Source organism: Dipodomys merriami, unplaced genomic scaffold (assembly GCF_024711535.1).
Source record: "Dipodomys merriami isolate MVZ:Mamm:240054 unplaced genomic scaffold, mDipMer1.0.p SCAF_171, whole genome shotgun sequence".
In the NCBI taxonomy this organism is placed as follows: Eukaryota; Metazoa; Chordata; class Mammalia; order Rodentia; family Heteromyidae; genus Dipodomys; species Dipodomys merriami.
In genome coordinates, this window is record NW_027203060.1 from 2,483,639 (window position 1) to 2,627,817 (window position 144,179).

Consider the following 144,179-nt stretch of genomic DNA (forward strand, 5'->3'; position numbering starts at 1 on the left):
TGTTGGTTTCATTTATTCTAGTATAATTTTTTTCTTCTACTAGGGATTGAGTCCAGGGTATCTTGTCCATGATCTGTATAAATTCTAATGCATAGATACACCTAACACCAAGAGGAGTTTACTTTGTTGTAGAAGGTACTCCTCACCATAGTTGGAGAATCAAAAGGAGGAAGTGATAATCAGGAATTATGACACAATCCTTTCATCCCAACACATGGGATGTTACCAGATCAGTAACATGTAACCACATTGGTACCAGATGTCTTCAGGGAAGATATTTTCTCAAGGGAGAATGACTTTGCCTGCCCCTTGGGTACTGAATTCTTGAGGCTATAGCAAAAAGGAATTTGAGAACACATTGAGACAATGACCAAAGACATTTATTAGTAGAGCAAAGTGAAGATAGCGAGACAGTATACACATGTCAGTCTGATGATGGGTGCAATGATGAGTATAACAGTACAAGTAATTATTGAGGGAAAGTATGGCTAGTGGTTGGCTCAAATTCACTTTAGGACAAGTATTCTCCTTTGTTCCCATACCTTGTACAATTTGTCATTTTTGTTGCTGCACTGTTTTATTAATGGGCTCAGAGCTTTTGAAGGTGGTTTACTCATTAGAGTTGGGACACTGATATTTCATATGCCTTCAAGCATATTGTTGCTGACCACAACCTGGGACAGCAGGATGGGATACCAGAACCAAAGGAAAGAGAAAAGACAGACAGTGATGATAGTGGGGAGCCAGGGGATTCCGTGCTCACTGGCTTCTGATCCCCAAGTTCCTGTAAGTAATCTTTTCTATTAGGTTTAGACAGGGAGGGTTACCATGGGTACATGCAGAAAACAAGGCATCTATAATGATATTATAATCTAGATACAAAACAATGTTTGTATGAATAACTGGCTCCTTTATAGTTTGGGGATATAAGAGTGCAATCTAAGCATAATTTAGACATGTACTCTACTTTATCTAACTTTCAAGGTGCAGTTCTCAGTCCTTCCAACACTAAGGAAAGGTGTGGAATTCCAGGCTCTTAACCCTCTCTAGAGATGTCTGTTTCAACCTTTCCAAGGCCAGTTCTCAGTGTTCCAAATACTGTTGAGGCGGCATTCCAAACTGACAACCCTCTCCAGGTTTCACAGCTCAGCATCAGAGTTCCCTACACATGTGATGGATTCTGTCACATGCTCTCATGAAGACAGTTATCCATCCCTATTACAATTTTACCTTAAGCAGGTTTTTAGGAGTCATTTTCTCAGGATAGGTGTTTTTTTTTCTTTAACATTTCCTTGCACCATTCCTAGAGCATATTAAGGATTTGGAAAAGCAGTCAGGGTTACATGGAGACAAATTCTCTTTGGACGTTTCTTCCTTTATGTCAAATCATTGCAGCTTATAAGGGAGTATAATGATTAAAGCAAAAAAAGAGCATTCATGCTTTAAATCAAGATACATATGAATACAGTTTTTTTTTTATCTTTGAGTTCCTAGCTGCTGTTTCCTATCATCTATCCTGCTACAGGGAGGCTGAGGCAGGATGATTTCAAGTTTGGGATTAGTTTGGACTAATTAAGACATTCTTATAGCCATATATAAAATATTATGTATAAACTTATATAGTATCTGTTATATATAATGCATGTTATGTATCATATTATGTTATTTATACTCTGTATCATATAGTACTCATATATAATACAACATGGAAAATATTTTTTGTGTGTGTATGTGTAAATGAACCTAGCTGGGTGCTGGTGGCTCATGCCTGTAATCCTACTATTCAGGAGACTGAGATCTGAGGATTATGGTTCAAATCCAGCCTTAGTAGGAAAGTCCATGAGCCTCTTATCTCCAATCAACCACCAGAAAACTGGAAGTGGTGCTATGGCTCAAGTGGTAGCATGCTAGCTTTGAGCTGAAGAGCTGAGGGACAGCTGCCAGGTACTGATGTCTGCAGTGGTTCCACTTGTAGTCTTTCTGATATAGTTAGAAACAGTCAAAGAGTCCAAGATATCTGCAACCAGGCCAGTGGACAAGGCCCTGGATTTCATTCATACAAGCAAGTCAACATCTTTGTGAATGGGTATCATTGCCAGGCCTGATCCAGATTCTCTGGAGGAGTACATCAAGGTCTGTGTGTACTCAGTGGTGAAGAGATGTTCTGATCGAGGTCTCCCAATAGGTTCTGATCAATCTTGAACTATAGGCTACATGTTAAGAGTGTATATATGTATATATTTACATATAAAATATATACACATCCATATACACACATATATAATGTGTAGTGTATAATATATTACATTGTTTTATAAAAATATATTTTTATTGTAAAGATATAGTACAGAGGAAGTGGCGTTGTGGCTCAAGCAGTAGAGCGCTCGCCTTGAGCTGAAAAGCGCAGGGACAGCGCCCAAGCCCAGAGTTCAAGCCCCACTACTGACAAAAAAAAAAGACACTGTACAGAGGAGTTACAGTTACATGAGCAAGGTAATGAGTCCATTTCCTATCAAGCATTGTTACACCCTCTTTTATATTTCCCCTACCAGTGGTAGAGCACTTGCCTTGAGCTGAAGAATGCAGGGACAGCACCCAAGCCCAGAGTTCAAGCCCCATGACCAACAAAAAAAAACTAACATGAATTAGTATATTACATTCTTGTAGTGGTCTCTGAAATAGGGAGACATGAGACCAGGCTCCGTTATAGGAAACAGTGTCTTGTGCTAGCCCAGACTTGGCAGACTCATGTTCTCCAAAAGCAGTGTGAGAATGCAGGGCTTCTGTCTTTCATAATCCCTCTGCCCCCTTATCAAGTATATGTTTACAGAGTAATTTATAGGCTTAATCTCTAGGATGCAAACTTTTCACTGAAGTTATCTGTGGGCCACTTTGCCCCCGGGGCTCAGCTCAATCGCTCTTGTAATTACTAGATTTATGCTTTGACCCATTAAGGGTTAAAGAGCATCAACATCACTTATGGTTGACTTTTTTTTACATCATTATAAGGGTGGCTGGAATTTCTTGAGTTTATTTTATTTTATTTTATTTTATTGTCGGTCATGGGGCTTGAATTCTGAGCCTAAGCACTGTCCCTGAATTCTTCAGCTCAAGGCTAAGGCTCTACCACTTTGAGACACAGCACCACTTCCTGTTTTGAGATGATTACTTTTTTCTCTCTCTATATATTATTGTAATAATACTGTACAGAGGGGTTACAGTTATATGAGTAGGGTAATTTCCTATCGAGCATTGTTACCTCCTCCTTTGTTTTTCCCCTACCCTCTCTTCCCTCCCCACCTCCCCAACTCCTCTCTCGCCTCCCCGAAATTGTAAAATTTGTTTTCAACATAGTGTCTTGTACATCTCATTATTACAATGGGTCATCCTGAATCCTTTCAGCATTTTGTTATAGCCCTTCCTTTCCCCAAATTATAAAAATGTATATATAAGATGCACGATACCTGAATCAGATACAGTGAAAACAGGGGTTATACTATGGTGTAGTGATTAATTTGAGATAAGAGTCTCATGGACTTTCTTGCCAAGGCTGGCTTTGAACCATTATCCTCAGCCTCCTGAGTAGCTAGGATTACAGGCATGGGCCACCGGCATCCACTTTCTTATTATTTTTTGAGCATGGCTTCCATAAGAACTGGTGTTAGATTTTGTAATCAGATGTAACAGATGAGCCTAGTAGTAAATCCACAATACTACTGAGACTTTTGAGTCCCTCAACAGTTGACAACCACTGTCCAAATAATTCCCTGGGGTTCCAACACTTTCAGGTTTAGATCTGGACCTAGACAATGTTTTTTTCATTGGATCAGTGAACTCTTATGATTTTTGCCTTTATTATTTATGTGTAAGCAATGGTTATTTAGGGTAAACTTCCCAGATACTCAATCCTTCAAAAGCCAGTAAATAGTTTAAGGCTAAGAAGTTTTGTTAGATAGCATTGTGTGTCTTAAGACTCAGTTGGGCTTGTAGAGTGAGAATTCTGGTAGTTTTGTTAACAATAGTCTGTAATCATTTAAAAAGTTTGAACATGTTCATTGGCCAATTTGTAATGCCAGCATGATTCCCAGTACACATGATTTTGTTAGACTGGAGCCTCTAATTGATTCCCTGTTCAAGGGGAATAAGAAACATTAAGGTGACTAGGCCATAGGAAGTGCTTTTCTGACCAACTTTGGGTGAAACAAACTATTCACTTTTCTGACAAATCCAACAATGGGGCCTCCCAATATGTCTCAATTTTGATATCTTTCTATGTAGTCTGGAGGTGGGTGAAATTAGACAGAGGGTACAGGTCTAGTTTGGTATAGATTGGAACATTCCCTCACCCCTCCATTTAGTCTGCTGGGCTGAATTGTTATAGGATATTTGATCCAGACAAGTCAGTGTTTACACTGATTCCTTTTTTTGTGATATTTTTAAATATATTTTTTATTGTAAGGATACTGTACAGAGGGGTTACAGTCACATGAGCAAGGTCCTATGGAGCATTGTTACCTTCTCCTTTGTTTTTCCCCTACCATCCCTTTCCTCCCCATCTCCCCACCTGACTTTTTGATCAGGTGTGGCAGTCTTTTTTAACAATAGAAAATTTCTAGAAGCAGTCTGCTGGTGCATGTATTGTAAAACCTAGTTGCAACTTAGTGTACCTGGGGGTTCAGTATTTTGGCTCTCAAGGCCACTGAGCTATCATATTAGTCCCTCCACAGACAAAGCAGGAGGAGACATTTAGAGATTGCACTATAGTCTGTGCTATATCGCTGAACATATTTTTGGTTGTGGAGGAGATGGGGTTCTGTCTTTCCCATCTCCTGATAGTCCATAGATACAAATTGTAATCTTTCAGCCACTTTTTCATGTAGGGTGCTCTGACTAATTTACCCATTGTGAAGTTTGCAGGATTACTTGTCCCAGAGGTACAGAGTGATGTATGATACATTTTTGTAGGAGTGATGTTTCATTTTGGCTTTTACTGAGCCAAGAAGCCCGTTTCACACAGTCCCAGCTGGGTCAGTGTGAGATTTTAGGAAGAGTCCATAGGTTAGGGTGCACGGTGATACATCATACATGTACTAATCAGAGTCTGCATTGCTGTTTCCAAGATAGGCCCTCAAGTGGGCCTTAGTAGCCAGCCTTTGCAGGTGCCCTCTTACTGTGTGCATTTTTGGGCTGACACATCAGATATTTGGGTCACATACACCAAATTGAATTGATACCATCTCTTTTAGGGTGGTGATGTGGATTTTCTTTTTTAAATATTTATTTATTTATTGTAAAGATACTGTACAGAGGGGTTACAGCTACTTGAGTAAGGTAGTGAGTACATTTTCTATCAAGCATTGTTACCCCCTCCTTTGTTTTACCCCTACCATCTCTTCCCTCCCCACCCCAGCAACTCTGACCTCCCCACTGAAGTAGTAAAGTTTGTTTTCAACATAGTGTCTTGTACATATCATTGTTACAATGGGTCAACCTGTATTCTTGTTTCAACATTTTGTTATTTTCTTTCCTCTCCCCAAATTAGAAAATTACAGGTCCTTTGCTTTTGTGGCTTCTGACCTCTTTGTCATCTGGGGAGAAAGTGAGGAGGCCAGTATAGTTCATCTCTTCTGGTAAGTGGTTGATTTCTCAAACTTCCTCCATGGGTAGTTTAGTTGGCTTCTAGAATGACTAAAGCAATGCTATCATCTCACTGCCTGGAGTTACATGGAGATTTTGGAGGGTCTTGTTGAGACAGTGAGCGGGGGTTTCTGATGAACTTGCGTGATGAAATCAGGTCCAGTGGTGTACTGCTACTTGAGAGAAGCTTGTTTAACTTGGCTGTGGTGGATCCAGGGAAGAGTCTCTCCCCCTTGACAGCTGTGGAGTATGAAAAACTGACATGAAGGCCCTTCCTAAGGGGTCTGAGTAGATGAACATTATATTTTATTTATTTTCCAGATAATCACCAGGCTTTGTCTAGCTAGGAATCTCTCAGACCAATTTACTAATTTTTGAGTCAGCCAGAAGGGTTGTATTTGCTGCCTTAAAGTGATTTCTCTTATCTGTCATATGTCCTACTTAGGCCTCTAAAGAATGGAGTACCTATATAAGCCTCCTGTCTTATGTATCTTTCTACCTGCTTATCTAGTAAATGTTTATGTAGTATTTTATTGGCTGATTTCATAGTGAAAATTTTTTACCCAAATTGTATATGTGCTGCTTTGTCCAGCAGGCTCAGCCTTTCCCCACATATTTTTATTCCAGATCCCCTCCATTCCCCACAGCAGTACATATTATATACTATGTATTATGTATTATATGCTATATAATATATATCAAATAAGATCACATTGAATAATAATACATCTTATTCATATTGTATACTAGCACATATATTATTTATATTGTCTAGTATGCACACACTATATATATATATATTTGAGTTACATATATAATACAGAATGAAATATATAATTCAAAATGAAAAAACTTAGAGGTCATGCAGCATTACTTTTGACAGTGGAGTAAAAGATTACTGCGCCAATCACTTCAGGTCTCAGAACTGGAGCTCTAGCTCAAATGTTCACACTTACACATTATATGTCTTGGTATTACAGACTCCTCTCAAAGATAACATGAGACTAAACAAGACTTCGGTAGACCCCAGCAAGCTTTTGCTCTAGACTCCATCAGACTGAAGAAGAGTTTGGTAAAGTCGGGCAGAGTTTCCCCAAAGACCCCCATCAGAACACAGAAGACTCCTTTAATAGACCCCAGCAGACTCCTCCCAGAGACTCCTCCTAATGTCTAGGTATGTAACTCATCCCAAAGACTTGGTAAGACTTTGGCATACTTGAATAGAGGTAGGAGAGGAAAGGAGGGCAGACACTAGAGGGAGGTGGGAGGGCACATTGTAGTCCCCTGAGCTGTGTTGAAAGAACCAAGTGGAATATGCCTAGCCCATTAGAGGCAGGAATTCAGCCATTTCATCCTACCCCTTCCACAGGGTTTCCCTCCACATGTCTCCAGCTGAAGACTCTATGGCAGCCATATGGCTTGTCCCGGAGTGAAAACCTGTGGGTAGAGACAACCAGGCATCTCAGCTCCATGGAGGTCCAAAGAAGGAGGCTTCTCTAGTCCCTGGATACTTGAAGGGAGAGACCGTTTGACCTGTCAGTTGTGAAGCCGGGTACCATGGCATAGGCAGACATTTCTTTTTTTTTTAATTTAATTTTATTTTATTTGTGAACATACTGTACAGAGGGGTTACAATTACATGGGCGGGATAATGCATACATTTCTTACCAAGCATTGCAGCCTCCTCCTTTGGTTTACCCTTCACATCCCTTCCCAGCCTCCCCCCTCCCCCCCAATCCCAAACCTTCTCCTTCCCTCCCCTTCCCCCCCCCACACCGACGTTGTAAAGCTTGTTTTGGACATGACAACTTGTACTTCTCATTGTTGCAACAGGTCCACCTGTATCCTTAAACAACTGGTTTTTCCCCATCTCCTCCACAAGTTATACTGACATCAAATATAGTGAAAGCAGGGTTTATCCTGTGGGGGAGGGACATACAAAGCAACAAAGAGATAATCTTATAAATGCGTTAGAAACACATGCATGAAAGAAAACAACATTAAAATACATATCTAAGGGTTCATTTTCCTGACATCACATTATCTGACCTATTCCGCTTGACTCATACCTATACTAGATATTGCAAATAAGGGAAACCATGGGACCACCTATGTTTCTTTGGGCCTGGCTTACTTCACTTAATATAATTTTTTCCAAGTTTTTCCATTTCCTAACAAATGGGGCAATGTCATTCTTTCTGATGGAGGCATAGAATTCCATTGTGTATATATATCACATTTTCTCGATCCATTCATCTACTGAGGGGCATCTGGGTTGGTTCCATATCTTAGCTATGGTAAATTATGCTGCAATAAAGATAGTTGTGCTGGTAGCTTTAGTGTGGTCTTGTTTGTAAACATTTGGGTAAATGCCCCAAAGTGGGATTGCTGGGTCATAGGGGAGTTCTATGTGAAGTCTTTTGAGGAACCTCCATACTGCTTTCCAAAGTGGTTGAACAAGTTTACATTTCCACCAACAATGAAGTAAGGTTCCTTTCTGTCCACATCCCCTCCAGCATCTGTTGTTGTTAGAGTTCTTGATTTTTGCCATTCTAAATGGTGTGAGGTGATATCTCAATGTTGTTTTGATTTGCATTTCTTTTATGGCTAGGGATGTTGAACATTTCTTCATGTGTCTATTGGCCATCCTTCTTTCTTCTTCAGAGAAGCTTCTCTTTAAGTCTTTCGCCCACTTATTTATTGGGCAGTTGCTTCTTTGAGGATTTGTTGTTGGGGGTTTAATTTTTTGAGTTCCAAGTATATTTTAGATATGAGACCCTTGTCCTTTGTATGGCTAGTAAAGATCTTCTCCCAATCCGTGGGCTTTCTATTGATCTTGCTAGCTATGTCGTTTGCCCTGCAGAAGCTCCGCAACTTTATGCAATCCCATTTGTCCAACCTTTCTTTGATTTGTTATGTTTCCGGGTCTCTATTCAAAAAACTTCGGCCTGAGCCAAGGAGACCTAGGGTTTCTCCTATTCCATCCTGTAATGTTTTCAGAGTGTCTGCTTTGAGTTCAAGGTCTTTGATCCATTTGGAGTTGATTCTGGTGCAGGATGATATATAAGGATCTAGCTTTAGTTTTCTACATGTAGTTAACCAATTTTGCCAGCACCATTTACTGAAGAGGCTGTCTTTCTTCCATTCTATTGTTTTAGCTTCCTTATCGAAGATTAGATGCCTATAGGTCTGTAGGTTCATTTCTGGGTTTTCAATTCTATTCCATTGGTCCTGAGGTCTGTTCTTATGCCAATACCAAGCTGTTTTGATTACTATGGCTTTATGGTAGAGTTTGAAATTTGGTATTGATATTCCTCCAGCAGTGTTCTTTCCGTTGAGCGTTTTTGCTATTCGGGGTCTTTTATTGTTCCATATGAATTTTTGGATTGGTAGGCAGACATTTCTGAAAATGATGTACCTCCACATAAGGTCAGCAGGCAGGGAGTACATTCTGTTCCTGGTCAAGAAATATGGGGTCCCTACAAAATCCTTAGATGTCCAGGGAACGTAGGGGCAAGCCAAGGATTGTTGGGGCAATCCCCAGATTGCACCAACCCACCCAGCTGCAATCAAGGGCAGACACAGAACTCCATGGACAACTTTGATGGGAATCAGTACTGCAGTGAACAGGCAGAAAACCCTCCAGGGTACCACCTCCTGCATTCCCCTCCCTATATTCCTCCACTGGCATCTCAGAGCTCTCAACCCTGTAATAGCAGACAACCTGCAGCTTCTAGAGGAAGGCACTCTTCCTGTCAAAGGCCTGTCATTTGCAGGGCCACTGTGCCACCTGCCACATTATGTGGTATTCTCCTTAGACATGAATCTATGCCAGGCTCTGCTCTTCAAAGCCATGGATCAGATCAAAAACCTAGATCTGCATGGTCATTCCATCTGTGCATTTTCTGATCAAATCATCAATCAGAAAAGCTCAGTAACCTTCAAGTAGGTCAGTGGAAAAGGCATTGAGTCTCAATCAGATGAGGCCTGCAGAGGACTTTATGATCAGGCACCTTTGCCAGGTTAAGTCCAGAGCCTCCAGAGGAGTACACCAAGGTCTGGCTCTGACTCTGCAGGAAGTCTCCTATCTAGGCTGCATTCACAGCTCTACCCAGGCAATCACTTATCACTCTTGCCTTGCTGCCCTGGCATATCCTGATCCTGGGAAACCTGTCACACAAGTAGGGAAGTATCTACACAAACCAGCATCTCCAGATGGCCCTATTCTTTGCAGCAGTACATTTGGGTCTCACCCTGATATCCTCAGCTGTCCTTGGCTGGCAGGCCCCCACCTTCCAAAGCGGATTGTCTGATCTTGATCTCTATAGTCAGATCTTGCAGAAAAGACAAAATTAACACCACCAAATGGTGGCAGGTATTGAACTTATTGACAGTGCTAACCAAGCGGGACTAGATTTGTGCAACCAGGCTGCTTAACAAAGCGTAGTTCTCCAGAGCAGTGAATCAGGAGCCAGTTCTGATCCCCATAGCCAGGTCATACAGAAATGTACTATCTAGGGAGGTTCTGATCTCTCCTGCCAGATCCTAGAGTGTGGATCTCTTTTTACCTGGAAAGGCCAAGATCTCAAGCAGGTTACTAGAGAAGACCACACTCTTCACAATAATGTATGAGAGTCTCACCATGATATGCAAATGGCCATAGTATGCAGGCAGAGACAAATGGAGAGAGAGGGAAATGGATGGACATGTTTTTCACCTTTCCTGGGGCATAGGCTGAAAGAAGGTGGCAAAACTTCCAGTACAGAGACATAATGGATACTCAGGAACCACTTGCTAGATAAATGAATGAATGGCTTGGGCTTGGAGAACAGGGCTTGTGGGTAGTCTGCAGTGAGAAGGGACAGCAAGAGCAGAGGCATCATCTGTCCTAGGGGAAGCATTGTGGCCAGTGTAACTGGGCAGCTGTCCAGGGAATAGCTGGCATATGGTGAGAAGACCAGGAATGTTCCAAGGTGGACATTCTAGCAAGTGTAAGACATGAGACTGCCAAGGATTCTAGACTGTATGTGAGGCCTGTGATGGTATTTCTGGACCAGAACATGCAGGAAAAACTCTGCCTCCCTGACCAGGCAGGCACAATGGAAGTAGGCTTTGGTTAATGCCCATTGCTCTGGGAGCCAAATCAATGTATTAGGGCATCATATGGGGTGTCTTAGATGATACCCTTGTGGCTTCAGGTCCTGGTATCTGAAATGAGAGCCCTGTAGCTACTGACTATAGCTAGACAGACACCATGGATGGAAGCCTGGATACCTACCCTCATTGCCATTGTTGCTCTAGGGCCAGAGGACTAGTGTGGACAAGTTTTATGAGATGGATGGCCAATTCCCACACCAAGGGCATAGAGACACTTGCTCTTCCCAGCCTGGCCATAGCCAGTCCACCAATGTTATTGGTAGGAAATCAGGCTGAAGTTCTGGGGCTGTGCTTCTCATCTCTCATCTTCACAAGGTTCTGCTTGGCTCAGCAGGTAGTCTTGGCAAAACTCTCCCTTTCCTGGTTGTGAGGTTCCTCATTTGCCCACAGGAATTAGTAACAATGATGAAATGGATTGAACCCTGAGGAGTCCAGTGGCAGAGACCCTCTGAGTCAGAAGCAGAATTGTTTGTGATGATTGGAAGGCCAAGCAATGATGCCAGCCATTTATCTGGCATTAAATGCTTGAAGTTGTCATCAGTAAGCCTCAAGGTAGTGTAGTACTCAGTGTGGCACCCACTGAGTAGCATCTCTACAGTTAACTGGCAAAATTGCAGTCATTGGCTTTAGTTTCTCTATCTGCAAAGCAGAGAGATTGGTACTGAAAGTCACTGACTTCTAAGAATTTCGTGTGGAGATAAACATAAGCCAAGTGTTCAGTGCAGGTCTTTGGTGTCCTTTCTCCAAGAATCCTCCCATCATTCTCTGATTCTTTGCTGGGATCTTGATTCCCCAGTACCTCAATTTCTTTGTAATACATGTTGACCTACCAATAGAATAAAATAGAATAAAAACTCAAATCAAGTGACCATTGAGCAAGCCTAATTATTGGAAATCATCCAAGCCTAATCTTGGATTTCCTTGAGTACCTGGAGCAGGGAATGAGGCTGCTCTTCCTGAAGGCCTAATGTCAGGCATCCAAGGGAGGGAAGCCTTCATTTCTGTCCTCTAAATCTCTGTGTTCTGGGCTATTCAGGGGTTCGACCCTAAGACAGAGCAATGTGGAGTCAGTCTTAGCTGCAGTGACTGAAACAAATCTTGGTAGATTTACAGGTCTATTTTCTCCATTGTCCTTCAATGGATTGTGGTGACAACTAAGATCACCTCACTAAGATGCCTGGCACACAGAAGTCATAGTGACTCTCGAGTTTAATGTAGTGATATGTGCTGGTCCATGTCTTTAGGGCTCACCATTTGAGGGGAGACTGAGCACTTCTCTATGGGTGAAAAGTTCATCCCAGGAATCTTCTAGAGAAAGTGGCAAAAGAGTGGGACTCTGAAACATGGGTAAGAATTTGCCTAGAGGGAAGGAATAGCATGGGCAAAGTTCCTTTTCAGGAACAGCAAAATTATCAGAATGTGCTCAGGCCAGTTTAGCAGTATCCTTGAAGTCAGAGTTTTGGAGGACACCAGTGTCAGGCAAGCGGGGATGGGTGTTTATGGAATAGTGCCAGAAACATGAAAACATCAGGAAGAAAAACAAATTTAGAGCTGTATTTCAGATAGTTGAAGCTACCTGGGACAATTGTGCTGGGATGCAAGAAAAAGCAGGGCTTGTTTTGTTTCATCTCAGCTTAGGGTCTTTCTAGCTATGGCCTTAGGGAATCTCTCACATTTTGTGTTTAGTTTCCTCAAGGGCAAGTGCAGCTTATCCTAGAGCCATGAGCATTCAAAGAGGCAAAACTTGGAAATATCTCCTGTGTGTTGGGCATAAGAATCTAGGGTCAAAGTATTTCTTAGGCTCATGTTAATACCCACACCCCTGCCACATCCCAGACTGTACAGTAAGAATGTCTGGATTGCTCTTAGGTCTGAGTGGTCAGCAAACTGCTCCACCAGGCCCCAGGCCCTGTTAGACATAGCCAGAATCATATCTGTACCCATTAAGTACTTAAACCACAACTTACAATAAGAAGCTGGCATTATGTCTCTGCACACAAAACATATGCTAAACAGTCATTTCCTTGGAGTTGACTGCAATCTTGCTGACCCAGGAAAAAGAACCCACCATACTTCAATCTCAGGACATCTTCTGATGTCTTGTTTAAGTATATACTGGAGCCACCTCTGTGAACAATGGATGTAACACCAAAGCCAGAATATGGCTAAGGGAAAATTCAGCCTGATTGGAGCTGGCTCCTTCCATGGGAGCTCTGAAGCTGGATCCGAGTCTCAGTCTTGCATCTACTACTCACCTGATGAATAAAATGGGCAAGATGCTTAACTTCTCCTAGTGTCAGTTTTTCCTCTTTCTTCTGAATCTCTAAAATGAGTAAAGTCAGACCATTGTTTCTGTGAAAATGAGTGAAGAAACTAAAGAATCAAGGTCTAGCCTAGGGTGCAGGAATTAAGAGGACTTCGGGGAAAATCCGGGCCCCAAAGCTCCTGCACAAAAAGGACTTTGTCCATAAGCAAGTATATTTTCCTTTCTGACCTTTAGTTTCTTCCTCTGTGAAGTGGCTGTCTTAGACTAGGATTATGAGGTTCTCTTTCTACCTCAAGGAAAAGGTCTGCAGATCCTCCTAGGCCTTGACTTGGGTACCCATATCCTCACTCAAACCATGGCTCTGAACCCTCAGTTCCTCAAAATATCCACTATCTTTGGCAATCTTCTTTTGACCTGCCAGGACGTTGGTATCTTTCATGTTAATTGCCCCAGAGATGGTGCTCAAGGTGGGAGTCCTGGACATTTTGGGTACTTCAGAGGCACATGGAACTGTCTGAGATGATTATTGTCATGGCTTTTTAGGTAGTGGCTGTCAGACAAACTCTGACCTTCTGTAGATGTAAGAAGTCATGTAACCAACCATCAGCCCAGCCAGGGAAAAGAGTTGATATATGTTTCAAAATGAAAAAAGCCATGCACTGAAGGCACAGGACTGTAATCCAAACTACTCAGGATACTGAGATCTGATTTGAAAGGTTAGACTCCGGCATGGGAAGGAAAGAAAGTTTGTGAGATTATTTGGGGATGGAGGTGGTTGTAATTCTGTCTTGAGGTGAGACCTCAGGGTGTGGGCACTGTCCATAAAATCTTTTGGCTTACTTTACTTAATATAAATTTTTTTCCAAGCCTTTCTATTTACTAACAAATGGGGTAGTGTCATTATTTCTGTAGGAAGCGAAGCCCAAATAAACATAAGTCTGATGGTTTCCCTTATTTGCAATACCTAGTACATGTGTAGGAAAAGCAGAAAAGCTATGTACATGTAACCATGATGTTAACTGTAATGAACCACAAGATATTGATTCTTTTGTATCAACCTTTCAGCAGCTGGGAATAAAGTCATGAGCCATTATGTCTACATTACTCCTTGGCAAATTAAAAGTATAAAAAATTTCACTGCAACCACTCATTCCTCCCTTTAGAACTGATGTTGCCTTGTGCAGATTTCTTTATAGACTGTTGCTCTCAGTATTGCCCCTAGATTGGTAATTAAAAGAGCTAGGGTAGGCAAAGGTAAATTGTGGGTTGAAAACTTGCAAAGTTGTGGGAGTCAGTTGTGTGTGATTAATGGAAAATGCATTAGAGGAGTTGTGAAGATTTACCTGGGGGTCAGGGGTTACAAAATCTCTATGGTTTTATCTGAAATGAGTTGGAGACAAGGAAGTCAGAATTTTCATCAGATTCTAGTAAAATGCTTTAGTCTGGCCCCAAAACTGGTCTGTGTCCAGACCCCAGACTTTCATGAGTAAAGTGAAGGAGGGAGGAGGGAGGAGCAGGCTAAGAAGGGAGGAAGGAAACTGAATTGTGCTTCTGTGCTGCATGACCTTTGATCAATTCCTGTGGCTCTTTGAGGTGCATACAGTGAGCTGTCTTATGTCAAAGTATGTCCCCTACTGGCTTGTCAGGTTCTCCATCCCTCATGCTGATTCCCTGAGCCCTTTCAATAGGAAAAGCAAGCTTCCCTCCAGGTAGGAATGGCAGTCAATTTCAAGGCCCCAACCAACATTAGCTTCCTTGGCCCACATTTCCATGTTAGTGATTGCCTGCTAAATCCAGGTTGTGGAGTGGGAGACAAGGCCTGGAAGTCATTGAGGTGCCAAGGCTGCCTTGGATTATAGCCTCTGGCTCAGCTGGGCTGGGCTAGGGTGGGGACCACACAGAGGTGAGGAAGGGTTCTCTGGGCACAGGGACAGCGACAAGGCTGGAATTGGTGCCTGGAAGCCCTAGCTGTGTTCCAGAAATGGCAGGTTGCTCTAGCTCACTGGGCCAGGTTCCAGAGCTAGCTAAAAACAACACTACGCATGATACAAGAAGTCGTGTGTTGCTTTATTTTCATTTGATTGTTTCAAGTACGTGCCTTGCAAGGAAGTTTGAAGGATTCATAGGGTAAAATGCATCCAAGGCCTTTACAAATCAGCTCAATGAGAGCCTAGTTTCCAGAACCAAAGACAACCAATAATCTAAGCATCCTCCCCCTGTGTTAATCAGTACTACCCAATATAGTATTTCTGGAACAAGGAACTTGATTTTGAAATGGAAATGACACAGGACTATCAGCATGAAGTCATTGCTCCTTGAACCAACCAGTAGCCAGTACAGTCTACCCAGATCATGTTGTCTGGTCATCTCCCTGTGTACTACGCCAGTAATCATACAGGTACCCTCCAAGTCTGGGCCATTTATTACTCAGAATGATATAGCCAGATTTGGTGGCTGCACCACAGCATGCAAGCAAGGCTAGCAAATCTGCCTGGAGCACGTGCTCCCCCAACACACCCTCATCCACGGATCATCCAGTAACCAGTGTGGTATACATAACCAGACGACGAGGTTGGCTTCACTATGTTTATAAGACTGGTCAATGAGGGCAGTGCCTGGGCTGCTTGGGCCAGCCAATCTTGGTACAGTATCTCCAGGCCACGTGGAAAGGACCACTGTGTGTGAACAAAGCTGTCCAATCAGAGAGGAGCTCCCATGCTGGAATTTGGTGGATACCCCAAGCAGTTGTCCACCCGATGACTGATTATACTGCAGGTTCAGGCTTACTGGTATGGGCTGCCGTGTACTGGCAAGGTGCTAAAGACGCTGCTACTGACTTTGCTGGATCCAGGTCGAGGAAGTCAAGGATCTCAGGGTAGCCTGGAGGTACAGGTGTTCCTCATTGCTCAGGTGGGTCCCATATGCTTCATGAGTTCTCTGACATTGGAAGGGGCCAGCGAAGGGATATGGAGTCAGTGTGCCTTAATGGCACTTTAGTGACTGGGAGTGGCTTAATGGAAGGTCCCGGTTGGTGTGAGAGACAATATCACTGCACACTGCTTAAGGCTGGGGCTGATCAGGGACATTGAGGTCAGCCAGAGGAGGCCTGGTTCCAGTCAGAAGGTCTTCAGGTTCTGTGAAGGTCAAGTGGGCACTGAGGGGCCTGTGGCCCTGGTATGGAAGTTTTTGCCACACAGGGCAGTGCAGGGGCAGGAGACAGGTAATCCTAAAATGCCCCGGGGGCATCACAGTGTCCAGTGTGGTGTGTCCAGGACTGAGTGCGAAGCACAGGTGCACATGGGAAATTTCCCACTGAGTGTGGCTGAGAGTGGCCCTGTTCTTCCCAGAGACTCAGTAGGTCCCTTCATTGATGTGTTTATACATCTGCCCTGTGTCCCAAGGAGACAAGGAGCAATGCAAAGCTTTGTTCCAGAGGAGGGAGAGGGCAAGTACCCTGGCAGTAGGCAGGTAGATGGACGTACCTTGATGCAAGCTGGACAAGTACAATCTTCATTCAGATCTGAGGAAGGGAAGACCCAGGGATAGATGTTGCTCTACTCCTGTTGTCTTGGGGTGATCTTTTCTTTTCCCTTCCTCCCTCCCTCCCTCCTTCCCTTGCTTCCTTCCGCCCTCCGTCCCTCCTTCCCTTGCTTCCTTCCTTCCTTTCCTCCTTCCTGTTTGCTTTTCTTTTCTCTTCTTTTTCAGTTTGAAAAAGAGGTGAAACTCAGAGCTTGAGATTTTTCACTGATTTTTTTTTCCATCATGGGGCTTGAACTCTGGGCCTGAGCACTGTCCCTGAGCTCTTAACTCCAGGCTAGCTCTCTACCACTTGAGGTACAGAGCCACTTCCTCAGTGAAATTTTTATTAAAGGCAAGTGTACTGTCACATTGAACCACAATGCTGCTTCCATTTTTATGTTGGTTAATTGGAGATAAATGTCTCAGTGATTTTCCTTCCAAAGATGACTTGGAAGAGCTTTGCACAAATCTCAGTCTCTGGAGTAGCTTGGATTACAGGACTGAGCCACAGGTGCCCAGCTGAGAAGTCCTTTCTGAATATAATACATAGAACAAGATTTGACTTAGGTTCTTCTCACTAAACTAGAGATGAAATCTTGGAGCATTGATTTTATGAAAGTTTTGTTTTGGAAAGAAAAAGACCAATCTCCACCAGGCAAATAATCACCTGGGCGCTGTTTGCATGATATAGCGTGTCTTCTAAGAGAACACCTATACCTGCTCACCCCTTTTTATTCTTCTATTTATTTTTATATAGTTGTGCAATGGAATTGCAATTTAATGAATTAGTATAGGAATACAACACATCATGATCAAGTCACCCACACCAACATTCTCACTCATCCCTCCCAAAATATACCTTTCTTTCTTTATTGCTCTCATTTTTTAGGGTATACCTTGAATTCTTCATTTCATTCTCTTCCCTCACTTTTCCTCCTCATTTTGTTGCTTTTAAGGTCCTGATTAGGACGTAATACCAAGAGCAGTCACTGTAGTACAAGAGTTGAGACTTTTGTCACACGTTGTGAGAACAATATTTTACTGTGTATGTCAAACTTGGTCTCAACCCTCATGCCTTTGTGACAATGAGGTCCCCTGACTTTTCTGCCCACAAATCACTACCAAATAACTCACCCTTCCCTCACTTTTCTCATCCTTGCCTATTCCATGAATCTGCTGGGCCTCCTAAGATGGCCCAAATCACTCATGTGCAAAAATCCCAGCCCTGCTTAAAGCAATACTGGGGATAAAGTCATACTCTAGTCTCCATTTAGGTGAGCTCTATTTAACTTATATCAATTAAATTTTTTAACGAAGGAATAGTTTTCTTCACAGATAAGACACTGATTTTTTTCTAAGTTTCCTTTCTTGAAAAAGGACATACTTTACCAGGAGAGACACTGAGTAATAAATCTATTGATTGTAAAACTCAACTTTGGCACTTTTTTTACTATTATGTTGTAAGCATGACCATCCACCAGATTTTCTCAGTCCACCCAACAGTACAAACAATCTCCTAGTTTCTCCCTTCAGATGCCTTGGTAATTACACTGTCCACACTCATGTTGTGGGTGGTTGAAACAACAAATTACAAACAAGTGTTCATAACCCCAATTTATCACCAGTTACGTGTGCAATTACAATTTCAACAAAAGTTACTTTTACAGCCAAGAATGTGGCTTAATGTTAGAGTGCTTATACCTAGCATGCACAAAGCCCCGGATTCGATTCTTCAGTACCAAATAAACAGAAAAGGCCAGACAGACTGCTGTGTCTCTAGTGGTAGAGTGCTAGCCTTGAGCAAAAGAAGCTCAAGGGCAGTGCCTAGGCCCTGCAACTGGCAAAAAAATGTTTCATTTACAAGTCCGGTTGTATGTTGTTGCTAATTTTTACCGATAAATTTGATTTAATATTCCTCAAGTATTAAGTCTAAAACCTAATTTGGAAGAAACCGTGACATTTATTCCCAGTGTGCTCACCACACTGCTCCCTCTGTACTCTACTTGCAAATATTTCGTGGGGTGAATGTGTGTGCAGTTAGAATAAAAACACTGTACACATACTCACATGCAGATATTCTTACCTTTGCTGATTTCTCTTATCCTTGATCACTCAGTATGGAGATGACATTGAATTTCTGTACATTTTCATAAAATTCATGGGTGGACATATATCAGTCATGGTCTAGGAATATCCTTGGGTCAGGTTTCTTCTGTGAAAACTTGTCAGACATCTGCTGGGTGTGAAGGACCCATGCAGATGGGGCGCTTGGGGGCAGAGCCTTCAAGCCAGCAGGAACAGCTTCAAGTCTTGGGCTTGCCTCTCATCTGTCCTATGACCTGGGACCAGTCGTTTCCTTTCCGTTGAGCTGTACTGTACTCATTTTTCACATGTAGAAGGCAACAGCATGAGCTTTAACATAATGTTGGATTCAGAGCCTGACAAGTGAAATGCCTCCGGAATTACCATGCTGAGTCACCACCATCAATGTTCCTGCACCTGGCAAGCCACAGCAGTCTCAGGTGCATGGGCTCTGTGCCTTTATGATATGGAGCAGGGACTTCCCTTGTGCTCCTTCCTTCCTCTGACACCTGCCTCCCTGTCATGCCTAGTTCTCTGTTCAACTGAAAGCTCAAATCTGACAGTGGGGTTTTTCATCAGGAAAGCTGTATTACACAGGGAGTCAGAAGCAAAGGAGACCCTCCACCTCTGTCCCCTTTCTCAAACAATGGAGAAACTCCCCCTCCTTCCTTCCTTCCCTGCTTTCCTGCTTATTCATCCTGCTTATTTCCTCAGTCTACACTTCCCTGCATGTGGTGGATATTTTCAGAATTGGGCTTAGCACCCTGGGAAAGAGACTAAGCTCTGTGTGCCCAATGGATTCCTCACCACTGTGGACACTGCTAGGCTGCTAGCTCATGCACCAAACTTCCTCACTCAACCTCAACAATATTTTCTGAAAAAAAAGACAAAGTGCTAGAGGAGACTGAAATGCTATAAATTTGTCCTATTATCATTTTTATTTCTTATTATCTTTAATAAGTGAAGGGGAATATTGGCTCAAGTGGTAGAACACTGCCATAGTGCAGAAAAAGCGAATCAAGGACTTGAATCCCCGAGTTCAATCTCAGTACTGGCTATATTCCAGCATGCTATGAAACTCAAAGAGGCTGTTTTGGCCAATGTCAACCCTCACTTCACTGAGTATGGATGTGAGGGGTTCAGATTGGAGTGGGGCCTCTTGTTGGAGTTTCCCCTCTGATGGTTACAGCTCTATTTCTGTCTTGCCAAATTGTTGCTCATTAAGCAGCCCTTTCCATGTGCATTCACACAGCATTTACAATCCCCATCCAGGAAGATTATGTGCTATTGGTTATCTCTCTGTCAGTCATCAGGCTCCTACTTGGAAAACCCTGTTGTGTTTGACATCTTCTCCATCTGTCCTCTGTCCACTACAACTGTCTGTCTTGAACAAGTTGGAGATTAATTCTCTCTGTCTCTCTCTGTCTCTGTGTCTCTCACTCTATTGGCTCTATTAGTCTCTGTGTTTGTTCCTGTTTCTGTATCTTTGTCTCTAAGTCTCTGTCTCTCACATACACATGCACTCACACACACACACACACACACACACACACACACACACACACACAAATACACACACACATTGGTAGGCATGTTCATCACCCTCAGGCTTGAGTGCTAAGGCCTCCTCTACAGTGCCCTTGCACCTGGCCCTTTCCCTGAAGATCTTCAGTGTGAACCTAGCACCCCTTGCCTGTGAGACTCTACAACAGGAGACGGAGAAAAGTGCATTAATTCTCAGAGCTAGGCCAGGGGCTAGCTCCAACCTATCCTACCTTGCCGATTCCTAGGCTGAACCCAGTACCCTTTTGTCTGGCCAGCAATGCTCTTCTCAGCCTGCCCACCACACAATCCAGTTGTGCATGATCCACTGCTTTTTCATGCTCCTGGCTTAGCCACTAGGAGCCTCAGTGATTTGTACATTGTGGTCTGCATCAACTGTCTATAATACCCTGGCTCTAGGACCCAGCCAAAGTGTGGACAAAAGGCCAAGCCTAAAGAGGCACAGAAAGAATAAAACTGGAGTTGGACTGACATGAACGAGGGCAGGTAGAGAGGGCCCAGTAGGTAGGAACCGTGGCTCAAGCCCCCAGCCTTTCTCTAGGTGACCCAGGGCCTAAGATATCAACAATGTGAGCTTCTGCCACCCTCCTGCAGATCCAGCACATGGCTTAATGAGATCTCAAGGAAAAGGATCCCCTCAAGTTTGAGATAATGGTTCACTCAGCCCTTAGAGAGACGGCAATGTGGTGCTGGAATGCTATAACGGATATCCAGTTTCCTCCTGATATCAGCAAAGCACACCTCTGCTGCCCTATTTCTCTCCTACTAGGAATGGATATGATGCTAGCAGAGTCAGGGAGCATCCACACATGGATAGGAGTTCTGAAACTGGAGGATGACACAGTTCATGTGTGTGTGGAATAGGCTACAAGACATTCTCCATCTGGTCCAGAGCTGGCCTTGCATTGTGGACCTGATGTCTGTGCCTTCCTCTCTCTGTAAAATCTACTGCATCTGTGGAGTGCTCATCACAGCAGGGTGAACCAGAAGTTACCAACACCACTTACAATATTCACATAATTTGAGGCCAAGATTTGAACCATTTCTTTTACACGTCTCTCTCTGGTGGGGAATACTGGTGAGTTAGGGGCGGGTGTACTTATGTGCTTTATTCCCTCACTCATTTTCCCCTGTTCTCTGAAGGATGGTAGAGTACTCCCTGGAGCATTAGAATACAAACATTTCAGCCATCCCCTCTATGTGTGCCCATATCCTCCTTCAAGCCATGTGCTCTGTGTCCAGTGAATTGACCCTCCTTCCCTGTACACCAATGCCTCCCATCACCTCCATTCCTAACCAGCCCTACTCAGTGAGGGACTGATAGGGCCAAGAGAAATATGGTGAAACTCTGCTGAAAGTTGTTGGCCAAATGTCCACATTAAATGATGGAGTTTGGTCCATATAACTCAGTTTACTGAGAAAATTTCATGGGTGTCACACTGTTCAAATGTAAAATGAACTTTAGGAATGACTCATGAGCTATTGATGTGGAGTGTGTATGTAGTGGGAGAGCAAGAAGTGTAACATTGTTGAGGTAGTGAGTCCAGACAACAGCATGTGTGCCCACAGGTGTATAACTTGAAATCTGCTACTCAATCATCCATAGTTCCACACAAACATTACCCTTTTACCTATTTTTACACCAATACATCCACTTTCTCACCCACCTCTCTATCTCTCCATTCATTCATTCATTCATTCTTCATCCATTTCATTGCTCACTTTTGTGTATGCATAGCTCCCTCCTGCCATGTAGTAAGTTTTCTGTCTGTTACTATGTCTGTCCATCTGTCTGTCCAATTATACATATATATATATATATAAGTACACATATAAGTATATATATATATATGTATATGTATCATCTATGTATTCAGGTAACCTTGTGGAATTTATGGAAGTCATCTTGTAGCAACACGTTTAGCATTGTGCAGTTTAGATCTCCCTGACAATCACCATTTGAAGAAAGTTAGATGTTTCCATTTTAGAGAAGAAAAACATAAAGTATGAGACATGGCTACCTGGCCAAGATGTCCACCAGTGAGTTGCATCCATAGAGTCCAGTTAGGTCTCCTGGCTCCTTTATTGCTCTATGTTAGGTGTGGGCTTTAAATGAGGCAAAGGAAATGAAGATCCTCCCTACCTGGGGCTTGCTTTGCACTTGGGAAGGACAAGGAGTTTTCTAATCACCTCCCACAGTTGTGTGTACCAAGCATGAAAATAGACAAAGTATATGTAGCTCAGAGAGCTTCAGTAGCTTCTACATAGTCGCAAAGCAATTTGGAAGGCTGGCAGGGGTAGAAGCACAGATCTGTCTGTGCTAAGGCTGTTTCCTTGACTCTGAGTCCTCTTCTCTGTTACAGTGAATGATTACTCATTGGTACTCTGTCCCTTTCCAGTCAGCAATATCCCACTTGCACTAGTCCTACATACAGAACCCTGTATTCTGCTGAATCCAACTTGCCTGCCTATGGGTTATCTATGCACTTCCGTGGGGAGACTGACTTTTCTTGGGTCTAGAAGAGCAAGGGGAAGTTATGCTCATATAGGTAGTACAAGCAGTCATGGAGACCAGACTACAAGAAGCAATTTGACCAAGTGCTAACACAGCCGACTCAACATGGGGGTGAATAGCTCCCTGTTTTGTTCAAAAAGGGTCAGGTAGGTCCACATTAAGCAGGAAAAGGAGGCGAGCAGGGGATCAGGGTCTATGCAGACTCCAGGGCTACTTCCCCACATATGAGGCTTCACATGATAAGGTAGTGGTTGTGGGGAAACAAGATTCAAAGGGCAAGATGTAAGACCTGAAGTGAGTATTTCTGTGTGGGACTTGTGCCTCCTTCCAAATAGAGACTACTCTGAAGTATTTTGACAGGACTCTTCGGAGCAGGGAAGTGATATCCACAAAGGCTGTGGTGTGGCCTGTTTTCTCTATTCTTCACAACATCTCCCATTCCTAGAAGATTCCTTAAGGATTTCTTGATTGGACATCCCCACTACAGTGAGAAATTATGTAACAAAAAAACTTCAAAGGAGAAAGATATGTTGATGTTTTGATCAATTTCAATCATGGTCAGTGTGGCTGTGTAGTTTCTGGGCAATAATGAAGCAGAGAACTATGGCAGTGGTCCATCATGGAGTGGAGATATTTTATATGGCAGGAGGGAGGAAGCAAAAAGTCATAGAGGAAGAGTTGGGGAACAAGGTCTTTTTTGGGGGGCTACAAGCCCTAGTGACCCTTTCCTTCCAACCAGAAGCAACTCTCACACCTTGGAATAATGCCATTCTTTTATCAGTCCTCCAAGGTAGTGATGCATTGATAAAGGAAGAGCTGTCATAGTTCAGTTACTTCTCCATGAGTCATTGCACCGGGAGTGAGCCAAACCTTCAACACATGATATTTAGGAAGACACTAAATATGGAAACTACAATTCCATAGTTGAAAATGTAACTTTACTGCGTCTATTGAGGTAATCATGCTGTATTTGATGTGATAAATTTTATTGATTGATTTGTGTATGTGGAACCAGCTTTGCATCCCTGAAATAAATCCTGTTTGATTATGGTGTATAATTTTTCGACCAGTTGTTTGAGTCAATTGGCCAAAATTTGGTTGAGAAGTTTTCCTTCGATGTTCATTAAATAAATGGTCTACACTTCTCTTTCTTTGATGAGTCCCTGCCTGGTTTTGAGATGAGGATTATGATGGCTTCAGAGAAAGAGTTTGGTAGTGAACTTTCAATTCAAATTTTATTGAAGAGTTAGAGAAATATTGGTGTGAGTTCTGCTTTGAAGGCCTTGTAGAATTCAGCTGTAAATCCATCCAGTCCTAGGCTTTTTTTGAGGAAATAAGCATGGCGAATAGACACATGAAGAAATGCTCACCTACGTTAGCCATAAATGAAATGCAAATCAAAACACCATGTAGATTGCAGCTCACCCCAATTTGAATAGCTGTAATCAAGAAATCTAATGACAACAGGTGCTGGAGAGGATGTGGCAAAAAGGGAACCCTACTTCATTGTTGGTGGGAGCGTAAAGTTTTTCATTCACTTTGGAAAGCAGTATGGAGGTCCCTCATAAAATATACATAGAGTTCTCATATGACCCAGCAATCCCACTTTTGGGCATTTACCCACATGATCACAAAAATGGCTATGCTAACGCTACCAGCACTACTATCTTTTGGTAGCATTATTCTCCATAGCTAAGATAAGGAACAAACCCAGATGCCCCTCAGGAGATGAATGAATCAAGAAAATGTTATATATATATATATAATAGAATTCTATGCTTCCATCAGAAAGAAAGACACCACCACATTTGTTAGGAAATGGAAAGATGTGGAAAAATTACATTAAGTGAAGTAAGCCAGGCCCAAAGAACATAGGTCCCATGGTTTCCCTTATTTGCAATAACTAGTATATGTCAAGGACAAACAGGAAAGTTCAAAAGCTATGTACATATGACCATATAAGTTGAGAGTAAGCAAAATGAACCCCAAGATAGGGACACAAGAGGTTTTATCTTTGTTTCTGTTGTTTTTAATGTACTTATAATGTACTGTGTGATGTTTTGTTTCTTTTGTATGTTCTTGCCCCATGGTATATCCACTGTTTCAACTGTATTTAATTCCAGTGCCTTGCATCTTGTATATACATTATTCTCACTTGGGGAGGGGAAGGGAAATAACAAAATGCTGAAATAAGGATACCAGTTGACCCATTGTACCAATGAGATATACTAGACACCATTTGAAAACTAGCTTTACAGCTTTGGTTGGAGGAGGGAGAAGTTGGTGAGGTGGGGAGGGAAGGGATGGTAGGGGAAAAAAGAAGGAAGGGGTAACAATGCTCGGCAGGAAATGTACTCATTACCTTGCTTATGTAACTGTAACCCCTTTGTACTGTATCTTCACAATAAAAACATACATATTATAGGAGAGGTTCCGGGAAGATGGCGAAGGAGAAGCTGGAATCTGAACAAGCTCTCGCATAGAAAGCAGTTTTAGAGTTACAGTGAACAGTCCTAAGCCAGAGAATCACACCAAGTGTGCCATCACAGGACAGAGAGACAAGAGAGGGAAAGCCAAGTCAAGAAGACACATCTGAGCACTTGCCAGCAGCCGTGGCGGCGGCGGCGGCAGGGTCGCAGCAGAGACTGCAGCCGGGGCCATACCTGAGCCCTCACACAGAGAGTCCGGGACGAAGGAGCCGGACGCAGCGGGCGAGCGGATTCTACTCAACACCAGCAAGAACCGACAAGGAGCGGACATCTTCATCCTGCAGTTCGCAGACCAGAGACGACCCAGGATCCAAGACTCGACGTGAGTAGAAGCCCGACGTCCTCACTCCTTCTCAGGGAGCAGAGGAGGGAAGGCCACCCCTCCCCCCCCAGCACCGGTGATCTCCATCTTGGATACCGACAAAGCTCGGAGGAGCTGCCAGCTCCAACTCAGGCCTTGGAATAAAACGAGTCATTTAGCAGGTCACAAGAACTGAACGGCGAAGTGACCTGCCGGACTCAGCTCCATCCAGGGAAAAGTCACCCAGCTCAGGCGCCAGCCATTGGAGTGGCTTTCCTCACTGGGTAACCAGAGCCAGAGGCTGCCCCTCCCTCTAGCAGCCTCCACAATCAATTGAAAATCAGAAACCCTGAGAATGGCTCCATGCTGGGCTCTGTGAGTTTTTTCACAAAATAGCCCCAGGGAAAAGCTACTGATTGTTGAAAGGCCTCAACTCTACCCAGAACCTAGCCTCACCACTGCATCCCCCTCTTTTGTGATTCTCAAAGCAGATCACCCTCCCAGTAAACTAATCTGGGAGGGGGATCTCAAAATCTTGGGTAAAGCAGAGCATTTTTCTGCCTGTTCGAACAAACTGACTTAAGAAACCAATCAAGCCACAGGACCTCAAGCTGACCAGAGACTCCAACAAGAGGCTGGTTACAGACAAAAGGGAGATACAGGATTCTTCCCACCCCTCCCAAAATAATCAAAAAAAAATCAAAGAACTTTTTTTTTTCTTCTTCTTCTTTTCTTTTCTTTTTTTTTTTGGTACCTTATATATATAAAATTTTTTTTCTTTTTCTAAAAATTTTATTAATCTTTAATTTTTGCCTTTTTTGAAAAAATAATTGTTTTCCAGTAACTTTTTTTTCTTCTTATAATTTTTATTTTAGGAATACGTGAATGTGCATTTTCCTTTCTTTTCTTGTCTTCTTTCTCTTTTTTTTTCTTTCTTAACTATCTTTTTGTTTTTCGTTTAGCCCTACTGAAATTCTGATCTTTTTTTCTCCCTTTCTTATCCTTCTCACCTTTTCCTCTCCTTTGATCTTCTTTATGTGACTTAACTCTTGTCCTGCACATCCTCACATAAACCTGTAGTTAACTAGTAGACCCTATCCACCATTGTGTACACACTTAATCCACAAATTTATTACTCAATTCAAAACCTCTGAGACTTAAATTCCTTAATAGCAGTACTACCTCTTTATACCTATATAATATTTTAAGCATCTTTTTAAGTTTTTCACTTCTCCTCTATGTCCCTTCCCTTCTCTTAATATACTCACATTCCTCTGTAAATAGATGGTCTTTTAATCTCCATAATAATATTAATTTTTACGTTTCTATTTTTTTTCTGGTCTCTTTTCATTTCCCTTTCCCTTTCTTCTTTCTCTCTCTCTCTCTACTTGCATCCTACCCAACCTATTTCCTACATTGGGATTAGGACATAGTTAACTCTCCCTGTGCCTCCCCACACCAATCTATTCCTATTTTTTACCCACATCTCTCCCTAACCCTAATAATTTCTGGTTCTCCAAATTCTTCTCTGCGGTTCGAAGCCCATTAACATATAGTTGTTTGATGTTGAATAGATGTATCTGTTGAACTAGATTGTAACTGTAGACTATTGACTGTACAAATGCAAACTTTGATTGATGGTTGCCTTAAGATAGTGTTCTAGCACAAAACTGGTGCTATTTTCATCTCAAATGGGCAGAGTAAGCCGGAAAAACACAAGAAAAATGGCAAATCCAGATATCTCAATTCCCAATCTTGATAATCAGGGGTCAGAACAGATAATGAATAATCCAGAGGAGAGTTCCCAAATAGCTCTACAAACACTGCTGTCAAACATGATAAATGAGAAGTATGACAACTTACAAAGGACTCTGTATGAGCGTGAAAGGGAGAGAGAGGAGGCATCCCAAAAGTTTATACAGGAATATCATAAGCGTGAGGAAGCTACTCAAAAACTGATACAGGATTTGCCTGAACAACTTGAGAATACTCAAAGAGAAAGGAAGGAATGGCGTGAGCAGGCTGAGAACACTCAAAGAGAACTGCAGGAATCCCACGAATGGGAGGAAAGAGAACTACAGGAATCCCACGAACGGGAAGAAGCTAATCAAAGAGTAATTCAGGAATTGAGAGACCAGGTAGAGAATACACAAAGATCACTAAAGGCATTCATGGAATCCATTAACAAAGAGCTGAAGGAAGTCAGGGAGAACACAAAGGGAATGCTGAATGGAACCCAACAGAAGGAATGGGAGTCCAAAGAAACCATAACCAATCAACTAAGTGATTTGAGAACAAACACTGAACACCAAATTAAGGAAGTAAAGAAATTCATACAAGACCTAAAACAGAGCTTCAACAAAGAACTTGAAGCCATGAAAACTGACCAATTAGAAGGAAAAGAGATAAAAAACAAAGTAGGGAGTCTTGACAGCAGGTTAGACCATGCAGAAGATCGAATCTCAGGGATTGAAGACAGCCTAGATATTATAGAGAAAGAACATACAACCATCCAAGACAAGTCCAAGAAATATGATATATCTATCCAACACCTAGAAGACACCATCAGAAGGCCTAATCTAAGGATAATGGGTGTAGAGGAGCACCTAGAAACAGAAGTTAATGGTCTAGGAAATTTAACAGGATCCTAGCAGAGAACTTCCCAAACATACAAAAAGATAGGCCTATTCAGATACAAGAAGCTTTTAGAACCCCAAATAGACCAGACCAGAATAGGACATCCCACCTTCACATTATAATCCACACAGGATCAACTCAGACCAAGGAAAAGATCCTTAAAGCTGTCAAGGAGAAAAGGGTAATCACCTATAAAGGGAAACCAATTAGAATCACCTCAGATTTCTCAGCAGAGACAAGCAAAACAAGAAGAGCCTGGAATGATGTATGCCATGCCCTAAAAACAAACAACTATCAACCAAGAATACTGTACCCAGCTAAACTCTCCTTCAAAACTGAAGGCCAAATAAAAACCTTCCATAGCAAAGAAAAATTGAAACATTACATCTCCACAAAACCAGCCCTACCAAAGATTCTTAAAGATGTCCTACACATAGAAAACCAACAAGACCACAATAAAGGCCAAGAAACTACACCCAAACTGAGAATCCAAGAACCATAGGAAGAACCCAGTTATTGCAGCCCCCAAGAAGGTGGATAACATGGCAGGAACTCCCAAATAACTCTCAGTCTTATCTCTTAACATTAATGGACTGAACTCTCCAATTAACCGACATAGACTGTCTAGTTGGATTAAAAAACAAGACCCTTCTATCTGCTGCCTGCAGGAGTCACATCTTGCCCGTAAAAACAAACACATTTTCAATGTTAAAGGCTGGAACAAAATCTACCAAGCAAAGGGCTCCCATAAACAGGTGGGAGTTGCAATCCTAATATCAGATAAAATAGACTTCAAATTAAAATTTGTGAGAAGAGATAAAGAAGGTCGCTACATCCTAATTAAAGGATCTCTCCTTCAGGAGGATATTACAATTCTAAATATCTATTCGCCAAACAATGGAGCACCCAAATTTATCAAAGAAACACTACTTTCCCTCAAATCCCATATAGATCCAAAGACATTAATTGTTGGGGATTTTAACACACCACTCTCCCCACTAGATAGATCAACTTGGCAAAAACTCAACAGAGAAACCGCAGATCTAAACAGCTGCATAGATCAACTAGACTTAACAGACATCTACCAAACATTTCACCCAGCAGCATCAGAATACACATTTTTCTCAGCAGCACATGGAACATTTTCTAACATAGACCACATTTTAGGCCATAAAGCAAACTTGTCTAAATTCAGAAACATTGAAGTTATACCTTGCATCCTCTCTGACCACAAGGGAATAAAATTAGAACTCAACACCAAAAGCCACCAAAGAAAGTCCGGCATCACATGGAGGCTGAACAACACACTGCTGAATCATGAGTGGGTCATGGAAGAGATTAGAAAGGAAATTCAAATGTTCATGCTATTCAACAAAAATGAACACACAAATTACCAGCTCCTCTGGGACACAGCAAAGGCAGTACTCAGAGGCAAGTTTATAGCTCTGAGCTCCTACATCAACAAATTGGAGAGATCGGAAACTAGCAATTTAATGACACATCTAAACCTCCTTGAAAAAGAGCAGCAAGATAAACCCCAATGCAGTAGACAGAAAGAAATAATCAAAATTAAATCAGAATTAAATGAATTAGAATCCAAAAAAACTATAGAAAGAATCAACAAAAGAAAGAGTTGGTTCTTCGAAAAACTTAACAAAATTGACAGACCCTTAGCAAATCTTATCTGAAAAAGAAGAGAACACACCCAAATTAATAAACTCAGAGATGAGAATGGAAACATCACCACAGAAACAACCAAGATTCAGAACATTATAAGGGAATACTTCTCAAAACTTTATGCTAATAAGTTTGAAAACTTGACAGAAATAGACATTCTCCTAGCAAATATTGACATGCCAAAACTAAACCAAGATGAGTTAAACTATCTTAACAGGCCCATATCAAGCACTGAAATAGAAACAGCAATAAGAGACCTCCCAGCTAAGAAAAGTCCAGGACCAGATGGTTTTACAGCGGAATTTTACAAGGCCTTCAAAGCAGAGCTCACACCAATACTCCTCCAACTCTTCAATGAAATTGAAACAGAAAGCTCACTACCCAACACATTCTATGAAGCCATCATAACCCTCATCCCAAAACCAGGCAGGGACTCATCAAAAAAAGCGAACTATAGACCCATTTCTTTGATGAACATTGATGCAAAACTTCTCAACAAAATTTTGGCCAATCGACTTCAACAATCATCCAAAAAATCATACACCATGATCAAACAGGATTCATTTCAGGGATGCAAAGCTGGTTCAATATACGCAAATCATTTAATATTATTCATCACATCAACAGGAGCAAGAATAAGAACCACATGGTTATCTCAATAGATGCAGAAAAAGCATTCGACAAGATCCAACACCTCTTCATGATGAAGGTTTTGGAAAAATTAGGAATCCATGGAACATTCCTCAATACAATAAAGGCTGTATATGACAAACCTACAGCCAGCATTATACTCAATGGTGAAAAACTTAAGCCATTTCCTCTTAACTCAGGAACAAGACAAGGATGCCCACTCTCTCCACTTCTCTTCAATCTAGTATTAGAATGCCTAGCTACAGCAATAAGACAAGATGCAGACATAAAGGGGATCCAAATAGGGAAAGAAGAAATAAAAGGCTCCCTCTTTGCAGATGACATGATCTTGTACTTAAAGAATCCCATAGACTCCACTCCCAAATTACTCAAGCTGATTCAAAACTTTGGCAAAGTAGCAGGTTATAAAATTAACCCCCCAAAATCAATGGCTTTTCTGTATGCCAACAATGAGAAAAGTGTGGCTGAAATTAGGAAAGGAACTCCATTTGTAATAGCCCCACAAAAAATAAAATACCTAGGAATTAACTTAACTAAAGAAGTGAAGGACCTCTATGATGAAAACTTTAAAATCTTGAAAAAGGAAATCAACACAGAACTAAAAAAATGGCAAAGCCTCCCATGCTCCTGGATTGGAAAGATTAGCATCATGAAAATGGCAATACTTCCCAAGGCTATCTACAAATTCAACGCGATACCCATCAAAATTCCAACCTCATTCTTCAAGGAAATAGAAGAGGCAATCCAAAAATTCATATGGAACAATAAAAGATCCCGAATAGCCAAAACGCTCCTCAACGGAAAGAACACTGCTGGAGGAATATCAATACCAAATTTCAAACTCTACTATAAAGCCATAGTAATCAAAACAGCTTGGTATTGGCATAAGAACAGACCTCAGGACCAATGGAATAGAATTGAAAACCCAGAAATGAACCTACAGACCTATAGCCATCGATAAGGGAGCTAAAACAATAGAATGGAAGAAAGACAGCCTCTTCAGTAAATGGTGCTGGCAAAATTGGTTAACTACATGTAGAAAACTATATATCACCTTATATATCACCCTGCACCAGAATCAACTCCAAATGGATCAAAGACCTTGAAGTCAAAGCAGACACTCTGAAAACATTACAGGATGGAATAGGAGAAACCCTAGGTCTCCTTGGCTCAGGCCGAAATTTTTTGAATAGAGACCCGGAAACATAACAAATCAAAGAAAGGTTGGACAAATGGGATTGCATAAAGTTGCGGAGCTTCTGCAGGGCAAATGACATAGCTAGCAAGATCAATAGAAAGCCCACGGATTGGGAGAAGATCTTTACTAGCCATACAAAGGACAAGGGTCTCATATCTAAAATATACTTGGAACTCAAAAAATTAAACCCCCCAACAACAAATCCTCAAAGAAACAACTGCCCAATAAATAAGTGGGCGAAAGACTTAAAGAGAAGCTTCTCTGAAGAAGAAAGAAGGATGGCCAATAGACACATGAAGAAATGTTCAACATCCCTAGCCATAAAAGAAATGCAAATCAAAACAACATTGAGATATCACCTCACACCATTTAGAATGGCAAAAATCAAGAACTCTAACAACAACAGATGCTGGAGGGGATGTGGACAGAAAGGAACCTTACTTCATTGTTGGTGGGAATGTAAACTTGTTCAACCACTTTGGAAAGCAGTATGGAGGTTCCTCAAAAGACTTCACATAGAACTCCCCTATGACCCAGCAATCCCACTTTTGGGAATTTACCCAAATGTTTACAAACAAGACCACACTAAAGCTACCAGCACAACTATCTTTATTGCAGCATTATTTACCATAGCTAAGATATGGAACCAACCCAGATGCCCCTCAGTAGAGGAATGGATCGAGTAAATGTGGTATATATACACAATGGAATTCTATGCCTCCATCAGAAAGAATGACATTGCCCCATTTGTTAGGAAATGGAAAAACTTGGAAAAAATTATATTAAGTGAAGTAATCCAGGCCCAAAGAAACATAGGTCCCATGGTTTCCCTTATTTGCAATATCTAGTATATGTATGAGTCAAGCGGAATAGGTCAGATAATGTGATGTCAGGAAAATGAACCCTCAGACATGTATTTTAATGTTTTTTTCTTTCATGCATGTGTTTCTAATGCATTTATAAGATTATCTCTTTGTTGCTTTGTATGTCCCTCCCCCACAGTATAACCTCTGCTTTCACTATATTTGATGTCAGTATAATTTGTGGAGGAGAGGGGGAAATACCAGTTGTTTAAGGATACAGGTGGACCTGTTGCAACAATGAGAAGTACAAGTTGTCATGTCCAAAACAAGCTTTACAACGTCGGTGCGGGGGGTGGGGGGAGGGAAGGGGGGGAAAGGAGAAGGATTGGGACTGGGGGGGAGGGGGGAGGCTGGGAAGGGATGTGAAGGGTAAACCAAAGGAGGAGGCTGCAATGCTTGGTAAGAAATATACGCATTATCCTGCCCATTTAATTGTAACCCCTCTGTACAGTACGTTCACAAATAAAATAAAATAAAATATAATATATATATATATATTATAAAAAGGAACAGAATGTATCTTTACCTCCTGTAGCATGCAAAGATATCAGTCCAGAGAGAAATGTGAGCAGCCAGGGCCAAAGCACATTCAGTGGCAAGGAATAAAGTAGAGTCCAAATGTGTAGAAAATAACCTCCCCCAGGGGTGTATTTGTTTGTCAAGCAAAATTCAACAGCCCTTCTTGAGAAACCTGGTAATGGACCAATCCAAACTTCAGGCATGCAGTGGACAGATCTGTGGCTGCTGGCTAGAATGCATCCCAAATCACAGTGGAACACTTGCTCTGGAGGCATGTTGAGGAGGGTCCTGGGCAAAATCACGGGGCAGCAAATGCTGAGACCCCTTCTGGGCAGATGTGCCCATGAGGCTGGAGCAGAGAGGGAAAGCCAGTGGTGATGTGACTGTAATCTCCACCTCTACCCTAAGAAGGAGGAGTGTGAGCAGAGAACCAAGGGGCCAGGTTATTAGACCTGTGGAAAGGCAGTGGGGAGTAGGAGTGGAGAGGAGGAGAACAAGGACAGAGGCTGGGATGGAACTCAGGTGCTGGCTGCTGCTTCTGCTGATTTGAGATGAGGGTTTTGAGGTTGTTGAGAAGAGAGAGTGCTGTGAATGGCCCTGTATGACTGAGAAACATGGAAACATAGAGGACTTTAGCTGAAAAATGTGTCAGCAATGCTCCTAGCACTAGTTTGAGAGCGAGTTACACACAGAGGTCTCTGGCAACAGGTATGAGAGATGGCCTGGGCCTGGCAGCAGCAGGAGCTGAAGGAGGGGCTCCTGGGCCCAGTCCAGGGCCTGAGATCATCAGTCTTCTGACATGGTCAATTGAGTGGGAGGGAGGGGCATAAGCACTGAGGGTCCAGAGCAGGGTCACAACTACAGTGTTTTCTCTGTGTATGTCCGGGGAAGACAGAAACTTCCCTTGAGAGGCAGCCTCATATGATTGTGACACACTCCTCCCACTTAGACCATGGACCTGGGTCTCATAGTCATGGTGTTTGTACAGGTAGCTCCTACCACATGGGTGATCTAAACCTCTCTGTAGGTCTCAGGGAGTGATGAGCATGGACCTGTAATGTAATTGTATGCTGAAATTGAGGGTATAAGCAGTAGAGAGTGTGTAATCAGGGAGTTTGTGTGTATGTGGGAACATATGTAAGTATGGAGGGGTTGTACATGTGAGCAGATACGTGGACAGGGAGTGTGTGTGTCTGTGTGCCCATTTGTAATGGTAAGTGCAGATTTGAGAATATGGGAGTGAGGACATGTGTGCACATGTGAGAATGTGTTCCTAGGAGGGGATGTGGGTATAGTGCCATGTGTCCCTCGAGGGCAGTATTTTGCATTTCTACCATGTGTTCTCTCTGCTGCTGTCCCGAAGTTCCTGCTGTGAGTGGAAATCTGGCAGTGATCCTGGGTGGACAGGGTCACTCTTTGTCCCCTTGTCAACATGCCCATTTTGTAGAGAAGGGAAGGGATTTGCCTTGAGGGCAGCATCCTTTGCTCCTAGATTCTCCAGTTTCAGAGACTGTGTTTAAAAAGCCAGAGAGGAGTTGGGATCTTACTCGGGATATTCATGGTGTTGATGGTCGCTTTGGGTCCTTAGAGATTCACCCATCAGTGTGCAGATTCATGTCTAGAACCAGCATTTAGAAGAGGTTGGGAGTGCTAACTCAGGGTCCATAACACAGCCAGATGCAAAAATCAAATGATATTTATCAGAAAGGGAACATGAGATAACTTGGGTTCTTAAGTGATTTATCCTCAGGAACAGAGGCTTTTAGAGCTGCAGACCTCTGAGATGCATGGGTGCATTCACAATTCTCTAGGAGACACTAGCTCCCAGTTGTCCCATCCAGTTCCCACAGAGGACTAGAGATTTGGTGAGGCCATAAAATGCTAGCAATACTTTCTATAGACATTTTTCTGATGCTTCTATTCATTTTAAAGAATTTGTTCATGTATTGATTTTTATTTCTTCAGAGAGTCTTGCTATGTAGTTCAGGTGGGCCTCAAACTCATGATTCTTCTGCACCAACGTCTCAGCAGCTGGGATTAAAGTCATGAGCCATTATGTCTAAAATACCTCTTTGCAAGCTGTAAGTATAAAAAATTCACTGCCAGCCCTCAATCCTTCCTTTAGAACCAATTCTGCTCTGTACATTTTTCATTATAAACTATTGCTTTCATTCTTGTCAATACATTGGCAAGCTAGAGAGCTAGGCTACTCAAAGGTACATTGTAGGTTGAAAACTTGCCAACCTGTAGGAGTCAGTTGTGTGTGATTAATGGAAAATGCATTAGAGGCAGTTGTGAAGACTTACCTTGAGGTCAGCGGTTGCATTGTCTCTCAGCTTTTATCTGAAATGTGTTGGAGAAAAGTAAATGAAGATGTTCTTCTCAGTTCGAGTCAGATTCATCTGTCTGGCCCACCAAGGGGTATGGGTTCAGGCCTCAGGCTTTCATGAGTAAAGGGAAGGAGGCAGCAGAAAGGAGAAAGCTAAAAAGGGAGGAAGGAAACTGAGTTGTGTTTGCTTGCTGTGTGACCTTTTGTCATTTATTGTAGCTGTCTGAGCTGGATACCCTGAACTATGTTATCTCAAATACGTCCACTTCTGGCTTGTCAGGCTCTCCATCCCTCATGCTGCTTACCTGTGCCTTTTCTATAGGAAAAGCATACTTTCCTCCCGGTAGGAATGGCATTCTATTTCAAGACCCTGACCAGCACTGTCTTCCTTGGCTCACATTTCCATGCTAGTGATTGCCTGCTAAACCCAGCTTGTGGAATGGGAGACAAGGCCTGGAAGCTCTGAGAAATCATTGAGGTGCTGTGGCTGCCTGGGATTACAGTCTCTGGCTTAGCTCAGTCCACCCAGAAGGCTGGGATGGGCAAGGATAGGGACCACACGGAGGTGAGGAAGGGTTCTCTGGTCACAGAGACAGCGACAAGGCTGGCATTGTTGTCTGGAATCCCTCGCTATGATCCAGAAATGGCAGATAGCTCTAGCTCTCTGTGACAGGTTCCAGACCTAAGTACAGCACTACACATGACATATTTAAAAACATTTTCTTTTGCTAAAGAAAGATACGTATCTCAGGATGGGCCCTCAGTTGTCTACTTTAAAGGAGATTTGTCAGTATGTCTTGACAGTATTCATGAGCAAAATGTTCGGGTAGAGCATAGTCATTCCCCACGTAGGGACACATGGGTGTTTGGCCTTACACATGCCTTCTCAAGATTGTTCCTCAGCTGTATGCTTTTTTCAAACGAATGAGAGAATAAAGGAACGATGGAACAAAGGGAGGGAGGGAGGGAGGAAGGAAGGAATTAAGGAAGGAAAACAGAAAGGGAGGGAGGGAAGGAAGGAGGCAGGGAGGGAGGGAGGGAAGGATGAACATTGAACCCCTGAGTGAATGTATTGTAGTGTGATGAAGGAATATGTCACTGAAGATTGCAATGAGTGAGCGAATGAGGGAGTGTAGGGGATTGTTAGTAGAAGACTACATGAGGAATGAATGAGATAGGGAATGAGTAAACACTTTTCTATGCAGAAGACAAGGTGATGCAGCTCTTCCTTCCCTAGTGATGAGGTTGCTATGCTCACCTTAAGTCATTTTGCCTAATCATATATCAATTTTATACCGTACTTTTATATTAACATTTGTTATATAAAAGTTTCTCAATTATTCAACTTCTTGTTCTCCTTTCCTATTACTCAGTCTTTGAAAACATGTTATATTATTATAAATGTGCTATAAGTCAGGTTTTGAGTACATTTCTTTTGGGAAAATGTCACTCCTTCACTTGTTCTCTCCCAGTGTTTCCCTCCCACTTGAAGCATAGTGTCAACTGAGTACTACTGCTGCATTTGTTCATTATTGGTCCTTCTGTTTCTCTACCTACCAATACACTCACAATTGCCAACAATGGAAAATCAGGAAAAAGAGAACAACATCAGCAAAAAGGCACAAAAATCTTGTTTTCATTGCCATGAGCTCATTTTGTTATTTTAAATAAGTGTTTTTATTGTGAAAATATTGTACAGAGGGGTTACAGTTACATGAGCAAGCAATGAGTACATTACTTATCAAGCATTGTTGATTCCTGCTTTGTTTTTCCCCTACCATCCCTTCCCACCCACCTCCTCAACTGCACTGTCCCCTCCCCCCCCCTGCCTAACTTGTAAAGTTCATTTTTCAGCGTAGTGTCTTGTACATCTCATTGTTGCAATGGGTCCACCTGTATCGCTATTTAAGCAATTTGTTTTTTCCCTTCTCCTCTCCAAATTATACCAACATCAAATACAGTGAAAACAAGGTTTATACCATGGAGGAGGGACATAAAAAGCAACAAAGAAATCACATGGTACCTTATAAGTATGTTACAAACAGTAGAAAGAAAGACAAAACCACTTGTTTCCTTATCTTGGATTCATTTCGTTTACCATCATCATATCTGACATTTTCTGCTTGTCCCAGTCATATACCAGTTATTGCAAATAAGGGAAACCATGGGAGCTATGTTTTCTTGGGCCTGGCTTACTTCACTTAATATAATTTTTTCCAACTCTTTCTATTTCCTAACAAATGGGGCGATGTCATTCTTTCTGATGGAGGCATAGAATTCTTCACTAGCCATTCAACAGACTAGGGTCTGATATCTAAAATATACTTGGAAGTCAAAAAATTAAATCCCCCAACAATAAGTCCTCAAAGAAACAACTGCCCAATGAATAAGTGGGCTAAAGACTTAAAGAGAAACTTCCCTGAGAGGAAATAAGAATTGCCAATAAACACATGAAGAAATGCTCAACCTCTCTAGCCATAAAACAAATGCAAATCAAAACTACATTGAGATTCTACCTCTCCCCAGTTAGAATGGCTATAATCAAGAACTGTAATAACAACAGATGCTGGAAGGGATGTGGCTAGAAGGGAACCCTACTTCATTGCTGGTGGAAGTGTAAACTTGTTCAACACTTTGGAAAGTAGTATGGAGGTTCCTCAAAAGACTCCTATGACCCAGCAATCCCACTTTTGGCCTTTACTCAAATGATCACAAACAAGACCATACTCAAGCTACCAGCACACCTATGTTTATTGCAGCATTATTTACTATAGCTAAGATATGGAACCAACCCAGATGCCCCTAAGTAGATGAATGGATCAAGAAAATGTGAAATATATATGTTTATGAATTCCATGAATTCATTTTCATAAATATCATTTTGTATGATCAGATGCACATAGTGATTGTACCTTCTACTACTCAGGTTTATCCTATTTCCTTAACTCTCTTTTACAGGATGTTGCTTCTTTTGCCATTATAGACTAAAATTTAGTCTACTCCTCCTTGCCTATTTTCATAAGTAAGGATTGCCCTCTCATGGGTATTTCTGACCCTTACCCATTTAACCTGTCTTTTCCCTTTACAAACAACTTGTATGTTGCCTGATTTTCTTTTTTTTTTAATTGTAATATTACCGTAAAGAGGGGTTACAAGTGTATGGGCAAGATAATGAGTACATTTCTTATCAAGCGCTATTGCCTGATTTTTCAAAGGATTGTTTCAATAACTTCCTTATAAGGTAGTGTCAAGGTTTCATAGGGTCAAAAGTATCCAAGCCCCTTTAGAACTCAACTCAATGGGAGCCTCTTTGCCAGGACCAACAGACAACCAATAATCTAAGCTCAATTCCCTGGTGTTAACCCGTGTTAAACAGTATAGTATTTGCAGACCAAGGAGCTTGATTTGAAAATACAAACAACATAGCAATATTAGCATGAAGCCATTGCTCTATACCAAGAGTAGCCAGTATGGTCTAGGCAAATCACATTGCCTGGTCATTTCCCTGTGTACATTGCTGACCAATCATCTAGGTGCCCCACAGCCTGGGCCATTTATTACCCAGAATGGTATACCCAGGATGATGTTTTGCACAGCAGCATGCAAACAGGGCTGGTCATTCTGTCTGAAGCAGGTGCTACTGACCCCACCCCTGGGACTTTCCAGTAACCAGGATAGTATATATAGCTAGGCCGTGAGATTGGCTTCACTATATTTATAAGACCGGCATGGACCAACAAATCCCAATACAGTATCTCCAGGCCACGAGGAACGGATCACTGTGTGTGTTCAAAACTGTCCAATCAGAGAGAAGCTCCCATGCTGGAATTCGTGGATACCCTAGGAAGTTGTCCTGCTGATGACTGATCTTACTGCAGGTACAGGCTTCCTGGAACGGGCTGCCTACCGGCTACCCGCAAAGTGCTCAGGAAGCTGCTACGGAGTTTCCTGGATCCAGGTCCAGGAAGTCAAGGACCTCAGGGTATCCTGGTGGTACACGTGTTCCCCATTGCTCAGGAGGGTCCCATATGCTTCATGAGTTCTCTGACACTGCATTGTGGAAGGGGCCAGCGAGGGGATGTGGGGTCAGTGTGCCTTTAGTGTGCACTTTAGTGATCGGGAGTGGGTTAATGGAAGATTCTGGTTGGCGTGAGAAACAATATCACTGCACACTGCTTAAGGCTGGGGCTGATCGGGGACATTGAGGTCGGCCAGAGGAGGCCTGGTTCCAGTCAGAAGATCTTCCGGTTCTGTGAAGGTCATGTGGGCACAGTTCAGTCAGTGGCACTGGGGTTGGAAGTTTCCATGTTTGCCAATTCGGGCACTGCATGGCAGGAGACACTTGGTTAACCTGAGATGCCCCTGGAGTATCACGATGTCCAGTATCCTGTGTCCAGGATTGAGTGTGTAGCACATGTTCACATGTGACATTTCTCCCTGAGTGTGATTGAGAGTGGCTCTGTTTCACCAAGAGATTCAGTAGGTCCTCTCTTTGGTGTGTCTATTCATCTGTCCTGGGTCCCAAGGATACAAGGAGCAATGCATAACTTTGTTTCAGAGGAAGGAGAGGGCAAGTATCCTGGCATTAGGCAGGCAGATGGACTTACCTTGATGCAAGCTGGACAAGGACAATCTTCATTCAGATATAAGGAAGGAAAGACCCACGGATACATGCTGTTCTACTCCTGATGGCTTGGGAAGCCCTTATTTTTTTCTTTCTCTTTCTTTTCCTTTTCCTTTTCCTTTTTTTGGAGGGGGGCAAGAGCAGCGAGTGGTTGGAAATGTGGCTGAAAATCAGGGCCTGAGATTTGTCACTCAATTTTTGACTTAAGGCCAACATGCTGTCACTTTGAGCCATCAAGGTATTTCTAGTTTTCTGCAGTTAATTGGAGATGAAATTCTCATGGACTTATTTCACAAAAGAAACTTCACAACTTGGGGGGGGAGGGTATGGGAAGGGTTAGGAAGGGGAAACAAAGGAGGAGGAAACAATACGTGATAAGGAATGTACTCATTACCTTGCTCATGTAATTGTAACCCCTCCGTATGGTATTTTCACAACTAAAAAAATGTCTCATGGATTTTCCTCCCAGGATGGCTTGTTAATGCTATACACAGATATCAGCCTCCCATAAGTTTGGACTACAGACCTGAGACACTGGTGCCTAGCTGACAAATCTTTCTTAATACAATAAATAGGAAAAGAATCAGAAAGAATGACATTTCCCCATTTGTTAGGAAATGGAAAGGTTTGGAAAAAATTATATTAAGTGAAGTAAGCCAGGCCCAAAGAAGCATAGGTCCCATGGTTTCCCTTATTTGCAATATCTAGTATAGGTATGAGTCAAGCGGAAAAGGTCAGATAATGTGATGTTAGGAAAATGAACCCTTAGATATGTATTTTAATGTTTTCGTTTCTTTCATGCATGTGTTTCTAACACATTTATAAGATTATTTCTTTGTTGCTTTGTATGTCCCTCCCCCACAGTGTAACCCCCGCTTTCACTATATTTGATGTCAATATAACATGTGGAGGAGATGGGGACAAACAAGTCGTTTAAGGATTCAGGTGGACCTGTTGCAACAATGAGAAGTACAAAATGTCATGTCAAAACCAGCTTTACAATGTCGGTGTGGGGGGGGGGAGGGGGGTATAATTGGGTGGGGGGAGGGGGGTAAAATTGGGTGGGGGGAGGGGGGAGGCGGGGAAGGGAAGTGAAGGGTAAACAAAGGAGGAGGCTGCAATGCTTGGTAAGAAATGTTTGCATTATCCTGCCCATGTAATTGTAGCCCCCCTGTACAGTATGTTCTCAAATAAAATAAAATACAATTAAAAAAAATAAAAAAAAAATAAAAAAAAATAAATAGGAAAAGACTGGAATTAATTTCTTCCCACTATACTATACTAGAGATGCAATCTTAGTGCATAGATGTTATGAAAGTTTTGTTTTGGAAAGAAAATAAACCAAGCACCACCAGGTAAGTCAGTACCTGTGCACTGTTTGTATGGTTTATCTTGTCTTCTTGAGAACACCTGTACCTGCTCAATTCCTTTTATTATTATATTTATCTTCAAGTAGTTGTGCAATAAAGTTGCAATTTATGAAATAGTATATGAATACAATGCACCGTGATCAATGCCACACCAACATTCTCACACATCCCTCTCCAAATACGCTTTTCTTTCCTTATTTTTCCTCATTTTGAAGGATAGACATTGAATTCTTGATTTATTTCTCCTCCTCCCTTTCCTCCTCATTCTGTTGCTGCTAAGGTCTTGATAAGGACATAGGAACAACAGCAGTCACTGCAGTACAGGACTTGAGACTTTTGTCACATGTTTTAAGAACAATTATTTTCTGTGTATGTCAAGCTACTTCTGTGATAATGAAATACTCCAGAAAGGAATTGTATATCCACAAGAAATGATTTGTATTACTCTTGCTTGGATTTACTAAAATATTAAATTAAGAATATACATGTACATATTTTAAGAAAGTGTTGTATTGCTTTTGTTTCTTTTGTTTCCTTTTTATTGTGAAAATAATGTAGTGAGGGGTTACAATTACATGGGCAAGATAATGAGTACATTTCTTCTCAAGCATTGTAGCCTCCTCCTTTGTTTCCCCTTCACATCCCTTCCCATCCTCCCCTTGCCACCACAAACCCTTCTCCGCACCCCCCAAATTTGTAAAATTCGTTTTCAACATAATGACTTGTATGCTTCATTGTTGCAATGGGTCCACCTGTATCCCTATTTAAACAATTCGTTTTTTCCCTTCCCCTCCACAAATTATACCAACACCAAATATAGTGAAAGCAAGGGTTATACCGTAGGGGAGGGACATACAAAGCAACAAAGAAATAATCTTATAAATGTGTTATAAACAATCACCTGAAAGAAAAAAACATTTGAATACATATCTTAGGGTTCATTTCCCTAACATCAACTTATCTGATCTTTTCTGCTTGACTCAGACCTATACTAGATATTGCAAATAAGGGAAACCATGGGACCTATGTTTCTTTGGGCCTGGCTGACTTCACTTCATATAATTTTTTCCAAGTCTTTCCATTTCCTAACAAATGGGGCAATGTCATTCTTTCGAATGGAGGCATAGAATTCCATTGTGTATATATACCACATTTTCTTGATCCATTCATCTATTGATGGGCATCTGGGTTGGTTCCATATCTTACCTATGGTAAATTATGCTGCAATAAACATATTCGTGCTGGTAGCTTTAGTGTGGTCTTGTTTGTGAACATTTGGGTAAATGCCCAAAAGTGGGATTTCTAGGTCATAGGGGAGCTCTATGTTGAGTCCTTTGAGTAATCTACATACTGCTTTCCAAAGTGGTTGAACAAGTTTACACTCCCACCAACAATGCAGTAGGGTTCCCTTGTGGCCACATCCCCTCCAGCATCTGTTGTTATTAGAGTTCTTGATTATAGCCATTCTCATTGGGGTGAGGTGGTATCTCAACGTTGTTTTGATTTGCGTTTCTTTTATGGCTAGGGAGGTTGAGCCTTTCTTCATGTGTCTATTGGCCACCCTTCTTTCCTCTTCAGAGAAGTTTCTCTTTAAGTCTTTAGCCCACTTATTTATTGGGCAGTTGTTCCTTTGAAGATTTGTTTTTGGGGGATTTACGTTTTTGAGTTCCAGGTATATTTTAGATATGAGAGCCTTGTCCGTTGTATGGCTAGTGAAGGTCTTCTCCCAATCTGTGGGTTGTCTATTGATCTTGCTAGCTATGACCTTTCCCATGCAGAAGCTCAGCAAATTTCATGCAATCTCATTTGTCCAACCTTTCTTTGATTGGTTGTGTTTCTGGGTCTTTATTAAGAAAATTTCAGCCTGTGCAAAGGAGACCTAGGGTTTCTCCTATTCCATCCTGTAATATTTTCAGAGTGTCTGCTTAGACTCCGAGGTCTTTGATCCATTTGGAGTTGATTCTGGTCCAGGGTAATATATAAGGATCTAGCTTTAGTTTTCTACAGTGCCAGCACCATTTACTGAAGAGGCTGCCTTTCTTCCACTCTATTTTTTTTAGCTCCCTTATCGAAGATTAGAGGGCTATAGGTCTGTAGGTTCATTTCTGGGTTTTCAATTCTATTCCAATGGTCCTGAGGTCTGTTCTTCTGCCAGTACCAAGCTATTTTGATTACTATGGCTTTGTAAAGTAGAGTTCGAAATCTGGTATTGATATTCCTCCAGCACTGTTCTTTCTGTTGAGGATCGTTTTTGCTGTTCGGGGTCTTTTATTGTTCCATATGAATTTTTGGATTGCCTCTTCTATTTCCTTGAAGAATGAGGTTGCAATATTGATAGGTATCGCATTGAATTTGTAGATAGCCTTGGGAAGTATTGCCATTTTCACGATATTCATCTTTCCAATCCAGGAACATGGGAGTTTTTGCCACTTTCTAAGTTCTGTTTTGATTAGGAAATATTTTTCTTTTTAGGTAAGGCATTGATATTTTCCTGTCTGCTTTCTGGGAAAAGGGATCCAACAGAGACACTGAGAAATAAATCCATTTGTCATAAACCTCTACCTTGGCACTTTTTTTCTGTTATGCTGTAAGCATAACCATGAGCCAGACCTTCTCAGTCGTCCGAAGAGTAAAAGCAACCACCCAGTTTCTCTCTTCAAATGCCTTTGTAATTCCATTGGCCAAAGCCATGTTGTGGGTGGATAAGACACCAAATTACAAACAAGGGTAACTATATCAGTTCATCATTGGTTATATCTGCAGCTACAAGTTAAACCAAAGTTTCTTTTAGTGCTAGGAATGTGGCTTAGTGTAGATGCATGCCTAGCATTCATGAAGCCCTGTGTTGGACACTTCAGTACCACTTATACAATAAAATCCAGAAGTGCCACTGTGGCTTAAGTGGTAGACTGTTAGCCTTGAGCAAAAAAGGTCATGGACAGTGCTCAGCCCTAAGGTCAAGCCGCAGGACTGGCAAAGAAGAAGTTTCATTTAAAGTCCAGTTGCATATTGATGCTAATTTTTGCAGATATATTTGTTTTGTAATTCCTCCAGGCAAGTATTAATTCCAAAGCCAAAATTTCAAGAAAGCATATCATTCAATCCCACTTTGTTCACCACACTGCTTCCTCTATATTCTGCTTGCAAATATTTCTGGGGTGCATGTGTGTGCACTCATTATGAAAACACTATACACATGGCGATATTCTCACCTTTGGTTATCTTCCTCATTCTTGCTCACTCAATATGGACATGACATAAAATTTTCTGCACATTTCCAGAAAAGTCATGGGTATATAGATGCCAGTCTGGGTCTAGGAACATCCTTGGATCAGGTGTCTTCTGTGATAAATGGTCAGATGTCTGGTGGGTGTGAAAGACCCACAGAGGGGGAAATCCTGGACACAGGTTTCAAGCCAGCATGAGCAACTTGGAGACTTAAGTTTGCCTCTTGTCTGTCCTGTTGCCTGGGACCAACTCCTTTGAGCTACACTTTATTCGTTTGTCACATGTACAAGGCAACCCCATGAGGATTACTGTAATGTTGGATTACTTGAGTGACAAGTGAAATGCCTCAGGAATTGCATGGTGCTCACTACCATTGATGCACCTGCACCTGGCAATCTACAGCAGTCTCAGGTGCATGGGCCCTGTGCCTTTATGATGTGGAGCAGGGACTTCCCTTGTGCTCCTTCCTTCTTCTGACATCTGCCTCTGTGTCCATGCCTAGTACTCTGTTCAACTGCAAGCTCAAATCTAACAGTGGGGTATTCCCAGTATTACACAGGGAGTCAGAGGTAAAGGAGACCTTCCACCTCTGTCCCCTTTCTCAAACAATGGAGAAACTCTCCATTCTTCTTGCTTTCCTGCTTCCTCTTACGTGGTAAAATTGAGCATTTCCTCAGACAACACTTCTCTCCTTGTTGTGGATGTGTTCAGAATGGAGCCTAGCACCCTGGGAGGGAGAGTAAGCTCTGTGTACCCAATGGATTCCTTACCTCTGTGGACATTGTTAGGCTGCTTGCTCTCCCACCAATCTTCCTCACTCAGCCTCAGCAATATATTCTGAAAAAGGACAAAGTGGTAGGGGAGACTGAAGTTGCTATTAATTTGTCCTGTTTTCAACTTGTTTCTTATTAACTTTAATAAGATAATTAAAGTGGAGTAGTGTCTCAAGTGATACCTTTGAGCACAAAAAGCAAAGACTTGAAGCCCAGGGTTTAATCTCAGTCCTTGCTATATTCCATGATGCTGTGAGACACAAAGTCTATTCTGACCACTGTCAAACTCACTTCACTGAGCAGGGATGTGAAGGGTTCAGATTGGACTGGGGCCTCTTGGAATTTGTGCTCTGATTATTACACCTCTATCTCAAAGTCTTCCAAATTGTTTGTCACTAAGCAGCCCTTTCCATATGCACTCACACTGCATTTAAAATCCCCATCCAGGAAGAGTCTTTCTTGACACTTATCGCTGTATGTGTCAGCAGAATCCCACTTCCCAGATGCTGATATTTCTGACATCTATCTCTATCTGACCTCTGTCCAAAACTACTCTCTGTCCTGAACAGGTAGGAGACTAACTCCTTCTCAATCTCTCTCTCTCTCTCTCTCTCTCTCTCTCTCTCTCTCTCTCTCTCTCTCTCTCTCTCTCTCTCTCTCTCTCTCTCTCTCTCTCTCTCTCTCTCTCCCTCTCCCTCTCTCTCTCTCTCTCTCTCTCTCTCTCTCTCTCTCTCTCTCTCTCTCTCTCTCTCTCTTTCTCTCTCTGTCTCTGATTCTCTGATTCTCTCTGTCTCCGTCTCTTCATCTCTGTCCCTATCTGTCTCTGTCTCTCTAGCAATCATTCTCTTTCTTTCTCTAACACACATACAAGCTTTGGTGGGAATATTCATCACCCTCAGGCTTGAGTAGTGCATCACATGTACAATGTGCTCCTCTAGAGCACCCTTGCACCTGCTGCACTTCCTGAAATTAATCTCCCAGAAGATATTGGCTATCAATCTAAGGAAGGCTTTTCCTAGCAACTCCTTCCAATGAGACTCTACAAGAGACTGAACCAAGCAGAGCTAGGCCAGGGATGTGCCTGAGCCCCAATGTATCCCACCTCTGCCAGAACTTGCCCCTTCCTGGGCCCCACCCAGTACCCTTATTTGTGGCCTGCAGTGCTCCTCTTAAGCCTGCACATCACAAAGCTCTGCAGCACCCACTGCTTTGCCATGCTTCTGGCTTAGCCACCCAGTGCCTCAGGGGCCTGCACATTATGACCTGAGCCAACTGCCTCCAATTCCCTGGTCCTAGAGCCCCCCAGCTATTCTGGGATTGGTTGACCTGAGCTACAGGGGTTGGAGTTCCTGTTCAGAGGGACACATTGCCACTGGAATCTCTAATAATGTGGAACACATGGTCCAACACAGCTCCTTGATAAAGTAGGTGAGGATATTGAAAGTAAGCAGAGGGGGTTGTGGCTCAGATCACTTGATGGATTATGGGAAAGTTAGTTTCTCCTTTCCACTTTCACTCCTCCCCTTACTCCCTTCCCCTACCTTACCTTCTCATACCTCCCACACTCTATGTTCCCTGCCTTTTTTCCTTTCCTATCCTTTCTTTTTCTTTGCTTATCTTTGCTTTCTTTTCATTTAATATTGTTCTGCAAATTGGGCTTGAACTCAAGGCCATTAGATTTTTCCATCATGTCAGGGACTTTTCAATTTGAGCTGCATAGTCACCTTTGAATTTTTGCTCCTTAATTGGAGATAGAAACTCAGGGATATTTCTTCCTATGAAGACTTTCAAACATAATCCTCAGATCTCAGAAACTTGAGTAGCTAGGATTACAGGTGTGAGGGACAGGCATCTATTTTTTTTCACCAGAGAAATCGAGGCTTGTTGAGACCCAGTGCTGTGGGGAAGTTTGTTAGGTCTGGGCTATATCCAGGAACTCTTTCTGTTGGGCCCCTATCCTTTCCCTTGGGACACTCTATACCATGATCTGTTAGGTGAATTGAGAATCAAGGCCGTGATCACTGCAGAGTGAATGGCAACTGATCAGAACGGGTGGCTGCTGAGAGATGTTCAAGCACACTGATGGAGATTCAAGCACAATCTCACTTGTCAACACTTGGTGTGAAGCCTAGAGACATGGAAAACAAATAAAAGACAGTGATTGTGTCTGCCCTGGAAGCAGCTACCAACATGGGAGGAGGCTACAACTCCTGATTTCAGCCTGAAATGGACAGCCTTTGTTCTGTTGATGTAGAGTTGGACAGTTCAAATCTAAATCACCATACTTTTCCTAAGGAGCTCTTGAACTTGGAGAATCCCCTCACCTTTCAATGCCTTACATTCTCCCTTAGAAGGGACTGCATGTGCTGACACCTCTGCTCTGTCACAGCAAAGTATTCACCCAAAATGTTGGCACTGTTTTCTGGGTGCAATCCAAGTAAGGTATGCTGACCTAATCCACAGAATGCTTGGTGACAGAGGTAAGAAGAGTTTCACATGCGGGCAGCCACAGCTGGCCAGGCCAGAGGAAACTATGTGTCATGTCATTCGGGGACAACTGCAGTCTTTGCCCTCAACTGCAGGAGCTGTGGTGTGGCTGTTCCCTCTGAAGAAGATGTGAGGGGATGGGAGAATCCAATGCCTCAAGGTGGGTCAGTGTCCCTGGTCTGTTGGGCAAGTGCAGGGTTCTGGTCAGTGTGAAGTGAGGCCCCACCTCAATCCTCAGACAAGTGTCCTGTCTACTCTACAGTCTTGTTTTCATCTGAAGTTGTCCTTCCAGAAGAAAGTGGGCACACCAAAGCATGACTAGGGAGGATGCCACAAAAAGGCAATGAACAAGAAATTGTCCTGATTTGGAGAGCTGGTGATTAAACAAAGTATAATTAAATATTTCTATTTGAAACTCCATCTAACCAGAGTTAACCTGTTACAAAATGGAACATCTTGTTGAAAGTTATAAAAATTTCTGGGAATATTAGTAATGTGGAATTTGCCACTATTAAAAATGGTGTGAGTACAGAATCTTGATGCTAAATGATAATTTTGCTTCCATTATTTGATATGAATGTTACTATATCTGATATACTTCTTACTAGCATAAATACCAGGATTAGAATTTTTTGAATTGATATTACTAGCTAGAGTACCATAGGGGTAGTAATTTGATTGTTCAAGGACTGTATATTTCTAGCCAGAAGCAAGTATCACACTCCTATAATCCTACTTCAATTAACCAGCCAAAAGGCTGAGACTGAAGTGATAGAGCACTAGCTTTAAGCTGGAAAAATGTTACTGTGTTAAGTTTATTGAAGAATCTCCAAAATGCCTTCCATAATGGTTGAAATGTTTACATTTCCACAAAAAGTTTAGTACGGTTCAGTTTCACACCATTCCTGCAAGCATTTGGTATTGCTCATATTCTTGATGATCCCATTCTTACTGGAGCAAGATGAAATCTGTGTTGTGATGTGCATATTCTTCATGACTAGAGATAAGTTAGCATTTCTTCATGTGTTTATTTCTCATTGTTACTTTTTCCTCTAACAACACTCTATTTAGTTCTAGGTTATTGAGACTTTGAGGGTTTCATTTCCTGAGCTCCTTGGATATTCTAGGTATTAGAACCTTGTCAGTGAAGGAGCTGGCAAATATCTTACCCCATTCTGCCAACTGCCTTTTTAGCTAAGTAACTCAGTCTTCCACTGTGCAGAAACTTTTCCCCTTAATGTAATCTCATTTGTAAATTCTCTTTCCTATTTTCTAGGCCCCTGGAATTCTATTTAGAAAGCTTTTTCCTACTCCTTCCTGTAGTAGTTTTCAAGTTTCAGGTCTTACATTAAGTTGTTTGTGTTCATTTTGAGTTGATATTAGTAGCTAGGGTACCGTAGGTGGGGGTACTGTTCTGGGGCTTGAATTAAAAACATTGGTGCTATTTCTGAGCTTTTTTGTGCTCAAATCTAGCAGTCTACCCTTTTAGCGACAGCTCTATTTCTGTCTTTTGGGTAGCTTATTGGAGATAAAAGTCTCACTGACACTATGTTGAAAACAAACTTTACAACTTTGGTGGGGGAGGGTGGAGTTGGGGATGTGGGGAGGGAAGGGATAGTAGGGGAAAAACCAAGGAGGGGGTAACAATGTTCGATAGAAAAAGGACTAATTATCTTACTCATGTAACTGTAAGCCCTCTGTACAGTATTTTTACAATAAAATATTTTTTAAAACTCTCACAAATGCATGAGGCCCTGGGTTCGATTCCTCAGCACTGAATAAACAGAAAAGGCTGGAAGTGGCACTGTGACGCAAGTGGTAGAGAGCTAGCCTTGAGCTGAAGGGCTTAGGGACAGCGGCCAGGCCTAGAGTTCAAGCCCCACGATGGATTTTAAAAAAAAAGGTCTCACAGACTTTCCTGGCCTGCCTGTCTTTGAACCATAGCCTCTGATCTCAGCCTCCTGTGCAGTAAGATTACAGGCATGAGCCACCAGCACCTAGCATTTTATATACATATAGTATATATATTGTGTGCATATTTTATATATATTTATTTATTTATTATATTTACTTAGTTATTTTGAAACTGGTAAGAAGCATGGAAGAATACAGAACAAATCATAGTTGTTATTTATCATTCAACAATTATGTGTGACTTACATAAGAGAAAGTTTAAAATGTTTAAATTTTTTTATTGTGTTGGATACTGAACCCAAGACCATATATTTGCTTGACACATACTGTATCAAAGTCTACATCCCAACCCTAAAGCTCCAAAACTTACTCCCAGATGTAACTAACCTATACTTTCCATAACTCTAAAAAGTATTTTATTTAGTTGTAAACTTAGTTTAAGTACACTTAAGTATTATTATTTTTAAGTAGTAATGGTAACTACTATTCCTTCTGGTAATAGTTTCCAGGTTCCTGGTCTTATATTGAAATCCTTATTGTATTTTGAATTGATTACTAATACAGAGTGACAGACAGACAGGAATTCAATTCCAGCCTTATGCATATGAATATCCAGTTTTTCCAACAGCATTTGTTAAAGGAGCGATCTTTTCTCCAACATGTATTTTGGCTTCTCTTGTCAAATAGCTGATGGCTGTAGGTGTATAGGATAAATTCTGGGTCTTCTAGTCTGTTACATTGGACTTCAGGTCTATATTTGTGCTAATACAAAGCTGTTTTAACTACAGAACTGTAGTTAATTTTGGATTCTGGAATTGTGATATCTTTCAGCATTTTTCCAAAGATTTATTTGATAACTCAAGGCCTTTTGTAGTTCCATATGACATTTGGATTGTCTTCTACATCACTGTGAATAATATTTGGGATTTGAATTTGCCCATTGCCTGAGGCAGTGTGTCTTTTTTATGATATTAAGTTTCTATTCCAAGATCCTTTAAATTATTTGATCAAAGAGTTATAGGTTGGACAAATGGGATTGCATGAAATTGCAGAGCTTCTGTATGGCAAAGGACATAGCTAGCAAGATCAATAGAAAGCCTACAGATTGGGAGAAAATCTTCATTAGCCATACAACAGACAAGGGTCTCATATCTAAAATACACCTGGAACTCAAAAAATTAAATCCCCAAAAACAAATCTTCAAAGAAACAACTGCCCAATAATTAAGTGGGCTAAAGACTTAAAGAGAAACTTCTCTGAAGAGGAAAGAAGGGTGGCCAATAGACACATGAAGAAAAGCTCAACCTCTCTAGCCATAAAAGAAACAACATTGGGCCGGGCGCTGGTGGCTCACGCCTGTAATCCTAGCTACTCAGGAGGCTGAGATATGAGGATCGTGGTTCAAAGCCAGCCCGGGCAGGAGAGACCGTGAGACTCCTACCTCCAATAAGCCACCAGAAAACCGGAAGTGGCGCTGTAGCTCAAGTGGTAGAGCGTTCCCTTTGAGCTGAAGAGCTGAGGGACAGCGCCCAGGCCCAGAGTTCAAGCCCCATGGCCGACAAAAAAAAAAAAAAAAGAAAGAAACAACATTGACATACCACCTCACCCCAGTTAGAATGGCTATAATCAAGAACTCTAATAACAACAGATGCTGGAGGGGATGTGGACAGAAAGGAACCTTACTACATTGTTGGTGGGAGTGTAAACTTGTTCAACCACTTTGGAAAGCAGTATGGAGGTTCCTCAAAAGACTCCACATAGAGTTCCCCTATGACCCAGCAATCCCACTTTTGGGCATTTACCCAAATGATCACAAACAAAACCATACTAAAGCTACCAGCACCACTATGTTTATTGCAGCACTATTTACCATAGCTAAGATATGGAACCAACCTAGATGCCCCTCAGTAGATGAATGGATCAAGAAAATATGGAATATATACACAATGGAATTCTATGCCTCCATCAGAAAGAATGACATTGCCCCATTTGTTAGGAAATGGAAAGACTTGGAAAAAAATTATATTAAGTGAAGTAAGCCAGGCTCAAAGAAACATAGGTCCCATGGTTTCCCTTATTTGCAATAAATAGTATATGTCTGAGACAAGCAGAAAAGGTCAGATAAGTTGATGTTAAGGGAATGAACCCCAAGATAAGTATTCAAATGTTTTTTTTTCTTTCATGCAATTGCTTCTAACATATTTATAAGATGATTTCTATGTTGCTTTGTATGTCCCTCCCCCATGGTATAACCCCTGCTTTCACTGTATTGGATGTTGGTATAATTTATGGAGGGGAAGGGCAAAAACAAATCGTTTAACTAGGGATACAGATGGATCCACTGTAACAATGGGATGTACAAGTCGTTATGTTGAAAAATGAACTTTACAACTTTGGTGGGGGGGGGGATTGCGTGGGGGGAGGTGGGAGGAGTATGGGAAGGGATGAGAAGGGGAGACAAAGAGGAGGCTACAATGCTTGATAAGAAATGTACTCATTATGTAGTCCAAGATATTCTAACTCCTTTGTACGGTATTCTCACAATAAAAAAAAAAGAAAAACAAAACAAAACAAAAAAAGAGTTTTAGTCTACATGTAGAGGCCCCTTAAACCTTCGGTTCATTTACTTCTTGATATTTTTAAAGAATATTACAAAAGGGATTATTTTTCTGATTTTCCTCTCTATATTCTCATTGTTGGTGTGCAAAAAAGCAACTGATTTTTGTAGGTTGATTTCATATCTGGCTGTCTTATAAAAGTTGTGTCTGCACTATTGGCTTGGGAATGAAATCTATATGGTTTTTTAGATAGTATTCGAAAATAGGGATAGATTGTATCCTTTGTTCTTTATTTGAATCCCTTCTATGATGGACTTTTGCTCTACTACTTAAGCCACAGTGCCACTTCGGGTTTTCTGAATGGTTTATTGGAGATAAGAGTCTCATGGTCTTTCCTGCCTGGGCTGGCTTTGAACCGCGATCCTCAGATCTCAGCCTCCCAAGTAGCTAGAATTACAGGTATGAGCCTCTGGTGCCCGGCCCTGAAAATGTGGTTTTTAAAAATAATAAATCTGATAGTTAGGAAATTGAACACATGAAACAAAAGAAATATATTTTAAAAATATGGTCTAAGAACAGGAGCTGCCAAGAGATGGGCATTGAAGCTTTCCTTACAAATCAATTACTTACAAATTTCAATCAAGACAAACATGGTGGGAAAAACAAGCAAAGCTACAAAATAAGCGCAGTGATGACATAGAGCATGAGGGAATGCATTTTGTCACCCACAGGATCAGACATACAGCTAGTGTTCTTCCTGCTATGTGATTTATCAATTTCAAACTGAGCTACAGCAACTTTATTTGCATAATAGTTGAATCAAAGAAAATTAAAAGAACACTAGTCTTGCTTAATTGAGTAAGATTTTACCTTGTCCAGCTCAACAAAACAACTTACCCATTGGCAGAGCCAAAAGAATATAGATAATGGCTACTTTAATACTTTTCTAGATCAGATGGAAGTCATACTGAAAATATAGGCTTTGATTTTAGGAACCAACACAAGTAAATTCCTACAAGGAATATTTTACTTAATGAAGAAAGGAAGATTATTCCAGAATTAACAGCCACAAATCATTCCAATCTTATTGTTAAATGCAAAAATCCATTCATAGAATTGGCCAAATAGTAACTTCCAAAAACTCCTTCTGAAGTTGTTTCCATGTCAAATTTAAAGAACTTGAACAATTTACAAAGAATCCCATGGACTTTATAAAATACAGCTATTTTCCAGTTCACATTGGTTCCATCATTTTTTCTACTATTTCGTTATGATTATTTCATTTTGGCATACAATTCAGAAACCAATCTCTCAGAAGGGTTCACTGACAATCCAATCACCTTCATGAATTTATTATCTGTTTACAGGGCAACCTGTGTGGCAGCTAAAACTAGTTTATATAGCAAGTTTAAATATTCCAACTTCAAACACAGGAAATGATCAGAGGTAGGCAATGGCACATAATTGCAATATACTAAGGCAGCAAGTAAGTCATTCTTCAACCTACATAATCAGCTGCCATTAAAATCATATTCACAACCTTAACAAATTAATCTTTAATGAATAAATGAGAAAGGGAGATAAGACTTGTACTTGCAATGCTAGCTAAGGAATTATTAGATTCTTAAAAAGGCAAATGAGGAAAGTTAGAACAGAATTTTTAAGAATTTTATTGTATTGTGAAGATGCTGTACAGAGGGGTTACAGTTACATGAGTAAGGCAATGAGTACATTTCTTGTCGAGAATTGTTACCCCCTCCCTTGTTGTTCTCCCACTATCCCTTTCCTCCCCCACTTCCTTCACTCCTCCTCTACCAAAGTTGTAAAGTTCATTTCCAATATACTGTCTTGTGGGTATCATTTTAGAATCATTTATCCTGATGTTGTAAAATCAACGTAGTACTTTATTAAATGAGTTATTTTATACAATATGAACGTCAATATAATTATAGTTGTAAAAAAATTTCACAAGGATGAACTGATTTTCAGATTTCCAAATCAGAGTCAACTGTACATTTAAATAGAATTGTCTTTACAAGAAGCCCAAAAAAGAACAGCACAAAAATGATTGTTTCTGTAGCCCTTTTATTTGTGCTGGTGAACAATTTGTTAGAAAAGCAGCTGTTCTATATGTCTCTTGTATACAAGTATATTCTGGCCTAGGTTTACTTTTTGTTTGTGTTTGTTGGTCGTGGGGCTCAAACTTAGGGCCTGTGCACTTTCCCTGGGATTTTACACTTAAGGCTAACACTCTTCCACTATGAGGCACAGCTCTACTTCCATGGCCTTGGTTTTTGATCCAACTTGCTCTCAATATCTTTAGATTGGAGAATTGAGTCCATCAGTATTGACTGTTAAAATAGAGAATCATGCAATAGTTGCTGTCCTCTTACCCAGTTTTGGTTTTGGTTTTCCTTTGTTTGTCTACTTATCTAGCATAACGATTTTGTTCACATTTTTTGTCAGTCATGGGGCTTGAACTCAGGGCCGAGTACTGTCCCTGAGTTCTTTTGCTCAAGGCGATTGCTCTACCACTTTGAGCCACAGTTCCACATCTGGTTTTCTAATGGTTAATTGTAGATAAGAGTCTCACAGACTTTCCTAGCCTGTCTGTCTTTGAACCAAGATCCTCAGATCTCAACCTCCTGAGTGGCTAGGATTACAGGCATGAGCCACTAGCACCTGGATTTTCTCTATATTTTATATGTTCATGTTGCTCTTTGGTATGAATAAAAGTCAATAAGTGACTTCTGTAGTGCTGGTAATTTACTGGAGATAAATTGATTTACTTTACTTCATTATAGAATGTTTTTATTTTTCCTTAGTTGTGAATAAAAACTTGGCTGTATAGGGTATTCTGTATAAGCTCTTGTTAACTTTCACTGATTAAAATACATCATTCCAAGCCTTTTTAGCTTTTATGGGTTTTTTTGAGAAATCTTGTGTTATTCTGATAGGTTTCCCTATAAATGGCCTATCTTTTCTCATGTAGAGCCTTCGGGAACTGTAATTTAAGTTATTTGACTGAAGTGTTTACTGTAATATATCATGGAGTAGTTCTTTCCTACTGTGCTCTGGTTTACTTTTTCACACTTGAATTTACTAGTTCTCTCTGTCACACTTTAACTTACTTCAACCTGACTTCACCCCTAAGGGTCCTGAGCTGTCCCTACTGATGCAGGTATCAATAGGGTAACAAGTATGTCCTCTCCCAAGGGACTCTTCTCCCAGCTCTTCTCTGTCCTCAGCTTTCCCTACCATCACCCTCCCTTTGTAAAGCCAACAGAGTAAGCTAAGCAACTTCATTTTGTACTTGGATTACAATTGGGTCTAGATTTCTGATTAACCTTACTTCCTTATTTCAGACCCAGCTACTAACCCCAAGAGAGCACAATAGGCAGAGACTTGGGACTTGCCAGTGTGCTAATCTTCTCCAGACACACCCCCTGTCATCTTTCAGAGGTAGCAACTGCAGTCTGTTTTAGCATTACACAATGTCCTACCACCCTGACATAAAAATCCTTTCAAACATTATTCTAATTATACTATTGGGCTTATGGTCTCCAGGGTTTCCAGCCTCTTTCAACTTCTGTAAAGCAAATAAATCTGTACTTTCTTGCTTGCCACTATGACGCTTAGTTAATTCTTTCATACATGCACATATCATCTTTTTTTTTGTTGCTCTTGGGGCCTGAACTCAGGCCTTGGGCACTGTCCCTCAGCTCTTCAGCTCAAGGCTAGCGCTCTACCACTTGAACCACAGCACCACTTCTGGCTTTTTCTGCTTGTGTGCAATGGAACTCAGGGCCTTATGCATACAAGGCAAGCACTTTACTACTGAGCCACCTTCCCAGACCTGCACATATCATCTTTTTTTTTTTTTACTTATTGTACTTAAGCTTTTATTTTTAAATTTGATAACTTCAAGCCCAAGCCTTCCTTTTAGAAGGAAATCAGCAAATCATACTCATAGTCTCTCTTAACTCCTTTTTTTTTTAAATCTCTTTCCCAAATTATATTAAATGAAGTAAGCCAGGCCCAAAGAAACATAGGTCCCATGGTTTCCCTTATTTGCAATATCTAGTATATGTCTGAGTCAAGCAGAAAAGGACAGATAAGGTGATGTTAGGGAAATGAACCCTAAGATATGTATTCAAATGTTTTTTTTCTTTCATTCGATTGTTTCTAACACATTTATAAGATTATTTCTTTGTTGCTTTCTATGTCGCTTCCCCACATATAACCCCTGCTTTCACTGTATTTGATGTCGGTATAATTTGTGGAGGGGAAGGGGAAAAACAAATCGTTTAACTAGGGATACAGGTGGACCCATTGCAACAATGAGTTGTACAAGTCATTATGTCGAAAATGAACTTTACAACTTTGGTGTGGGGGGGGGAGGATTGGGTGGGTGGGCGCGGGGGGGGGGTGGGGAGGATGAGAAGGGATGGGAAGGGGAAACAAAAGAAGGAGGCTACAATTCTTGATAAGAAATGTACTCATTGAGACGCAGCAGGCGAGCGGATTCTACTCAACACCAGCAAGAACCAACAAAGAGCGGACATCTTCACCCTGCAGCTTGCAGACCAGAGACGACCCAGGATCCAAGACTCGGCACCAGAGACGACCCAGGATCCAAGACTCGGCGTGAGTACAAGCCCGACATCCTCACTCCTCAGGGAGCAGAAGAAGGAAGGCCACCCCTCCCCCCCCAGCACCGGTGATCTCCATCTTGGATACCGACAAAGCTCGGAGTTGCTGCTAGCTCCAGCTCAGGCCTTGGAATAAAATGAGTCATTTAGCAGGTCACAAGAACTTAACGCCGAAGTGACCTGCCAGACTCAGCTCCATCCAGGGAAAAGTCACCCAGCTCAGGCGCCAGCCTAGCCTCACTGGGTAACCAGAGCCAGAGGCTGCCCCTCCCTCTAGCAGCCACCACAATCAATTGAAAAACAGAAACCCTGAGAATGGCTCCAGGCTGGGCGCTGTGAGCTTTATCACAAAATAGCCCCAGGGAAAAGCTACTGTTTGTTGAAAGGCCTCAACTCTACTCAGAACCTAGCCTCATCACCACATCCCCCTCTTTTGTGACTCTCAAAGCAGACCACCCTCCCAGAAAACTAACCTGGGAGGGGGATCTCAAAATCTTGGGTAAAGCAGAGCATTTTTCTGCCTCTTCCAACCAACCGACTTAAGAAACCAATCAAGCCACAGGACCTCAAGCTGACCAGAGACTCCAACAAGAGACTGGTTGCAGACAAAAGGGAGATACAGGATTCTTCCCACTCCTCCCCCCCCCCCAAAAAAAAAAATCAAAAGACTTTTTTTTCTTCTTCTTCTTCTTCTTTTCTTTTTTTTTGCTTGTTTTTTTGTTTTTTGTTACCTTATATATATATATATATATATATATATATTTATATACATATATACATATATACATATATATATATACATATATATATATATATATATATGTATATAAATTTTTTTCTCCCTTCTAAAACTTTTATTAATCTTTAATTTTTGCCTCTTCTGAAAAAATAATTGTTTTCCAGTAACTTTTTTTTTCTCTCATCTTATAATTTTTATTTCAGAATTACGTGAATGAGTTTTCCTTTCTTTTCTTGTCTTCTTTCTCTTTTTCTTTCTTTCTTAATTATCTTTTAGTCTTTTATCTAGCTCTACTGAACTTCTGATCTTTTCTTCTCCCTTAAAGCTTTTCACATCTCCTCTATGTCCCTCCCCTTCTCTGAACATATTCACATTCCTCTCTAAATAGATGGTCTTTTAACCTCTATAATAACATTAATTTTTACGTTTCTATTCTTTTTCTGGTCTCTCTTTATTCCCCTTTCCGTCTCTTCTTTTTCTCTCTCTCTCTACTTGCATCCTACCCATCCCATTTCCTGCACTGTGATTAGGACATAGTTAACTCTCCCTGTGCCTCCCCACACCAATCTATTCCTATTTTTTACCTACATCTCTCACTAATCCTAATAATTTCTGGTTTTCCAAATTCTTTTCTGCGGTTCGAAGTCCTTTAACATATAGTCGTTTGATGTTGAATAGAGGTATCTGTTGAACTAGATTGTATCTGTAGACTATTGACTGTACAAATGCAAACTTTGGTTGATGGTTGCCTTAAGATAGTGTTCTAGCACAAAACTGGTGCAATCTTTATCTCAAATGGGCCGAGTAAGCCGGAAAAACACAAGAAAAATGGCAAATTCAGGTATCTCAATTCCCAACCTTGATAATCAGGGATTAGAACAGATAAAGAATAATCCAGAGGAGAGTTCCCAAATAGCTCTACAAACACTAATAGCAAACATGATAAATGAGAAGTTTGACAATGTACAAAGGACTCTGTATGAGCGTGATAGGGAGAGAGAGGAGGCATCCCAGAAGTTTATACAGGAATATCATAAGCGTGAGGAAGCTTCTCAAAAACTGATACAGGATTTGCGTGAACAACTTGAGAATACTCAAAGAGAAAGGGAGGAATGGCGTGAGCAGGCAGAGAACACTCAAAGAGAACTGCAGGAATCCCACAGAAGGGAGGAAACTAATCAAAGAGTAATTCACGAATTAAGAGACCAGGTAGAGAATACACAAAGATCACTAAAGACATTCATGGAATCCATTAACAAAGAGCTGAAGGAAGTCAGGGAGACCACAAAGGGAATGCTGAATGGAACACAACAGAAGGAATGGCAGTCCAAAGAAACCATAACCAATCAACTAAGTGATTTGAGAACAAACACTGAACACCAAATTAAGGAAGTAAAGAAATTCATACAAGACCTAAAACAGAGCTTCAACAAAGAACTTGAAGCCATCACAGCTGACCAATTAGAAGGAAAAGAGATAAAAAACAAAGTAGAGAGTCTTGACAGCAGGTTAGACCATGCAGAAGATCGAATCTCAGGGATTGAAGACAGCCTAGATATTATAGAGAAAGAACATACAACCATCCAAGACAAGTCCAAGAAATATGATAGGTCTATCCAACACCTGGAGGACACCATCAGAAGGCCCAATCTAAGGATAATGGGTGTAGAGGAGCACCTAGAAACAGAAGTTAATGGTCTAGGAAATTTGTTTAACAGGATCCTAGCAGAGAACTTCCCAAACATACAAAAAGATAGGCCTATTCAGATACAAGAAGCTTTTAGAACCCCAAATAGACCAGACCAGAATAGGACATCCCACCGTCACATTATAATCCACACAGGATCAACCCAGACCAAGGAAAAGATCCTTAAAGCTGTCAAGGAGAAAAGGTTAATCACCTATAAAGGGAAACCAATTAGAATTACCTCAGATTTCTCAGCAGAGACAATCAAAGCAAGAAGAGCCTGGAATGACGTATGCCATGCCCTAAAAACAAACAACTATCAACCAAGAATACTGTACCCAGCTAAACTCTCCTTCATAACTGAAGGCCAAATAAAAACCTTCCATAGCAAAGAAAAATTGAAACAATACATCTCCACCAAACCAGCCCTGCAAAAGATTCTTAAAGATGTCCTACACATAGAAAACCAACAAGAACGCAACAAAGGCCAAGAAACTGCACACAAACTGAGAATCCAAGAACCTTAGGAAGAACCCAGTTTTCACAGCCCCCAAGAAGGTGGATAACATGGCAGGAACTCCCAAATACCTCTCAGTCCTATCTCTTAACGTTAACGGACTGAACTCTCCAATTAAGCGACATAGACTGTCTAGTTGGATTAAAAAACAAGACCCTTCTATCTGCTGCCTGCAGGAGTCACATCTTGCCCGTAAAAACAAACATATTTTCAAGGTTAAAGGCTGGAACAAAATCTACCAAGCAAACGGCCCTCATAAACAGGCGGGAGTTGCAATCCTAATATCAGATAAAATAGACTTCAAATTAAAATTCGTGAGAAGAGATAAAGAAGGTCGCTACATATTAATTAAAGGATCTCTCCTCCAGGAGGATATTACAATTCTAAATATCTATTCGCCAAACAATGGAGCACCCAAATTTATCAAAGAAACACTACTTTCCCTCAAATCCCATATAGATCCAAAGACATTAATTGTTGGGGATTTTAACACACCACTCTCCCCACTAGATAGATCAACTCGGCAAAAACTCAACAGAGAAACCGCAGATCTAAACAGCTGCATAGATCAACTAGACTTAACAGACATTTACCGAACATTTCACCCAGCAGCATCAGAATACACGTTCTTCTCAGCAGCACATGGAACGTTTTCTAAAATAGACCACATTTTAGGCCACAAAGCAAACTTGTCTAAATTCAGAAACATTGAAGTTATACCTTGCATTCTCTCTGACCACAAGGGAATAAAATTAGAACTCAACACCAAAAGCCACCAAAGAAAGTCCGGTATCACATGGAGGCTGAACAACACACTGCTGAATCATGAGTGGGTCATGGAAGAGATTAGAAAGGAAATTCAAATGTTCATGCTATTCAACAAAAATGAACACACAAATTACCAGCTCCTCTGGGACACAGCAAAGGCAGTACTCAGAGGCAAGTTTATAGCTCTGAGCTCCTACATCAACAAATTGGAGAGATCGGAAACTAACAATTTAATGACACATCTAAACCTCCTTGAAAAAGAGCAGCAAGATAAACCCCAATCCAATAGACGGAAAGAAATAATCAAAATTAAATCAGAATTAAATGAATTAGAATCCAAAAAAACTATAGAAAGAATCAACAAAAGAAAGAGTTGGTTCTTCAAAAAACTTAACAAAATTGACAGACCCTTAGCAAACCTTATCAGAAAAAGGAGAGAGCACACCCAAATTAATAAACTCAGAGATGAGAATGGAAACATCACCACGGAAACAACCAAGATTCAGAACATTATAAGGGAATACTTCTCAAAACTTTATGCTAATAAGTTTGAGAACTTGACAGAAATGGACCTTTTCCTAGCAAATATTGACATGCCAAAACTAAACCAAGATGAGTTAAACCAGCTTAACAGGCCCATATCAACCATTGAAATAGAAACAGCAATAAGAGACCTCCCAGCTAAGAAAAGTCCAGGACCAGATGGTTTTACAGCGGAATTTTACAAGGCCTTCAAAGCAGAGCTCACACCAATACTCCTCCAACTCTTCAATGAAATTGAAAGAGAAAGCTCACTACCCAACACATTCTATGAAGCCATCATAACCCTCATCCCAAAACCAGGCAGGGACTCATCGAAGAAAGAAAACTATAGACCCATTTCTTTGATGAACATTGATGCAAAACTTCTCAACAAAATTTTGGCCAATCGACTTCAACAATTCATCCAAAAAATCATACACCATGATCAAACAGGATTCATTTCAGGGATGCAAAGCTGGTTCAATATACGTAAATCAATTAATATTATTCATCACATCAACAGGAGCAAGAATAAGAACCACATGGTTATCTCAATAGATGCAGAAAAAGCATTTGACAAGATCCAACACCCCTTTATGATGAAGGTTCTGGAAAAATTAGGAATCCATGGAACATTCCTCAATACAATAAAGGCTGTATATGACAAACCTACAGCCAGCATTATAGTCAATGGTGAAAAACTAAAGCCATTTCCTCTTAACTCAGGAACAAGACAAGGATGCCCACTCTCTCCACTTCTCTTCAATCTAGTATTAGAATGCCTAGCTACAGCAATAAGGCAAGATGCAGACATAAAGGGGATCCAAATAGGGAAAGAAGAAATAAAACTTTCCCTCTTTGCAGATGACATGATCTTGTATTTAAAGAATCCCATAGACTCCACTCCCAAATTACTCAAGCTGATTCAAAACTTTGGCAAAGTAGCAGGATATAAAATTAACCCCCAAAAATCAATGGGTTTTCTATATGCCAACAATGAGAAAAGTGTGGCTGAAATTAGGAAAGCAACTCCATTTGTAATAGCCCCACAAAAAATAAAATACCTAGGAATTAACTTAACCAAAGAAGTGAAGGACCTCTATGATGAAAACTTTAAAATCTTGAAAAAGGAAATCAACACAGAACTTAAAAAATGGCAAAACCTCCCATGCTCCTGGATTGGCAAGATTAACATCGTGAAAATGGCAATACTTCCCAAGGCTATCTACAAATTCAACGCGATACCTATCAAAATTCCACCCTCATTCTTCAAGGAAATAGAGGAGGCAATCCAAAAATTCATATGGAACAATAAAAGACCCCGAATAGCAAAAATGCTCCTCAACGGAAAGAACACTGCTGGAGGAATATCAATACCAAATTTCAAACTCTACTATAAAGCCATAGTAATCAAAACAGCTTGGTATTGGCATAAGAACAGACCTCAGGACCAATGGAATAGAATTGAAAACCCAGAAATGAACCTACAGACCTATAGCCATCTAATCTTCGATAAGGAAGCTAAAACAATAGAATGGAAGAAAGACAGCCTCTTCAGTAAATGGTGCTGGCAAAATTGGTTAACTACATGTAGAAAACTAAAGCTAGATCCTTATATATCACCCTGCACCAGAATCAACTCCAAATGGATCAAAGACCTTGAACTCAAAGCAGACACTCTGAAAACATTACAGGATGGAATAGGAGAAACCCTAGGTCTCCTTGGCTCAGGTCGAAATTTTCTGAATAGAGACCCGGAAGCACAACAAATCAAAGAAAGGTTGGACAAATGGGATTGCATAAGATTGCAGAGCTTCTGCAGGGCAAATGACATAGCTGGCAAGATCAATAGAAAGCCCACCGATTGGGAGAAGATCTTTACTAGCCATACAACGGACAAGGGTCTCATATCTAAAATATACTTGGAACTCAAAAAATTAAACCACCCAACAACAAATCCTCAAAGAAACAACTGCCCAATAAATAAGTGGGCAAAAGACTTAAAGAGAAGCTTCTCTGAAGAAGAAAGAAGGATGGCCAATAGACACATGAAGAAATGTTCAACATCCCTAGCCATAAAAGAAATGCAAATCAAAACAACATTGAGATATCACCTCACTCCAGTTAGAACAGCAAAAATCAAGAACTCTAACAACAACAGATGCTGGAGGGGATGTGGACAGAAAGGAACCTTACTTCATTGTTGGTGGGAATGTAAACTTGTTCAACCACTTTGGAAAGCAGTATGGAGGTTCCTCAAAAGACTTCACATAGATCTCCCCTATGATCCAGCAATCCCACTTTTGGGCATTTACCCAAATGTTTACAAACAAGACCACACTAAAGCTACCAGCACAACTATGTTTATTGCAGCACTATTTACCATAGCTAAGATATGGAACCAACCCAGATGCCCCTCAGTAGATGAATGGATCAAGAAAATGTGGTATATATACACAATGGAATTCTATGCCTCCATCAGAAAGAATGACATTTCCCCATTTGTTAGGAAATGGAAAGGTTTGGAAGAAATTATATTAAGTGAAGTAAGCCAGGCCCAAAGAAGCATAGGTCCCATGGTTTCCCTTATTTGCAATATCTAGTATAGGTATGAGTCAAGCGGAAAAGGCCAGATATTGTGATGTTAGGAAAATGAACCCTTAAATATGTATTTTAATGTTTTTGTTTCTTTCATGCATGTGTTTCTAATGCATTTATAAGATTATTTCTTTGTTGCTTTGTATGTCCCTCCCCCACTGTGTAACCCCCGCTTTCACTATATTTGATGTCAGTATAACATGTTGAGGAGATGGGGACAAACAAGTCGTTTAAGGATTCAGGTGGACCTGTTGCAACAATGAGAAGTACAAAATGTCATGTCAAAACCAGCTTTACAATTTCGGTGTGGGAGGGGAGGGGGGTATAATTGGGTGGGGGGAGGGGGGTAAAATTGGGTGGGGGGAGGGGGGAGGCAGGGAAGGGAAGTGAAGGGTAAACAAAGGAGGAGGCTGCAATGCTTGGTAAGAAATGTATGCATTATCCTGCCCATGTAATTGTAACCCCTCTGTACAGTATGTTCTCAAATTAAATAAAATACAATTTAAAAAAAAAAAAAGAAAAAAGAAATGTACTCATTATCTTGCCCATGTAATTGTAACCCCTCTGTACAGTATTTTCACAATAAAATAAAAATAAAAATAAAAATAAAAATAAATAAATACATTGAAACAATAACAAGCAAGAAAAAAATCCCTTTCCCAATGTCAGCTACATTCCTTTTTTTGATAAGTCTTTTATTGTGAAACTACTGTACAGGGGGGTTTGCTTTGTATGTTCCTCCCCCACAGTATAACCCCGGTTTTCACTGTATTTGATGTCGGTATAATTTGGGGAGGGGAGGGGAAAAAACAAAATGTTTAAGTAGGGATACAGGTTGACCCATTGTAACAATGAGATGTACAAGACTCTAGGTAGAAAAATGAACTTTATAATTTAGGCAGGGATGAGGGGAGTATAGTTGTGGAGGTGGGAGGGAAGAGATGGTAAGGGAGAAACAAAGGAGGAGGCAACAATGCTTGATAAGAAATGTACTCATTACTGCACATATCGTCTTAAAATCAGATTGTCTACCTTACCTTAATTTCTGAAAGTTGTAATCATTCGTGTTTGGAGACTTTCTTACAATATTTTGATAGAACTTGTGGTCTTTCGGGTACTTGGACACTATTATCTCTGTTGCTTTAGTTTGCATCAAACTTATGGTTTAACAGGAGTTTCCTTAAAATCTCACAAAACAAAATTCAGACCTTGTGGCTTGGCTCTGTGTTGATGCACCCTGTATGTACTTTTCAAGGCTTTGAAAAATCTGCCTTAGCTTTAACTTTGTGCTTGCATTGCATCCAGAGGTTACTCATAAGTGAGCACTTAGGGTTTATCTAAATCATTTCTGACCATGCATCTTATCTGGCATGCACATGGCTTTGTAAACCCCAACAGACATGGGTGATTGTGAATCCTCTAATTGGCCAAAGAATTTGTCTTCTCCCTGATTGTCTTTTGTATGTTTCCACTAAAATCTTTTGCCTCAGGCAGGGATATGATATATTTTAGCTTTTTCATTACTTCCTAATAGTTCCTTGACTAGATGATTAGCTCAGTGGTAGAATGCCCATATTAGCAAGCAGATGGCTCTGATTTGAACACAAGAATTAAAAATAAGGACAAGAACTCCAGTTACTGAGCCAAGGACTCAGCTGCCTCTCCCTTGAGCCTCCTGGCTTCCCTATGCTCCCTCCATCCCAGCTGCTTTCTCCTCCCCCCTGTTTTCTCCCATAGCTGCCTGTCTCAGGCCATTTCCACTGAAGCAGACCCTCTCTCCTTCAACCATTTTGCTGGCTCAAGTAAGGGTGATGGCTTCCTTCCTGCTGGCACTGAGGATTATATCCATATAAGAATTCAGCAGAGAATTGTTACGAAGATTTTTAACTACTGTCCTGCTATGGTACTATAGTTGAGCATCTTTAATATTGAGAAATAATTCGGCTATAGGGTGACCAGCATATGAACATAGGGCAGTTCCTGGTAGTGATTGTACTGGCTGAGGACAGTCAGCTGAAGATTTGTGTATTTTAAATGCTGTGGTTCACTGAATTTTAAGTGAGGATTTCCTCGAAATGAGTATAAGTTCCCTTCTGTCCCTTGTCAGAACTTTAAAAACCTCACAGTTTGTATAATGTAACCATTTGGGGCTTACTTTTAACTTGAACTAGTGTTAACTTCTTCAAGCAATAAGCTGAGAAGAGCTATACTTTGTAGTGTTCAATTCCCTCATTTAAACTGAGGTCAAGCACTAAGTGCCTGGCAGTGTCCAGACTGAAACAAAGCAATAATGTGACGTTTCAGTCAAGATCAGAGTCTTGGTATCACAGGCAAGCTATGTCCAGCTAGAAGCTCCCTCTACAAAATCCCCTGCCCTAAAAGAATGTCACTGTTTGAATTACCCATGGTAATCCAGAGAGAACAGGGCACAGCTAGTGGCACAGCTGTTGCCTTGGCTTGACCAGACATAAACTAGGTAGGGAATGTCAAAAAAAGGTTATGAGATCAGCCTAATATCAGATAAACTTGATAAAGGAACAAACATCAGACTAGACTCATCCATCCTGTAACTAACTGTAGAGTTTACAACTTAATAGTAATGGTTGCCTGATATCATTTGAAGTAACAGACTGGCTTTTATTTTGTTTTCCTCCAGTCTTAATGTTATATAATGTATTTAAACCCTTGTTTAAATAAAATAAAGCATGTAGTTAATTATTTTAAAAAGTAAAATAATTGCCCACCATTTTTCTGCCTACTGTCAGGTCCAAATAGGGCTCAATAAAAAGGAATCTTGCATGGATCTTTCACCTGGTACCCAGAAAGACTGATTTGAGCCCCACAGAAAGGAGCATCTTCTATTACTTGTTCACCTACTGTTCAGAAAGGTTAGAATGATTGAAACCCTAGACTTACACTTATTATTGCAAATGAGGGAAACCTTGGGAAAAATCAACAACAGAAAAAAAGAAACTATATACAGGGTCTAATGAGAACCGCTTTTTTCCCAAAAGTTGGAGTTCCTGTCAATATGTTTCATTATATATAGTCCTTTGCACTAAGTGTTTGGGATCTTGAGATCCCCTGTTAAGAATGTCTTCTACATATTCTAGTTATTACAGATGAGGGAGATCATGTGACCTGCTTGTCTTTGTGTCAGGGTTACTTCACTTAATATAATTTCTTCCAAGTCTTTCCATTTCCTTATGAATGGAACAATGTTAGTCTTCCTGGTAGAAGATAGAATTCCATTGTGTAAATGTATCACATTTTCTTGATCCATTCATCAACTGAGGGGCTTTTGGGTTGGTTCCGTATCTTGAATATAGTAAATAATGCTGTGATGAACATCGTCATGCTGATGATGCTAAGTGAAACCAGCCCCAAGATATCACTTTGTGTCCATTGCACAATAACTTCCTACTCATTCCTCTCTAACTGTTCTACTTTCTGTCTCTGTATTTGCTTATTAATATATGTTCTCCAAGTGGATCCACACAATAAATGCCCTGTCTTGCCTGGCATACATCTTTTAAAAAAATTTTTTATTATAGAGATACTATACAGAGGGTTACAGTTCCATGAGCTAGGTAATGAGCACACTTCCTATTGAGCATTGTTACCCCCCCTCCATTGTTTTCCCCCTACCATCCCTTCCCTCTTTACCTTCCCCGAGATTCTTCTTTTTAAAATTGTGATTAAGTGATTACATAATTTCCCAAATTTCACAGTATTGTGGAATAATGATGCTCATTTAAAGTCACAAGTTCATTCTAACTTTCCTGGAGCAAATTGTCTATCACAGTCTACAACATATAACGGTGTACACATATACATACACCATATATGTGATCAACAGCATGGGGATATTTAGTAGTGGTTTGACCAGATGAGTAGAAGTTCTTTGTTTCTTAAGTCCTGTTAATTTTGTCATATCAGCTAACATTTTGTATTTAGCATCCACTTATCAGGGAGACCATGTACCGTTTGTCTCTTTGCTCTTGGCTTACCTCGCTCAACATGATTCCTTCTAGCTCCATCCATTTCCCTGCAAATGCCATTATTTTGTCATTTCTAATGGCTGCATAATATTCCATTGTGTATAGATACCACAAGTTTTGGATCCATTCATCTGTAGTGGGGCATCTGGGTTGTTTCCATATCCTAGCTATTGCGAACAGTGCTGCAATAAACATGGAGGTGCACGTGTCCTTGTATATTGGTTCCTGTTTTTCAGGGTAGATGCCTAGAAGTGGTATGACTGGGTCGTAAGGGAGGTCAATCTTTAGCTTTCTAAGGACCCTCCAGACTGCTTTCCAAAGTGGTTGTCTAAGTATACATTCCCACCAGCAGTGTAATAGGGTTCCTCTTTCTCCACATCCCCTCCAGCATTTGTCGTTGGCTGATTTGTGGATGTGGGACATTCTGACTGGGGTAAGGTGGTATCTCAGGGTTGTCTTTATTTGCATTTCCTTCACCACCAGGGATGATGAACATTTCCTCATGTGTTTCTTTGCCATTTTTATTTCTTCATCTGAGAAGTCCCTCTTTAGTTCCCTTGCCCATTTAGTAATTGGTTTGTTAAGTTTGGGAGGGATTAGTTTCTTGAGTTCCCTGTATATACTGGATGTTAACCCCTTGTCTGATATATTGCTGGTAAATATTTTTTCCCAATTAGTTGATTGTCTTTCTAGCTTGGTTGCAATAGATTTAGCTGTGCAGAAGCTTTTTATTTTAAGGTAGTCCCATTTGTCGAGTCTCTCTCCAATTTGTTGTGACCCTGGGACTCTGTTCAGGAAGTTCCTTCCTGTGCCTATTAGTTCAAGTGTCTCTCCTACTCTGTCCTGCAGTAGTTTCAGAGATTCAGGTTTAATATTAAGGTCCTTAATCCATTTTGAGTTGATGTTGGTGCATGGTGATAGGCTGGGGTCCACTTTTAGTTTTCTGCATGTGGCCGCCCAGTTTTCCCAGCACCAATGGTTGAAGAGGCTGTGTTTCTTCCATTGTATGTCTTTGGCTTCTTTGTCAAATATCAGCTGGCTGTAGGCCTGTGGATTTATTTCTGGATCTTCTATTCTGTTCCATTGGTCTTCAGGTCTGTTTTTGTGGCAGTACCATGCTGTCTTTTTTATTATAGCTCTGTAGTGGAGTTTTAAGTTCGGCATGGATGTCCCTCCCATGTTGTCTTTATTCCCTAGAATTGTTTTGGCTATTCTAGGTCTTTTGTTGTTCCATATGAATTTTTGGACTGTTTTCTGTATTTCAGTGATGTACGTTATTGGGATTTGAATAGGAATTGCATTGAATTTGTATATTAATTTTGGCAGTATTGCCATTTTCACTATATTAAGTCTGCCTATCCAAGAGCATGGGAGGTCTTTCCATTCCTAGTGTCTTCTGCAATTTCTTTCTTTAACTTTTTATAGTTTTCATGAAATAGTTCTTTTACATCTTTGGTTAGGTTAATTCCTAAATATTTTATTTTTTGGGAGGTTATTGTGAATGGGGTTGCTCCCTTTATTTCCCTCTCTTCTTGTACATTGTCAGTGTACAGGAAGGCAACTGATTTTTGTGGGTTTATTTTGTATCCTGCTACTTTCTGGCATACATCTTAATTATCAGCGTAATCATCTACATGGTATTATATTTTAGTGTTTCCTTTATTAAGAAAGAATAATAATGCAGGTATGTTATGTTTTCATTAATCATTCCATCCATGTATGGACATTAAGGGTCTTTCTACATCATGGCCACAGGAAAATTAAGCTTTTCATAGAATGACAAACACTGATTCTAGTTATGGTCAGGATCTTGACTAGAAGTTTCTGAGAAAGAGTAGAGTGGAAGCACCTGGAGCTTGGGGGAGAAGGATATGGGAGTTTGTTCACCAAAAGGAACAGTTTCACATGCAAGATGACCATGTTCTGGAGATCCTATGCGCACTGAACGACTGTAGTACAGTGTAGGTCTCATGTCAATTGTCCCTGTGTTGAAAATGATAACATTTCCTCATGGAAGCGTTTTCTGTTTTTCAAACCTGCAATCTGTGTGGGTTTTCCTCAATTCACAATGCTTCAGTAAATAGAAAACACATAGAGCAGCTGTGTTTGGCAATCAGCAGGCACTCAGTAATATTCCCTGTTGTAAATGAAATATACAACTGACTCATTTTTAACTAGATGAGTCACATGGTGCCTCAGATCTCTGTTTCCTCAAGGCAGTAATCCATCTTGAAGGCACAGAAAGATACTGACTGCCAACTTGCCCATCCCAGAGGCAGAGTCCTAAGGCTTCAAAGAAGGCTTGAGCTTTTATAGAAGTGACCCTGCCAAACATCAGCCATCCTGGACTGGTGTCCCCAGGCTCTAAACAGCTGGATTAAGACCAAGAAGGGGGTGGATGCTTCCTTTCCTGGAGTGGAAGTGGCTTCCTTTGATGTGAGCTTTAGGAGTGTCCCCCACTCTGTGACTGCCCTGTAGGAGGCAGGCTAGCACAGAGGCCACAGAAAAGTCCTGCCTAGCACCGAGTTGCTTCTGCCTTATCTTGAAAATCTGAAGCCCAGTTTTGGAAAGTAACAAGAGAAATTGTCACCTCCCAAACACTCACCAGGTCCAGAATTAAAGTTGAGGGGCAACAAGGCTGAGTAAGTGTTTGTGGAGCGTATTACTGTGAGAAGATCAGTGCACCGAAAAAGGGAGGTAGAGATCATGATGTTACTCAATGCTAGAAGTTAGACAGGTTCATGTACATTCCATCATGTACCATTTGTGGATACGTATAACCAGAGTAAAAAAATTTAACAACATATGGAGAAAAAAATCTAGGAGTTCATAGGATGCTGCATGCTCTTCCTCCTGATACACTCACAGAATCTGTGTTTTCTTCTCTGTTATCCCAGATATCTCTGTCTCCCTTTTCTCCAAACTGATAATGAAGGAACCAGACCAGATAGAGAACACAAGCATCTCTTCTCACTTATGCCTACGTTTAATTCATGACTCCTTATTGCCCCAAACTTTCCCCCATGATAGTGTAAAACAGTGAAGAGAATCTATTTCTAAGCCATCCGCATTTCCATAGTATGCATAACAGAGACACCTTCACCTTATCATAGCCTGAACAGGCAACCTGCTTTTGTTAACCTTCCCTTGTCTTCCTGCAAGACCTGAGCTCAAGTAGTTCTCCTGTCTCATAAGTAAATATATTATGCCAACATTTTGTATGCTTTTCTACTCAGAAGGTTAAAACTATACACAAAAATTCATTTAAGGCTAGTCTGTAGGATTAATAGTCTTTATCTCTTTCTTTAAGACAACCAGTGTAACCATTACAAGTGCTTATTTTATGATATTCATTGTTTGGTATAAATTCTCTGACCATGGCCATTCTTAAGGTAACTGTGAAGTCACTGAGTATATATCTGAGAACAAGTGAATACGGTTGTATCATTCCATAATATTACCACAATACAGATAAAAAATGGAAACAACTTCAACAGTGCTGATAACAGAACATGCAATGAAATCTTTGGGCAGCAAATCTTTTGAGGAATTTCCATCAATATAATTTATTTTTACTGAAAGTGCCAATAATTGAATAGGTAATTATGAGCTCAGAGAGTAGAGTCATAAGTGGCCTACAGAACATCTTTAGTCTTCATCTTCTTTCTTCATATACCATGTGACTCTGACCCAGATGTCAACTCTCTACCACAAACAGGAAAGCAGCTGCTATAACCCTTCTTTTTTTATTTAATATTATTTTATTTTATTTGAGAACATACTGTACAGAGGGGCTACAATTACATGGGAAGGATAATGCATACATTTCTTACCAAGCATTGCAGCCTCCTCCTTTGTTTACACTTCACCTCCCTTCCCAGCCTCCCCCCTCCCCCCACCCAATTATACCCCCCTACCCCCCCCACACCGACATTGTAAAGCTGGTTTTGACATGACATTTTGTACTTCTCATTGTTGCAACAGGTCCACCTGAATCCTTAAACGACTTGTTTGTCCCCATCTCCTCCACATGTTATACTGACATCAAATATAGTGAAAGCGGGGGTTACACTGTGGGGGAGGGACATACAAAGCAACAAAGAAATAATCTTATAAATGCGTTAGAAACACATGCATGAAAGAAACGAAAACATTAAAATACATATTTAAGGGTTCATTTTCCTAACATCACATTATCTGACCTTTTCCGCTTGACTCATACCTATATTAGATATTGCAAATAAGGGAAACCATGGGACCTATGCTTCTTTGGGCCTGGCTTACTTCACTTAATATAATTTTTTCCAAACCTTTCCATTTCCTAACAAATGGGGAAATGTCATTCTTTCTGATGGAGGCATAGAATTCCATTGTGTATATATACCACATTTTCTTGATCCATTCATCTACTGAGGGGCATCTGGGTTGGTTCCATATCTTAGCTATGGTAAATAATGCTGCAATAAACATAGTTGTGCTGGTAGCTTTAGTGTGGTCTTGATTGTAAACATTTGGGTAAATGCCCAAAAGTGGGATTGCTGGATCATAGGCTATAACCCTTCTTTAGCTCATCCCCAGGACTAAAATAAACATCCTGTTTCCCTAACATTATCTTTACTTTAAACCTCAAGTCCTTTGTCATAAAAGTACATTTCTTTTTTTTTTTTTTTGTCAGTCGTGGGGCTTGAACTCTGGGCCTGGGTGCTGTCCCTCAGCTCTTCAGCTCAAGGCGAGCACTCTACCGCTTGAGCTACAATGCCACTTCCAGTTTTCTAGTGGTTTTTATTGGAGATAAGACTCTCACAGACTTTCCTGCCTGGGCTGGCTTTGAACCATGATCCTCAGATCTCAGCCTACTGAGTAGCTAGGATTACAGGTGTGAGGCACGGTTGCCCTGCTTAAAAGTACATTTCTTGATTGAGACAGTCACCGTCAACTCTAGGTATGTTTGACCAGTGTAGCTATCCTAGTCTACTAACAATTCTACTTTTCTCTGCAGTATGAAACTATTTCTTTGTAGGAGGAGATCTTTTATTTCATGGGAGTAATTGTTGAGTAAGCCTTTGGTAATGTTCAATTGATAAAAGAGGTAAAGAAATGGTTGAATGGCTGTATGTAAAAATGTGTTTAAATAGTTATCTATATATGCATGCATGTATTTTTCAGTATTTAGAAAACCAACCAAATTTTAAGACACAAGAAAGATAAGAGCAACCAGGTAAATGAAATACTATAGTAAAAATAGCCAAATACTCTGAAAGAAGTAAAGACAAAGCTGGACAACAGTGGCTTATCCCTGAAATCCTAGCTAAACATGAGGCTGAAATCTGAGCATCATGGTTCAAAGTCAGCCCATGCAAGAAAGAACATGGCTCTTATCTACAATTAACCATAAAAAGGTGGAAATAGAGTGCTAGCTGTTTACTAACCAGAAAAGCTCAGTAAATAGTTCCCAGGTCTGAGTTCAAGTCTCAAGCACACAAAAAAGAAAAAAAAATACCAAAAGATTAAATACAGAAACAAAAGTGAAGGAGAAGACAACAATAACCTGGAGCCTTTATAAAATAGTAGCACTAAATACATGCTATCTAAGTTTATAATATATGCAAGTGGTCATACTATCTTTAAAAGTTAATATCAACTTAAATAAAAAAGCACTCAAATATTTACAAAAAATCACTTTAAATATGTGTTTAAATAAGTAAATAATAGAGGATGGAAAAGAAATAACACAAACAATCCAAATGAATTCTTAAATCCAGAATTGTTATACACACTATTAATATGAGCACTTTGGAAGCTAAGGCAGTAGGATCTTGTGCTCAAGATTAATTGGGCTGCATCATAAGTGTAAGCCTAACAAGGATTACATAGAGAATTCAATGACCCCTTGGGCTATGTAGACCATGTCTAAAAAAAAAAAAAGAGAGAAGAAGCTAGGAATCCCTGGCACACAACTATAATTCTAGCTGTACAGGAGGCTGAGAGCTGAATATTTCAGTTGAAAACAAGCCTGGGACGAGAAATTCTACATGAGCCTTATCTCCAATCAATCAGCGAAAGGGTAGAACTTGGGTTATGGCATAGAAATAACTCAAGCTATGTTTTTAACCATAATACAATTAAAGCAGAAAGATCCAAGTGCCAATGGTCAAGCCTAAACTCCTACCTACTCAGGAGATTGAGATCTGAGGAACATGGTTTGAATTAAGCCTTTAAAAAAGTCCATGAGATTCTTCAATGCTGTTAACAGGCAAAAAGCTATAAGTGGAGATATGGCTCAAGTGGTAGAGCACCAGCTACTAGCAGAAAAAGGCAAGGAACTGCACCCCGTACCAGCACAAAGACAAAAAACAAAGGAAAAGAAACAGAAAGATACATGGAAGAAGTGGCACAGTGGCTCAAGTGGTAGAGTACAGCCTTGATCTGAAGAGCTGAAGGACAGCGCTCAGGCCCAGAGTTCAAGCCCCATGACCAACAAAGAAAGGATACATGAAAATATCTTCAAATGTTTTCTTTGAAAATTTTGTATTTACCAAGAACCAATGAGTCAAAATGGAAGATTCAATACAAATGGAATAGTAATTGCAACTGAATGAAAAGAAAAAATGTAACATATTAAAACATGTAGGATATAGAAGATAGGCTGGCCTCATTGAGCCAGTTTATCCTTTTGAGGGGCTCAAGACACCAGGGCAGCCAGAGCAAAGTTTAAGAGCTTTTATCTCCACAGAAAAAGCTAGGCATAGTGGCACTTGTTTGTCATTCCAACTACACTTAAGCCATAAATAGGAGGAACACAATTCAATTCTGCCTAGGCAAAAAACAAGAACATAACACACACACACACACACACACACACACACGCACGCATGCACGCACACACACACACACACACACACACACACACACACACACACACACACACACACACACACACACACACACACACACACACACACACACACACACACACACCCTAAGGGGGAAAAACAGAGCAAAAAGGGCATGGAGGAATAGCTCAAACTGTAGAACGTGAGCCTAGCAAGCAAGTAGCTCTAAGTTCAAACTCCAAGTACTCTACCACAAAAAGACAAAAATGTTCTCAGTTTTCAAAATGATACTTTAAAATTTTTTTTTATTGTGAAAATACTGTACAGAGGGGTTACAATTACATGGGCAAGATAATGAGTACATTTCTTATCAAGCATTGTAGCCTCCTCCTTTGTTTCCCCTTCCTATCCCTTCCTATCCTCCCCTGCCCCCCCAGCCAATCCTCCCCGCCCCCCCCCACCAAAGTTGTAAAGTTCATTTTCGACATAACGACTTGTACTTCTCATTGTTGTAACGGGTCCACCTGTATCCTTATTTAAACGACTTGTTTTTCCCCTTCCCCTCCACAAATTATACCGACATCAAATACAGTGAAAGCAGGAGTTATACTGTGGGGGAGGGACATACAAAGCAACAAAGAAATAATCTTATAAATGAGTTAGAAACAATCGCATGAAAGAAAAAAAAACATTTGAATACATATCTTAGGGTTCATTTCCCTAACATCACCTTATCTGACCTTTTCTGCTTGACTCAGACATATACTAGATATTGCAAATAAGGGAAACCATGGGACCTATGTTTCTTTGGGTTTGGCTTACTTCACTTAATATAATTTTTTCCAAGTCTTTCCATTTCCTAACAAATGGGGCAATGTCATTCTTTCTGATGGAGGCATAGAATTCCATTGAGTATATATACTACATTTTCTTGATCCATTCATCTACTGAGGGGCATCTGGGTTGGTTCCATATCTTGGCTATGGTAAATAATGCTGCAATAAACATAGTTGTGCTGGTAGCTTTAGTGTGGTCTTGTTTGTAAACATTTGGGTAAATGCCAAATGAACCTACAGACCTATAGCCATCTAATCTTCGATAAGGGAGCTAAAAAAATAGAATGGAAGAAAGACAGCCTCTTCAGTAAATGGTGCTGGCAAAATTGGTTAACTAATTGTAGAAAACTAAAACTAGATCCTTATATATCACCCTGCACCAGAATCAACTCCAAAATGATACTTTTTAATTCACACTTTCTTCCCAATCGTACTTGCCTAGCATTACCATTATAGGCTTGATAACCAATGCTAATGAGAATAGACTTTCCATATAGGTGACATTACAAAATCTTTAGTAATACTTGGTATGAGAACAAGGGATTCAACACATTCCTTCCACATAGATGGTTCTGCCCGGGCTGGCTTTGAACCGCAATGCTCAGAACTCAGACTCCTGAGTAGCTAGGATTACAGGCGTGAGCCACCAGCACCTGGCTTCACTACTGATTTTTTAACCAATCTTGGGTTCTGTGGCAATCATAGTTGCTTTAGCAACTATCTAGGGGTGCAATCCTTACCTGTAGTTCAGATGAAATTGTACAAGGCCTGGTTACATTTTTTTTTTACAGAACATAAAATGATATTGTTTTGTTTATGGATAGCATTTTCTCATAGTTAGCTTAGTAAAATAAACCTCTGGATTAGAATTAAAGAAATCAAAAAATTTCAAACTCCAAGACAAAAGCTGCTTGGTTTGTTGATGTATTAAATGTATAGTATTTAATTAAAAATATTTGAGTAGATAGCTTACATACAATCAGAAAGAGAAGAGATAAATCTCACCTCCCCCCCAAACTGCTGGAGGAGAAACAATTCTCATGATCATCATGAGAAAAGACCACTAACATCCTTGTAAAGAGAAGAAGAAAGATGTATATGCAGAGTTTCTTCTCCTGCCTTACTCTGACATCTCTTCTCATTTAGCCTCTAAAAATCTCTTGAAACATTATTTTCCCATATTTCCCAGACTAAAAGTGAGCTTCAGAGAAATTAATGCACTGAAAAGAACCAAAGAAACTGAAGTGAAGATTCTTCTTTCTTACTGAATTTGAACCCTACCAATTGGCTCCATAGTGGCATGCCTATCCATATACATTATGATGCACTTTTTTTTAATTTAATTTTATTTTATTTGAGAACATACTGTACAGAGGGGTTACAATTACATGGGTAGGATAATGCATACATTTCTTACCAAGCATTACAGCCTCCTCCTTTGTTTACCCTTCACCTCCCTTCCCAGCCTCCCCCCTCCCCCCCAAACAATCATACCCCCTTCCCCCCCACACCGACATTGTAAAGCTGGTTTTGACATGACATTTTGTACTTCTCATTGTTGCAACAGGTCCACCTGAATCCTTAAACGACTTGTTTGTCCCCATCTCCTCCACATGTTATATTGACATCAAATATAGTGAAAGCGGGGGTTACACTGTGGGGGAGGGACATACAAAGCAACAAAGAAATAATCTTATAAATGAGTTAGAAACACATGCATGAAAGAAACGAAAACATTAAAATACATATTTAAGGGTTCATTTTCCTAACATCACATTATCTGACCTTTTCCGCTTGACTCATACCTATACTAGATATTGCAAATAAGGGAAACCATGGGACCTATGCTTCTTTGGGCCTGGCTTACTTCACTTAATATGATTTTTTCCAAACCTTTCCATTTCCTAACAAATGGGGAAATGTCATTCTTTCTGATGGAGGCATAGAATTCCATTGTGTATATATACCACATTTTCTTGATCCATTCATCTACTGAGGGGCATCTGGGTTGGTTCCATATCTTAGCTATGGTAAATAATGCTGCAATAAACATAGTTGTGCTGGTAGCTTTAGTGTGGTCTTGTTTGTAGACATTTGGGTAAATGCCCAAAAGTGGGATTGCTGGATCATAGGGGAGATCTATGTGAAGTCTTTTGAGGAACATCCATACTGCTTTCCAAATTGGTTGAACAATTTTACATTCCCACCAACAATGAAGTAAGGTTCCTTTCTGTCCACATCCCCTCCAGCATCTGTTGTTGTTAGAGTTCTTGATTTTTGCTGTTCTAACTGGAGTGAGGTGATATCTCAATGTTGTTTTGATTTGCATTTCTTTTATGGCTAGGGATGTTGAACATTTCTTCATGTGTCTATTGGCCATCCTTCTTGCTTCTTCAGAGAAGCTTCTCTTTAAGTCTTTCGCCCACTTATTTATTGGGCAATTTTCTTTGAGGATTTGTTGTTGGGTGGTTTAATTTTTTGAGTTCCAAGTATATTTTAGATATGAGACCCTTGTCCGTTGTATGGCTAGTAAAGATCTTCTCCCAATCGGTGGGCTTTCTATTGATCTTGCTAGCTATGTCATTTGCCCTGCAGAAGCTCTGCAACCTTATGCAATCCCATTTGTCCAACCTTTCTTTGATTTGTTGTGTTTCCGGGTCTCTATTCAAAAAATTTCGGCCTGTGCCAAGGAGACCTAGGGTTTCTCCTATTCCATCCTGTAATGTTTTCAGAGTGTCTGCTTTGAGTTCAAGTTCTTTGATCCATTTGGAGTTGATTCTGGTGCAGGGTGATATATAAGGTGATATATAGTTTTCTACATGTAGTTAACCAATTTTGCCAGCACCATTTACTGAAGAGGCTGTCTTTCTTCCATTCTATTGTTTTAGCTTCCTTATCGAAGATTAGATGGCTATAGGTCTGTAGGTTCATTTCTGGGTTTTCAATTCTATTCCATTGGTCCTGAGGTCTGTTCTTATGCCAATACCAAGCTGTTTTGATTACTATGGCTTTATAGTAGAGTTTGAAATTTGGTATTGATATTCCTCCAGCAGTGTTCTTTCCGTTGAGGAGCGTTTTTGCTATTCGGGGTCTTTTATTGTTCCATATGAATTTTTGGATTGCCTCTTCTATTTCCTTGAAGAATGAGGGTGGAATTTTGATAGGTATCGCGTTGAATTTGTAGATAGCCTTGGGAAGTATTGCCATTTTCACGATGTTAATCTTGCCAATCCAGGAGCATGGGAGGTTTTGCCATTTTTTAAGTTCTGTGTTGATTTCCTTTTTCAAGATTTTAAAGTTTTCATCATAGAGGTCTTTCACTTCTTTAGTTAATTCCTAGGTATTTTATTTCTTGTGGGGCTATTACAAATGGAGTTGCTTTCCTAATTTCAGCCACACTTTTCTCGTTGTTGGCATACAGAAAAGCCATTGATTTTGGGGGGTTAATTTTATAACCTGCTACTTTGCCAAAGTTTTGAATCAGCTTGAGTAATTTGGGAGTGGAGTCTATGGGATTCTTTAAATACAAGATCATGTCATCTGCAAAGAGGGAGAGTTTTATTTCTTCTTTCCCTATTTGGATCCCCTTTATGTCTGCATCTTGTCTTATTGCTGTAGCTAGGCATTCTAATACTAGATTGAAGAGAAGTGGAGAGAGTGGGCATCCTTGTCTTGTTCCTGAGTTAAGAGGAAATGGCTTTAGTTTTTCACCATTGACTATAATGCTGGCTGTAGGTTTGTCATATACAGCCTTTATTGTATTGAGGAATGTTCCATGGATTCCTAATTTTTCCAAAACCTTCATCATAAAGGGGTGTTGGATCTTGTCGAATGCTTTTTCTGCATCTATTGAGATAACCATGTGGTTCTTATTCTTGCTCCTGTTGATGTGATGAATAATATTAAATGATTTGCGTATATTGAACCAGCTTTGCATCCCTGAAATGAATCCTGTTTGATCATGGTGTATGATTTTTTGGATGAATTGTTGAAGTCGATTGGCCAAAATTTTGTTGAGAAGTTTTGCATCAATGTTCATCAAAGAAATGGGTCTATAGTTGGCCTGGTTACATTTTAAGGAAAGATTTGTCCAACAAGACTCTCAGGGTGAAGTAATCATTGTTTATGTCCTACTTCTAGGACTGCATAGGCCCAGAGGAGTACTGTGAGAAGATCTGGAGCTATGTCCATGCTCCAGGACAATAATAGTTACCTAGAAAATTAAATGTCCAAACTAAAAACTAAAACGAGTATGGCTGAGCATAAGAAACAGAGTTTTCTGCATTTTTGGAGCCCACAGTTCCACAGAGTCCTGGATGTGAATCACCTGTGAGCTCTATCTGGCAGGAAATGAACATAGTCCACTGGGAAGGTATGGCTTTATAAGGAAAAGGGGTACTCTTTAAGGTGGGGACTTGGAAGACCCAGATAGGCCAGCTTTTACCTGAATGAAAATGTGCGCCAACAAGTACTGAGTTTCTCCCTCACCCTCTCAATCATGCCTTAGAAGCTCTTCCTGGGCCTTTTCTTATTCTTGGGATCCACAGCTGAAGTCTTTCTGACACAGCCCAACTGAGTCTTTAACATCGAGATTGCAAAGATTGTAACACGGTTGTAAGAAACAGAAGCACATAAGGGAAGATACAAAGGGAGTCAAAGGACAGGACAGAAAAGGTGCCCTATGGGCTGGGGTAACTTGGAGTGGGTCTGTGCATCCTGGTGTGGGAGATCCATGTACAATCCTGTGCAGTTCTACTGCAGTCCTGCATGTGGAGCTTCCCAGGCCCAGAAAATCTCAATCTCAGTCCCTCTAACTGCAGGCAGAGTGCTTGTCCTCCAATTCCAGTGGGACAAATATTACCCTGCTTCTCTGTCATCCACTGACTCAGTGCTGGAGGCCAGTAGGGAGGACAGACAGACAAGTGGACCTAGTGAGCCCCTAAGAACAATGCAACAACTTGAGCTATATCTAGTGGGAAGAGATCTCATCTGCATCTGTGCTGCACACTCAGTCCAAGAGACTGTACACTTAACATCCCAGATGTCAAGAAGCATTTTGGGGGACACAGATCTCTCCTACTCATATATTGCAGACTTTGTATTATACACTGGCTCTTTCACCACAACCATCCACTCATCCCTTCCTAGAAACACATAGAACGTGAGGAATATCTGCCTGGATCGGGTCTCTGTGACTTCCTTGAGAATCTCCATCTAGTCCCAGCCTTACATGATATGCAACACTATTGCCTCACAGGCCATGCTGGCCCTCCTCAGGTCTCACTCTCTTGATCCCCACAGGCCATAGAGCCACACTGACACTGCTTTCTCACAGCTGGCTTTTACTCAAGTTAATTCTAGCATTTGCTACAATACACCCCAGACTTGCCTGGTCAACTAAAACCAACTCCCCCTCCACCATATTCTTAGGGCTTTGTCCTCCTCCAGAGTGGAAAACCCTGTGTTCTAAAATGGCAGAATGTGGAAGAGTAGTAAGATTGTGGCTGGGTCATACCGGCCCTTTCATAATATGACTAATCCCATGTATGAGGTAATGAGCTCAGGGACTCCTCTCCTAAAGCCTCTCTTCCTATGTGGTTCCATTGGTACTATAATTTTAACAGAAATTTTGGAGGAAGACAAGCCATCAAACTTTAAGAACTTGGTGGAAGAATAAAGGACAGAAACCACATAATTACTTCAGTAGTCCTAGATAAAGCATTTGAAATAATAAAAAACACTTTCATAATTAAAAAGACTAAAAATTATCTAGGAAATAATGTAATGTTCTCATCCTTCAAATGAACATCTATGAAAAGCAAGTGGCTAAAACCCTATTAAGGAAGGAAAGAATACTTCTCCCTAAAGTGGTAAACAAAGCCATAATTTCTTTCCTTTTGCCTTTTAGTCATAACTAAACTGGATGATCTAGCTAGAAATAAACAGGTGAGGAAAAAAGACATCTAAGACTGAAAAGTAAGAAGCAAAACTACCTCTATTTGCAGGTGACAAAAAGTTATATGGAGCAAGTACCAAAGTGTTCATTAAAAATTACTGTAAAATATTTGGGAATAAGTAAGTACAAAGCTGGGCAACTCATGCCTATAACATTCGCTCTGGAGGCTGAGATCTGAGGACCATTGTTTAAATTTTATCTCCAGTTAACCAATAAAATGCTAGAAGTAGAGATCTGATTCAAGTGGTAAAGCATTGGCCTTGAGGAAAACAGATCAGGGACAATGCCCTGGCACTGACTTCAAGCCCCAATACTGGCAAAATTACTATTTACGCCAGTACCTAAGATCAAGATTGTAGAATGCAACCTCACAATATGGAAGAATTATACATCTATATGCCAGCAATAATAAAACCAAAAACAACTTTCAAAAAGATTTAATATAAAATAGTATCAAAATGGTGAAATGAGTGTAAAAAATAAGCACACATTTGACCCATTGGAGTCAATCAAATATTAAAAATGATGAAAGAAAGTAAAGCCCTGAAAAGATAGGGGATCATACTTTGTTACTCTATAATTGTATGATAGCCATGTTTATGAAAATGATCCACAGAGTAAAAACCAAAACATGAAAATCTCAGCTGTCCTTTGCTATACTTACTTTTATGTCCCCTTCAGAAGGTGTATTTTGTTGCAGCTCACAATGCTGGGATGGGTAACCTAAACTGGAACAAGGTAAGGGGCCAGGACTGCACTAGCCACTAACATTGGTGTGCTGTTTTATTTCTGCAGAAAATAACACTAGTTCTTAGATTCATGATGGATTTTGAGCAATCTAGAATGGTCAGTCCTGTAACAGAGAACGATGATAATGAACTCAGGTTTTTAAGTATCAAAATTTACTACAAAATGCAATCAATATAGCACCCTACTCTTGCACAGAAAGACATCTAGGTCAGAGGGGTAGAGAAAATTCAGGGGAATAAAAACAACATTTAGGGTTGGTTGATTTTGACACAGAACACAATATAGCTCAATATGGGTAAATATTCCTTTCAACAAATGGTGCTTGAACATTTGAATAATGGATATTTACTTGAGTAATGGATAAAAGAATGAGACCTAACTAAATTCTAAAACATTAACACACAGTGGATCACAGGTTTAAGTATAAAGGCTCAACTATAAAAGTCTTAGAGGAGAATACAGAAATCAGTCCTTGTAATATTTAGCTATACAAACAATCATTTCTTAACCATGACACTAAATTACAAGCGATCAGGAAAAAGACAGAAGAATTGTTCTTGCTAACTGCACTCATTAATGGTTCATTCAGAAATTGAAAGAAAACAGACAAGGAGACAATACTTGCAAACTATATCATTGAAGGAACTTGTATCTTGGATTTTGTAAAGAACTTATACAACTCAACAACAAAAAGACAACTAACCCAATGTAAAATAAGGGTAAAATGTGTGACTATACAGTGTCAGTTATGAAGATGACACACAACACAGGAAAACATGATCAAAATCATCAGTCAGCTTGGAAATGCAAATCCAACCCTTAGAGAGCTATGGCTTTCTCTCCACTATAGCAGCTACATAACCAAAAAGGCAGACAATGAGAAGTGTTGGCAGGGTTGTAGAGAAACTGGAGTCCTCATACATTGGTAGTGGGAATACCAATGTTGTAGTCACTACCAAGTAGTTCCATGAAATGCTAATGTTCATATGACCCAGTGATTCCACTCCCAATGCCTTGCCTAAGAGAAATGAAAATATATGCCCACACGAAAATGGGCACAGTTTTGTTCACACCAGCAGCATCTATTCAAGACACAAAGTAGAGAAAATCCACATTTTCATCAATTGATGAATGGAAAACCATGTGATATATCTATACAAGAATTATTCAGAAATACATACAGAATCAAACATCAATTCAAACCATTTTGTGCTAAATGATAAATATTTACTAAAGATCACATCTTTCACTATCCCGTTGATATGGAATTTGTAGATCAGAGAAATCTGTAGACATGAAGTGCAACAGTGGTTGTTAAGGGCTGGAAAAGGAAGCTTGGGGTAGAATACAAGATTGACTACTGTGGCTGCCTGGTGGACAGAGGTCCTTATTCCCTTCCATGCAGCTGTCATGTTAGGGACTCATCAAATCTTCATGGGACTGCTTCAAGAAGATGCTTATGGAGTTTGGACCTTCTTACCTTAAGGGCACGTCCTGCTTTGATCCAGCTGATAGGGATTCTCTCTTGCTTCATATCCACATCCCAGAAATGGATAAGAAAAGCTTCCTCAAGAGGACAGTGAATGCTATTTAAGTAGAATAAAGGGCAGATTATCCAATCTCTTTAATAGACCAAGAGAAAGCATGATATCATAAATAATATTTATGAATTTCATGGTCTCAGTAGGCAGTCTGTGAAAGCCCCCATGACTCTTCAGAAAACCTCTACTTTGCTTGACTCATTGCTTGATTTCTAGAAAGATCAAACTCAGAGGGAAAACCAAGATCAATGACACAGGAAGAACATGATTTTAAAAGTCCAAATGTACCTAAGTGAGCATGACCACATCATTGCAAAATTATAGTGGGGATCTCTCCTATGGTACAGGATATGGTCAGAGACTTTCCTATCCAATATCTTAATTCAGAATGAAAGTATTGTGGCACAATCCTTGGGAACTAAAAGCTAGAACCATTGGATATACTGTGTGTGGTGTGAAGAATAAACATCCACTGTCTTCCTTGCACTTGAATCCATAATAACTAGTCATCAATAAGACTAATAATGGCAAACATTGTCCTTGGTCCCTGCACTGAGGGCTTCTGTCCACCAGCCTAATAACTTATACTAAAGAAAGGATTACTCCCTTGGAGTCTGCAATCTCTCCTTGCCCTGGATCTCCCAGCAGTCATCAAGCAGGCTGTCACTGCCCAATTGCATGGCAGGGTAAACACTTGTCTTCCCACTGGTCAGTCTTACTAATGGGGGCACCTGGAGCGGAAAAAAAGAGGAGGTGAGGAACACCCTGTGGGTAAAACAGAGGTAATTGGAACTAGCCCATGAAGAAGAGTCAGTAGTTGGGTGATTGGTTATCCCTGATGACAAAGACAGGCATCTGAGGATAAACAACAAGGATGAGACAGAAAGGCAGAGCTAGCCATTGTCTAACTATCCCTCACAAGAAGAAGAGGAGGGAACCAGAGGCTTCCTGAGGGGCAGCCACCAGGCCCTGTGTTCCCCCTCCTTTCTGTCTGCCCTCCCTTCCCATGTCCTTCTCCATCCTTGTCTCCCTCATCCCTTGGATTGTCTTCCCCCTTCCTCCCCCCACCTTCCTTCCCTCATTTTCTCAACCCCAGCCCACTCCCTCTCTGATCCCAGTTGCCCCAACCACAATGGAGGTGCCCCAGCCTGAGCCAGCATCTGACTTGGCTCTCCTCAGTCTGGTCAGTGTGCATGGTAGCACCCAGCGCTATCTCTGAAGCAAGCAGCAGTGTCAGTCTCTCCAGTCCACCCTCACCAAGACCATGCACAACCTCACTGACCTTGACAGTGAGACCCCAAAGTGTATGGCAGGGAACCTGACTTCTGTAGCTGCTGTTCCTGTCCAGGAGCACATCTGAATCTTCCCTGTCATCCCAGTCCTCAGAATCTTCAGATGCAGGTTTTGGCATGGATCTCCCAGCCCAAGATAGCAGAGCAAGCATTTGAAGAGACTATCCACGTAGCCAGCAGAGTCATTCGAAATGAGCAACTTGCCATAAGATGCTTTCAGTCCTTGCTGGTGAGACTGCTGGGCCACAGCCCTATGCTACAGAACATAACCAATTCCCAAACCCCAGACAGCTGGAAGAAGAGTGAGGCGGGTGATGCAGCTGCCAACAACTCAGAGAATGACAAAGAAAATGATCGATTTGTCTTCAAGATACCATAGAGGCCCACACAGGCAAGCTCCACCCAAGCTTCGGTGGCCATGGCCAGCTGCAGGGAGGCCTTTGCCCAGAGACCAAACTCAGCCCCTAATCTGATTTGTCTCACTCCAGAGCAGAAGATGGTAGGGGAACAAGTCCCCGCTGAAGGGTCTGATGAGGATGATGATGGGATCGGGCATCCTGGAGAATGACTTAAAGAATGATGCCACTGTTCCTTCAGGTATGGAGAGCCTCATTAGTGCTCTACTGGTCAAAATATTGGAAGGAAAACAGGTAAGATCATGTTCAACAAGTGCCAGTGGTTCTTCTGCTCTCCACCCATGCCCTATAGTATAATTTGGCCCATCCTCAAGAGACTGGATGGGCCCCAGGACAAGGACACATCTGTGTAGAGCAAGCAGAGGAGGAGTTTGATCCTCCTAGAGGAGCAGCAGCAGCCTAAAGAACCTAAAGCCCATATCGTCTGCTCAAAGTCCCTGTGTCATGAGACTGAGAGCATCCTAGACAGTCAATGGAGATTACTCCAAAGCCTTCCTTCTGTTGGTGAAAAACATCAAGGCCTCAAGTACATCTGACCCCAGAAATTATGGTGGTACTGTTGATGGGCAAGTTCAGTAACATTGTGGAGAAGTTCATAGTTGTAGACTACAGATACCCCTATGAAATGAAGATGGACACATCAAGTCAGCTGTGAACTTGCCCTTGGAATTAGATATTGAGACCCACCTGCTACAGAGCCCTACGGCCCTCTGTAACATAGACTAGAGAATCATCTTCATTTTCCACTGTGAATTTTCATCTGAGCAGGGGCCTCACAAGTGCCAATTCCTCAGGGAATGGGACCGTACTGCCAGTGACTACCCTGTAATACCCTGAGATGTATATCCACAAAGGCAGCTACCGAGAGTTCTTCCTATAGTACCCAGAGTTCTGTGAGCCCTGGGACTACCAGCACATAAACCATGAGAACTATAGAGCTGAGATGAGGAACTTCCATCTTAAGACATGGAGCTGGACCAGGGAGTGGAGCCAGTGTGAGCTATGTAGCAGGCTACAGGACCAATGAGGGGCCAGTGTTGTTCCTGCCACCTTCCTTGCCTTGTGATTCCTGCGGCCAGTGGTCCCATGGGCTTCCAGGAGGCCTCAGGTGTTACCCAGGGAAAGATGGCTAGGTGTGGCCATCTGCCCTTGTCCGTAACTCTCCTTGTCTTACTCCAATCATTTTCCTTATCTTGGTGTACTGTATGTACTTTGTCACCTGAAGAGCCGGACCTGTTGAGCCAGTACCAGCTCAGAAGGAAATATTTTGTGTTTAGTAGGAGCCTTTGCTTTGCATTTTTCTTTCTTTTTGGGGTTAACTGTCTTTTGTGTGTCCAGAAAAGCCTTATGTGTGTATCAGATGAGTCTGGGATAGTCACAGTCCTTCTGTGGTCTGGGAGGCAGTAGACTGTCTATGGTCTCTGCAGGAGTCATGATATGTGTGTCATGATGCCTTGCCTCATTCTCCTTTCCTCTCTCCTGTCCTTCTGCAAAGCACCTACAACATAAACATAAGCACTTACTCTTCCCTGTTCTAGTGTTATATGTCTCAGGACACATTTACTGGTTGTATAACCCTCTTCTCCCCTCACAACTGGGGTTAGGGAGACAAGTATCAACAACCCACATGGTCCTGTCTTTTGTTCCCCCAGGAATGTTCCTATCTTAGGGGGTCTAGGATCCCTGCTCCCAGTGCTATGAACCCTGTTCTGACCTGTCAGAACTTGCTACTATTCTGTCATAGGCATCTAGATGTATGGATGGCCACAGATGCACAGTGCCTTGTACACACAAGCACAATCTGAGTTGAAGTGATTTGGTGAGGATTTGGTGATTTGGTGATGTGGCAGGAACATATGTATGTGTGTCTGTGTGGACAAAAGTCTTTACATTTAGCATTTGGAAGTATTGAAGAGTCAATGTCACGGAAGCACCTAAATCAAGGACCAAGCGACCTCTGGATTCTGAATGTCAACATGTGGGAAGGAAGGGCTGTGCTGGAAGGTCTTGAAGAGTCATCTCTTGGAGCCTTGATTAAAAAAAAAACGCTGAGCAAACGTAATAACCAAACAGGAAGAAGAAGAAGAGGAGGAGGAGAAGGAGAAGAGAAAGAGAAGGAGAAGAAGGAGAAGAAGGAGAAGGAGAGGGAGAGGGAGAGGGAGAGGGAGAGGGAGAGGGAGAGGGAGAGGGAGAGGGAGAGGGAGAGGGAGAAGGAGAAGAAGAAAGAAGAAGAAGAAGAAGAAGAGGAGGAGGAGGAGAAGGAGGAGGAGGAGGAGGAGGAGGAGGAGGAGGAGGAGGAGGAGGAGGAGGAGGAGGAGGAGGAGGAGGAGGAGGAGGAGGAGGAGAAGAAGAAGAAGAAGAAGAAGAAGAAGAAGAAGAAGAAGAAGAAGAAGAAGAAGAAGAAGAAGAAGAAGAAGAAGAAGAAGAAGAAGAAGAAGAAGAAGAAGAAGAAAACTATGGTTCAAGAGATAGATTTTTAGGGCTGGGAAGATGGCTCATTGGTAGAGCACTTGCCTTGCATGCCTGAGGCCCTGGGTTCGATTCCTCAGCACCACATAAGCAAAAAGAAAAAAGCTGGAAGTGGCACTGTGGCTCAAGTGGTAGAGCGCTAGCCTTGAGCTGAAGAGCTGAGGGACAGCGCCCAGGCCCAGAGTTCAGCCTCCACGACCAGACCCAAAAAAAAAAAAAAAAAAAGAGATAGATTTTTAGCCTTGAGGACAAAAATCCCATTCCCTGAGTTCAAGCCCCAATAATGACACAAAAGTAAGATCAATAAACATTTCCAAGATTCCTATGTTGCACTTTCTGCCCTGCATACCTCCTGACCTCAGGTGGATGCACTGGTCCCTGTATATCAACCTTCCCCTCTAACCCTCACCATAGCATCTGTACTATTCAGAAATGTGTAATTTTAAAAGACAACAATCAACCATTTAGTTTTTTCCTTATTATAAACATGTACTCAGTTCCATGAAAAAGAGAAAATAGTAGAAATATGACCACTTTCCATGTTGCCCACTAGGAAGAGGCAGTAGTAAAGGGGAGGTTTCTGCAAGAGACAAGGGGAGTGACAGCCAGTGCCCAGGATCAAGAGTCTGCATGACTGAGATGTGATGACTGCTTCCTGGGAAAATAGGAATACAAACAATACTTAGGGTTCTCCCACACCAAACTCAACTGGCCAATAACATACCCACACACCCTCTTAAGAAGTTTGTCTCTCCACTGCTCAGTGAGTGTAGCTTTATTATCAGAGCTAGTGCTGTGATATCTATAGAAGTGGGAATAACCACATGGCAGGGATGATCACTGAGCTCTGAGAGGCCTTTTCTGAAGAGAAGTAGTCCCATCTTCAAGCCTCACTGGCTATATCAAAGCAATAATGAGGGTGCGCCAGTCATGCCAAACTATAAATATTTCCTTGCCATACAAGAATGCTCGGAAGACTTTATTTTATGTTTGTATAGTGGGCACTGCAATTACATTTGCACTTTTATGAATCTAATTTAAACATAAAGGATAACTAAAGTATTTCTAAGCTTTTTTGTAACATTAAAAAGATCCAAAATATAGTAAGGAATTTAAAAGAACATAAGCATTCTATTAAAAAACCAATGCTTGATAAGAAATACTCATTACCTTGCCCATGTAATTGTAACCCCTCTGTATGGCATTTTCACAATTAAAAAAATGCTGAAACAAGAACACAGGATGACTCGTTACAACAAAGATACCCACAGGAGAGTATATTGGAAATGAACTTTATAATTTCGGGCAGGGGTAGGAGTAGGGAGATTGGGGGTGGGGGAATGAGGGTAGTGGGGAGGAGTGTGGGAGGTAGGGGAGGGAAGGGATAATTGGACAACAACAAGGGAAGGGGTAACAATGATCGACAAGTATTGTACTCATTGCCTTACTCCTGTAACTGTAACCCCTCTGTACAGCATGTTTATAATAAAATAAAAATTTTAAGAAAGAAAAAAATAATGAATATACATAAAAGGCGGATATAATAGCTAATGAGAGGAATCAAACTTAAAATTTAATAGCAGAAAATATCCCCAGTTTGCCAAAATATTCCACCTGGAAGTGTGACCTCCCCAAATGTCCAAAAGTAAAAGTTTTTTTTTCACAGTAACAGAAGGTGACTAACATTCACACTAGTCATGTAAGAGAAACATTCTACAGCATATTGCTGTTGCATTATCAGTCCAAGTACTGTATGTGAAATATTTTCAACATGACATATAAGTTTAATTATTGATTCATTGAAAAATATCATGAGATGGAAAAATGAAACTTAATATCTAATATTCAAGACACTAAAATTGCAAGCTGCATATGTTCTAGTAATCAATACTCAAATAACATTCAAATGATAAATTTTTATTTTATTGTCACATGAAATATTATTTACTATGCAACAGATAAAATGATTAAAAATACACAAGTGTACATGGATAGAAAAACTCCAAAATAGCCAAGTTAACTGTTTGGTGTATATTGTCCTGATCTTCTTTGATGACACTGTATCAGCATACAAATTGAATTAAATAGTTTATATTAATTCATTCACATATTGTTATAACAACACATTTTTGTTATATAACAATGTTATATAGTGTGAAATATTATATAAAACCACAGTGATCAACTTACCAATTCATACTTAGAACCTCTCAATTTTTTTCCATACCAGAGTATGAGACAATCTCTGATTATAATCTTTCTGCAAGAAGATTTAAGTCAAAGTGTACTCATACTTTCAAGGCCTTCTGAATAGAATAAATCAACTGGACTCCAGCAAAGTGATATCAATTCACACTAGAACCATCACAAATGAAAGTAAGATATGTAAAGGTCTAGGCTAGCTTTTTTTTCTCAATGCCATAAAAGGAGGACACCACAAAACAAAACCAAGAACTGAGTAACCTGGAACAAATTTTTATCCAACTGTTTCTTTAATTCATTTTCAGTGAAAACATTTTAATGGAGAAAGAAGCATGTGCAGAGCTCTTGGGACTATGAGGTTAGTGGAGAATGAAGAACACATCAGGGCACTGCCATCTCACAGATGGCTGCCCTCTAAAATCTTGTTGACATGCTGCTAGGGCAAGGCTGGGATGATGTACTTCAGCGAGAAATTTTCATGAAGAAATTCAAAATAAGCAATCCTGTTGGTCACAATATCTGCAAAAAATATCACTAATTACAGGCTATTACAACATGTATATTCGAACCCTTACCCATCCCAACTACTTTAAGCAGCCTGGATACATTCTTTGACAAGTGCCATTTTATGGGTCATTTCAGACCATACTTCTCAGCTATGCTCGCTGATGTCAGCTGCAGAGCCAGTCACATAGGTAGCACATTCAAATCCAGGCCAGTTTCCTGCAGGTCATGTGGCCTTCAGGGAAAAGACAATAGAGCCTTGGGAAGCTCAAGGGTAGTCAGTAGATGAAGATGCATGGCAGGTCTTGCCCTCAGAATAAGGACTATGATAGACTCCAGATACACCCATTAACAATCAAACTCAAAGTAAGAAACTCAAGCAGTGAGGTCAAGTCATGAGGACAATGAAAGGAAAAAGGAACAAGAGTAGAAGCTCAGACCTAAGCAAAACTATCTGCTTGAAAGTAAGAATGCAGAATCTCTGCAGAAGAGCCTGCAATCACAATAAGAGGCGGCAGCTCACCCCACAAACAGGAGTAACTATGGGCTCTCATTCCCTTATCCTGTGCCTCAAGATTCCTTACCACTATGTCTAGCCACTTCTAAGTACAGAAAACTTAAAAATCCTGGCAGCTCAAGAAAGCTGGAGTACATTTAACAGCTTAGTTTGCACATTTATGAGACTGAATGGAACATTCAACTTAATGACAACTAATGTATCTGATATAGCAATAAAAGAATTAACATAAACAAACTCACGGACTACAGCCCTTGTAGGATTCCCTCGAATTCCTGTAATTAAGTGAAGGACCTGCTTGATATCTGTATGCACTATAGCCATCTCTTCTGGGTCTTTGTCTTCAGAGTCATTTTCTAAATGACACAAAATATTTTAAGCATCTCTTTGGATGTAACAGGAACACTAGATTAACAACACACATTTACCTAAATCAATGATTGATCTTACTTGTACTTTCAACAGCCCCAGAAAATTTGCAGCTTCTAAATGTCATCACTCACTAAACACACATTTATTATATCCTAGGTAATTAAAATGGCATGATAATTTTTAATGAATCATTAATTACTGGGAGTTGAAATGGGACTCAGATTTTTCTTTAGGTCAAAGAAAAATGAATTTGGTAATCCTTGTTGCTTTAAATGCTAGCGTGCACATGACTAATTCATGACTTCTCACTACTCTTGAGAAGAGACAAAAAAGAAACTGGCCTTTCAACTTCTGGAAAAGAAATAAAATAAAGTCCCACTTTGTGCTTTTAAAAATATTTTTATTATCTTTCACTAGTTGTACATGAGTTGTCATTAAACAAAGAAGTTTATGAGTACTATGTAACTTTGAATGCCTCCAAAATTACTGACTTCATTCATATCAGAGCTTTAATCAAATAGATTCACAAGGATCCTTCACTATCCAGTAAAACTCCCTTGAACGGTTATGTTCCCATTTGTGTCCATATGAAAATACACTTGAAGTCACACTCTGAATTTGACCCATATAATTTATCAAGGTAAACAGAAATATCACAAAATTGTTTTCTCAATACTGATGCATATTTTTAATTTTTAAAATTATCATTAAATAATTGTACAAAGGCCGTGTGCTGATGCCTCACACCTATAATCCTAGGTACTCAGGAGACTGAGATCCGAGGATTGCAGTTCAAAGACAGCTTGGGCAGGAAAGTCCATGAGACTCTTATCTCCAATAAACCACCAGAAAACCGGAAGTGGCACTATGGCTTAAGTGGTAGAGCGCACGCCTTGAGCTGAGGAGCTGAGGGACAGTGCTTAAGCCTAGAGTTCAAACCCCACGACCGACAAAAAAGTTGTTATTATAAAGGGTTTTCATTTAGCGTATTAGTTTATGAATAAATCTAGATCAATGTCATTCCTTTCAACATTCTCACCCATCCCTCCCCTACTGACCTCTTCTCTCCCTCTTCTTAATTTTGTAGGATATACCTTGGATTTTTGTCCACATTATCCCCTTCTTCTCTTCGTTCCTCTACCCTTTCCCCTTGACCCCATCCCATCCCTTTCCAGCACCCTCTTCCTGGTATTTTATTTTGCTGAACTTCAATTGTGACCTTCTAAGGATTTACACTATTTGAGATCTCATTTGACTCTTATATCTCAGTTTGTACATCTGTTTACACTTGGATAAAACACAACATATTTACTTATGAGTTTGTAAGCTAAATCTAGCTTCCACTTATAAGGGAAATATGGATCTTTTGTCTTTCTGAAACTGACTTACTCCATTTAACCTAATTTTTCCAAGCCTTTCCATTATGGACTCTGCCAGCTTCCCTGCTTCAGCATGTGACTCTATGCCCATCTGAAATTAATACACTTCAAATGTTCTGATTGCTTCTCTCTCCCTGCTGACTGAACTGAAACATAGGTTTTTTAAATTTACTGTATTGTTATTATAGAGGTGATGTATAGAGGAGTTACATTTACGTGAGTCAGGTAATGAGTATACTACCTTTCATACTGTATCATCTGTTCCGTCATTCTCTCCCAGTCCCTCCCTCCAGTTTCCACCCACAAGATGTACAGTTCACTTTCATCAGTGTACAGTTGCTCCACTGATGCACATTTTACCCTTTCCCTCGAGTTCTGTGCTCTTCCTCCCACCTTCCTGAAGACATACACATGAATATACATGGCAGAGAAGACAGAATCACCAAAAAATAAAAGAAAAAATAAGTCTTTTGTTTCCATATCCTGGAGTTCTTTATAATCTTTGAGAGGAAAAATATGAGCAAGTGTCTCTACTTCTTCATTTATACAAGCTAATCTAAATTTGGAGATTTTTAAAATTTTTATTTATTATTTTATTGTGAAAATACTGCACAGAGGGGTTACAATTACATGGGCAAGATAATGAGTATATTTCTTATCAAGCATTGTAGCCTCCTCCTTTGTTTCCCCTTCCCATCCCTTCCCATCCTCCCCCTCTCCCCCCATCCAATTCTCCCCGCCCCCCACCAAAGTTGTAAAGTTCATTTTCGACATAACAACTTGTACATCTCATTGTTGCAATGGGTCCACATGTATCCCTATTTAAACGACTTGTTTTTCCCCTTCCCCTCCACAAATTATACCGACATCAAATACAGTGAAAGCAGGGATTATACTGTGGCGGAGGGACATACAAAGAAACAAAGAAATAAATTTATAAATATGTTAGAAACAATCACATGAAAGAAAAAACATTTGAATACATATCTTAGGGTTCATTTCCTTAACATCACCTTATCTGTCCTTTTCTGCTTGACTCAGACATATACTAGATATTGCAAATAAGGGAAACCATGGGACCTATGTTTCTTTGGGCCTGGCTTACTTCACTTAATACAATTTTTTCCAAGCCTTTCCATTTCCTAACAAATGGGGCAATGTCATTCTTTCTGATGGAGGCATAGAATTCCATTGAGTATATATACTACATTTTCTTGATCCATTCATCTACTGAGGGGCATCTGGGTTGGTTCCATATCTTGGCTATAGTAAATAGTGCTGCAATAAACATAGTCGTGCTGGTAGCTTTAGTGTGGTCTTGTTTGTAGACATTTGGGTAAATGCCCAAAAGTGGGATTGCTGGGTCATAGGGGAACTCTATGTGGAGTCTTTTGAGGAACTTCCATACTACTTTCCAAAGTGGTTAAATGGTGCTGGCAAAATTGGTTAACAACTTGTAGAAAACTAAAGCTAGATCCTTATATATCACCCTGCACCAGAATCAACTCCAAATGGATCAAAGACCTCAGAGTCAAAGCAGACACTCTGAAAACATTACAGGATGGAATAGGAGAAACCTTAGGTTTCCTTGGCGCAGGCTGAAATTTTCTTAATAGAGACCCAGAAACACAACAAATCAAAGAAAGGTTGGACAAATGGGATTGCATGAAGTTTCAGAGCTTCTGCATGGCAAAGGACATAGCTAGCAAGATCAATAGAAAGCCCACGGATTGAGAGAAGATCTTCACTAGCCATACAACGGACAAGGGTCTCATATCTAAAATATACTTGGAACTCAAAAAATTAAATCCCCCAACAGCAAATCCTCAAAGAAACAACTGCCCAATAAATAAGCGGGCTAAAGACCTAAAGAGAAACTTCTCTGAAGAAGAAAGAAGGATGGCCAATAGATGCATTAAGAAATGCTCAACCTCCCTAGCCATAAAAGAAATGCAAATCAAAACAACATTAAGATACCACCTCATCCCAGTTAGAATGGCAAAAATCAAGAACTCTAATAACAACAGATGCTGGAGGGGATGTAGACAGAAGGGAACCTTACTTCATTGTTGGTGGGAGTGTAAACTTGTTCAGCCACTTTGGAAAGTAGTATGGAGGTTCCTCAAAAGACTCCACATAGAGCTCCCCAATGACCCAGCAATCCCACTTTTGGGCATTTACCCAAATGTTTACAAATAAGACCACACTAAAGCTACCAGCACAACTATGTTTATTGCAGCATTATTTACTATAGCTAAGATATAGAACCAACCCAGATGCCCCTCAGTAGATGAATGGATCAAGAAAATGTGGTATATATACACAATGGAATTCAATCCATCCATCAGAAAGAATGACATTGCCCCATTTGTTAAGAAATGGAAAGACTTGGAAAAATTATATTAAGTGAAGTAAGCTAAACCCAAAGAAACAGGTCCCATCGTTTCCCTTATTTGCAATATCTAGTATATGTCTGAGTCAAGCAGAAAAGGTCAGATAAGTTGATGTTAGGGAAATGATCCCTAAGATATGTATTCAGATGTTTTTTTTTTCTTTCATGCGATTGTTTCTAATGCATTTATAAGATTATTGCTTTGTTTCTTTGTATATCCCTCCCCCACAGTATAACCCCTGCTTTCACTGTAAAAAAAAATTAAATCCCCCAACAACAAATCCTCAAAGAAACTACTGCCTGATAAATAAGTTGGCTAAAGACTTAAAGAGAAACTTCTCTGAAGAGGAAAGAAGGATGGCCAATAGACACATGAAGAAATGTTCAACCTCCCTAGCCATAAAAGAAATGCAAATCAAAACAACATTGAGATACCACCTCACCCCAGTTAGAATGGCTAAAATCAAAAACTCTAATAACAACAGATGCTGGATGGGATGTGGACAGAAGGGAACCTTACTGCATTGTTGGTGGGAGTGTAACTTTGGAGATATTAAAGTGACTAAAAAAATTATATAAAGTGAAGTAAGCCAGGCCCAAAGAAATATAGGCCCATGGTTTCCCTTATTTTCAATACCTAGTATATGTCTGAGACAAGCAAAAACCATCAGATAAGTTGATGTTAGGCGAAATGAACCCCAAGATCAGTACTTAATTTTTTTTGCTATTGTTTCTAACACATTTATAAGATGATTTCTTTGTTGCTTTGTATGTCCCTCCCTCACGGTATCACCCCTGTTTTCACTGTATTTGATGTCGGTATAATTTGTGAAGGGGGAGGGAAAAAACAAATTGCTTAAATAGGGATACATGTGGACCCATTGTAACAATGAGATGTACAAGACATTATGTCAAAAAACGAACTTTACAACTTTGGCACAGGGCGGGGTTGGCAGGGGAAGAAGGGATGGGATGGGAAGGGGAAACAAAGGAAGAGGCAACAATGCTTGATAAGAAATGTACTCATTACCTTGCTCATGTAATTGTAACCCCTTTGTATGGTATTTTCACAATTAAAAAATCTTAAAAAAATAAAAATTTAAAAATTTAAAAAATTTAAAAATTGAAAGAAATATGTCCATCCTGAATCCATTGTGAGAAACTGAAATTGTCCAGAACAGAATAAGAACTATAGAAACAGAAGGACTGGAAGGTCATTTAGCACAAGCTGAATTCTAGAAGAGACGAAGAATTCCTGTTAAGATCCATCAATAACCTAGTGTCTCAGGTCCTTGGCCTAGGGGGTACCTGTATTATTATGCCATACAGACAGGTAGTCAAAGCTCAGTTCCTTCCATGTTTCAAAATTTCATTTTTCTACATTAAATATACTCAATGTATTTGTTTCCTTAAAGTTAATTCATCATAAGCAAAACATACACCACAAGAAAGCTTACCTAATGGAGGATTTTCAAGATTCTTAAAATAAATGGTGACATTTAATGATTCACTTTCTATTTTCAGGTTCAATTCTCCATTTTGGTTTGCTTCAATAATCTACAATTAAGTGTTATAAAATAGTATTAGAATGTAGAAGGCAAAAAAACCCCAGAAAATCATTGAGCATAACCTTCCACAAGTCCAGATAAGAAGGTGGCACCCTCTGACAAAAAAGTCTGAAGACCATAGAGGGTACCAAGAGCTTCTAATTTCAACAAGATAGGGGAGATAAGTCCTAAGAGATGAGAACTCTGAATTATTCCATATACAACAAAGATAGAGAGCATGTCCACAGTGAAGAAGCTCAGTAGGAAATGAGAGGCTAGGAAGTAGAAGGCTCTTTACATTGAGGCTATGGGACAGATGACTGCTCTGTGGGAATAAGCAGAGAGATAAGGGTTCATGTAATCCACCAGGTACTGTTGTTGGCACTGAACAGGACAGAGAGTGGGAGTGGAGGGATAGAAGAGTACACGAGGTGAATAGATAAAAGACTGAATCTCAAGAAGGGTCCATATGTCTTAAAATTTGGGGATTACATAGTATAAAAACATGGTGTTAGTCCCCATGTAAAATGAAATTACCTCCTAAAAGTTCTGAAAAACAGTAAGTAAAGAGTTGTGACTGAATCACACAAAAAGTTTACTCTGAAAACAATAGTAATGGAGGGCTGGGAATGCGGCTTAGTGGTAGAATGCTTGCCTAGCATGTATGAAGCCCTGGGTTCAATTCCTCAGTACCACATAAATAAAAAGTTGCTGGAAGTGGTGCTGTGGCCTTGAGCAATAGAAGCTCAGGGACAGTGCCCATTCCCTGAGTTCAAGCCCTAGGCCTGGCAAAAAAAAATATGAAAAAAGGAGCTATAGCTCACTGAAATGGTAGGAGGGACATGCATGGCCATTCATATAATTGATTCAGGAAAAATATAAGTACACATAAAATATGTAATATTCTCAGGCTAGGACTATAGCTCTGGATCATTGTCTTAGCATGTACAAGAGACAGGGTACAATCACCAGCACCAAACACACGTGGCAAAAAAAGAAAAAGAAAATAAAAAGGAAAAAAATGTAATATTCTGTCCAAAATATAAGGGAAAAACATTAGTACTGTTTAACATATCCTGATTTTATTAGTAGTACAAAAAAGAAGGATTAAGTACAAATAGAAAAGATTTTTCCAGTGAATAAGGGTTGAAACAGGTTTCTTCCAGCCACTGTAAATCAGCTTGGTCTGAATACCAGTCCAGGACCCCATAAAGATGGATTCAGGGAGAAGGTGAACATTACCATGGAGCATGGTATCTTTACTCACAGGAAAGCTGTCTCTCAGGACAAACAACCCATGCAAGCTAGACCTCAGTTAATGTTCGTTCCTAAATAAGTGGTAGCCAGGTGCCAGTGGCTCACGCCTGTAAACAAACCTAGCTTCTAAGGAGGCTGAGATCTGAGGATCACAGTTCAAAGCCATCATGGGCAGGAAAGTCCGTGAGACTCTTATCTCCAATTAACCACCAGAAAACCGGAAGTGGCATATGGCTCTGGTGGTAGTGAGCTTGCCTTGAGCTGAAGAGCATAGGGACAGTGCCCAAGCCCAGAGTTCAAGCCCCACAACCGAAAAAAATAAAGTGGTAACTTATAAGGTGATCCCCGACTGGTTTCAATTTTTTCACAAATTTCTTCATAATCTCCAAGGCTGGCAAATAAATGCTAACCTATAATAGCAATAAGGGAAATCACTAGTATTAAAAATATCAATATACTCTAGAAGTGACAATGAATGGCCAAGAATTCTGAAGTTCTAGTTTACTACTTTCATAATAAAGGTTTTGTTGGGTTGTTTAGTTTGTTGGTTGGGGTTTTGTTCATGCTGTTGTTTTAGTTTTGCTCCTGGGTACAGTTCCTGAACTTTTTTGTTGAAGGTTAACACTCTTCTACTTGAGCTACACATCTACGTTTAGCCTTTTTGTGGTTAACTGGTGATAAAAATCCTCATACACTTTCCTGCCCCAGATAGCTTTGAAAGGCCATCCTCAGGTATCAGCCTCCTGGGTAGGATATTAGGCCTGAGCCACAAGCATCAGATAAAATTTTTTAACATATAAAAAGTAACTGTGTCATTTCACTAACTTACAAATGTTCAATTATACTTAAGCAATTGCTACAGCGCCCAAGCTCTCAGTTCAAGCCCCAGGATAAGCACACAAAAACAAAATCAAGTGCTTGCCCTTGGTTACCTAGGCAACCATATCCCCAAAGACATTCTTTTCATTCAGGAAGACCTACAGAATTTCAGCTAAGAGAGCTATACACAGGGACAGAGGAAATAAATCCTAATAATCTGCAGAAAGCCTTCCTCTCAGGTAGGTTAACATACAGGACTCAGGGCCATTTTTCACACTCAATAAGAAAATGCAGCAAGCAGTTACTGCAACTAACTTGGGGAATATGTTAGTAAAACTTTCATAAGATGCTAGCTTTCGATGCTGCTAATCATATATATATAAATATAAATATATACATATACATATATACATGTATGATATGAGGTTGAAATCTGAAGATCGCAGGTATAAGGCATCCCAGGAAAATCCAATACTTCTCTCCTGTAGAACAAGTGGCAGTTTGCCAGCCTTAAGCAAATAGAGCCCCAGTATCAGCACAAGAAAAAATGATGACTATTTATAAGTTAGTATAAACGTCTTCTACTGAAAATCACATAAGTGTTTTATTCACTGTATACTTTTAATTTCTTCTTAAGTGAATTGTGAACAAGAGTCAATGGACCCTTTAGCATCATCTTTATGTCCAGTAACCTGGATTTCTCTAAGTAAACATTTAACCCAAACTTGGTCATCATAGTGGTTTTCTATACACATCCTAGCATCAAGTCCTATGAATCCTAAATTGGTGCCTAAGCCCAAAAGTCCTAATAAACACCAGCTTACTGAGAAAGGTATTCCATTTTGTATGTGGCCAGATTATATATCAATGTTTAACGATGATTAAAATAAATAACAAAAGACGAGTATCCAGATTTCTTTTCCTAGAGTAGTTTTTAAAGATGAATACCACTTTCTTTTCAGAAATTACCCAGCTTTTCAATAAAATATTCTTCAAGACTACAAGTAGACAATTCATATCTTCCTATCAATGGTATTGAAAAACAGGACTGTAGGCTTCACTTACATTTGAATATGGAACTGTGAGCTCTTGCATTTCATTCCAAAAGTTTGTACGGATAAACTGTATGGGGAAGTATTCTGCTACTATGCGGCTCTTGCCAGAAAAAAATCGCTGCCAAAAAAGAATTAAAATATTTCATATACTAAATAGTGTAACAAATCAAACCAAACACCTAAGAGTAAAAAATTTTAAATACCAAATCTAAGTGGAATGTTCTCAATTTGTTCACTCAGAATCCACTCAACCTATATAGAAATTCTTCTTGTTTTAGTTTGGGACCTAAGGAGCAGGCAAGTGTGGTAAATAAGGGAAAATGATCCAGAATGTTCCAGTGGGACAAAAGAATTAGCAATGAGACAAAACTATGTGCATCACCTACTAGAATCTTGAGGAAATCACAGTAGGAACCCGGCTGAATGAGAAAATGGCAGGTACACTGTGAGAGCGAGGGAGAACACTGACAAGTGGACACAGAAACTACAGATCCAGTTAGTCATGAGAAGATGGAATGAGAGAACAGTTTTTTGAGCAGAGAGGAGAATGGTGTATATATCTGTGAGATGGAAAAAGCAAATATACTATGCTGATGACCCCACAAACCAGGTTTGTGTACTAGAAAGGACAAACCAGGGGCATACAGAAGGCAAATGTGTTACTTTAACTGGATAGTTAAAGGCAGATGAGGATGGAGAAAGAAACTTCAGAACTGCAAACAGAAATTTTTTTCTACTACTAAAAGAAATGTGATGTTTATGGTGTGTAAAGGCAACATGCAATATGAATACTGTATGATTGTATGATTTTAAAATAACATGGAGCAAGAACCAACTATAATAAATTGCATGTACCATATATTTAATTTTAAACATATCTATCAGTATAAATCCCAGGCTTAAAACTACTTATATTTCTTCCAGACAAAGACCATTTTAGGAAATTTCAGAAAACGTTCCTCTACTCACCAGTTTTACACAGACCTTGAGGCTCCCAGAGTGTTTATTAGACAGCTTGACTTTCATGGCTTCTGCACGGTGTGCACTTTTCCAGGCTGAAGATACTTTTTCCAAACTTAATTGTAAACTTATCTCATGATTTTCTACAGAGAGGCCCTCCATTTCAAATGTGCTGAAAAAGTTCTCCTATATGAAGAAAAGAAGCATCTGTAAAGTCTCAAGAGGCAGTGTGTAGGAGTCTGAAGGAAGATGGCAAAGGGGAAGCTGGGGGCTAAACAAGCTCTCGAATAGAAACCTGTTTTAGTGTTCCAGTGAAAAGTCCAGGGCTCAAGAGTCACACCAAGTATGCCATCATAGTATACAGAGTTTGTCCAGAGAGGAAAAATTCAGGCAGTCTGGTTAAGGAGACAGATCTGAGCACTTGCTGGTGTCTGTGGCAGTGACAGAGGCTGTTGTTGTGACTACCATATCAACAGAGAGAGCCATGGACAAAGGCACCAGAGGCTATGTGCAAGTAGATTCTACTCATCACCAGCAAGAACTGACAAGAACAAAATCTTCATCCTGCTGACCACAGACAGTCACAGACATGGACAGCCTGGAACCCAAGGGAAAGGCATGAGTATCCACAAGATATATTCACTCCTTCACAGGAAGCAGTGGTAGGAAGGTAGCCACTCCACCGACCACAGAGAAGAACTCCATCTTTGATACTGACAAAGACCAGGGCCAGAGAAATTAGCACTTAACTCCAGCCTTGGAAGAAGACAATAGGAGCCATTCAACATGCCACAAAAATCTGAACCTGACGTGCCAGGCTCAGCCAGGGGAAATTTGCCCTTCCAAGGCAGAGGCATCTCCACCCACAGAAAAGTGACATTCTTCACTGGATAAACAGAGTCAGAGGCTGCCCCTCCCAACTGCAGCATAGGCAGCAGACCTAGCATCAGGAGGAGTAAAAGAAAAACAATTGAAACTCAGTAAACATAAAGCCCAAGAATGGCTCCAGGATGGGCTATGTGAGTGTCTAAGGAGGTAGACGTTCAGGGAAAAGCTACTGATTGCTGACAGGCCTCAACCCTACCCACAACCTAGCCCCATCACAGCAACTCCAAGCTAGAAGAAACATCCATCTCCCTCTTTTGTGATACTCAAAGCAGACCTACCCTCGACAGAACTAGCCTGAGAAGAGGGTCATAAAGTCCCTGGTAAGGCAGAGCTACTTACTGCCTGCTCAAACAAACTAATTTAAGAAACAAATAAAGCCAGAGGATAACTAAACAACACAAGCAAACCAGAGACTCCACCAAGAGACTGGTTATGGACACAGGGGAGACACAAGATTCTCCCCTTCCCCCCAAAATCTAAGAACTCTTTTCTCTACATATTTTTTTTTTAAAAATTTAAAATTGTTTTCTATTTTTTTCATCATTTTTATTTTAGTTTTTTTTAATTCTCTTTTGCATTTTCCTTTTTGGTCTTTGTTGTTGTTGTTGTTTTGCTTTACTTAATTTCTGTTCTGTTCATCCCCAGAAATATATTTGTCTTCAATTATTAGACCTTATCCTTCATTGTGCACACACTTAATTCAGATATAGACTGCTCAATTCACAAACTCTCTGCCTTAACTCCTTTAATTGGAGTATTATTTCTTTATACTTATCTAATTTTAAGTGTTTCATTTATTCTTTTTTATTTTTTAATTTTTCATTTTTCCTCTTTATATCTCTCTTCCTTTCCTTCTATCCTTTCCCTCTCTGAATTTGGGTCTAGGTTAAATTCCCTCTCTCTTTTTCCCTTCCCACATTTTTCTAATCTTATTTTCTCCTCACAATTCTCCTTAAACCTATTAATTTCTGATCTGCTGACTCCTTTGACTTTCTTAGCCCATTGATCCATAGTTGTTTGTTGTTGAACTAGATTGTATCTGTACTCATTTAAACTGTGTCAAACAATCTTTGTAACTCTAGGGTTCTGGTTAATGCTTGCCTTAAAATAGTGTTCTAGCCCAGAACTGGTTTTACTTTCATACCTTAATGGGCAGAACAAGCCGGAGAAACACAAGAAAAATGGCAAGTCCAATTATCTTAATGCCCACTCATGATAATCAGGCAACAGAGCAGTTAATGTATAATCCAGAGGAGAGTTCCCAAAATGCTCTACAAATGCTATTAGTAAACATGCTGAATGAAAAGACTGAAAGCCTGCAAACATCTTGTGTGAGCATTATAGGAAAATGTGTGAGTGTGTTGAGATTAAGCAAAGATTAATACAGGAATTTCCTGAGCATGAGGACTCTAATCAAAGATTAATACAGGAATTGTTTGAGCAGGATGAGAATAGACAAAGATTAATAGAGACATTCATGGAATCCACAAACAGAAAGCTGGAGGAATCCAGGGAGGCCACAAAGGCTATGCTGAATTAAGTCCAACAGAAGGAAAAGGAGTCCATTGAAACTATAACCAATCAACTAAGGGATTGGAGAATGAACACTGAAAACCAAATTAAGTAGAAAAAGAAGTCCATACAAGATCTAAAACAAAGCTCAAACAAAGAACTTGAGGCCATCAAATCTGACAAATAGAAGGAAAGGAAATAAAAAAACAGTAGCAAGTCTTAACAGTAGGTTATATCATGCAGAAGATCGAATCTCTAAGATTGAAGACAGCCTAGACATTATAGAGAAAGAACAGACAAGTATTCAAGACAAAGCTGAGAAATATGATAGATCCATTCAACAGATAGAAATCAACATCAGAAAGCCTAATTTAAGGCTAATGGGTATAGAGAAGGGCCTAGAGAAAACAGTTAAAGGTCTAGGAAATTTTTTTAACAGGATCCTAGTAGAGAACTTCATAAAATTGCAAAAAGAGATGCCCATTCAGATACAAGAAGCCTTTAGAACTTCAAATAGACCAGACTAGAACAGGACATTACACCATCACATTCTAATCCACACAGGATCAAATGAGACCAAGGAAAGGATCCTTAAAATTGTCAGGAAGAAAAGATACATCACCTATAAAGGAAAACTAATCAGAATAACTTCATATTTCTCAGCAGAGACAATGAAACAAGAAGAGCCTAGAATTATATATGCCAGGTCTTAAACACAAACAACTATCAACCAAGAATACTGTAGCCAGCTAAAATGTCCTTCATAACAGAAGGACAAATAAAAACCTTCCACGGGAAAGAAAAATTGAAACAATATATCTCTACCAAACCAGTCCTACAAAAGATACTTAAAGATGTCTTACACATAGAAAACCAACCTGAGCAAGATAAAGGTGAAGAAACAGCACTAAAGCAGAGAATCCTAGAATCAAAAGAAGAACCCAATTGGCAAAGCCCCCAAGAAAGTGGATAACATGGCAGGAACTACCAAAAACCTCTCAATCCTAACTCTCAATATTAATGGGCTTAACTCTCCAATTAAGAGACAGATTCTCTAGTTGGATCAAGAAGCAAGATCCTTCTATCTGCTGCCTTCAAGTGACACAACTTGCCCACAAAACAAACAGATAAGTTGATGTTAGGTGAAATTAACCCCAAGATAAGTATTCAAATGTTTTTTCTTTCATGTGATTGTTTCTAACATATTTATAAGATGATTTCTTTGTTGCTTTGTATGTCCCGCCCCCACGATTGAACCCCTGCTTTCACTGTATTTAATGTTGGTATAACTTGTGGAGGGGAAGGGAAAAAAAATCGTTTAAATAGGGATACATGTGGACCCACTGCAACAATGAGATGTACAAGGCATTATGTCGAAAAATGAACTTTACAACTTTAGTTGGGGGGGGGGTGTATAGAGGGGGACGGGTGGGGTAGATGGGAAGGGATAGGAAGAGGAAACAAAGGAGGAGGCAACAATGCGTGATAAGAAATGTACTCATTATCTTGCACATGTAATTGTAACTCCTCTGTATGGTATTTTCACAATAAAAGAGAGAAAGAGAGAGAGAGAGAGAGAGAGAGAGAGAGAGAGAGAGAGAGAGAGAGAGAGAGAGAGAGAGAGAGAGAGAGAGAGAGAGAGAGAGAGAGAACAAACATATTCTGAAACTGAAAGGCGGGAATGAAGTCTACCAAGCAAACGGCCCCCACAAACAGGCAGGAATTGCAATCCTAATATCAGATAAAACAGACTTCAAATAAAAATTAGCGAGAAGAGATAAAGAATCTCACTACATACTAATTAAGGATCAGTCCTTCAGGAGGACATTAAAATTCTAAATATCTATTCACCAAATAATGGAGCACCAAAATTAATCAAAGAAACACTTATTTCCCTAATATCTCACATAGATCCAAAGACATTAATTGTTGGGGATTTTATCACACCACTATCCCCACGGGATACATCAACCCAGCAAAAACTCAACAGAGAAGCCTTGGATCTAAACAATTTGATAGATCAACTAGACTGTACAGACATCTACCGAATATTTCACCCAGCAGCATCAGAATACATGTTCTTCTCAGCAACACACAGAACATTCTCCAAGATAGACCACATTTTAGATCACAAAGCAAATTTGTCTAAATTCAGAAATATTGAAATTATGCCCTGCATTCTCTCAAGGGAATAAATAAATAAAAATAAATAAATAAACCACAAGGGAATAAAATTAGAACTCAAACCAAAACCACCACAGAAAATCCTATAACACATGGAAGCTGAACAACACACTATTGAACTGCCAGTGGGTCATGGAAGACATTAGAAAGGAAATTCAAATGTTCATGATATTCAACAAAAATGAACACACAAATCACCAGCTTCTCTGGGACACAGCAAAGGCAGTACTCAGAGGCAAGTTTACAGCTCTGAGTTCCTACATCAACAAATTGGAGACATCTGAAACCAACAATTTAACGAGGCACCTGAAGCTCCATGAAAAAGAGCAGCAAGCTAAACCCCAATCCAGTAGATGGAAAGAAATAATTAAAATTAAATCAGAATCAAATGAATTAAGAGTCCGAAAAACATAGAAAGAATCAACAAAGCAAAGAGCTGGACGTTCAAAAAATTAACAAAATTGACAGACCCTTAGCAAATCTTACCAGAAAAAGAAGAGAACACACCCAAAGAAACAAACTCAGAGATGAGAATGGCAACACCACAGAAACAACCGAGATTCAGAACATTATAAGGGAATACTTCTCAAACCTTTATGCTAATAAGTTTGAGAATCTGGAAGAAATGCACGACTTTCTAGCAAATATTGACATGCACAAACTAAATCAAGATGATTTAAACCAACTTAACAGACCCATATCAAGCATCAAAACAGAAACAGCAATAAGAGACCTCCCACCCAAGAAAAGCCCAGGAACAGATGGATTTACGGCTGAATTCTACAAGGCCTTCAAAGCAGAATTCACACCAATACTTCTCCAACTCTTCAATGAAACTGAAAGTGAAAGTTCACTAACAAACTATTTCTATGAATCTATTGTAATCCTCATCCCAATACCAGGCAGAAACTCATCAAAGAAAGAGAACTATAGACCCATTTCTTTGATGAACATGGATGCAAAAGTTCTCAACAAAATTTTGGCCAATTGACTTCAACAACTCATCAAAACAATCATACACCACGGTCAAACAGGATTCATTTTAGGGATGCAAAACTGGTTCAATATATGCAAATCAATTAATATAATTTATCACATCAACAAGAGCAGGGATAAGAACCACATGATTATCTCAATAGATACAGAAAAAGCATTTGTAAAGATCCAACATCCCTTTATGATGAAAGCTCTGGAGAGATTAGGAATCCGTGGAACATTCTTCAATATAATAAAGGCTTTGTAAGACAAACCTACAGCCAGCATTATACTTAATGGCGAAAAGCTAAAGCCATTTCTTCTAAACTCAGGAATGAGACAAGGATGTCCACTTTCTACTTCTCTTCAATTTAGTATTAGAATGCCTAGCTAGAGCAACAAGACAAGATGGGAACATAAAGGGAATACAAATAGGGAAAGATGATGTAAAACTCTCCCTCTTTGCAGATGGCATGATCTTTCTTTAAAGAAACCCATGGACTCTACTCCCAAGTTACATGAGTGGAATTGAAACTTTGGCAAATTAGTGGGATACAAAATTAACCCTCAAAAATCACCAGTTTTTCTGTATGCTAATAACAAGAAGAATGTGGCTGAAATCAGGAAAGCAACTTCTTTTGTAATAGCCTCACAAAAACTAAAATATCTAGGAGTTAACTAAAGAAGAGAAGGACGTGTACGATGAAAACTTTAAAAATTAGAAAAAGGAAATTAAAGCAGAACTAAAGAAGTGGAAAAACCTTCCTTGCTCCTGGATTGAGAGGATTAACATCATGAAAATGGCAATAGCGCCAAAGGCTCTCTATAAATTCAATGTGATACTTAACAACATTCCACCCTTATTCATCAATGAAATAGAAGAAGCAACGCAAAAACTCATATAGAACAATAAAAGACCCCAAATAGCAAGAACAATCCTTAGCAGAAAGAACAGTGCTGGAGGAATATCAATACCAAATTTCAAACTCTACTACAAAAAATAGTAATCAAAACAGCTTGGTAATGGCACAAGAACAGACCTGAGGACCAATGGAATAGAAATAAAGACCCAGAAATGAACCTACAGACCTATAGCCACTTAAATTTTAATAAGTGAGCTAAAAAAATAGAATGGAAGTTGGTTAAACACTTATATAAAACTAAAGCTAAATCCTTATATATCACCCTGCACCAGAATCAACTCCAAATTGGTCAAAGCAGACACCCGGAAAACATTATAGGAAGGAACAGCAGAAACTCTAGGGCTCCTTGGCACAGGCCAAATTTTTCTTAATAAAGACACAGAAATACAACAAATCAAAGAGAGGTTGGACAAATGGGATTGCATGGAACTGCAGAGCTTCTGCAAGGCAAAGGACATAGCTAATAAGATCAGTAGAAAGCCCAAGGACTGGGAGAAGATCTTCACTAGCCATACAACAGACAAGGGTCTTATATCTGAAATATACTTAGAATTGAAAGAATTAAATTCCTCAACAACAAATCTTCAAAGAAACAACCGTCTAATACATAAGTGGGCTAAAGACTTAAAGAGAAACTTCTCTGAAGAGGAAATAAGAATGGACAATAGACACATGAAGAAATGCTCAACTTCTCTAGTCATAAAAGAAATGCAAATCAAAACAACATTGAGATTCCACCTCATCCCAGTTAGAATGGCTATAATTAAGGACTCTAATAACAACAGATGCTGGAGGGGATGTGGCCAAAAGAGAACCCTACTGCATTGTTGGTGTGAGTGTAAACTTGTTCAACTACTTTGGAAAGGAGAATGGAGGTTCCTCAGAAGACTCCACATAGAGCTCCCCTGTGACCCAGCAATCCCACTTTTGGGCATTTACCCAAATCACGAAGAACAAGTCTATAGTAAACTTACCAGCACAACTATGTTTGCTGCAGCATTATTTACCATAGCTAAGGTATGTAACCAACCCAGATGCTCCTCAGTAGATGAATGGATAAGGAAAATGTGATATATATATATATATATATATATATATATATATATATATATATATATATATGCTTCCATCGGAAAGAATGACATTGCCCCATTTGTTAGGAAATGGAAAGACTTGGAAAAATTATACAAGTGAAGTAAACCAGGCCCAAATAAACATAGGTCCCTTGGTTTCCCTTATTTGCAATAACCAGTATATGTCTAGGACAAGCAGAAAAGGTTAAAAGCTATGTACATATGACCATATATAATGATGTTAAGCAAAATGAACCCCAAGATAGGGACACAATTGGTTATCTCTTACTTCCTATTTTTAAATGTATTTATAATATATCATGGGTTTTTTTTGTTTCTTTTGTATGTTCTTCCCCCATGGTATAACCCCTGTTTTCAATGTATTTGATTCTGGTGCCCTGCAACTTCTTTTGTTTTTTTTTGGTCCAGTCGTGGAGCCTGAATTCTGGGCCTGGGCGCTGTCCCTCAGCTCTTCAGCTCAAGGCTAGAGCTCTACCACATGAGCCACAGCGCCACTTCTGGCTTTTTTCTTTTTGTTTATGTGGTGCTGAAGAATCGAGCGCATGGCCTCATGCATGCAAGGCAAGTGCTCTACCACTGAGCCACCTTCCCAGCCCCCCTGCAACTTCTATATACATTTTTTTTCTAATTTGGGAAGAGGAAGGGAATTTAAAAATACTGAAATTCGGATACAGGTTGACCCATTCTAACAATGAGATGTACAAGACACTATGTTGAAAACGAACTTTACAATGTCTGGTGGTGGAGGGAGGAGTCGGTTAGGTGGAGAGGGAAGGGATAGTAGGGGAAAAACACAGGAGGGGTAACAATGCTTGATAAGAAATGTACTCATTACCTTACTCAAGTAACTGTAACTCCTCTTTACAGTATTTTTACAATTAAAATTATATACATATAAAAAGAGAGGCAGTGTGTAGAGTGTTTGGGGTTCCTACTCACCTTTCTGCTCTCACACCACAAGCTCACTGTTCCACTTTCTGGGTTTCCAAAAAGAATGAAACTGAGTTTATCCGGGCAGATGTGGAGGATGCAGATTTTGGTGAGGTCCGCTAACATGTTAATGACTCCTATAACAATGAATAAAAGAAGAAATTATTTTCTCACCCCATCCCTATTGTCCAGGTATTGATATCTGGGCAAAACTAAAAGTGCAGCAAGATGCAATTTAGGATTATGTTAACTACTTTCTTCATGTTGCCATAATTCTATTGTCGAAGCAAACTTTGGAGGCTCCCAGCTGCTGCTATCACTCACTAAAAAGAAAATTAGGTGCACAGAATAACCATTACATTGAAACTATACAATTCATGACCATTACAGATTGCTGGATAAAGTCATTGCACAGCACTGAAAGATAGGTTTGTCGCTGACTGCAAAGGGATGTCTAAGAGAGGTAAAGATGTCTGCTGGTGTGGTGAGAGTATAAATCATGTAATGGGAGCAGGAGCAGGTCTTACCCAACCCTCTTGCCTGTAATTCCATTTTCTAGACAAACTTTTGAGGCTTGGAGCTCCTGCTATCACTCACTCATAGAAAATCAGGTGTGGGGAATAACCATTACTTTGACACTATACAATTCATGCCCATTATGGATTGCTAGATGTACGGCACAGCACTGAAAGATAGGTTTGCCACACTAACTGCAAACAGATGACTAGGAGAGATAAACATGTCCACTGATATAGTGAGAAAGAGATCACGTGATGGCAACCAAGTCTCAGAAACGTCGACAGGCAGTGGCCTTCATCTCTGCAATGCAGGGCCAGGTCTCACCACCCCACCTCCAGAGTTGCTCCCGCCCACCCTTGGCCTCCTTCACATCCTCCCCAGAAGTCGAGTTCCAGAAGTTTCCACAGGCAGTGGCCTTCATCTCCGCAATACAGAACCAGGTCTCACCCAGCCCCAGAGTTGCTCCCGCCCGCCCTTGGCCTCCTTCACATCTTCCCCAGAAATAGACTTCCAGAAACTTCCACAGGTATATGCTTCATCTCCGCAATGCAGGTCCAGGCCTCGCCCAGCCCTAAACCTGCCCCCCACCCACTCACTGCATCCTTCAGCTCTTCTCTAGGAATTAAGTTCCAGAAACTTCCCATAGGCCATGGCCTTGAGGCCCCCCAGTGCCCTACCAGGCCTCACCCACGCCAAATGCTGCTCTTGCCCTCCCTCAGGTCCTCCCCACTCCAGCTTCTGCCTCCTTCCGGTCTCCCTGGCTCCCACAGCCTTCCCAGTTCACCCAAAAAGTGATCCAGAGAATCCTGGTCCACAATCTCAGCCGGGAACCTCATGGCCACGCCTGCCCAAGCTCCACTATGCTGTGGCTTCGATCCCAGGTGACCGAGTGTCGGTTCCTCAGCGTCCCACCCGGAAACATTCCCACTCACAGAGGACAACTTCCGCCCAGATGTGTGGTCAGGCAGCGCGTGAGCTAGTTAAGCCAGGGGATAATGGGTCCTTATTCCCAATCTGCTCCGCCCCTGTTGAGCACAGTTTATGTATGTTTTGTTCGTTATGTTTTTGCAGTATTTGAGCATTGAAAAACACGCTTGTCTTCAACTCCACAGGCAGGGCTAGGGAAATGTTTCTGGAAAGTCACATTCTGAAACAGCTTTACAAACTATTTCACAGTCTCAAAAACATCCAAATACAATGGGTCTTTATAAAAAAAATTATCCAAATATCTCTTAAATATATGTAAAGTAGAGCACTTTGAAATACCCTCTAGCCAGATTGATAGCCAGATAGTGTACCATATTGTTTAGTTTCAAAAATTGTGGGTATTGGTATATTTGGAACATATTACTAACTGGTTGTTCAAAGCAGTATGATATAAAACACTGACATGAAATGATAATTCTGCAACTATCATTCAATATGAGCTTTAAAAAACCTAATACAATTCTTACTAGCATAAATAAAGTGCTGAGCACCCTTGGTTGTAATCCGAGCTACTCAGGAAGCTATGATCTGAAGATCATAGTTAGAAAGGGCAGGAACGTGCATGAGGTTCTTAGCTCTATCCAAAAAAGCTGGAAGTGTAACTGGCACATGTGCCAGATTACTAGCCTTGAGCAGAAAGTCTCAGGGATAAAACTTAGGCCCTGAATTCAAACTCTACGACTGGCACATTCCCCCACCCACCCCCCATAAAAATATAGTAGACCCAGAATTTATAAAGAAAAAAATGAAATCAGTTGAAGTGCCGTATCCAATTTTGTTCTTCAAAGACTGTGCATTTCTAGCCAAGTGTCTGTGGCTCACTAGAATCCTAGCTACTCAGGAAGCTGAGATCTGAGGATCTTGATTCTGTGGCAAATCCTATCAAGAAATCTTTGAGGATTTCCTCTCCTATCAACTACTGGAAAGCTAGAAATGGCACTGTGGCTCAATTAGTATAGAGCACCCAGCCTTTAATGAAAAAGCTAAAGCACAGCACTGGGCCCTGAGTTCACTCCATATGCTACAATACTGGTGCACGTGCACACACACACACACACACACACACACACACACAGAGGACTGTATATTTTGACAATTTTTCTTTCTTCTTTTCTTTCTTTTTTTCTTTCTTCTTTCTTCCCTTTTTCTTTTATTTGTTCTTGTGTGTTGGTTACCAAAATCTCAGGCTGTCTGCCTAGTAGGTAAGTTCTCTACCATGGACTTAAATCCTCACCCAAGAATTAGTTTCAAAGTCTTCTATTATATTAAGTGAAGTAAGCCAGGCCCAAAGAAACTTAGGTCCCATGGTTTCCCTTATTTGCAATAAATAGTATATGTCTGAGTCAAGCAGAAAAGGTCAGATAAGTTGATGTTAGGGAAATGAACCCTAAGATATGTATTCAGATGTTTTTTTCTTTCAGGTGACTGTTTCTAACACATTTATAAGATTATTTTTTTTGTTGCTTTGTATATCCCTCCCCCATGGTATAACCCCTGCTTTCACTGTATTTGAGGTTGGTATAATTTGTGGAGGGGGAGGGAAATAACAAGCCGTTTAAATAAGGATACAGGTGGACCTGTTGTAACAATGAGATGTACAAGTCCTTATGTGGAAAAACGAACTTTACAACTTTGGTGGGGGGGGAGGATGGGAAGGGATGGGAAGGGGAAACAAAGGAGGAGGCTACAATGTTTGATAAGAAATAACTCATTATCTTGCCCATGTAATTGTAAACCCTCTATACAGTATTTTCACAATTAAAAATAAATGAATAAAATAAAATAAAGAAAAAAATCAAATGAAAGCCTAGAATGTTGTCTTTAACTTGAAGCATAGAATGAAGATAGTAATAATACAATCATGAAGATTGTCAGCACACTGCAAAATAGAAAATTTAGAGTTTTGCTTTGATTCCAAAATAAAGGCAAATTTAAAAAAATTAGGTGACTTGATTTTAAATTTTTAAAATTTTTTTATTGTGAAAATACCATACAGAGGGTTACAATTACATGGGCAAGGTAATGAGTACATTTCTTATCAAGCATTGTTGCCTCCTTCTTTGTTTCCCCTTCCCATCCCTTCCCATCTACCCACCCTAACCTCCATCCCCCCCCACCCCACCAAAGTTGTAAAGTTCATTTTTCAACATAACGACTTGTACATCTCATTGTTGCAATGGGTCCACCTGTATCCCTATTTAAACGGTTTGTTTTTGTCCTTCCCCTCCACAAATTATACCAAGCAGGGGTTATACTGTGGGGGAGGGACATACAAAGCAATAAAGAAATCATCTTATAAATATGTTAGAAATAATGGCAAGAAAGAAAGAATTTGAATACTTATTTTGGGGTTCATTTCACCTAACAACTTATGTGACCTTTTCTGCTTGTCTCAGAGATATACTAGTTATTGCAAATAAGGGAAACCATGGGACCTATGTTTCTTTGGGCCTGGCTTACTTCACTTAATATAATTTTTTTCAAGTCCTTCCATTTCCTAACAAATGGGGCAATGTCATTCTTTCTGACAGAGGCTTAGAATTCTATTTGTATATATACCACATTTTCTTGATCCATTCATCTACTGAAGGGCATCTGGGTTGGTTCCATATCTTAGCTATGGTAAATAATGCTGCAATAAACATAGTTGTGCTGGTAGCTTTAATATGGACTTGTTTGTGATCATTTGGGTAAATGCCCAAAAGTGGGATTGCTGGGTCATATTGAATTTTTTAAATCCTTATTATTTTTACATAAATTTTTATATTTAAGTATTTGTACGAAGGAGTTTCAATTCAACATGTCAGTTTATAAGTACAATGTATCTTGGTCAGTGTAAACCATCCATCAGTTTCCCCTCTCTCTCCCAACATGTCCCATCAGTCCAAGTTACCTGGTTCCATTTTTACATGTGTACATTGAATATTATGATTGTATTTACTCATTCTTCCTATTTCAATTTTTCTTGCTCCTTGTTTCCCCCTTCTTGTTAACATATGTTTCAGCATCATTTTGTTAAACTGTGAGTTTGTTCTTTGAAGGAATCACATAATTGCAATCCTCCCCTATACATAGCATAATTCAGTCAATATGTTTTTGTATATGTGCATTTACCCTGTATATGTTATGTATGTTTCTAAATTACATCTACCTTCCACCTCTGATATCAAACATGAACTTTTTGTTGCTCAGGGCTTTAATTAGTTCACTTAACATATACTATTAGTCTTTTTAATAATGTATTCTGATTCAACAAGATGCAGAGCTTATTTCAATTTTTCTATATTTATTGAGACTTACTTTTGACCTGCACTATGATCTGTTTTGGAGAATATTCCATAGGATGCCGAGATTGATGAATGTTGTTCAGCTGCTGGATGAAAAATTCTATAGATTTCTGTTAGTCCTATTGGTCAATAGTGTAATTTATATCTGAGGTTTCTTTCTGAGTTTTTACCTATGATTTATCCATTGGTAAAAGTGGAGTGTTGAAACATCCAATTCTTATTGTGTAAGTCTGTGTGTGTTTTTAAGTCTAGTAGTGTTTGTTCTACATAGTTTGGTGCTCCACTATTTGGTGTATATTAAGATTGTTATGTTTTCTTGATGGTTACCATTATTAATATAAAGTGGCCTATTTTATCTGTTCTCTTAAATTTTGCTTTGAAATCTACTTTATTGAATATGATTATTGACTCTCCATCCTGTTTGCAAGGTCTGTTTACTTGAACGTTTTCTTTTTTTTTTTTTTTTTTTTTTGCAGTCTTTTACTGTAAGGATGTATTTGCTTTCTCAGTTGGATATGTCGCTGTAGACAATATATAGTTGAGCTTTGTCTTTTGGTAAAACTTGCCATTCTATGTCTTTGAATTAGAGAATTGAATCTACTAGTATTGAGTATTAAAATTGAGAATTATGCAGTAGGTTTTGTCATCTTTATCCCAATTTGAGTTTTCTCTTTCTCTTCCTCACGTTTATCTGCTCATCTGGCAGGATCTCTTTTCTCTGTTTGTTTCATGTTCTTTCAATCTTTTTTTTTTTTTTTTTTTTTTTTTTGGTCCCGTCGTGGGGCCTGAACTCTGGGGTTGGGCTCTGTCTCTCAGCTCTTCAGCTCAAGGCTAGCGCTCCACTTGAGACACAGCGCCACTTCCAGCTTTTTTTCTTTTTGTTTATGGGGTGCTGAGGAATAGAACCCAGGGCCTCATGCATGCAAGGCAAGCGCTCTACCACTGAGCTACCTTCCCAGCCCCATGTTCTTTCAATCTTGAGAGTGAATAATGTCTGAGTATCATCATCTGTGGTTCTAGTTTATTGCACATAAATTGTTTTAGTTTTTATTTATCTTGGAATGACTTTCCTTTTCCTTTGTATTCTGGCTTCACTGTTTTTTACATTTAGTTCTTGAAATACATCATTCAAGGCCCACCTTGTTTTTGTGGTTTTTGTTGTTGTTGAGGTATCTGCTATTATTCTTCTAGGCTTCTCTTGTAAGTTATCTGTTTTTTCAACCTTAAGTATTTTTAAATATATTTTTGTGATTAATGTATCACAGAGTTTCCATTTTTTCACAGTTTCCTTTCTTTGTTTTGCTTTGTTGGTTTTACCAAGCACTGTTTATATAACTGGGAAAAGGTGGACAAAGCAAGAATAACAACACAACCTATAAACCTTAATTTTATTCTGTTGGAGCAGGATTGCAACTCAAATTGATAACACATACGCACACAAACATGTGTGTGTCAGAAGTATGTATGTTAGATAATGAAAACTACTGTGAATATAAATAAAGCCAGATAAAGGGACAAAGAAGCAAAGGACGTCATTTTGAAAAGTATATGTTTGCTGGTGTCCCTAACACTGAAAGATCTAAATGAAGTGAGGTGTCAGTCATGCCTCTATCTGGGAAAATATCTGTAATCTTGGAAGAGGTCATCATCAGAAAGAAACATTCAATGTAGTGGTATGCTTTGTATATTTAAAAGACAGCAAAGAATTATTGTCGCTGGTATAGCCAGTGGTGAAAATGAAGTTTTTCAGCAGTAGGAAAAGAACCTTCTATCTCTTAGTAAAAAGAAATTCAATGGAGAGAACAAGAATGGATGAATAAAGATTACAGTAAAACCACTAGCACAACCATACTCATCACAGCACTAGTCACCATAGTCAAGATATGGAATCAGCCCAGATGCCCCTCAGTGATATTGAGCCAAGTGCTGATGGCTTGTGCCTGTAATCCTAGCTACTCAGGAGGCTGAGATCTGAAGACTGCAGTTTGAAGCCAGCCCAGGTAGAAAAGTCTCCATGACATTCTTATCTCCAATTATACACTGAAAAAACAAAAGTGGAGCTGTGGCTCAAAGTGGTAGAGCACTAGCCTTGAGCAAAAGAGCACAGGGACAGCACCCAGGCCTGAGTTCAAGCCCCACAACTGACAAAAGAAAAGAATAATATTGTAACATCCAGAAGGAAATGGAAAGACTTGGAAACAATTATATGAAATAAAGTAAGCTAGACCCAGAGACACAAAAGTTGTATGGGTTGCCTCAATTGTAGTAGATAGACTGTGCCTAGAAAGACTAGGTCAATGCCCAACAAAATCTGTGGCAGGAAATGGATACTTGCAAGACAGGGGGTGGGGCCAAGTAGAGTGGTAGAGGAATGAAGGTGGAAATGGGGGAGAATCAATTAAGAATTCACCATAAATACCAGAAAATTAAGGGAAGGTGTGGGCCGAAGAGGGTAAGAATGTTGAAGGAGATGACACCAATCAAGATGCACTGTGTTCACAAACTGCTTTGTTAACTGGTACCGCCTTTGTGCAATTAATTAAATATAATTTTAAAGAAAGAAAGAATCTTACATCCTTCAAAACATTAAAGTATGTAGCTTAGTTTAGCTATAGATTTCTTTTTTAAAATATTATTTTAAGTAGTTATGCAATGGTGTTTCAATTCAACATGTCAATTCATAAATACAATACATCTTGATCAGTATCACCCTTTCCATCATTCCCCTATCCATTTTTCCCAACCACACTCATCCCTTAAGTTGCCTAGTTGTACATGTGTAGTGATGACTCTATTCATTAATTCTTCCTTTTTTCATTTAATTTCTTTTTACTAAGAGGGGTGCTTTTCTTATCTGCTTTTTTACTGTTCTAAAAGCTTCTTGTAGCTTTATGAGGTTATCTTCTTTGAGATTTAGGAAGTTTTCAGCTATTACACTATTAAATATTATTTTATATGCCATTAGCTATCAGCTCTTCTCCTTCCTCAAAAGCATGAGACAAAAAATTGTATTTTGAGCCTGAAATTCTCACAAACCCTTTTTGTAATTCTTTTTTTTTTGGGGGGGGGGTCCGGTCGGGGACCTGAACTCTGGGCCTGGGCACTGTCCCTCAGCTCTTCAGCCCAAGGCTAGCACTCTACCACTTGAGCCACAGCGCCACTTCCGGCTTTTTTCTTTTTTTGCTTATGTGGTACTGAGGAATCGAAACCAGGGCCTCATGCATGCAAGACAAGCGCTCTACCACTGAGCTACCTTCCCAGCCCTGTAATTCTTGTAATATTTTGCATATTTACTTCTTCTTTCTCTATTATATTTGCTCTGCATTAAAGCCCAGAAACTCTGTCTTTGGTATCATCATCTATTAGGCTGGTGAAGTTTTCTACTTTGTTTTTATCATGTTTTTTCAGTTTGGTCATTAATTTTTCAGAATTTTTAGCTTTGTTAAGACTTTCAGTCAAGTCTGCACTGACTTCCTTAAGTAATTACTTTGTTTATCTTTATCTTCTTGGATCTCTTTTAGCTGTATTTTCATTGAATTCCTTTGCATTCACATTGGTTTCTATTAGCTTTTAATTAATTTTCCCTTTGAATTCCTTTATTTAACTCAGCATCTTCATTGTGTTCACAAATTTCCTTGTAGAAGTCTTGTTTTATATCACTAAACATTTTATTCAATAGTTGAATTCAGTGTGTAAGCTTTCCTGTACTTCACTATCATTCTGTTCCTTTGCTCTTTTGGGTGATACTGTCTCTCTGATCTTCATATTTCTTGCATTTCTATGTTGGGATTTTCTCATATAAATGCCCATTTTGGTATCAGCTTTTAGATGCTTGAAGTCTTTCTGATGAGCTCTTCTCTGTGCTCCCCAGTGGACCAGGTGTTAAGTGGTTTATTTTTCGCCACTTGTGTCAGTGATGTATCTCAGCTTTCATACCTTCTCGAAATAAAGTTAGAGTGAATTCATAACATAGAGTAGGATACCATTGGTAGCTTCTACACATCCAGTATTGTTATATGTTCTGGAGCTAGGGTTTTTGTATATTAACATAGGTGTTAGAACTAAGCTCTTCTGTGTAGGGGGAATAAGAGAAGAGATATAGAGTAAGGAAATGGTGAAACAGAATGGAATAAGCTCAGTGCATGTATCGTTATAAGTTATCAGAGGAGTTGTGATGTAGGGACTAGACACAATTAGAAAAGATGAGGTTTCTAAAGTATGGGTGAGATCTAATGGGCTACTAGAAAGTACTTTGATGAAAAAGCAGAAGAAAAAGAAGAGGACAGAAAAGGGAAATAGCAAAAATCAAGCAATTAACTCAGACCAATAAACATAATTAAAAAGAAGTAACCTTCAACCCCCAAATAAAATGAAAATAACTTAAAAAGCAACCAAGCCAAAACATTAACACCCACATAGGCACCCCCCCACACACAGAGTAATATATAAAGAAAAAAAATATAAAGAAAAAAAGTGTCCCCAAATGGTCAGTATTCTGTCTTTTGTGAAGTTATAGTGTGTTTTCCACTAGATTCTCTCTTACAAGTGGTCTGTATTTCCAATCTCAGGTTGCACTCTGTGATATGGCTTGAATGAATTGCAATGCCTGTAGTAGGAGAGGGAGCACTGTGTCTCACTAAATATATCCATCAGGATGCATTGTAGGTCCTGGCAATGCTCCCAGGATAAAGAAATCTCTAAAGGTGCTTTTTGCATGGCCCACATGGAGTCCTTTTGTTTACTGAGACTTTGACTCCCTCAGAAAACGGCTGTTATTTTCTGTGCCATTGTATTGTCTCTGGATAATTCCAACTATCAAACTTTGAAACCTTTGAAACTCCAAACCCAGTCTTTCAGTTTCGTTTGATCTAATGAGTAGGTAGATACTTAAGTCTCCCCAGGACCAAAAACCCTGCAGATGATACAAGACAGAAGTTACTGACTGCTAACCTCAGGGGTCACTACTGCATAGGCTGGATACATTGGAGGAAAGTTTTATTTACTTTTCACTTTTCCATTTCTAGCTATTTTACATTCAATATTTCTCAATCTGTACTAGATTCTGTCTGCTTATACTTGCCTGTACTTCTACTTTGTTTACACTTTATCTGCTTATAGTTTGTTTGCTTATACTTTGTCTTCACTTAAAATGGATTTCCCACTAAAGCCAGGTACCTCTGGTTTGTTGGAGGAGACTCTGACTTTTCTCTGTCAGCAATCTGCAATCATTTTTATTGTAATTAAGGTAAATTTTATTCCACATTGCAACATTCATCTGTTTGTGAAACACAGTACCATACATCACTTTCAAATTCATGTCAACAAAATTTGTTCCTTTATCTACAATTTTGAAATACTATATTGATCATAAATATGCAGTCTGAACATGGATCTCTGAACCCCACTGATTATTAAGCTTTCAATGAATGTCTTTTGCACATGTGGAGAGATGTCATTTATCTCTTCAAGTGATCTAGATTCAGTACTGACTTATGAAGCATGAAAATCTAGCAGAGTCTGATGTGTACAGGCTACCAGACATCCCAGAGATGCTGAGCACTGCCAGCCACAGCTTTGTTGGTCTTTCTCTTTTGATACTCAGGTATTGGCACTTGGTTTGGCCAAGAAGGTAGGATTCTCAACTGAGCTCCTGTTGGGTGTTTTGAATTGTTAATTTGTCTGTATCTGAGCTTCTCTATCTCCATTGCCTGTTATCTGGCTGTTTCCTGACTGTTCTTGACTGTGGTTCAGTGAGTGAGTAGGCTTGCTTGGCTGAATGCTACTTGCAAGGAGCTAACGTAGGCTGATTTCCCTGACAGCTTCTGCAAACTGAGCCCTCCACCAATTGTGCATGCCATGTTTTTTGAAGTGTCCTTCAGTTAATGAAACTAATCTTACAAGCATGATGGGTCTGCCAATATTTTCCCTGGATCTCACCAAAAGCCCTCAACTCACCTGAATTAAAAGCTCTCATATTCTCTGTCAGCCTCAAATATCCTTATTCCATGCATATACCATGCCTGGGCGATCCAGAAATCCCCAATCCCTACCCCTTTCCAAAGCCCTTGCCCCTGTTGGTGTCCAGGTTCCAAGGCTTGAGTGTCTGAGTCTCAAAAACACCATAGTGCATTGACAAAGCTAGTTTGTATTGCCTGAGGCTGTTCATATAGATGCTCTTATCCCAAAACTGTTCTGAGGAAATATGATAGTAGCAGGGTTAATGCTAGGGAAATTCTATGTCCTCATAGGACAGAAACTAGATGAGTGGAGCACACTAGACACCACCATTGACATTCCCAGAATTTTCCATCATTATCCTCCACCAGACTCTTCTAGTAACCACCAGAGAAAAGAGGAAGGCAGGAGTCTGAGTGTGCACACATCATATGAAGGAGGACACAAGCACAATTTGAGCAAAGAAAGATAGTTAATATCAAATCATATCCAGTTTACCAATCAGAGGTGGGGATTTGGCCATTCCAATCCCTCATTATTGCCACCTTGTCACCCTGGAGAAGTAAGGTGCTTGGAGAGCTGAAGGAGTCTGCCTTAATCCCTGTTGAATCACTCACCTTGGATGAAAAGCACATTGTTAAGCATCAAAGATACATTTTTGTCCTCCCTGGTCTATGTGAGAGAGGAGTTACATTCTAATTGTGCTCTAGGCAGCCACAGTCCTCACATAGTTCTACATGTGAAGCGTGAGGTAGGGGCCAGATGTTAGTGTGGCAGTTCTTGTGGGCACTGATTCCACAGTATTATACCAAGCTTAGACCAAGAGACCAAGGTAGCATCATCCTCTCTTTCCTGGGACACCTGCGCCTCTTTCACATATGCCTTGGTCATCATTTTCCCTGAGCTATCATGCTAGGAGGCACCATGATTTTGTTAAGTATAATCACAGTCAGGTACCCTAAGGTCTCTTTTCCATATGGCCACTATCCCTCTTGACTTTCACCTTGTAACAACAGGTACTTGTTCTCACAAGCTACAACTCTGTGCAGTGTTCTACTAGGCCCCGTTCTGTACAACATACTCCTGGTTATCCCATGAATTCTGAGGTATGATATCCATAGACAATCCACACTGGCCACTATGCAAACCTAGAACTCAGTAGGAGTACATTGGGTCTGGTCTTGATCTTTAAGTTTGTACCACATGGCAGGTACAAATACCCACAGCCATACTACCTGGGCAAATAAAGATCACTGCAAGTAGGCCACTGGTCCAAGGCCCATTCTGCACCGTAGTACATCCAGCTCTAGGTCTGATCTCCCAGGCCAGGTCACCAAACTATGTCCTGATCACATAGATTCAACACATGTATCTTATTAGTAAAAAAGGAACATCTTGGTCTTATACAATCATACATAAAATTTCTTTGCTATTCTATCACATACATTATAGCTAATATATAAAACACATTTAGTAATGATATTCCTGATGACATTTTTGCATTAAAGGTAGGTAATCAACTGAAAAATCCTAAAACTTACTAAGGTAAATAAATAATTTCAAGTTATCTCTGCATTGTAATATATCCAATTCCAGCTCTAGTCTCACAGGCTAGGCCAAGATACACACTCAACACTGTGACAGTATCACACAGACAAGAATTTATTTTGGCAGATGGGCAGCTATGCAAGGTTGACTTTTCTGAAGCAGCACATCTTTATCTGGAACCTACCATTATAGCTGAGATACAAGGCAAGACATTAATCTCAGCAGCCTTGGTGTCTTCAATGCAACAGCGATATACACAAGACAATATTTTAGAAATGATCTGTACAACTTGGGGGTTGGGGGAGGGAAAGGAGGAGAAAATTGAGGGAAGGGTAATAAAGTTGACAGGAAATGTACTCATCTTACTTATGTAACTGAAACCTCTCTGTACATCACCTTGACAATAACAAAGAAGAAAAAATAAAGGGGGTGATCTAAGATAACATTGCTTTTTACAAGGTGCTGATTTCTGAAGCCACAAGACCCTGAAAGTTCATAAAATGCTTATCAGTGAATTCATGCTTAACTTGTTTTTCAACAATGTCCTGCAAAGTTGCAGGTCCTTCATGGCAAAACCTGCGCTACAACAAAAGTCTTAGTTCTTTGCTGTTATGCATGCACAACTCTTCCTACTTTTTTACTGCACTATACTTCTGCACTAGAAAAATAACCTGCTAAGCTATACTGTACACTGATAGGTACTGTTCTCCCTTTGTAGGCCCAATGACCCTGTGCTTCTCTACATAGTCCAGCATCCAAGATTGGCATTATCTGGTACAGGCAGACACACAAAAAAGCACTATTCTCCCCAGCCAAAAAGGGTTTACTCAATAACCAGGGCCTACGTGTAGACTATTTCGTGCAAAGCCATATGGAACCTCCAGGCCCTGTCCCCAAAACCAGATCCCTGCAACTGTAGCTAGACTAAGCCACCAGGCTTTGCCCTCCTTAACCAGACCAAACCTCCAGGTCTATCCCTAAGAACACTAAGCCATGTCAGGCTCTGCCCACCAACCACTGCCACTTCTGACCATACTCTCCATAGCCACTTTATGTCACTTGGCCCACTTACTATAACCCTCTTTCTGTCCAAACCTCAGGAGGTGTGCCATTGAGAAAATGCTTATACTTCAGCTGTCTCCCTTTTCCTTCTGGACTGGCTGCAAATAATGCTGCTTTTCCACCTGGCTTTGCCTTATAAAGACTTGATATCTAGAGCAACTCACCTGCTGAGGCCTTACCCCTGATCATCCAGTCTGATTTTGCCATTCTCACAAGCAATTTCCTGATTCCCTCGGAATGTTTCTTTTCTCTTGTGAAAACTCAACTGAAGTCCTAAACACAGTGACCTGCACATATTTGAGGATCAGAGTAGTGTATTGAAACAGGACATAACTTTCAGGTGCTTTTGAAAATAGCAAAATACATGGTAGCAAATGGTTTATATTAGTTTGGTGCTTAGGAATCATCTTCAGACCAGAAAGTGTACATTACATTAAGTGCACAGGCAAAAATATATATAGAAGCAGATTGAAAAAGGAATTTAAGATGAATAAGACAAGCAACAAGTATGCATTCTCAGACACAAAGCAATGAGTATTAGTTGTGGAAGGCTCAGCCACTCTCCAGAATGTGAAAGAATTCACTAAGTATCAGAATGGCAAGAAAGAAAGCAAATTTTTATTCACTTTACCAGAGCTAAGGGGGCCAGAAACAATGGACACCATTGTAGGAAGGGTTGAATAGCTTTATTAAGATGGAGTAGAAGGAAATTTGGTAGACATTTTCAATGGCTATCTTTGGTTTCTTTGACAGATGATGGGATGTGGGCTGTGATTAGATCTGCACACTGACCCGGAAGTGGTTTCCCCTGGAGACATGGCAACATTTCTGGGTATTATGGACTGACAGAACAGAACAAAGGAATTGTTAGCTGTGTCTACAAACGATAAGTAACATTACAAAAACTTATACAAAATGGAATTCAGCAACAAAAGGAACTTATATAGGTCGTTTGTAAGCTTTATAAAGAGAGAGAGATACAAAATGGAATTCAGCAACAAAAGGAACTTATTTAGGTCTTTTGTAAGCTTTATAAAGAGAGAGAGTGAAGCCAGAGTAACAAACATTGAAAACTGGAAATGAGAATCTAAGAAATTTCCTTGGAAAGTAAATGATGAAAACCATTTGGAAAATGAAAGGGGCAGGATTTATGTTTTCTCATCCTGTTAGTTGATTGTGGTACATAACAGTCTTGTTTTGGTTGTTTTTGTTACTTTTTGAAGTTCAGCTAGCTGTATGATGAGATTGTAACACATCAATTCATGGTACATTTTGATCACTCACCCATACTACCATTCTTCTTACTTGTCCAAACCTGCCTCTTCCACAACCACCCAGATGAATTAAAGTTAATTGTATTGGAGAAGTAAGACAGTAAAAGGTGAGCATGGGGCATGAATCAGGCGATGCTTCTGATATATAATATCCAGAATATGTAAATGTATATAGCCAAAACTCGAGTGTTCTCAGGGAAGAAGATAAATATGGGAAATAACTGCTCATGGATATGTGGTTTCACTGAGGAGGAATATAAACATTTAAAATGAGACAGGGATGATAGCTTTGAATCACAGTAAATGTATCAAATTACAGTAAATTATAAATCTTAAAACATGTATGATACACAGACTATGTCGATTAAGTTTTGTTTTATAAAGCAGTGTATTGTTCATTTTGTGTTCAGTGTCTACTTTATGTCCACACATGCCCCCTACGTCACCAATTGCTTGGCACTCTGAGGAGCACTAGTGGATTGGTCTTTTTGAGAGTAAATAAACTATCAGCTACAGTGTAGATAGCTGGCAACAACTATTACCAGTGTGAAGCTTGTATTCCTCGTTCTAAAATAGAAGTAAGTACATCGACTCTACTGTGATATGAAAACTAATACCAATAAGAAAATACAAACCAATCATCTGCCTATCTGGCCCCAAGAGTTATTACAGGAGGGCTTAAATTCTAATTGGAAGAGCAGGCATAAATGTGTTCCTCTCCTCCCTCACCTATTCAGTCTATGTTAGCTTCTTTCCTGCTACCTGCAATTAGGCAGGACGAGGGACTGAACCATAACCCCAGGATTTAAAGCACAATTATAAGGCCACGAGAGAAGTGGGTGTGGAGATGGAGGGCCTTAGAAATAGGCAAAATGAAAATTCAAATACCACCAAAAGGTCAGGCAGAAAAGGGTTTGAAGTTTGGAGACCCCCATCCTCCCTGAATTTAGCAAGTCCCAGTGCCTGAGGATCAAAACAAAACCAGAGCCAACGCCTTGGCTAGCAGAGTAATCACCATCCAGGTGCTATTATTGACTTTGCTAATAGGTGCATATTCGTGGTCCATGCACAGGTTTCTCAGCTCACCTAAATCCACATCCACTCTCAGCTATCCTACGGAGTGACAAGTTGCTGGTGGGGTTTAAAGAACTGCATCCTGCAATTGGTACACAGGAGGCCTCAGTTCTCTATCATTGGCGAGAATAACTCAGTGATTTGTATGTTTCCCCAAATATTAGGGAGAGAAAAAGTGAGATTTTTCTGTCTTCTCTTGGACCTATAACAATTCTCAGAGGGTCAAAAATCTTTATGGAAGCAATGAAACTTCAAAATTACTATAGGAAAAAATGGGAAAATATTCAGATATATAAGCACAAGCAAAAACTTCTTAGTAGAATTCCAATAGCTTAACAAATAAGACCCAGAGACGATAAGTGGGATTAAACCACACTAAAAACTTTTGAGCAGGAAGGGAACAGAAACTAAGTTGTCAGCCTAGCGAAGACAGAAAATCTCTGCCAATAATCCATCTGACAAGGGATTAGTAAGCAGGATATACAAATAACATTAAAAAAAACTATGGAATCAAAACCTAATCCATAAGCAGGCAAAAGAACAGAAATATGTTTATTGCAGCATTATTTACCATAGCTAAGATATGGAACCAACCCAGATGCCCTTCAGTAGATGAATGGATCAAGAAAATGTGGTATATATACACAATGGAATTCTATGCCTCTGTCAGAAAGAATGACATTGCCCCATTTGTTAGGAAACGGAATGACTTGGAAAAAAATTATATTAAGTGAAGTAAGCTAGGCCCAAAGAAACACAGGCCCCACGGTTTCCCTTATTTGCAATAACTAGTATATGTCTGACACAAGCAGAAAAGGTCAGATAAGTTGATGTTAGGCAAAATGAACCCCAAGATAAGTATTCAAATGTTTTTTCTTTCGTGGGATTGTTTCAACATATTTATAAGATCATTTTTTGTTGCTTTGTATGTCCCTCCCCCACGATATAACCCCTGCTTTCACAGTATTTGATGTTGATATAATTTGTGGAGGAGAAAGAAAAAAACAAATCGTTTAAATAGGGATATAGGTGGACCCATTGCAACAATGAGATGTACAAGTCGTTATGTTGAAAAATGAACTTTACAACTTTGGTGGTAGTGGGGGAAACGGGGGGGGGCAGGGGGGAGATGGGAAGGGATAGGAAAGGGAAACAAAAGAGGAGGCAACAATGCTTGATAAGAAATGTAATCATTATCTTGCCCATGTAATTGTAACTCCTCTGTGTAGTATTTTCACAATAAAAAATGAATATAAATTGACAATATGTATATGAAGGAAAAATATTACTAGTTATAAAATAAAAGGCAGATCAAAAGGGAATGGGGATTGCATCTCCCTTTATTCAAAATGTCCTCCATCAACACAAACAAGCATTGAGGTTACACTGGTGACAATAAATAGGCTGTTTTCCAACAGCACAAGTAATAACAAATTATCCCTAGGCCCTCATGAAAATTGAAACATTCTTAATTCTTGGTAAATATTTGAACTATTACAACCACTTTGGAAAATCAGTATGTAAGTTCATCAAAAACAGGAAATAGTATTTCCATACAATGAAGTCATGCCACCTTGGGATATCTATCCTAAGAAATATAAAAGTCAGTTGCCACAGAAGCATTTGCAAAGTTTTATTCTTAAAGTACTACTTACAATAGCAAACCTTTATTTTATATTCATTTTGTCAATTTCCTTTATTATTGCAGCTTTCTAATAGAAAAGGAATAACCAGACACGCCCACTTAAAACATTTTAGTGTTTTTTTAACCTGGTTTTCATTTCACTGGGGAAAATATCATGAAAGTGAGTTTCCAAGGTTCTGTGGTAGTATATGCCTAACTTCACAAACAACTAGAAAATTATCTCCAAAGGGCCTGTGCCATGTGTGCTTTCCTGCCTATAATACCATAAGTCCAGTTGTTCTATGTACACTATGCCTTGGTGTTATAAAGATTTTCCCTCACCTCCATTCTAATAGGTGCATGATTTGAATTTGGAGTTCCAACATGACTGATAATGTTGAATGCTGTGTTACCCATTTATTGTTATTGCCATTTGTGTATCTTTTTGGTAAAATATCTACCTTTGTCTACTCTATTTTTGATAATTCTTACATTCTCAAATATGCTCATTGCCAAATATTTGAATTTCAAACATATTCCATGGCTTTTTTCTTAATTTTTGTGGGGGGATCAGTCATGGGACTTGAACTTTGGGCCTGGGAGTTGTCCCTGAGCTCCTCTGCTCAAGGTTGGCTAGCACTCTATCACGTTGAGCCACTGTTCCACTTCCAGTTGTCTGGCGGTTAGTTGGAGATAAAAGTCTCACAGACTTCCCTGCCTGACTTGCTTTGAACTGAGATCCTAAGATCTCAGCCCCCTGAGTAGCTAGGATTACAGGTGTGAGCCCCCAGCTCCTGGCCTTCAATCTCTCTCTCTTTTTTTTAATGTGCAGTTCCTGAGGCTTTGAATCTCAGGCCTGGACAATGAACCTGAGCTTTTTGCTCTATCACTTGAGCCACAGCTCCATTTCTGCCTTTTTAGTGGTTAATTGGAGATAAGAGTCTCACAAACTTTCCTATGCTGGCTGGTTTTGAATCAAGATCCTCAAATCTTAGCCTCTAAGATTACAGGCCTGAGCCATTTGCTCCCCACTCATCTTCAGTCTTTAGAACTGAGTCATTTGAATTTTGATGTTACATCTATGAAATATTCAGCTAACACGGGTTTAATTTTTTCCTGTGTTTTCTTCTAGAAGTGAAGGCTTTAATTTTACACTTAGTGTGCATGCATGCACACATCTGCATATGTGTGCGTACGTGTGCGTGCACACACACACACACACACACACACACACACACACACACACACACATACATACAGTACCAAGGCTACATATTGGAATACCCAATTTTTTTCAAACAAATTTTGATATACAAATTCTCTTTTCCAGTGACTTTCTTGTGTAGTTTCAAAAAATGTATTTTTGATTATTGACATCAAGTTCAGATCTAGATGCATTACTGCAGATAACTTGATCTGGTCCATTTGCAGAGATCTGGGCCAGCCAGAATGAATTGGCACCAGATATTAGGGTTGGGCCTAAGGTACTGCTGCAAAGATAGTTGCCTAGAAGTGTAGCTCAGCTGCAGAGATCTGAGTGTTTACATGTATAATACAGCAATGGACATCAGTTAGGACCCAAATGCATAGCTCCCCAGAATATGGCCTGGTTGAGTGGCCCACCTACAGGGATCTTGGCCATAGAAATTAGAGTCAGACATGGATGCCCTGCTGTAAAGAACAGGGCATGGCAGAGTGGCCATGCTACCAAGCTCCAGTGTTACTGGGGGCACAGGAACATGGAGATCAGGACCTGCCATGCTGTGGCAGTATTTCTGATCAGGGTCTGCCTGGGGAGTGATTAGAAGTTGATCTTTAGGCACTGCTAAAAGGAACAAGGTCTCACAAGGGGCAAACTTGTGGATATCTCAGCTTGACAGGTGGCCTGGTCCAGGATATCAGTATTCAAAATAAACTTGCACTGCTCCAAAGAACAGGACCAAGCAAAGGATCCCAGTTTAAGAGATCTGGGCCTACTAGGATAACCTAACCCTGGACATTAGGGTGGGACCCAATGTGCTACTGCAGAAAATATGACTTGGCAACCTGGCCCTGTTGCAGGTATCTGTGCCTGTAGTTGTAGTACAACAGACATTGTGGTGGTACCTAGATGCACTGCTCTATAGAGTGAGGTTTAAGTTGAGTATTTCTGCCACAGGAATCTTGGCATGCACAAAGTATATAGCACCAGAAATAAGTGCCAGACATATGAACTTCTGAGAAGATTAGGGCCTGGCAGAGTGGACAGGTTCCCAAGATCTGGTGCTATTGGATGATGAGAAACTGGAGATCAGGAGTTGCCATGGTGTGGCAGAGTTGTTGTTAAGATCCTACCTGTATGTTTAGTTCCCTGAGATCAGAGGTGGTATCTGATGCACTTCTGTGCAGATAGGGCCTGGCAAAGCAATCCACTTTTATAGATCTAGGCCTGCCAAGGTGGTATAGCACTAGACATCAGGTTGAGACCCAGATATAATGCTTCAGAAAACAGAATCTGGCGAAGTGACACAGTTTAGTAGATGCCAAGTCTGCCAAGGCGACCTGGCTTCAGATGAAGTTTAACACAGTGCTCTGGTCCACTTGCAGATAACATATATCATGGCCTGCAGGTATAGGACACTAAAGGACCTCAAAGTGTGTTCCACAGCCTGATTGATGGTCCTACCTATGGGAATCTTTGTACAGGTGATGTGGTCAAAGACACACTGCTGTGGAGAACAGAACCTGGAAGAATAGCCAGGTTGCCAGATCTGTGGTTACCTGAGTGGTAAGAACCTATCAATGAGGAGCTTCCATAGTGTGGCTGATTGCTAATCAGGGCCAGCATGGGTGGTAGGGCCATTGTGATCAAAGGTGAGTCTGAATATACTGCTGTGGAAACAGGGCCAGGAAAACTGGTTCATTTGTGGAGTACTAGGTCTGCTGGGGTGGGTTGGACAAACATAATGGACCTTGATTCACTGTTCTAGGGAATTAAACTTGCATCTACTAAAGTCTGGATAGCTGAGGCTATCCAGATCTGCCAATATGGACCAGAACCAGAAGTCAGAGTGGGACTCAGATGCCCTGCTGTGGAGAACCTGGAGAAGTGATATTCCTAAGTAGAAGAGATCTGGGCCTAAAGGTATAGTGAATGACAAACATCAGGTTGGGACTCAGATTAATTGGCCTACTACTGACTGTGACCTCATGGAATGGCCCTGCTGTATGGATGATGGTCTGCACACTTTATGTGGTCCTGGAAATCACTACCAGACCCAGACTAGAGAAAAGGGCCTGGTGGTCAGTTTGCCAATAACTAGTGCTACTGGATAACAACCCAGAGATCAGGATGTGCCATGGGGTAGCAATGTTTGTGATCAGGGCCTGCCTGTGTGATGCATATCCTGAGATCAAAGGTGGACACTGATACACCAGTATGCCAATCAACACCTGCAAAACTGTCCAGTTTTAAAAATCCAGGCTTGCTGCAGTGGTATGGGCCCAAACATCAGGGGTGTGATTAACATGCAATACACCAGATGATAGGGCCTGGCAAAATGGCTTATATGGAGAGATCTAAGCCAGCCAGAGCAACCTGGCCCCAGAAATGTGGGTATGATCCAATGCGTTGCTGCAGAGAAAGAAGTATGACAATGTTGCCCAAGTGCAGAAATTTAGACCTGAAGGTATAGTACAGAAGCAATCATCAGGTTGGGAACCAAATTCACTGGTTTACAGAATGTAAACTGCTTGTGTAGCCCTGCTGGAGGGGTCATGGAGTGAAAAGGTGACGTGGCCACAAAAATCAGGGCTGGACATGGATGCACTGATATGTAAAATAGGGCCTGAAAGAATGGCCAAGTTACCAAGATCTTGTTCTAATAGTGTGGTATAATCTTGAAAATTAAGATCTTACATGGTATGACAGTGCTGCTGGTCAAAGCCTGCCTGGGTGGTGGGACTGTTGGGATCAAGGGCTACATTAAAAATGAATAAAAACCTGGCAAAGACTGGGTATCTGGATTTGCCAGAGTGGTAAGGCCCAGGACAACAGGGTTGTACTCAGATGCACTTCTTCACAGAATGATCTGCCAGAGTGGCCTTGTAGAAGGTATGTGGGATCCCAATGCATTGCTGTGGAGAATAGGAACAGGCAATATTCCACAGGTGCAGAGATCAGAGTCTACAGGTATAGTACAGGGACAGACATCATGTTGGGACCCAGATGAACTGTATCCACAACATGGCATTGCTTTGTGGCCTTGGTAAGGCAATCTTGGCGCTCAGAGGTAATGTGACCCAGAAATCAGGATCCGACACCAATGCACTGCTGTAGAGAGAAGGGACTGACGGAATATTGAGGAAATCCCACGGTCTAGTTGATTAAAAAAAAAAAAAACCCTGAAGGTAGGACTTCTTATTGTGTGACAGTGTTGCTAATCAGGGCCAGACTAGGTCTTGTGACCATTACAATATGTGGTGGAACTTGATGCACTGCAGTGTAGGGCCTGGCAAGCAGGCCAGTCTCACTCCAATCTCAATAGCAGCCATCAAAAAAAATAGCAAAAACAGGCGGGCACCGGTGGCTCACGCCTGTAATCCTAGCTACTTGGGAGGCTGAAATCTGAGGATCTCAGCTCAAAACTAGCCCGGGCAGGAAAGTCCGTGAGACTCTTTATCTCCAATGAATCACTAGAAAACGGAAGCGGTGTTGTGGCTCAAGCGGTAGAGTATACACCTTGAGCTGAAGATCTGAGGGACAGTGCCCAGGCCCAGAGTTCAAGCCCCATGACTGACCAAAAAAAAAAAAAAATAGCAAAAATTATGGAGGATACAAGGGTAGGTATGCAGGGCAGAAATCCCCATGTACTGTTGGTAGAAATGTAAACTATTTCACCACTATGAAAATCGGTATAGAGTTTCCTCAAAAACTAAATGCTTCTTTATTATGACCTGATTATACCACAATTGGGCAAGTATACGAAGGAGATTATGACAACATAGCAGGAATACACCTGCTCATGTTTATTGTAGCACTGTTCACAATAGCCAAATGAATAAAATCTGCCCAACAATACATTAATAAAGATGTGCATATACATATCTCTCTATACATATGTATATAAATATATACATATATGCACATATATATCATTGTGTGGCCTAGAAATGACTGATTGTAAAAAAAATCCTCTATCATTTTCATTATGCTTAGTATCTTGCTTGAATCTTTTCTAACTTAGATTAAGCTTTGAAAAATTCTGGTACCTTAGCATGATGTTTGCTTTCATACCGCTCTGTATCAGGGCCAATGCCAAGGAAATCCAGATTCCCACAAGGTTCTTAGAAACTTCAAGCAGAAAAACTGCTAGCTTGCACTTGAAGTGAAAGTGAGAAGGCAATATGCAAAAGTGTAGGACCACATCCCCCAGTGATTATAAAAGTACAGAGTAAAGTCTGTCCATCAGAGGTTTTGTGCCAATGCAGTTCCTGCCTATCACATATATAAAAGCAACTTGAAACCCATATAGACATTCAGACTCATGTATCTCCTCATAGAGCAAATCAGAATTCTGTTTTACAATGTGATTTTGTATTAATGGCTTTCCAGTTAATAAATGAGCATATCCCATGTCAATCAATCACTACACCACATGGAGCTCCTGTGAACACCACACAGACTTTCTGCTTCTAGAAACATAAGCCTCTATCCTCCAGATCCTTTAATTTCTGTTCTTACTTCTCTGATTCTCTGATTCCTCCCAGCAAATCAAGCAAAGTATGAACATGCCCCAGCTTTGTGAAGACCCTGGATGTCTGCACTACAACCCCTCTTCCTTTTCTTCATTGACCAAGGGTTAAACCCTATAAAATTCTCTCAGCAAGATTAAAAATAGTCTGTGCTAACTGAATATAGAATGCCTTTGTTAAGTCTCTGAATAGACATTAAATGACTAACATTAAAAATGTCAGCTAGAGTGGTCAATTAATTCATTTACATGGTATTTTATTAGGTTTTGTTTTTGAGACAGTGTCTTACTATATATCCCAGACTGCTCTCAAATGCACAATCCTCCTACCTCAGTGTCTCCCAGTGTTGAGAATACAGGACTCTGTCACGATTCATGGATACTGTTACCTTGTGTAAATCCTTCAAGAATGGCAAGAAATTACAACTTTTGTCATCTGGAAGTTTTGGGGTGTGAATTAGTATGAAGACAGGGTTGCTTAGTATCTACCAGGCCACAGATCAATTCCAAGTATCAAGATAAAAGAATTCTATGGAAAACAAAGAGAACCAACATATAAATTTTATTGCTTATACAATCCACACATAAAAAGACAAATTACAAAAGAAAAACTTCAACTCAGAGAAAAGCAGAACCATTTAGCAAGAATCAAGAGTCATCAGTGGGGGAGAACAAGTTGATGAGCCAAGGTCTCAAAACTACTCAGTAGAATGGTTCCTAGCACAGAGAAATACTGTTGACCTAGAGATAACTATGTAGCAGGCTATCCATTAAGGACAGTGGGTAGATTTTTGATGCTGTGGGTGTTGGTGCAGGATGTGCACAAAAAGCCACAGTACAGACGTGAAGGGGTTGAAGACTATTCCCTATTTTGCACTATGGAAGAGCTGGAATTAGGGGATAATTGTTAAGAAGCAAGGCTCATCTAAGGCTACCAGGAAAATTGAGTCCAAATAAAAGCCCCATGAGTGAATCAAGAGGAGCTCAGTGCAGAATGTCCACAGTAAAAGTGAAAGGGGAGTCTTGGTAACCTAGACAAAGGAGTTGGAAATTTCTCTACCTGAGAAAGAATAGATCAAGAGAGGATGATCAGGAATAGCTTCTGAAATGGCAAGATCTTGCTAGAAGGCCAGGGGTAGGAACTCAGGTAAGGTCAGCTGCTCTAGAAGACTAGCCTTACAAGGCCAATCCAGGGGAAAAGGAGTACTATGAATAATTGGCCCAGACACCAAAGGGAGGCAGCATAGGGCTGACGTTTTCTGAGTGGCATGGTTCTTGAGGATGCCACCTGGAATAGATGTAGGACTGCAGAGGGTAGGGCCTGTAAATATATAGCAGAGTGTTTGGAAAGGAGTGTGTGGCAAGGGGGAACTGCATTGAAGAAGGCTGTATTCAAATGGAGGCTCTGACACACAAGGAGTCTTGATTTGGCCAGTCTATGGAGTCCAGAGCCTGGTGATTGAAACTGTCTGCAGGTCAAAGGGCATGGTGGTTTAGTCTGGCTGTGTGGGTTGGGCACAGCCCTCTTGTACCCTAAGAGTGCAGCATAACAACTTCTGATTCTCTGGTCTGTTTGTGGGTGTAGTGCCTGTGTTACAACCAAGATACGGAGGAGTCTTGGTGTTTTGCACTGACTGTGAAAAACAGAGACCAGTCATAATCACTATATCAGTAGTAGGTGGTTTAGTAGTTTTGCTTGGTGAGGGGGCACTGAACGGCAAGTCCTACTGGAATTACATGGCTACCAAAAGAAAAGTACACTGGTTGGGCTTAACTCTAGTAGGGTGTGGGGTTTGGAACTGGATTGTAGAGGAGCATTCCTAGTAGTATGTCATGACTGCAAGAGAGTAGGATCTGGTGGTTTGGCCTATACATTGGGTGGTGGTGCCTGGTGATTTACCTCGCTATGACAGCTACACCATTCCCTAATGGCTTGACTTCCTTGGGTATATCTTGGTGGATTGTTCTGATTGTGGCATAGAGCATCTATTGGGGTGGTGCAGCCTCCTGCAGGAGGACCTGGTACAGGTCCTAACAGACACTGCTGAGGAGGAAAGAGATATGGAGATTCATTGTGGTGGCAACCTGGGCCATGCATGGTGCTCAAGCAGCAGAAGTGAGCACCTGGGACAGATGAACGGCATGGTAGTGCATTGTATGGAATGTTTGCTGACCTGCAGAGATCCAAACCTGCCCCTGAGGTAATGTTGCAGTGTTGGGGGCCTGTCTCTTGGGCCTGGATGCAGATACCACAACGAGTCTGGGTGTCATAGCCATGGAAATAGGGATTAGTCCTCATTCCTCTACTGGGAAGAATGTGGCCTATTGTAGTGGCCCTATTGTGGGAATATTGGTCAGCACAGGTGATGTGGTCATGCAAATAATGGTTTGACATTGATGCATTTCTGTTGAAAACAGAGTGCAACATAGCCTGATCAGAGATAGAGTGTTGTGACCCAGACGCTCTGTTACAGAGAATGGAACATGGTATATTGGCCCAGCTGTGATGATGTGGGCCTGCCAAATCAGCCTGGTCCTGGACATCACAGTGGGACCCAGATGAATGGTTGAGGAGACTTTGGCCTGACAATGTGGCCCACTTGCCAAGATTAGAATGATAAACATCAAGCTGGGACTCAAACACATTGTTATATGGAATTTGGCCAGGATTCATGACACAGTGGCAGGAATCTTGGCCTTCACAGGGGACATGACCATGAAAATCAGGGCCTGCCATGGATGTGCTGTTGTGGAGAAGGAAAGCAAGGCCTGGTGGAGTGGCTGGATTGAAAAGGTCAGGTCTTCTTGGTAGGTAAAAATCCTGAATATTAGGATTTGCCGTGGTATAGCAATGCTGCCCATCAGGGTTTGCCTGGGTGGTGGGAACACTGCAATCAGAAGTAGAACTTGATGCCCTGCTGGAGACAATGGGATCTCTCATACTGGCCCACGTTTGGAGATCTGTGTGTGCCAGCAAGGTGTGGCTCTGGATAGTTGCATGACCACCAGGTGCATGGCTGCTGAGGATCAGGCCTGACAATGTGGTAGTGTCCTCGAGATCCAGGCCTGCCAGTGTGGCATGTCCCAAAACATCAGGTTGGGATCCAGATGCAGTACTGGGGAGAACATGGTCGGGCAATGGAGCCTGGTTGCTGAGATCTGGTCCTGCTTGGGGAATACTCAGGGAAACATCAGGGTGAGATGCAGATGCACTGCTGTGCAGAATTTGGCCTTCGTGGGTGGCTAGACTTGGAACATCAGGGCCTTCCCTAGGAGAGAGGTTGCAGGAATTGAGACCAGATGGGGTTGCATATTGATGGTGGTCAGAACTTCCCCAGATGAGGCACAAGCAATGATCAGGGCATCCCTTGAAAACTTTGTCATAGATATCAGAACCGGATACTGATGCACGGCTCTCCTGAACATGACCCAGCAATGTGGCTGGGTTCAGGAAATCTGAGCCTCCCTGGATAGTCTGGTAGAACACATCATGATGGGAACCTGAGTCACTGTTGGGAACAATGAGGTCTTCATGGGTGGCCTGCTGGAGGAGATCCTGGATATCCAGGAAAAATGGGTCCTGGATATCAGTAGCTGCCATGGTACCTTGACTGAAGAGATCAGAAATTGCCCCAGTGGGACCTTGACAGTAACTCTGGCCCTGTTGACACTGGTATTTAGAGTCTTCATCCAGGGAAACACTGCCAATGAGATCACAACTTGCACAGATGGTGCATGGGTGGTAATAAGGGTCATGCTGACATACCTTGCGAGGAATACCAGAGCCAGAACCGTATGTATTTCTCTGTAGAACAGACTCTTGTAACATGTCCTGGTTGCAGTCATGGTTATAGCACCAGATGTCATCATAGGACACAGATGCATTTCTATGCAGTTCCGGGTCTTCTCTATTGATCTGGCTTGAGATACCAGGGTCTCCCTGAGTAGAGTGTTGCCAGAGGTGAGGATACGATGGGGCAACATGGTGAGTAAATTCAGAATTCGCACTGATAGGGCACTGGTGGTAGCAATCAGAACAGTCTGGAAAGACTTGTCCATGGAGATCAGGGCCAGGTCCTGAAGAATTGGTCCTTAGAAGATTGCCTGACCATGTGGCTTCATTACACTGACCCAGTCCTCCCCAGGTACTATGGCTATGAACATCAGGGTGGAACTCTGTTATACTGCTGCAAAGAGTGTGGCCTTCTCTAGTGGCTTGTTTGAGATCTGGGCCTCCCTGGTTAAAAATATTCCACACAGGGGGACCTTGTGGGTCTGTTAGGCAGGAGAGATCAGAACATCCCTGTGGAGTGTATTTTGGGTGGTGCTGATTCCTATGGCAGTGGTGACTGTGGCTGCAATGTTGATCAGAGCCTTCCTCAAGGACCTGGCCATGGAGACTAGAACTGGACTCTGACTCATGGCTCTTAATAAATGGGCTTTGCTGAGTAGCTGAGCTGCACAAATTCAGGTCTACTTGGTTAGCACTGCCATGAAATTCATTATCTTCCACAGGTGGATGGTTACAATCTGGACTTTCCTGAAAGACTTGACCATGGATATTAGGAACAGACACTACATGTGATTCATTGTTAGGGAGCCTGATGTCTGCCAACACAATCTGCTTTGGGAGATGCTGTCCTGCCAAGCTAGAACAGGATAGAATATCATGGCAGGACTCAGATGTATGGGTGCAATGAATGGGTCCTTTGGGAGCTGTTGGGTTGTGAAGATCCTGCCCTACTTGTATAACAGGATTCCTAGCATCAGGATCTGCCAGGGCAGCAAGGCAGAAATGATCAGAAACTGCCTGGGTCAGGCCATGGAGCTGGCCCTGATCAGTGTCTTCTTGTACATTCAGGTCACAGAGATCAGAGTCAGACCTTAGTGTACTCCTCAGGAGGATCTGCACTTGCCCTGAAATAGGCAACTGATCAGGAAGACCTCTGCAGGCCTCATCAGACTGAGGCTTGGGGCCTTTTCCACTGGCCTGCTTACAGATGGCTGAGCTTCTCTGATTGGTTATTTGAAGACCAGAAACAGCACAGAGAGAATGACCATGAACATCAGGTACTTGAGCTGATACTTGGCTTTTCTGAGTAGCATCTGTCACAGATGCATGGTTAAGGAGAACACTACCTCGTGTGGCTGATTGGGTGGTGGCCCTGCAAAGAATAGGTTCTCCGTGGGATGAGTGTCTTCTTCTAGTAGGTGCAGGTTGGATGCTGCTACAGGGCTGTGGACTCTGAGATGCCAGTGGAGCAGTATAGGAATGGGGCTCGGGAGCCCCAATAACTTCATGGTGTCCTGGAGGCTTTGATGACTGGACATTGTTGTGCTGATTCTCATCAAAGTTATCCTTGGGGTTCTGTGTCTGCCCCTGATTTTGGTCTGTCAACATATTACATTTTGTGAATTCCCCTACCAATCCCTGGCCTTCCCCTGTGGTCCCCAGACATCTGAGGTTTTTGTAGGAACCCAGACTTTCCTGACCACCAGCAGAATGTACTTCCTGCCTGTGGTCCTTAAGGGGAGGTACCTCATCATCAGAACTGAAAACGGCTGCTGACGCCATGGTACCCAGTTAGTTGCTTCAAAACCAACAAGTCCAAAAATCTCACCCTTCAAGTGTCCAGGGACTAGAGAAGCGTCCTTCCTCAGCTCTTCATGGAACTGAGCTGCCTGGTTGTCTCTACCCACAGGTTTTTACTCTGGGACAAACCATATGGCTGCCATAGCATCTTCAGCTGGAGACACCTGGAGGGAAACCCTGTAGAATGGGAGGGATGAAATGGCTGAATCCCTGCCTCTGATGGCCTAGGCATATGCCACTTGATATTTTCAACAGGTCATGGGACAGCAATGTGCCCCCCACCTCCCTCTAGTGTCTGGCTTCCCCTCCCTCCCTTCCCCTCCTACCTCTGTTCAACTGTGCCAAAGTCTTACCAAGTCTTTGGGATGAGTCACATACCTAGACACTCGGAGGAGTCTCTGGGAGGAGTCTGCTGGAGTCTATTAAAGGAGTCTGCTGTATTCTGATGGGGGTCTTTGGGGAAAGTTTGCCTGACTCTACCAGACTTTTCTGCAGTCTGATGGAGTCTACAGCAGAATCCTGCTGGGGTCTGCCAATGTCTTCTTTGGTCTGATGTTGTCTTTGAGAGGAGTCTGCTGTTGTAGGCAGAAGCTGTAATACCAAGATATATAATGTGTAAGTGTAGAGCTCCAGTTCTGAGACCTGAAGTGATTGACACAGTAATCTCCTACTCCACTGTCAAAAGTAAGCCTGCATGACCTCTATATTCCTTCATTTTCAATTATATATTTCAGTCTGTATTATATGTGCATTCAATTATATATAGTGTGTGTATCCTAGACAATATAAATAATATATGTGTTAGTATATGATATGAATAAGATGTGTTATATTAGTCAATGTGTCCTTATTTGGTATGTATTATATAGCACATAATATATACTACATAATATATAATATATACTGCTGTGGGGGGGGTGGCGGGGATCTGGAATAAAATATGTGGGGAGAGGCTGAACCCACAGAACAAAGCAGCATATATACAATTTGGATAAAAATTTTTCATTATGGAATTGGCAAATAAAATACTGCATAAACATTTACTAGGTAAGATACAAAAGACAGAAGGCTTTTATGTAGGTACTCCTTTCCTTAGAGGCCTAAGTGGGATGTATGACAAATAAGATAAATCACTTTAAGACAGCAAATACAACGCTTCTGGCTGACTCAAAAATTAGTCAATGGGTCTGAGAGAGACTCCCAGCTAAACAAAGACTGGTGATTATCTGGAAAATAAATAAAATAAAATGTCCATCTACTAAGACTCCTTAGGAGGGGAATTCATATCAGTTTTTCATACTCCACAGCTGTCAAGGGGCAGAGACTCTTCCCTGGATCCACCACAGCCATGTTAAACAAGCTTCTCTCAAGTAGAAGTACACCCCTGGACCCAATTTCATCGTGTAAGTTCACTCTCAGAAACACCCGCTCACTGTCTCAACAAGACCCTCCAAAATCTCCGGGTAACTCCAGGCAGTGAGATGATAGCACTGCTTTAGTCATTCTAGAAGACAACTAAACTATCTTGGAGGAAGTTTGAGAAATCAACCACTTACCAGGATAGATGAACTATACTGGCCTCTTCACTTACTCCCCAGATGACAAAGAGCTGGAGGTCAGAAGCCACAATATCAAAGGGCCTGTAATTAAGAAAATTCACATCCCCACCATAAAAGAGCTGGTGTCAATTCAATTTGATATGTGACCCAAATATTTGATGTGTCAGCCCGAAAATTCACACAGTAAGAGGGCACCTGCAAAGGGCTGGCTACTAAGGTCCACATGAGGGCCTACCTTGGAAACAGCAATGCAGATTCGGATTAGAACGTGTGTGATGTATCACCGTGCACCCTAACCTATGGACGATTCCCAAAACCTCACACTGACCCAGGAGGACTGGGTGAAATGAGCTTCTTGGCTCAGAAAAACCAAAACAAAACGTTCCTCCTACAAACGTTATCATATATCAGACTGTACCTCTGTGACTTGTAATCCTGCAAACTTCACAATGGGTAAATTAGTCAGAGCACCCTACATGGAAAAGTGGCTGAAAGATTACAATTTGTATCTATGGAAAGAGCAGGGACCAAGGAGTCCTATTATACTTCAAGAGGGTTACTGTCACCCATAAAGCTGAGTCTACCCGGAGATGGGAAAGACAGAGAACCCTATCTCCTCCACAACCAAAAATAAATTCATGGATATAGCACAGACTGTAGTTTAATCTCTAAACATCTCCTCCTGCTTTTTCTGTGGAGGGACTAATATGATAGATCAGTGGCCTTGGGAGCCAAAATACTGAATCCCCAGGTATCCTAAGTTGGAACTAGGTTTTACATTATAAGCACCAGCAGATGGCTTCTAAAAAACTTCTATTGTTAAAAAAGACTGCCACACCTAATCAAAAAGTCATTTTAAGGAACCAGTGAAAACACTGACTCCTCTGGGTCAAATATCCTATAACAATTCAGCCCAGAAGACTAAATGGAGGGGCAGGATGTCGGAGCGAAATATTCCAATCTATACCAAACTGGATCTGTACCCTCTGTCTAATTTCACCCACCTCCAGACTGCATGGAAAGATATCAGATTTAGACATACTGGTAGGCCCCACTATTGGATGTGTAAGAAAAGGGAGTATTTTGTTTCCCAAATTTGGTCAGAAATTTACATCCTACGTTCTTTTCAATCTTAATTCTCCTTATTCCCCTTGAACAGGGAATCAATTACAGGTTCCAATCTAACAAAACCATGCATGGTGGGAATCACGGCAGGCATTATAAATTGGCCAATGAACATGATCAATAACACACAATGTTATCTAACAAAATCTCTTAACCTTAAACCATTTACTGGCCTCTGAAGGATAGAGTACCCTAAATAACTGTTGCTCACACATAAACAATAAGTGCAAAAATTCTAAGACTTCACTAATCCAATGAAAAACATTGTCTAGGTCCAGGTCTAAACCTGAAAGTGTTGGAACCCAAGGTAATTATTTGGACGGTGCTTGTCAAATATTAAGGGACTCAAAACTCTCATTAGTGTTGTGGATTTACTACTAGGAGCCTATCCACTACTTGCTTGTCTGTTACATCTGGTTATAAAATCTCTCTCCAGTTTTTATTGAAGCCATGCTCAAAAAATAACAACAAGAAGCCTGGTGCCGCTGGCCCACAGCTGTAATGTTAGCTACTCAGGAGGCTGAGATCTGAGGGTTGTGGTTCAAGCCAGCCTGGGCCGGAAAGTTCATGAGACTCTTATCTCAAATTAATAACCACCAAACTGTAAATGGTGCTGGGGCTCAAAGTGGTAGAGCACTAGCCCTGAGCTGAAGAGCTCAGGGACAGTGCCTAGGCTCAGAGTTCAATAACCACAAATGATAAAACAAAAACAAAAACAAAAACAACAAAAAAAGCAAGAAATGCCAGCTACCCTTATAATGATGTAAAAAAATATCAACCATTAAGTTATGATGATGCTCTTGAACCTTTAATGGGTCAAAGCATAAAACTGGGAATTTCAAGCACAATTGAGCTGAGACCCGGGGCAGGGGGCAAAGTAGCACACAGATAACTTCAGTGAAAAGTTTGCATCCTAGAAATAAAGCCTATAAAATACTCTGTAAGCATATACTTGATAAGGGGGCAGAAGGAGTATGAAAGACAGGAACCCTTCATTCTCACATGGCTTTTGGAGAACATGAGTCTGTGAAGTGTAGGCTAGCACAAGAAACCCTTTCCTACAATGGAGCCTGATCTCACTTCTCCGCTTCAGAGACCACTACAAGAATGTAATTTACTATACATTACACATTATATGTGTGTATATGAATATGTATATATTTTAGATGTAAATATACACAGTCTTAATATGTAGCCTGAACCTACTGGGAGACTCCATCAGAACATCACTGCACAAGTCAGGACACACAGATTAGAGCCAGACCTTCATGTACTCTCCCAGAGAAACCGGACCAGGCCTGGCAAAGGTACCTGTAGAGACCTAGCAAGACAATCACCATTTTGTGCATAAAAACTCCAATTTGAGACAAGGCCTATTTCCACCATATGAGCTTAGGTCTCTGGAATAACCACAGATGTCCCACTTGCACTCTACCCAATGAGTTCCTCTAGCAACAGCCAATGAGCCAAAAGGTGGAAATTCCCAGAGCTCTGAGATCCCCAAGTGTTGCATTGCCATCATATATTTTGTGGTTTAGCTTGCTGCTCTTCCTAATGAGACTTTTACAAGACTGCTATAAAACACTGACGAAATGTCTGCTAAAATTAGTAAAGAATAATCAATTGTACTAACCAATAAGAATGTGACAAAACTTACTAATCCTTAGCTACCCAATTGTTAGCCAATCATGTAACTAAGTTAGAAACCCCCTGCCCCTGATTTACTCGTGATAAAAAAAAAAAAAACCTGCCACCCCATAAGGCGGGGCTCTCAACTCTGACCCGCTGCAGTCGGTGAAGGTTGGGAGTCCAGGCACAAGATGGCAATAAAGGACTCTCGTGTGCTTGCATCAGAATCGGGTGCTTGGTAGTCTTTGGGGGTCTCTACCTGGACACAACATACTCATTCACAAAGATACTGACTTGCTGAGTATGAATGAAATCTAGAGCCTTGTCCACTGGTTGCAGATATCTGGGACTCTTTGACTGCTTTTTTTGAGGGGGGGTCCGGTTGTGGGGCCTGAACTCTGGGCCTGGGCGCTGTCCCTCAACTCTTCAGCTCAAGGCTAGTGCTCTACCACTTGAGCCACAGCCCCACTTCCGGCTTTTTTCTTTTTGCTTATGTGGTGCTAAGGAATCGAACCCAGGGCCTTAGGCATGCAAGGTAAGCGCTCTACCAAGGAGCCAACTTCCCAGCCCCTCTTTGACTCTTTCTAACCTTATCAATAACAGTCGAGATGGAACCACTGCAGACATTAGTACTTTGAGCTACCATTCTGAAATGAACAGGACTATCACAGATGTGAGCCAAAAACAGACTGAATGGTGCCGCTGGTGGACTTGGACCCAAGAAGCATGCATTCCTCTAAAAGATGCAGGTTGGCTACTGTTACAGGGCTGAGAGCTGTGAGATGCCAGTAAAGGAGTACAGGGAGGAGACAAGGGAGCCCAGGAAGAAGATGGCATCCCCAGACCAGTTGCTGCCTGGTCTCTGTCAGACCAATTCCCAACAGCACTGTCCTCGGGCTTCTGTGTCTGCCCGGATTCCAGCCAGTGCCCTTCTTACATTTCCCCTCCGAGCCCTGGCTGTCCCCCGCGGTCCCCAAACGGGTGAGGATTTGTAGGGACCACGGCTGTCCTGGCACTGAGCAGAACGCATTTGGGGCCTGCAGTCCCATAGGGGCGGCGCCGGGCTTCGGAAACAAAGATGGCGGCTGACACCACAGTACCTGGTTTGCGGCCTCAGAACCAAGCAGCGCAACAGTCAGTCCACACGCGTGTCCAGGAGCTAGGGCAGACCCCTTCTTTGCCCTCCGCCAAGTCTATACCTGCAAGTTCTCACGCTGGGACAAACAGCATGGCTGCCAGGATGTCCTCAGCGGGAGCCCCGTGGAAGCAGAGCTTGTGGAAGGGGTGGGAGAAGGGGAGAAAAAAAATGGCTGAATCACCGCCTCTGATTGGCTAGGTGTACATCACATGACACGTCTAACATGTCCGGAGGCTGGGATGTGCCCTCTGACCCCACGTGTGGCTGCCTGCTCCTCCCCCTGCCCCTCCCTCAGACCTCTGTCCCTGTTGGCTGGAGGCTGCAGAGTCTGATCCGGTCTTGGGAGGGGTGGACAGGTGGGAGGGGGAAGGGGAAGGGGGCGGGCCTTCGGGAGTCTTGTCTGGAGATGTGTGCCACAGTAGGCCACAAAAGTCCTGAGTCTGCAGGTTTCTGCCGACTTCTCATGACGACGTTCTTTCCCAGGAATCCAATGGAGTCTTTGGTTAGAATGTGCCTGACTCTGCCTATGTCTTCTGAAGTCTGATGGCTCTCTGCGCCGATCGGCAGAAGTACAACGGGGTCTTTCAGAAGAGGGTAATAAGAGTCTTTGGGAGGACTCTGCCCGACTG

At 40.7% G+C, this 144,179-nt stretch overlaps 1 pseudogene; it reads left to right on the plus strand.

Moving 5' to 3' along the window:
* The first annotated feature begins 15,359 nt into the window (after nt 1-15,359).
* On the plus strand, nt 15,360-86,492 carry LOC138829418 (M-phase inducer phosphatase 2-like; annotated as a pseudogene).
* The last annotated feature ends 57,687 nt before the right edge of the window (nt 86,493-144,179 follow it).